Source organism: Helianthus annuus, chromosome 14 (genome assembly GCF_002127325.2).
Source record: "Helianthus annuus cultivar XRQ/B chromosome 14, HanXRQr2.0-SUNRISE, whole genome shotgun sequence".
NCBI lineage: Eukaryota > Viridiplantae > Streptophyta > Magnoliopsida > Asterales > Asteraceae > Helianthus > Helianthus annuus.
In genome coordinates this window covers 50,901,884-51,046,062 of record NC_035446.2, presented here as the reverse complement: position 1 = coordinate 51,046,062, position 144,179 = coordinate 50,901,884, and the positions used below count along the sequence as shown (strand labels likewise).

Sequence of the window (144,179 nt, the reverse complement as noted above, 5' to 3'; positions counted from 1 at the left end):
TGTCAAACTGATCTGGGCGATTGGCACGGGCGTGCGGCCTGTCGCACGGTCGTGCATCACCGAGATCGAGCAAATGTGGCCGGCACATGTCGTAACCGCACGGCGTGCGACGAACGGCACGACCGTGCAATACCGAGCCAACATCAGAATCAGTGAACAGCCGGCAAGGCACGACCGTTCCACAAGGGAACGACCGTGCAACTCCGATTCTGCAGTTTTTCGAACCCCTGATCTAATAACAGCCTGATTTTTGCAATTTTCAACAAGTATTGGGCTAACAGGGGTCGGAATCTCAACCGGGTGTTCATGATATACATGATTCTTGCAAGGGCTAGGGTTTCGATTTGTTTATGAAGAGAACCCTAGAAAATCCTTGAAGAATCAGATGAATCTAGCCTAGAAAGCGAAGAAATTGAAAATCTACAAGAAGGAACTTACCGTGCGAAGAGATAGGTGAAACCGTGCGAAGAAACCGTGCGATTTAAGGCAAAAACGCTCTGGAACGGTCTGCAGCAGTTAGGGTTCGCGAATTGTGAATGGGGGCTGCAGATGAGGGTATTTATATTGGCAAATGACCAAACTGCCCTTAGCCAGTCGCACGGTCGTGCGCGGGAATGCACGGTCGTGCGTCGCCGACATTTGGCTGACCTGGCATGCTTTTCTCGGTGATGCACTGGGGGTGCGACTCACCGTTCCTGTCAGCCCGCAATCGCACGGGCGTGCGACAGGTGGCACGGCCGTGCCATATCTGCAGATCAGAATTTTCTGCAGTAATCAGTTTCAGCACCCTTTTCGGCCGTTTTTCGCCATTTTTACCATCCGCAAACTGTTTTAACAATATTACCACGTAGACCCTTCACTTGGCACGTATGAAAACTGTACAAACTAACAAAAACTACCTAACTAACCTAAATTACGCTAAAACTACTAAAACACAAAAAAGGACAATTTTACCCTTATAGCGCCAAAGACGCTCCTGCTACATTTTTGTCGGCGAGTCAGTAGCGTAGACTCATGCTAAATTTTTGTCGACGAGTCGATAGCAAGACTCCAAGCTAAAACTAGAAAAATAAATCCTAAATGACAATACTACCCCTAAAGCGCAAAATACGCTCTTGCTGCATTTTTGATCCGCGAGTCAGCAGCGTAGACTCTCTTCTCCCCACACTTATGATGTGTGCGGGGTTTGGAGTTCAATGACCTCCATCACCGATTCTGTCGGCCCGGCAACGTATAACTTCAAGCGATGGCCATTTACTTTGAAAATAACGCCGTCCGCGTTCTCTATTGCAACAGTCCCATACGGAAATACCTCTTTAACCGTGTATGGGCCTGTCCAACGTGAATGAAGCTTCCCGGGAAATAAGCACAACCGCGAGTTGTAAAGAAGAACAAGATCGCCCGCTTGGAATTCTTTGTGGTCCTTCAAGCGTTTATCGTGCAATCTCTTCGTGCGCTCCTTGTACAACACGGAGCTCTCATAAGCGCGTTGTCGCAACTCTTCCAATTCATGAATCTGGAGAAACCGGGCTTCACCTCCGGCTTTTAGGTCCAGATTTGCGGTTTTTAGAGCCCACATCGCTTTATGCTCCAACTCAACCGGTAAATGACATGCCTTTCCGTACACAAGCCTAAAGGGAGTAGTCCCAATAGGCGTCTTGTAAGCCGTACGGAAAGCCCACAACGCTTCATCTAGCTTATCCGACCAATCCTTGCGGTTTGCACCTACCGACTGCTCAAGGATTCTTTTCAGCCCCCGGTTCGTGACTTCCACCTGCCCGCTTGTCTGTGGATGATAAGGCGTGGATAGACGGTGATGCACACCGTAACGGGACAAAGCTCTCTCGAGCTGAGTATTGCAAAAATGCGTCCCTCTGTCACTGATAAGCGCTTTCGGAGCGCCGAACCGGGCAAATAAGCTCTTCAAAAATCTCACGACCACCCTGGCATCATTGGTGGGTAAGGCTTGTGCCTCCGCCCACTTCGATACATAGTCAACCGCGACCAGGATGTACTTATTACCTCGTGAGGGGGGAAATGGTCCCATGAAGTCTATCCCCCAGATATCAAAGACTTCACAAACCTGAATCCAGTTTTGAGGCATTTCATCACGTGCCGATATATTTGTCGCTCTCTGGCAAGCATCGCACGCTCTAACCCAACTCTGCGCATCACGAAATATGGTCGGCCAATAAAACCCGGAATCCAACACCTTCTTGGCGGTAAGGTTGGCTCCATGGTGGCCTCCGGTAGGTCCCTCGTGACAGTGGCGCAGAATATCGGTCGCCTCATTCCCTGAAACACATCTCCTAATCACCTGATCAGCACCTACCCGAAACAAGTAAGGGTCATCCCAAATGTAGTGCTTGACATCCGAAAAGAATTTCCTCTTTTGCTGGTGAGTCAACCCTTTAATCAGAATCCCGCAAGCAAGGTAGTTCGCAAGGTCAGCGAACCATGGCGACTCATCGCATATCTCAACACTCATCAAAGACTCGTGTGGGAAGTTGTCATTTATGGAATCCCAACGCGCGTCCACGATGTCTCCATGCTCTAACTGAGATAGATGGTCAACCGCTACATTCAACGCACCCTTTTTATCTTGAATTTCAATATCAAACTCCTGCAGCAACAAGATCCACCTGATCAGACGCGGTTTGGCGTCCTGTTTGCTGAAGAGATATCGGATGGCAGCGTGATCAGTATATACAACGGTTTTCGAAAGCACCAAGTACGATCTAAATTTGTCAAATGCGAAAACGACCGCTAAGAGCTCTTTTTCTGTCGTGGTATAATGCTCCTGAGCGTCGTGAAGAGTTTTGCTCGCATAATAGATCGGGTGAAAGTGCTTTTCTCTTTTTTGGCCAAGAACGGCCCCTATAGCATAATCACTCGCGTCGCACATAATCTCAAACGGCAGACTCCAGTCGGGTGCAACTAAAATAGGGGCCTCAATCAACTTTTGCTTGAGAAGGTCAAAGGCTCTCAAGCAATCATCTCCGAATATGAACGGAGCGTCTTTCTCCAACAAACGGGTCATGGGTCTAGCGATTTTTGAAAAATCTTTGATGAATCGCCGATAGAACCCGGCATAACCGAGAAAGCTCCGTATCGCTCGCACAGAGGTGGGAGGTGGAAGTCGTGAAATGATATCCACTTTGGCTGGATCGACCTCCATACCAGCATGCGAAATCTTGTGTCCCAGAACTATGCCCTCCTTCACCATGAAGTGGCATTTCTCCCAGTTCAGGACAAGATTCGTCTCCTCACACCTCTTTAACATCTTTCTCAAATTTTCCAAGCAGTGATCGAAGGAATCCCCGAATACCGAAAAATCATCCATGAAAACCTCCATGGAATCCTCGATCATGTCATGGAAAATTGCAACCATGCATCTCTGGAAGGTCACTGGTGCATTACACAACCCGAAAGGCATCCGCCGGTAGGCGAATGTGCCGAGGGGCAGGTAAAGGTAGTCTTCTCCTGATCCTCAGGAGCGATAGGAATCTGAAAGTACCCAGAGAATCCGTCTAGGAAACAGTAATACAACTTCCCCGACAGGCGTTCCAACATCTGGTCGATGAATGGAAGCGAGAAGTGATCCTTGCGAGTAGTATCATTGAGTTTGCGGTAGTCAATGCAAACTCGCCACCCAGTGATGGTACGGGTAGGAATTAGTTCATTCCTATCATTCGAGACTACAGTCATACCACCTTTCTTAGGTACGACCTGCACTGGACTCACCCACACAGAGTCCGAAATAGGATAAATCATGTCGGCATCCAACAACTTAATTACCTCCTTCTTCACAACGTCCTTCATATTTGGATTTAAACGCCTCTGATGCTGAACACATGGTTTGTACTCGTCTTCCATCAGAATCTTGTGAGTACAAAAAGAAGGATTGATGCCCTCAATATCCATGATTTTCCATGCAATGGCTCTCTTATGAAGTCTCAGAACCTCGAGAAGCTGATTTTTCTCATCCTTTTCCAATGATGCCGAAATTATGACCGGTAAGCGACCGCTCCTCGTCAAGAAATGCATACTCGAGATGGGGCGGGAGTTCTTTCAACTCCAAAGGCGTCGGATCTTCAACCAAAGGCTTTGCTTCCTCCTCTTTTACATGACTAATTTCTAGACATCTCTCCGGACTCTGGGAACCATCGTCACCAATCTAATAGACTGGCTGCTCGAAATCGTGGCCCTCCTGCGTAATGCCAATCAGGTCCCCACACGATAGACGTGTGTCTGAATCAATCTCGTCAATAGTACCTTGAAAATGAGAGCACACACATGCATCGACAATGTCGACGTAATAAAGCTTGTCATCGTGACATTGCGGATGCTGCATCGATCTTTTGATATCGAATGTCACGTGCTCATCATTCACTCGGAGTGTGATTTGGCCAGCTGCCACATCAACAATCGTCCTCGCTGTATTGAGGAAAGGACGTCCAAGTATCAAAGGTACCCTTGAATCTTCGTCCATGTCAAGGATAACAAAATCCACGGGGAAAACAAATTTATCGATTTTTACAAGCATGTTTTCCACAAATCCGCGCGGATACTTTATTGAGTGATCTGCCAACCGAATGCTCATCCTAGTGGGTGACGGCTCACCCAGATCCAGCTTTGTAAAAACCTTATACGGCATAAGGTTGATACTCGCTCCCAAGTCAGCCAATCCATGGCTAACAGACATGTTTCCAATCAAACACGGGAGCGTAAAGCTACCAGGATCTCCCATTTTCGTGGGCAGACGGTTTTGCAGAACGGCGAAACAAGTTTCATTCATCACCACACATGATATATCCTCGAGCTTCTGTTTATTCGAGAGGATATCCTTCAGGAATTTCGCATACTTTGGCATCTGGGCCAAGGCTTCAACAAACGGTATATTGATGTGTAGTTGCTTAAACAACTCAAGGAACTTACCGTATTGCTCTTCGTTCTTCTGTTTCTTCAGCCTGCCTGGATAAGGTACTGGTGGAGTGTAATCTTTGACCGGCTCCTGGACTTGTGCTGTACTTGCTGGGCGTAGCCTGGCTTGCACCTCGTCCGGTGTGTCAGTCGGGACCGCTTCAGTGATTGGTGCTGAGTCCGATATGACGGGTCCGGTAGTTTTTCCACTCCTGGTCATGATCGCATTCACATGCCCGCCCGCGTTTGGTTCTGTATTACCCGGAAGACCGCCTGGGGGTCTTTTGGACATCATCTGCGCCAGCGGACCAACCTGATTCTCAATATTCTGAATCGTGGCTTTCTGACTCCTCATTTCTCCCTCGTTAGCTAGAAAACGATCTTCGCTTTGTTGGTATCGTTTTTCAGAGCTAGAGAGAAGCTGAGCCATCATATCCTCCAGCTTGGAGCTAGACTGAGGGGCCTGCTGCTGGGAGCTACTCCCAGTGCCCTGATTCTGGTACAAGTATGGACGCTGCTGGTAGGGTTGGTTGTACTGCTGGTACTGCTGACCCTGCTGAGGCGCTGGAGCACGCTGAGTGAACCCCAATGGGTTCTGATTTCCTGTGTTCGCTCGCCACCCAAAATTTGGGTGATTTCTCCAACCGGGATTATAGGTGTTGCTGTACGGGTTGTTCTGCAGCCTTACTTGATTACTCACGAAATCTACTTCTTCGTGGCCCTCATATACGACTCCCTGAAAACATGCCCCAGGCTCGTGTGACACTCCGCACTGGTCACATCCCGAGCCAGCATGCGCAATCATCTGGGACCTGTCGAATCTCGATGCAAGAGCCGAGATTTGTGCAGTAATGGCCATGTAGTCAGCATGAACTCCTGAACGAGATGATGATGATGATGCCCTACCTCTATCTCCGTCCCGACGCGAGCTGGATTTCAACGCAGCTTTTTCTATAATATCATACGCTTCAGTCGGCGTCTTAGTTCCAAGATCGCCTCCCGCGTTCACGTCTAATCGCTCCTGCGTATTATAGCTGAGCCCCTGATAGAACGTCAAAACCAGCTGTCGCTTGGAGAAGCCATGATGTGGCACATCAATCAACAAATCCTTGAATCTCTACCAAGCCGCATGCAACGACTCGCCCTCGTCCTGGCGAAAGGAAACAATCCGGTTTCGTAGCTTGTTCGTTTTCTCAGGTGGGAAATATTTCTGCATAAACTGCTCCGCCAACTGATTCAAGGTCCTGATGGACCCGGCAGGAAGTGACATAAGCCAAGCTCTAGCTTTGTCACGTAATGAAAACGGAAACAACCTCGACCGAATCGCATCCTCCGAAACACCTGTAATCCTAAATGTCGAACAAATAGCAAGAAAAGCAGCGATATGCCTCCCGGGATCCTCATGCTCACGTCCGTCAAACTGTACTGAATTCTGCACCATGTTAATAATACTAGATCTAATTTCAAAAGTAGGTGCATCTATAGTGGGCTGAAGGATACTCGGCTCCAGGCCTGCCCTTCCAGGCTGATTTGTTTCATTCAATGGTCGGTCGTCGTCCGCCATGACGACTCTCTCCTCGTCCCCTGAGCTTTCGTCTTCAGAGATAATCACCGGCTCGTCGATTGCATTTGCTATGCGTTGTGCAATGACAAGTGACCTTTCGCGCAGCCTCTTACTTCTTCTAAGATTATGCGCTGGTTCGTCAGTAGGCTCAGCAATAGCGGGCGCGGGAGTTGAGGACATCAACCTACAAACGAAAAACTGACACAATGAATAGTTTATTAATAAATAATGTTTATTTTTAGCTGAATATTAACAGAATATGTATAAAAATAGGCTGAAAATTTTATAAAAATCCGAAAATGGGCCAAAATTTTTATAAAAATTAAAGCAATGAAAACAATCGATTCGGCTAGTGTAAAACCGATTTTTAAGAGCCAAAAATTCAACGAATAAATGAATAATGAGTCCGAATTCGAACAAATAAATGGAATAAAAATTCACAAGTGTACAAAAGAATCATGAAAACGAATAAAATGAATTAAAATCAAGAAATATTAACAAATAAATAAACAAATAAATAACTAAGAAAATATTCACATATATTAACAAGTATATACACCGATAAAACAATGACTCGGGTCGTTCCTAAAACTCGCCATTCCCCGGCAGCGGCGCCAAAAACTTGGTACGTGCGCGACTATACATATTTTTACAATGAAATTACACACGAATTGGTTTTAAATTTATAAAAGTGATTATTACTTTTACATCAAAACACACACGAAAGAGGCAAGTGTACCCCGTCATATATGTAGTAAAGTATCGGTAAGAACCAAGTATCGATCCACGGAAATGGGCGGAGAAATAATACTAGACCTTTGTCGCTAAACTATCGGTAAAAACATACGTTGTTTTGGTTTTATTTAAACTAACATAAGCATAAACAAATATTTATAAAACATAGTAAATTATATATAAATAGCCTTGCTTAATACACAACCAAAGCATGTCAACTAAGTCGGTTTTGGCACTAGAAGCATTCGGTCAATTTTCCAATTTAAGACAATTAGTATCCCTTTCGGGAATCCTAACATGACAATCATTCGGAAAGTTAAAACGATAAACACACTTTAACCACCTAAAATTGTTCTTTAACGTGCGATTGATTAATGTCTACAAAAATCTCCTAAAAATAAGTTAGTCATCCGTTAGGAGTTTTCTAACCTCACTTAATCAAGGAAAGCAACACCGATAAACACAATGCAACCACCGAGACAAGCATAAACTAGATTAAATCACAACCAAGTTCATTTTACAAATCTTACGCATAAATTCACCAAGATAGCAATTTTGGCCGAAACTACTAACTAAGCTAACAAATCATGGCAAGAATTCATAACAACACCATCTAACCCGTTAGAGTCCTTCCGTGAGGGCAAGCTTTCTTGATTAACAATAATTACATTTTATTAAACCACTAACCCGTTAGAGTATCATGGTGCCCACATTTTAACCAAGTTAAACTAGTTAACCAAATTAAAAGTTTACTAATACATGATTAAATAAGCTTCATTTTGCAACTATCTTACCTAACCAAGCACCAATCATCCAACACAATTACTTATAATCAAGAAATCAATATCAATAACAAGGTTGCAAACTAATCATCAAAGATAATCATAGAAAACACTTCCAAATTTCATTACAAACATAGATTAACATACAAATAGCTATAATCAAGCAAGGGATTGTTGTGTTTTTGCCCAAAGGCTACAATAATACCTAAATATTAATCTAAATGCTTGAAACATTAACAAAATTCTGGAAAGGTTAGAAATCCAAACCATAAACAAGCACAAGATTAAGAATCCGGATAGTAAACGAGCAAAACCGGGCAATGTGGCTTGAATCCGGGCTAAAGCTGATGCTTCCGGAGCCTGAAAATCGCCTGTGGAGCTCTCCAAAATTCCAGAGTTCTGATAGAATGGTTCTGTTATGTTTTTATGCTTTTTCGACGTCACACGGTCGTTCTCCGATCGCACGACCGTGCAATTTAAGCAATTATTGGTGGTGGTCCACCATACTGCGTGACGTCACAGATCGTTGACTGGTCTTCGGACACGCACGGCCGTTCTTCAATTGGCACGGTCATTCCTTTCCGAGGTCTGGTTGCACGCCTATTTCTTTGGTCGTTCAGTTCCGAGGTCTTGTTTGATCGTCGGATCCGCACGTCCGTTCCGCATACGGCACGACCGTGCCATTTCGGGTTGGCCTTCAATGCGGAGTTGCACCCTCGTTCACTGCCGGTCTTCATGGATCATCGGATATGCACGGTCGTGCACAAGGTCGCACGACCGTGCCTCACGCCCAGGTCAGTTTTTCTAACAGAAGGTTCGCAGCTTCGTCGTTTTATCCTAAAAGTCCTCGTTTTCGCTATCATCTTGTCTGGTATGCTGTTTTAGGCCTGTAAACAAAAATGTAGATAATTAAGTATCTGAATGACGGTTTTACGACCGAAAACGCATAAAATAGGGGTAAAACGGGGGACTAAAATATGTGTAAATTAGCGAATATCAGTTATAATCCCTTGCGATTGCACATTCTGATTACCACGTTTACTGGTCGAAGTGATGAGTCAAAGTTTTGGTCAAAGATGCACATAATGTGCATTTTACGACGAAACTATTTTCGGGTATCAAAACTCCAAGTTTTGATACCAAATCAGTTTTATAACTTAGTTAGACATTTTTTGACATGTCTAACTCGTCACTTCAAGTTTAGTGCTTTATTAGGGTCGTAAGTTGAGCGGTCTTGACCACCGCTTTGACTTTCGAATCCGACCCATTTGGTCGATCTTAGGATCCGACCAAACACATATTTGTGACCATAGTTTTATAGGGAATAACCTACTGAGGTTATACCTTATGGTCACGTTGTTTGGTTAGTGTTATGATAAGTCGCTTCAAAGTTCTTAAAAAATGACCAAAATGCCCTTTTGTGCATAAATCAATTTTAAGCATGTAACCAAACTTTTGACATATAAACTGATGTTACAACATTATCAAACATGTTTTGACATATAAGACTTATCATAAGACATATTTAACCATCCGAACATATAGTTACGCAAATGACCCGTTAAAGTAGCGTAAACTACCTTAACGAGTCATAACGGGTCAAAAGCACTTAGGATCCTTTCCGAATGAAAATTCTAAGCTTATTAAACCATATCATACGAGTCCCAACACTCGTTTGGTTTATAAGACTTTATTATATCCAATCTCCCGTTAAATGTCTCGACACACTAACATAAGTTATCCGACACATTAGGACACGTTTGAGCTTTGTTATTTCCATTGATACAAGGAAACTTTCGCAATCCCAGGTGAGTACATAGTTCCCCTCTTTTACGTTTTGCAAATGTTTTGGGGTGACTCATATGTGCTAAATCATTTTTAAGTTTTCAAAAATAAAGTCGATGGTTTATATATAACACTACGATTTCAATAATGTGAACAACTTGTTGGTGCATTATCCATGACACGAATGACATTTATTAACATTGATCACGCTGACCGGTAGTATGTTATGGTACCATAGGACTGACAATCTCGTTATTGAACTGCCCACTGGATTTGGTGGAAGTTTGGGTAACGACAGAAACTGTTTATGATTAACAAATCATTTGTTGGTTTGTTAATCTATTTAAAGAGACCTTTTTGAGGTCTATTAAAGATACCCCTTGGGTGGTATAGTCAACACAGGTTTGAATGTGTTCATTAAAGAACGACCAAAAGTTTTTCACAATTAAAACACGGACGATTGATTGATGACATAGACACTTGGTTTATGACACAGACAAATGGTTTATGACACAGACAAATGGTTTATGACACGGACAATTGGTCTATGACACGGAAAAATGGTTTTGAACAATGTCACGCAATGATTTTCACTTAAAGATATAAACCATATAATGTTATCTTTTAAATCGACTTATTAGTCGGTTTTACAAAACAAATGTTTTCGGCCAAGATTCATGGCTACAAGGTTTTTGTTTTACTTATGTCAACTTGTAAAGTTGGTAAAATATATTGCAATATCAAACACTTTTTGATTTCAAGGTTCATACTCGTCGACCCTCGAAGTCGGACGAGGTATTGCAATATGAATTCAAAGCCAAGAATTTGACACACAAAACCTATGTACTCGCCAGCTTTTTATGCTGACTGTCTCTTCACATATGTTTCAGGAGCTATTGTTTGATGACATGAATGCATACTTCACATAGGTTGGACGCGGGCCTTAGTGACTTTAAAACATGAAAGACAATTTACTGTATTTTGTTCCCTGTTTATCCCAAGACAATGTAAACAATTATCTTAATAATACAAAACTTTAAATACCATGTGTTGTGAAACAATTCCTGTAACGTGACTCCCCGATGTTTCCGTCGCGGTTTGTTGTTTTACGCGATCGGGGTGTTACAAAAATCACTTGGTATTGTCTGTGAAAAAAAATATATATTAAAAAGGCAGATTATGTCACACCCCCAAAATCCACACGCGGAGTATCACCGCTTGGGAGCGTGACTGACCAGGATCAAGCCACCAATCATATTGAACATGTAAATAATATTAAGTAAAATAAATGCAAACTATCCATTCAATACGATAGGTGTTTAAAAACATAACCATAGTTTCAAAGTGTAGCGGAAGCATAGTAACTAAACCAACAATAGATAATAGTTTTAAAAGTCATATTAGTTCAACGTAGAAAATACGATCCCTGTCCACAACGACCCGCTTCTCCAGTGCAAGCTCCAAGTACCTAACGATCTGCAAGGCATGTAACAGAATGATCAACAAACTAGTTGAGCGAGTTCACAGTAAGTAAATGCGTAACAGTAAGTAACATGTGGCTCTACAGGGCCAATAGTAAGCTATACAGGTGGGGGCTTCCCATATTATGTGACCACTAGACTATTCGTATCATCCCTGTTCTTCGTCCGAGAACAGTAGTATATGACCACGTAGGTGTTATCCAACCTACGGAAGAAGTAAGTAATGCGTACACGTAGGTCTTACGTGCGTATCCTTTGTATCGAGGATAGTAATTGGCATGTGACCACGTAGGTGTTATCCAACCTACGGAAGAAGTAAGTAATGCGTACACGTAGGTCTTACGTGCGTATCCTTTGTAACGAGGATAGTAATGGCATATGACCACGTAGGTGTTATCCAACCTACGGAACCACGTAGGTGTTATCCCAACCTACGGAACCGTCCTGACATCTGAGGACTATGATAGATGATAGTCTAGGAAAAGCATATATACGTTCTTAGTCAATGATAACCTTTAACCCATTCCCACGACCCGGGAATCCCATGCCTTAGTAGGAGTGTGAACTCACCTTGGTTTGCTCGGTATGCTAGGTTATGCACTCACAAGTAATTAATCAAGTCCTATTGTATGCACGTATAACAAATCAGTTCATGTTCACAATGATACACATGCAATTTAATGTTCACATAACAGTCAGTTTGCATATCGGCACATCACGTATCGTTTCACATTTAATCATTAACTATCATTCGATTCACATTACCCATCCTTCGATACATTGCTCATCCTTCGTTCCAACAATTATCACAACTATCACAATTATGTTTCGACACGTCTTTCGATACACAGTTATCATCTTACGATTCATGGTTATCTTTCGACACATCAGCTATGTTTCGACATAGTTATCCTTCGACACACAGATTATGTTTCGGTCAACACACTATCTTTCGGTCAACACAACTATCTTTCGGTCAACACAATATCTTTCGGTCAACACCATATCTTTCGGTCAACACAACTATCTTTCGGTCAACACAATATCTTTCGGTCAACACCATATCTTTCGGTCAACTATCAATTCCTAACAGTTTCAGTACGTCATCGATCAAACAGGCAGATTTCAATTGTTTCTCAAGAACCCTAATCGAACCATACATGAACACAACCTATTTACATTCAATCAGGTTAACTTTAAAACACGACAAGTTCATAACTAATCAAGATCAATACTCGAACCCATGGCGTAACAATCCGATTAACATAAATATTTTCCAAAACATACATACCAACCGATTACAATATGAACAATCCGATTAACATCCATATCCGATTAACATACATATCCGGTTAATATACAAACAACATATTGCAATACTAACATACATATCCGGTTATCATAGCCGATCCACAAAACATTATCATTGAACATCATCAAAACAGATCCGATTAACATACATATCCGATTAACATACTAACAATATATTGCAAGACAATTTATAAATCATGAAATCATATACACTTTAAACACTAACCAGAATAGAAGGCAAGAGAATTGATTAACAAGAAGTCTCCGTAAGTTTGTGGTTGCCGTCACAAGTAGAGGTGCTCTAGGGTTTTTAGAAAATAACCACCGATTTACATGCATTCTTAATTATAAACGTATCACAGGAATGGGCCAAGCCCACTAGAAGGACTGGGCCGAAAGATGTCGAAGGATATGTTTCGGGATTCTTCGGGCCGAAAGATGTCGAAGGATCCTGTCTTTGCTCGAAGGGTATATTTCGAGATCCTTCGAACCTAAGGTTATCTTTCGTGATCCTTCGATCTGTATGTCATGTTTCGTGATCTAGACTAAGTGTTTTAATAATAAATTCTAATATTATTTTCTACCACAGCAAGTAATCACGTATAGGCAAAACGACAATACGTTTCATTAAAACACAACGCGTACAATTTCAAGTCCACAAACCAAACAACTAAACAGTCAAAGTCAACGCGTATTTAATGCGAAAGTGAAAGTCAGAAACTCGAGTTGTCACATTATCCCCAACTTAAAAGAAATTTCGTCCCGAAATTTGGTACGCACTCACTGAGGAAGCTAGGTAAGTTACATCGTTCACTGGTTTTCCTGGGGTGTCACATCATCCCCCCGTTGATTTGGAATTTCGTCCCGAAATTCAGTAGTAGTAGCTTCAGCCTCAGAAGTGGATGCATTGGTTTCGAATAGCTGGGGGTACTTTTCCTTCATCTGGTCTTCGCGTTCCCAGGTATACTCTGGGCCACGCTGGGAGTTCTAACGAACTCGAACAAGAGGAATTCTCTTGTGTTTGAGGACCTTAACATCCCGGTCCGTGATTTCAACTGGTTCCTCGACGAACTGCAACCGCTCGTCGATAGTGAGTTCCTTAAAAGGAACTATAAGGGTCTCATCTGATAGGCATTTCTTCAGATTCGACACGTGAAATACATTTTGAACTGCACCGAGTTCAGCTGGTAGGTTTAATCTGTAGGCTACTTTGCCAATCTTTTCTAAGATTTCGAATGGTCCGACGTACCGCGGATTCAGTTTGCCTCGTTTACCAAATCGAACCACACCCTTCCAGGGTGAAACTTTCAATAAAACCCGGTCCCCGACCTCAAATTCCAATGGCTTTCTACGCTTGTCCGCGTAGGCTTTCTGTCGGTCGCGTGCTGCTGCCATGCGTTGCCGTATCTGTGCTATCTTTTCTGTGGCGTCCACTACAATCTCTGGACCCGTAATTTGACTATCCCCCACCTCTGCCCAACAGAGAGGTGACCGGCATTTACGTCCGTACAATGCCTCGAATGGAGCGGCTTGAATGCTGGTATGATAGCTGTTATTGTACGAAAACTCCACTAAAGGGAGGTGTTTTTCTCAGCCGTTGCCGAAATCGATGACACACGCTCGAGGCATGTCCTCTAGAGTTTGGATAGTTCGCTCAGACTGCCCATCCGTCTGAGGGTGATATGCTGTGCTCATGTCTAATCGTGAGCCGAAGGATTTGTGCATCGCTTGCCAAAGCTCTGACGTGAATCGTGCATCGCGATCCGAAATAATAGAGGTGGGCACTCCGTGCCTCGAAACAACTTCTTTAAGATAGACGTCTGCGAGGGTAGAAAACTTATCCGTTTCTTTGATAGCCAAGAAGTGAGCAGACTTTGTGAGTCGATCAACGATCACCCAAATAGTGTCATTCCCACGCTGGGATCTAGGTAGGCCTGTAACAAAATCCATGGAAATTTCTTCCCATTTCCATTGAGGTATCTTGGGCTGTTGAAGTAGGCCTGCTGGTTTCTGATATTCAACCTTGACTCTCGCACAGGTTAAGCATTTTCCAACGTACGTAGCGATGTGAGCCTTCATACTAGGCCACCAATAAGTAGTGTTGATGTCGTGGTACATTTTATCCGACCCTGGATGTATCGAATAGCGAGACTTGTGAGCTTCATCCATTACAAGTTCGCGTAAACCGCCATAAAGTGGGACCCAAATACGCCCCGTTACATAGCAGGCGCCGTCTTCCTTTTGTTCCCTGCGTTGCCTTGAGCCGCGTAAGGCTTCAGCTTTGACGTTTTCGGGTTTCAGTGCTTCTAACTGAGCAGCTCGTATCTGTGCAGGAAGGCTAGACTGAATCGTAAGCTGTAGCGCTCGCACACGCCGAGGTAAAGTGTCCTTTCGACTGAGGGCATCAGCCACAACATTGGCCTTGCCTGGATGATACTTGATGGCGCATTCATAGTCGTTTAGAAGTTCAACCCATCTCCGTTGACGCATATTCAAATCCTTTTGCTTAAGAATATGCTCGAGACTCCTGTGATCGGTGTAAATCGTGCACCTGGTACCGTACAGGTAGTGTCGCCATATCTTAAGCGCGAAAACAACAGCTCCCAGCTCTAAATCGTGCGTCGTGTAGTTTCGTTCATGAACCTTGAGTTGTCGCGAAGCGTAGGCAATAACTTTATCCCGCTGCATCAATACACAACCAAGCCCCTGTATCGATGCGTCACAATAAACCACGAAGTCATCCGTGCCCTCTGGCAATGAGAGAATAGGTGCGCTGCAAAGCCTATCCTTTAAGTACTGAAAAGCGGTCTCTTGCGTATTACCCCATCTGTAAACAACACCTTTCTGTGTTAACATAGTAAGTGGTTGCGCGATTCTTGGAGAAGTCTTTAATAAATCGCCTGTAGTAACCTGCCAAACCCAAGAATTGGCGTATTTCTGTCGGTGTTCGCGGTGCTGGCCAGTTTCTGATCGAATCAACCTTGGATGGATCGACATGAATCCCATCCTTGTTCACCACATGGCCTAAGAAGTGGACTTCACGAAGCCAGAAGTCGCATTTTGAAAACTTTGCATACAGTTGCCCCTTTCGAAAAGTTCCAAGATAAGACGTAAGCGCTGCTCGTGTTCCTCCTGACTCTTGGAGTAGATCAGAATGTCGTCGATGGAGACAGGGACAATTTGTCCAGGTAGGGTTTGCACACCCTGCTCGTAAGGTCCATAAATACGGCAGGTGCGCTCAATAATATCAAAACATCCATCATACCAAACATAAAATATAATAGGTAAAATAATTCATAAAACCCAACACGATTAATGTTCAAACCAAACTTTGTTTGAGTAGCGTAAACGTAATGATGAAAATCCAAAATAAGTTATAAGTTCAATTAGCGTTCATTGCGTCTCCTCCTCCTAACATGAAAACTCGACCTCTTGCCTCGTTGCCATTATTATGGTTGTCTCCCCCGTTGTTGTTGTTGTTCCCGTTGCCCTGGTTATTGTTGTGGTTGTTGTTGTTGTTCTGGTTCCTGTTCAACTGAGGGCAGTGTCTCTTGATGTGACCTTCAGCACCACAATTATAGCACCCCTTGTTGCCCTGTTGCTGATTCTGCTGTGCTGGTAGCTGCTGCTGGTTCTGGTTCGCAGGTCGAGCGCTTCTACAATCTTTGGCCTCATGACCCATCTTGAGGCATCTTTGACAACGAACCTTATTACACTGGCCACTGTGATGTTTGTTGCAGGTGTTACACTTTGGAAGGTTTCCTCGATACCCACCCTGCCTGTGGCTGCCTGAGGAGTGCTGACTGGGACTCTGGTAGCTGTCTGTCTTTCGTTGCTGAGCTTGTGACTGTACTGAAGCTGACCCCTTGCTAGAATCCCCATCCCATTTTCTCTTACTTTCACTGGGAGTAGCAAGTGTAGTAGAAGCGGTAGCGGTAGCAGTAGCACTGACACGCTTAGGCAGTTTATTCTGTTCCACTGCCTGGTCTGTAATGCGGTGAGCGAGACGCTGGATTTCCTGGATGTTGTTGAGGTTAGCCGAGGTAACGTGGCTCTGTATTTCTGGTGCCAAACCTTTGAGATACAACTCAATACGCTTGTATGGAGGGTCCACCATAGTTGGACATAACACAGCCAACTCATTTGATCTCTTGGTGTAAGCTTCGATTTCCGAACCAACCATTTTCAAGTTATACAACTCGTCCTCCAACTTGTGAATGTCTTCTCTAGTGCAGTATTCCCTCTTGATCAGTTCTTTGAATTCATTCCAGGGTGTGGCGTTAGCAGCTGCCAACCCTAAGATCTGCACTTGTGCGTTCCACCAAGTGAGCGCAATCCCTTCAAGTGTGCCAGTGGCGAACTTCACCCTGCGAGCCTCAGGGCATTCACACATTTCGAAAACCGACTCGAGCTTTTCAAACCAGTGGAGGAGTCCAACTGCTCCCTCCGTGCCACTGAACGAGCTAGGATGACAATCCATGAAATTCTTGAAGGTGCACCCAGGTTGTTGCTGAGCGGGTTGACCTATTGTGTACGAATAGGGCAAAGTTAAGTACGAGAATTAATGTAGGATCTAAAGATCCTAGTGTCTATACTGCAGGGTATACTACCTGCTTGGGCGGCTGCAACTGCCGCAGCAACGAGAGCCTCTAGCTGGGCTTGAGTCATGGTAATTCGTGCGGCCATTGATCTTCACATCAAAGGCAACATAAGTGAGAAAGGTTCGCGAATAGTGCGATGACAGAAGGGTGTAAGCACATAAGTATTCTCATGCAATGACAAGTTGTGAGCAAGGTAATGTAAGCATACTACGAGCAAAGTTCTATGCAAATTCTAGCATGTAGGCAATAAACATAAACCTTATTACCTAGGAAGTTGAGTCTTGCACGTGGAGCGAAGCGTCGTTGTGGATCGTTGAGAGCACTGTTCTGGTTATAGTCTGGTTTTAATAAAAACGTTTTTCCATATTAAAACCAAGTTCTCTATAACCAATGGCTCTGATACCAATCTGTCACACCCCCAAAATCCACACGCGGAGTATCACCGCTTGGGAGCGTGACTGACCAGGATCAAGCCACCAATCATATTGAACATGTAAATAATATTAAGTAAAATAAATGCAAACTATCCATTCAATACGATAGGTGTTTAAAAACATAACCATAGTTTCAAAGTGTAGCGGAAGCATAGTAACTAAACCAACAATAGATAATAGTTTTAAAAGTCATATTAGTTCAACGTAGAAAATACGATCCCTGTCCACAACGACCCGCTTCTCCAGTGCAAGCTCCAAGTACCTAACGATCTGCAAGGCATGTAACAGAATGATCAACAAACTAGTTGAGCGAGTTCACAGTAAGTAAATGCGTAACAGTAAGTAACAGGTGGCTCTACAGGGCCAATAGTAAGCTATACAGGTGGGGGCTTCCCATATTATGTGACCACTAGACTATTCGTATCATCCCTGTTCTTCGTCCGAGAACAGTAGTATATGACCACGTAGGTGTTATCCAACCTACGGAAGAAGTAAGTAATGCGTACACGTAGGTCTTACGTGCGTATCCTTTGTATCGAGGATAGTAATTGGCATGTGACCACGTAGGTGTTATCCAACCTACGGAAGAAGTAAGTAATGCGTACACGTAGGTCTTACGTGCGTATCCTTTGTAACGAGGATAGTAATGGCATATGACCACGTAGGTGTTATCCAACCTACGGAACCACGTAGGTGTTATCCCAACCTACGGAACCGTCCTGACATCCGAGGACTATGATAGATGATAGTCTAGGAAAAGCATATATACGTTCTTAGTCAATGATAACCTTTAACCCATTCCCACGACCCGGGAATCCCATGCCTTAGTAGGAGTGTGAACTCACCTTGGTTTGCTCGGTATGCTAGGTTATGCACTCACAAGTAATTAATCAAGTCCTATTGTATGCACGTATAACAAATCAGTTCATGTTCACAATGATACACATGCAATTTAATGTTCACATAACAGTCAGTTTGCATATCGGCACATCACGTATCGTTTCACATTTAATCATTAACTATCATTCGATTCACATTACCCATCCTTCGATACATTGCTCATCCTTCGTTCCAACAATTATCACAACTATCACAATTATGTTTCGACACGTCTTTCGATACACAGTTATCATCTTACGATTCATGGTTATCTTTCGACACATCAGCTATGTTTCGACATAGTTATCCTTCGACACACAGATTATGTTTCGGTCAACACACTATCTTTCGGTCAACACAACTATCTTTCGGTCAACACAATATCTTTCGGTCAACACCATATCTTTCGGTCAACACAACTATCTTTCGGTCAACACAATATCTTTCGGTCAACACCATATCTTTCGGTCAACTATCAATTCCTAACAGTTTCAGTACGTCATCGATCAAACAGGCAGATTTCAATTGTTTCTCAAGAACCCTAATCGAACCATACATGAACACAACCTATTTACATTCAATCAGGTTAACTTTAAAACACGACAAGTTCATAACTAATCAAGATCAATACTCGAACCCATGGCGTAACAATCCGATTAACATAAATATTTTCCAAAACATACATACCAACCGATTACAATATGAACAATCCGATTAACATCCATATCCGATTAACATACATATCCGGTTAATATACAAACAACATATTGCAATACTAACATACATATCCGGTTATCATAGCCGATCCACAAAACATTATCATTGAACATCATCAAAACAGATCCGATTAACATACATATCCGATTAACATACTAACAATATATTGCAAGACAATTTATAAATCATGAAATCATATACACTTTAAACACTAACCAGAATAGAAGGCAAGAGAATTGATTAACAAGAAGTCTCCGTAAGTTTGTGGTTGCCGTCACAAGTAGAGGTGCTCTAGGGTTTTTAGAAAATAACCACCGATTTACATGCATTCTTAATTATAAACGTATCACAGGAATGGGCCAAGCCCACTAGAAGGACTGGGCCGAAAGATGTCGAAGGATATGTTTCGGGATTCTTCGGGCCGAAAGATGTCGAAGGATCCTGTCTTTGCTCGAAGGGTATATTTCGAGATCCTTCGAACCTAAGGTTATCTTTCGTGATCCTTCGATCTGTATGTCATGTTTCGTGATCTAGACTAAGTGTTTTAATAATAAATTCTAATATTATTTTCTACCACAGCAAGTAATCACGTATAGGCAAAACGACAATACGTTTCATTAAAACACAACGCGTACAATTTCAAGTCCACAAACCAAACAACTAAACAGTCAAAGTCAACGCGTATTTAATGCGAAAGTGAAAGTCAGAAACTCGAGTTGTCACAGATTATACATATTATAAGAATAATCAATTTTAATAAAAATAAATATAAAAAAGAATAATGTAACATAATAGCATATAGTATATATGTAAATTATATGTAAATTATTATCTCCATAAATGTAGGAGATTTAGTTGGATTTCCTTGTATTATATAAACCCTTTGTGATTAATAAGATGATCAAGTTGAATCATATTCCTTTATGGTATCATACCTACACGATCCTCTTCTCTAAAACCCTACCGCCGCCGCCGCCTTCCCTTCCGGCCGCCGGCTTCTTGCCCCTCGATCATCTTTTTCTTCCTCCTCGTCCCTCATGGAACCAAAACTCCATCCTGCTCTCACTGTCTCTAACATCAAAACATATGTTCCTGTCATCTTGCAAAAAGATTCGACCCACTACACCACTTGGAAGACCCTCTTCAAAGTTCATTGTCAGATTTACGAGGTGCTCGATCACCTCGCCGCCAAGCCGGCCGCCGCATCTGCTTCTACAGCCACAGACTCTGATAAAGACAAAGCTTCTGCAGCCGCAGCTGAGACTTTATGGAAACAACTAGACGCCGTCGTGCTCCAGTGGATCTATGCCACCATCTCCACGCCACTTCTGCACACTATTCTCCAACCGGGTCAGACCGCTCATGATGCATGGAATGTCATTGAAAGTGAGTTTAATGATAATAAAAACACGCGGGATATTTTTCTTGGTCAAGAGTTCGCCAACTTATGTCTCGAGAATTTCTCGTCCATGGCTGATTGCTGTCAACACGCCAAACATCTGGCCGATTAACTGCAAAGCGTTGGCTCTCCGGTTGACGACCGGATGTTAGTTATAAAAATCTTGACCGGCCTAACTGAACAATACGACAGTATCTCTACTGTCCTGCAAAACCGTGATCCCCTCCCAGACTTCAATGAAGTTCGATCACATCTCAACATGGAAGAACAGAAGAAAAAGAGACAGGTTAGTCGCGGTGCTCAATCCGCCGCCACTGCACTTGCTGCCACCACCTCCTCGTCGTCCTCCGCCAACCCGCAATAGCCCCCATGCTCCTTCTTTCCGTCTTCGGACCGTGGTCGTGGACGCTCTCGTGGTGGTCGCGGTCGCGGCCGAGGCCGCTCCTATTCCAGTCGCAACAGTAACAATGGTCGCTACAGTGCCTAGCCGCACCCGACTCACCCGTACATCGTCTTCCCAAGCAATTGGACAGCCACTCAGTGGGCCGGCCTCCTCAACCAAAACACTTCGGCCCAGCCGCCTTGTCCCTACCCTTCAAAGCCGAACACTAACTCATCTCCAGGGATATTGGGCCCGCACCCTGATCAGGCCCATCATGCAAGCTACTCACCCACCGACATCGAGCAGGCACTTTATTCATTGGCTCTTAATCAATCTGACCCGGGCGTAATGGACACAGGAGCTACATCTCATTCTACTAATGAGCAAGTTATATACTCCCAGTCTAATTTTAATTCGTGCACTAATAAAAATATAATTGTTGGTAATGGCATGATTATCCCTGTTTTGGCTCAAGGCAACCAGGTCCTGCCCTCGCCCTATCCTCCTCTTAAACTTAACAATGTCCTGTTTGCCCCGAACCTAATCAAAAACCTAATTTCTGTCCGTCGGCTTACCACCGATAACTTAGTATCTGTTGAATTTGACCCATTTGGTTTTCTTGTGAAGGATCTCAAAACACGGGCTCCTATCCAACGATGCAATAGCACGGGCGGTCTTTATCCTCTGACTACACCACTTCCTATCCAACCTACTTCACCATCTACTTTTGTTGTTGTGTCTCAAGATAGCTGGCATCAACGTTTGGGTCATCCTGGCAAAAACTTGTTACAGTCTTTGAAACTGTCTTCTTTTGTTGATTTTGGAAAATTTAATAAAACACTTTGTCAATCTTGCGTTTTTGGTAAAAGTGTTAAATTGCCATTTTATGATTCTGTCAATTATACTCGTTCAGCTTTTGACATTATACACAGTGACTTATGGACGTCCCCCGTTCTTAGTACGGGTGGTCATAAATATTACATTCTATTTTTGGATGACTTCACAAACTTCTTGTGGACTTATCCCATCTCAACAAAATCCCAAGTCTTTCAAACATTTGCCACGTTCCATAATCTAATTCATACTCAATTTGAACGTAAAATCAAGCAATTTCAATGTGATAATGGCAAAGAATATGCAAACCAAAATTTTTACAACTTTTGTAACCACAACGGAATGCAATTTCGTTTTTCTTGCCCCTATACGTCTTCCCAAAACGGCAAGGCAGAACGTAAAATTCGCACTATCAATAACATGATTCGTACTCTTCTTGCTCAAGCCTCTTTACCCGCTAATATGTGGCATCATGCTCTTGAAACTGCCACTTATCTTCTCAACATTTTACCAAGCAAACTTCACCAATTTAAATCGCCTACTGCCTTACTTTACAATTGCCTTCCCGAATACGACCATCTTCGTGTTTTTGGGTGTCTTTGTTACCCTCTTACACCATCAACCACCATCCATAAACTTAACTACCGATCCCACCCGTGCGTTTTCCTTGGCTACCCGTTGAACCATCGTGGCTACAAGTGTCTTGATCTTACCTCCCATCAATTAATCATCTCGAGATATGTCCACTTTGAGGAATCCATTTTTCCGTACACTATACAGTCACCTACCAAACCCCCCTCTTATGATTTTCTGAACCCAACCATCAACCCACTCATCTGGGACTACTTACAACAGGCCCAACGCTCACAGCCCGGTAACCAACCCTCCACTCCCTCTATCGCTACACCTCTCGGCCCTCAAAACCCCCAAAGCCCTGGCCCAATAACTGTTGACCACTCCCACACTCCTTCTTCACCCTCCCTTGGCCCACAACCTTCACCGGCCCACATCGCCCCCTCCTTCAGCCCAAACTGCCGTTCCCCCTTCCTCGGCCCAGTCTACCGCCCCACCTGTTTCAGCCCAACGTATCGCCCCTTCTTTCTTCGCCCCACCCGACTCAGCCCACTCTCAACCCGACTCGCCAGCCCCTCCACACTCACCTCAGCCAACCCATCACGTTCCCTCCAACCGTACCATACACACTCGCTCCATGAGTGGTATCGTAAAGCCCAAACAAATCTTTAATCTTACCGCGTCCGTTGTCATTCCTCTTCCAAAAACCCCACAGGTTGCCTTGTCCTCTCCAGAATGGTAAGATGCCATGTCCAATGAATTTAGTGCACTTATTAAAAATAAGACCTGGGAGCTTGTACCTAGGACGCCTGACATGAATATCATACGTAGCTTGTGGTTGTTTAAACATAAATACAGGTCTGACGGTACTTTGGAACGTTACAAGGCCAAATTGGTTTGTGATGGTCGTAAGCAGCAGACGGGTATTGACTGTGGTGAGACGTTTAGTCCGGTTGTCAAACCGTCCACGATTCGGCTGGTCCTCTCTCTTGCATTGTCTAAGTTGTAGGATCGGTTTTGACACCGTACGATTGCGTAACGACACGTTCAACGTGCGGAATCCGTGAACGTGTGTGACCGAACACACAAGAACGTACTAAAACCGTGATTCAATTGAATAAGATGACGTGTACAATGCAAGAATCGCTTGAGAGAACTTTCTCTCTCTAGACTTTCTCTCTCTAAGCTTGGATCACCTAATTCCCAAATGAGCAAAAGTCTTAACACTAACACTATAACTCCCTATATATAGGCCAAGACTTTTAATGAAACTTTTCATTAATTACAAGATTGCCACCTTGCCTTTTGACTAGATGTAATACTTTAAAGACTCGTTATCTTCAGTTTCTCGCTACGGCTCGGATTGACGAAGGCGATAGACATTAATGCACTAACAGTCTCCCCTTTGGATATTGCCGCAGTCAATCTCGTAGCGTCTTGTCTTTCTCTTTCTCGAACAAAATCCCCGTGGATCTGTCTTTAGCTTCAGTTGCTCTCCCTCTTGATAGTCTCTTTCTTCAGGCTCCCCCTTTCGTCAAGCTTCCGTGCTTTTGGGATCGACACCTGGCTTTACGTATACAAGCTCCTCCAAAATAGTTATCTGGCTCCTTGAATGCACACTCCCCATTGCGTTGAGCTTGTCTTCAGACTCCCCCTTAGACTCAGTTATCGGGATCGTAGTCTGGCTTTCATTAGCCGCATACCTGCACATACTTTAACCAACAGTAAGATTTGACTTTATGCTTATCACTTGTATTTAAAATGATTAAATTGGTTTCAAATTAATGAGCCATTTATCCATTTCAAAAACAATTCTCATTTCCAACAAACTTCCCCAAACTTCTGTTCTTCCTATTTAGCACCTAGAATTTTGAATATCAGCTCTCCAACATCAGTTGTCGAAAATCTTTTTGGATTTTTCAAAATTTCATGCTAAAACACACTAAAATCTTTTTGGATATTTGTCTTTAATGAAAAGTAGTAAAGAAATATTTACAGATAATATTTTTGTGAGTTTGTGAAAGAGGATCATATCAGTTTTTGAGACACATCACAAGCACCGTTAAGCTTTTAGACATTTTAAGTTCTAAACGATTCACGTTGATTGACGATATAATTGTCCTCTTAAGCTCAATCTAAAAACTTTCGAAATGCTTACCGATACGTTAAGGTATATTAATTTTGCACTAAATTCTTATGGACCCCACGATCTCAGCATATCCCCTCATCATGTAATACACTAACTCAAGTAATGCCTTTAAACTTTCATCAACTGTGATTTGTGCAAAAACAAAGCAGAATGTTTAAACATTAACAATCAGGTCGATACTTCCGTATACGCAGAGAAAGTCCAATGTTTAAACAAAATAAGAAAATAAAAATAAGTTGAAGTTGTTTAGGCTTTAACCACCAGGTCGATGCTTCCGTATACGCAGAGGTGATCCAAAGCTTAAACGAAACACCAAAGAAAATAAAGCAGAACGTTTAGGCAATAACATCCAGGTCGATACTCATGTATACGCAGAGGATGTCCAATGCTTAAACAAAATAAAGAAATAAAACAAGTTTAAATCTTTGCAAAATGAAATGCACAATCACAGTGACTTTTTCAGCAAGTTGTGAAAGTTCACAAACTGACCGGTTTTTATGCTCTTTGCATTTAGCGATTACTGAGTAGGCACACGATCAAGAAGGACAAAACTAAGTACTATGCTTTCAATAATGTTTCCCACTAGAACTAGGCTTTTTCATTTATGTTTGTATCGTTATCGCAAATCTACTAGTCTAGCTGAACCTATCGTCACATCTTTAGTGAGACCGTTTATCACATTTTACTTTCCATTTCTTTAGCATGCTGTGATAGTCCACTGATTTACTATCATTTCCTCTTGTCTCAACAAAACTCATTTCTGATTTTTTTCAATGTTTTTGGCTTTTATAGATTTTATCATGTTTTTGTATTTTTCAAATTTTCTAATTTTTTTAAAAAAAATTTCTCCCCCTAAAATCAAAATTATATTTCAAATTTTGATTTTCTGGGAAAATTTGAAAAATAAAGCAGTAAACTATACAAACAAAGTGACAAACTGATGAGAATTGCCTCAATTCGCCATCCACTTGGCTTAAACAGTCAGAACTCCCCCTGACAACAAACTATTTTCCCATTATGATTCCAAAACACTTAAGTTTGTTTTAATCAAAATGGTTTTTCTAGAAAATTAGTTTTGTTTGTCATTTCACAAACACGGGGTTTAATTCATCACACTATTTTCAACCACTTGTAGGTTTTTCACAAAAACAATTTCCAATAATCATACCACTTTATAAGATAGTCAAATCAAGTACAACTTAATGTCCTTGATTAACCACTTGTAAGTCGAAATATCACAGTTACCAACCTGTGAATTTCTCAAGAAAGATGCTGATTCCTACTCCCCAATTACCAACCTGGGAGTTCCGGCAAGTCAGGTTTTTCATTTAAACAGTTTCACCCAGGCCTGACGGTCCTTGGATGCTTTTGAAATTCCTTTTGACAATGATGGAAAATTTTCATTATTCATTGTCAAACCAGAATCACCACTTTTTACCTCAACCAATGGCTCCTCTGGCTTTGACGAACCAGAATCATTGCATGCACATGGCTTGTCTGACTTTGACCTGTCAGATTCATCGCCTGAAGGTGGCTTGTCTGACTTCGACACGTCAGATTCATCGCCTGAAGGTGGCTTGTCTGACTTCGACACGTCAGATTCATCGCCGGAACGTGGCTCCTTTGTTTCCGAAGAAACAAATTCATCACCAGGAACTTTTCTTTTCTTCACACTCCATTCTGTCCTGAGATTTGCATCTGATGAATTCGTTTTGCTTGATTTGTCATTCTTTGGAGAGCAAGACGATTTATCAGAACTCTTCTCTGATTTTCTTGTTGTATCCGAGGACAAAATCCTTTCGAGATACTCTCGTGCTTTCTTCCTCTTCTTCCTCAGTCTGTCTTTCTGCCCTTGTGAAAGCTTCACTTTCTGTTTTTGAACTTTCTGTTCTTTGGGCTTTACTTCGACTTTGACTTATTTCTTTATCTTTTTGTGAGATTCAGCCCTCGATCTTTCCTTTGATCTCATTGGGCAATCTCTTGCAATATGTCCTTTGATTTGGCAGTTATAGCATCTTCTCGTCTCAAACCACTGATTTTGGCAGTTAACAGCAATGTGTCCTTGAACACCACACGCGTAACACACCCTGTTATCATACCATTCACCACTTTCATACCACACACTCAGATCATAGCATTGATTTGCCTTGTGGTACTCATGTCTCCTCTTGTATCCTTGATTTGGCATTTGAGCACTGTGGTCAAACCTGCACCACTCATTACCAACTTTTTGTGAGTTTTTGTTTTTAGATTTTTGTGATTTTGCATAATGATTGGATGACTGAACTGATGAGCTTTTATTTTCATTTTGAAAATTTTTTGAATTTTTAATTTTTTGTTTCTGTTCTATAATCTTCTTAACAGGTTTTTGCTTTGAGCATTCACCTATTTCAATAGATTGCAAAACAGTATTTTTGAATTTTTCTTTTATTTCTAAAAATATTTTTCTTTTCTCATTTTTCTCATTTTCATCGTCAGTTTTATCATCACAATCCTCAATTTTGACTTTGTCAAAATTTGTGACACTGTCACTTACTGGATTAGCATTGATCGGTTCTGGACAGAGTTGATCAATCATTGCTGAAGAGGTCACAAAACTTTTCAATTTCTTCTAAAACTCAGCAATTTTATTTCTTGCACTCTTAGCTTCATTTTCAAGCTGAGAGATTTTTTCAAGCTGAGAAGTAATTGCATTTTCATTTTCCACTATATTCTTTTCAAGAACAGATTTTTCATTTTCTAAAACTTTTATATGTTCTTAAAATTTTGCTTCATTTTGTTTCAGATTTTTGTTTTCCAATTTTATCCAAAGATCTTTGTTTTCTGAAGATTTTATCTTATCTTTAAAAACTTTTTCATTTTCTTTTAAAATTTTGATTTCCAATGTCAAACTCTCCATCTCTTTTAAGAGTTTGACATTGTCTGCTTTAGATTTATCACATTTTGAACACTTCTCGGACATCTTTTCAGCTTTCTTCTCAACCTTGATAGCTGAAATTTCTTTAACCTGCTCCTCTACCTCTTGAACAATTTCCTTAGATTTGACTGTTACTTCATCAGTTGCTGCTTTACTCTTCTCTCTTGAATCAGACTTCAATTTTCTAATCTTTTGGAACTCAAGTTCTTGAGCTTGAATCTTCTTGATGAAATCGCTCAAATTGAAACTATAATATTCTCCGCTCTTCTTCCAAGCTAACAAATACGTTCCCCACACATCCTTTGGTAAAGCATTTGCAAACTTGTCAACCCATGTCTCATCCATTTGGTTAATGTTCAAACGCCTCATCTCTAAATACAACTTAGCATACCTCTCGATCAAATCTTTTGTAGACTCTCCCTTGATACCTGTAAAACTATTAAACTTGTTCAGTGCAATATAAAACTCAGAACCCATGTTTCGGTATTGAAAGATTCAGAAAGACAGATTTTCAAACGATACACAAATTCACACAATCTAAGATCAGTTCAAACACTCTCTCAAACAACTGAAATAGATGAATGTCCGATTGAATGGCAAAAATCCGATGACAACAGATCGGGTGAGGATTCTCTCGGGCAAGTATTCGATGCTTGACAAATACCTCGGATCACCTGAAACAATTCAAACAAACGATCAGTTTAAACGGATTGAATATGTGAAAGTGTGACGGTGTAATCAATCTAAGACTCATTGTCGAAGATTCGCGGACTCGTTCCAATGTTGTTCAATCACTGAATGAAAGGACCAATCAAAAATAGATTCAAATTGGGCCGATAATTGTATCACTTAACAAAATATGATTGGGCCAATAACTGTTTTCAATACACTTGTTTAGTGATTGGGCCGTCCCTTTGAACGTGGACAGATTTGAAGATAATTTTGATTGGGCCGTTCGATTTAGTGGATTCTGATATCAATTCACAAATGCCAAACAATTGGCTTTTAATGACCGACAAATTCTCGTGGGCTTTTAATGACCGACAAACATTTTAGCTCTCATTGGACCTCAATATTGTAATCAGATCAACATTTAAATGTTAGACAACTATCAGTCAACGTTCACATGCATTTTATCTTTTATCAATACACTTTAACACAACTGATTGGGCCAAAATTTTTGTTATTTATCAGATCACACGTAGCCGACAATTCTAAATGATTTCTTAATTTTTATTGGGCCGCTTGTTTAGGTGACAACTTATTTTGTTTATGATTGGGCCTTTTCGTTCACATGAATTGATTATCTTTAATTGTTTAGTTAGCTAACAATTTTGATTGGGCCTCAAAATTCACTAGTCCGACATCATTAAATGTTCAACAAAATCCTATTGGGTCGCACAAAAATCTTATTGAACCGATAACTTCAGTTGTTCACGTGACTGACTGTAACATGTTGACAGACTTTTCAAACGAAACCAATGTTCAAGCGGAATCAACTTTTGAAGTTCGAGCGGAATCAGAAATAATTCTGATTTGGAGCGAAATCAAAAAGGATCTTTCGAGCGAAATCAGACTTTTACTAATTTCGAGCGAAATCACAAGTAAAATTTCAAGCGAAATCTGATTTTTTCTGATTACGAGCAAAATCAGAAGATAATTTTCGAGCGGAATTAGAAGTAAACTGTTTTTGGAGCGAAATCAAGATGAAGTTTCGAGCAAAATCAGGTTTTTGACGTGAAATCGGACCGAAAAACTCAAATTTCTCCTAAACGGCTAGGAGTCTGAATCTGAAATTTGGTAGGGTTGTAAATCAAGTGTTTTCGCACAACATAAAAATCAGCCGATTTGGACCGTAAAAACCTGTTCAATTTGACGTTTTTCAGTGAAAACCGTGATAAAAGTGAAAAAGATGAAGAAATAGATGAAATTCGAATCTGAAATCAATGAAATATGGTACGAATCTATGTGATTGATCAGTGCAATCGAGCTCCTGCTCTGATACCACTTGTAGGATCGGTTTTTACACCGTACGATTGCGTAACGACACGTTCGACGTGCGAATCCGTGAACGTGTGTGACCGAACACACAAGAACGTACTAGAATCGTGATTCTATTGAATAAGATGACGTGTACAATGCAAGAATCACTTGAGAGAACTTTCTCTCTCTAAGCTTGGATCACCTAATTCCCAAATGAGCAAAAGTCTTAACACTAACACTATAACTCCCTATATATAGGCCAAGACTTTTAATGAAACTTTTCATTAATTACAAGATTGCCACCTTGCCTTTTGACTAGATATAATACTTTAAAGACTCGTTATCTTCAGTTTCTCGCTACGGCTCGGATTGACGAAGGCGATAGACATTAATGCACTAACATAAGTCATGGCCCATTCACCAGTTGGATGTCACTAATGCGTTCTTACATGGAAACTTAGAGGAAACGGTTTATATGCATCAACCCATGGGTTTTCGACATGGAGACTTTCCTTATCATGTTTTTCTACTTAGGAAGTCGTTATATGGTCTCAAACAGACTCCACGTGCCTGGTACCAGCGGTTCACTGGTTTTGTTACTTTACAGGGTTTTCGTCAGAGCAAGTCAGATAACTCTCTATTTATCTATCACCATGGTACTGACATTGCTTATCTTCTTATTTATGTGGACGATATTATTCTTACCACATCCTCTGAGGCTCTTCGTACACGACTGTTACACACCTTGTCTGGTGAATTTGCAATGAAAGATTTGGGTCCACTTTCATATTTCTTGGGCATACAGGTGACAAGGACAGGTGATCATATGTTTTTATCTCAGCAGGCGTATGTTAATGACATCATTCATCGGGCTTCTATGGATTCCTGCAAATCGGTGGCCGCACCTGTCGACACACGGTCAAAGTTATCTGCTGCCTCCGGGCCTTTATACGACGACCCGACTACCTACCGTAGTCTTGCAGGTGCTCTTCAGTATCTCACTTTTACCAGACCAGACATCTCTTACGCGGTTCAACAGATTTGCATGCATATGCACGCTCCTACAATAGATCACTGGAATGCCTTGAAGCGCATTATATGATATCTTCAAGGCACAACTGCTTTTGGTCTTCATTTAGGGCATGTTCCTGATTTACGTCTGGTGGCTTATACTGACGCTGATTGGGCTGGATGTCCCAACACTCGTCGGTCAACATCAAGTTATTGTGTTTATTTGGGTGAAAATCTCATTTCCTGGTCTTCTAAGCGTCAGCCGACTATTTCCCGCTCCAGTGCCGAGGCCGAATATAGAGGGGTTGCTAATGTGGTTGCGGATATTTATTGGTTGCGTAATCTTCTTCTCGAGCTTCATCATCCTCTTTCTACTGCCACCTTGGTCTAGTGTGACAATGTCAGTGCTGTTTACCTCTCCAGCAACCCAGTTCAGCATCAGAGGACTAAACATATTGAGCTTGACATCCACTTCGTTCGTGAGCAAGTGCAACGTGGCAGTATTCGAGTATTACATGTTCCGTCGCCTCATCAGATTGCTGATATTTTCACAAAGGGTCTTCCACGAGTTCTGTTTGACAATTTTCCTACCAGTCTCAACATCGGGCCTCCCGACGTTTCAACTGCGAGGGTGTAATAGCATATAGAATATATCTAAATTATATGTAAATTATTATCTCCATAAATGTAAGAGATTTAGTTGGATTTCCTTGTATTATATAAACCCTTTGTGATTAATGAGATGATCAAGTTGAATCATATTCCTTTATAACATACCAAGTAGAACGATTCTGGATCATCGATAAATTTAAAGAAACTGGGATTCATCTTTTTTTGAATTCATATTTGTAGAAAATCTGTCATCACAATTAAACAAATGCATTATATAATAATAATAATAATAATAAGAGTAAACTTCAATTTTCGTCCCTGTGGTTTGCTGATTTTAACACTTCCAGTCCAATAGTTTATAAATTACATTTATCATCCATTAGTTTCCTGATTTTAACAGTTTCAGTCCATTAGTTTCATGATTTTAACAGTTTCAGTCCATTAGTTTCCTGATTTTAACAGTTTCAGTCCACACCACTGACACTGGTGTGGACTGAAACTGTTAAAATCAGGAAACTAATGGACTGAAACTGTTAAAGTCAGGAAACTAATGGATGATAAACGTAATTTATAAACTATTGGACTGAAAGTGTTAAAATCAGCAAACCACAGGGACGAAAATTGAAGTTTACTCTAATAATAATAATAATAATAATAATAATAATAATAATAATAATAATAATAATAATAATAATAATAATAATAATAATAATAATAATAATAATAATAATAATAATAATAATAATGATGATGATAATATAATAATAATAACAACAACAACAACAACAACAACAACAACAATAATAATAATAATAATAACAATAATAATCAGTTAGTAACAATACTAAATACAAATTATCAAAAATGTAATTGAAGTGTCAATATATTGCATTTACTATAGAATCTCTAATTGAAACTATTTTTCATTACTTTAAAAAAAAGGCAATAATTGAAGTGTCAATATTTTTCATCTTTAACAAACATGGATGAAATTTTGAAAGATTTAAAACATAAAGATTGTAATTATTCAAAAAATTATTGAATACAAACAACCATGAATGAAAAATATGAACAATCTATAAACAAACTAAAAACAATAAATCTGGACAAAAAAATAAACAAATCTTGATAACATATACACAAACTATAAATATTTTTATGTAAAAATTCAAAAAATCCATACAAAAAAAACCTTGTATATGTTAAATGAGAAGATCATCAGAGTTGTACTGACAAATTAAACAACATAAAATCTATAGCTTTTTATTTCAGAAAAATAATAGAACTAAAACCTTAAAAACACGTTTAAACTTATTAAAATAAAAAAAAAAACAATAATAACATTCAACTAACCTGTTCAGTGGTTTGAAGATTCGTCGTTCGATTGATAGTTCGGATTTAGGGTTTCAGCATAAAAGATCAAACCAAAAACATTGTTGAACAACCAAACATAACACACAAGCAACATACCTATGATTTTATCCGCTTAATGAAGAAGATGATGCCGAATACGTCGGTGATGATTTAAATAACAAAAAATATACAATCAAACATCAACAACTTCGATTAACAAAAAATCAATACATAAACAAAACAAATATATCACATACCTTAATTTTTACCGACCGGATCTGAAAGATAATAAAAAAGAATATTGTTAACAGGATTTGAATCAATGCTTTTAAAAACTAATAATATACATGGTCAAGACGATGACATACACAAGGAAATTAATGGATCAACAACTACCTTCGATCTTAAAATATTGTTAATCTTGTTCAAGAAGCAGAAGAAGAAGTTAGGAGAGAGAGAGAGAGAGAAAGAAGAGATGTTGTGTAGGTATGGTATGGTATGGTATGGTATGGTATGGTATGGTATGGTATGGTATGGTATGGTATGGTATGGTATGGTATGGTATGGAATGAGATTATGATATCAATAATCGATATGTTTTAATTTATAGTATATCTGATTAAGTGAATTCGGGTGAACCAAATCGTAAATCCGACCCGAATACAATTCGGATCCTGCCTCCACATGGCCTAGAATTCATTCCCTCCCAAAATCACCTTGAGGCTTCACCACAACATGCCAATTGTCCCAAACCATCTCATTTATTACAGATACAGATACAGATACAGATACAGATACAGATACAGATACAAATACAGATACAGATACAGATATAGATATAGATGTTGATATAGATAGGGTGTACTGGCCTAGAATTCATTCCCTCCCAAAATCACCTTGAGGCTTCACCACAACATGCCAATTATCTCAAATCCACTCATTTATTATATTATATAGATATAGATATAGATACAGATACAGATATAAATATAGATAGGGTGTACTCTAATATTTGTGTTGTTAACGGTGACATGGCATGTTAACTCATATTGCACACCACTCCCTCCTTGTGTTAAAGGGCATTAAAGAGATTATATGTTAACATGTTAACCGGATGTTAAGAGATTGAATTATTTATTCTTTTCTTTTTTAAACCAAAAACCATTAAAAATAGAGTTAGTTGAAGCTAACGAGATTAAACCATTTCCTTGGAGTGAGGCAGAGTGAAATGAGGAAGAAAGGTTGATGTGACATCTAGGTGTAGTTAAGATGGGTTAAAATATATACCCAAAGGCCTAACTGACTAAATTAGAAATCCATATAATACATAAGTTGAATGAATAAGTGCTAAATTATTGTTTATTTATTTATTTTTTTTAATGACAAATTTGAATCACTGATGTACCACTAGAGTATCATCGTGCCACCAGTGGAACAACCACAACCTGATCATATCCATCTCCACTAGGCCATAATGCATGTATATCAATTCAGGAGGAAACCAAATAAATTTGAGAAAAAAAACCCTTGTGGGAATCGAACACAGGACCTACAAGATGCCACTAGGCTATAATGCCATGGGCAAAAAAATTTGGATCATTTTTCGATTTGTGCGTGTCTTCCTGGCGCAGGGAGCATGCTAATCTTCTCTGTTGTCACACCCCGGCCGCGTTAAAACAACAAACCGTGGCGGAAACGCCGGGGAGTGAGGCGACAGAATTATTGTTCCACAACCATGGTAGTTAAAAGTTTTGTTTTATTGAAATATTATGCAATGTTCATTGTCATTAAACCAAACAAACAAACTACATATTGTTTATAACTGTTTTTAAGTCACTAAGGCCTTGTCCAGATCCTAAGTGAACTTGCTTCCTAGCAATCAACATCAAGCAATACCACCTGAAACATATGTAAAAATAAAGTCAGCAAAGAAATGCTGGCGAGTACATAGGTTTTGTGGGAGTATCGGATTAATGGCTCGTTTATATGTTGCAGTACTTCGTTAGACTACAAGAGTCAAAATACAAACCTCATTTTGAAAAGTGTATTGCAACATAATTAACCAACTCAAATCAAATTGGTTATAGTTTATAAAATCTCGAAGCCATGACTCTTAACTCAAAAATATTTGTTTTAGTATAACAACTTGTAAACATCTCGTAAAAACTCGTTAATAAAACTCGTATGGTTTATATTGTTTCAAAAACCTCGTTGTGTGACTTCGTTTCAAAATCGTTTCCCCGGTGAACTAAATAATGACACGCAATGTAATATGATAGAAGCACTTATATATAAGATGTACCAGCGGCGTATCTACCATGATTCTATCATACTACACCCGTCCCATTATCTAATCACTACCCAAAACCAATCGTTTAATTCGTTTAACTCGTTTCAAATCGTGTATCTCGTTTCAAATCGTTTACTCGTCCCAAAATCGTATTCGTTTTAATAGTGAAACTACTTTTGGTCGTCTCGTTAACAACATTCAAACCTTCATGACTCGTCAACTCGTTTCTCGTTTCGTATTAACAAACCACCAAAGGGTAAGTTAACAATCATCAGGTTCGGTCGTTACCTACATAACCCCCACACATAACCATGGGTGTAGTCTGATAACGGGATTTGTCAGATCCTATGGTACCATAACCTAATACTGGTCGGCTCGGCCAAAGCTAATGAATGTCATTCATTATGTAATCACAACCAACAAGCCTTGTTCACCTTATTGAAATCGTTATTAGTTTAGCATAAACCATCGTTTTTGAAATTATCATTTAAACCTTGAAATTCGTTTTGTACATATGAATCACCCCAAAACAATTGAAAACAGTAAAATAGGGGAACTATGTACTCACATTGAAATGCAAAGTATCCTCAATCTAGAGAACTCAATAAGCTCAATCAAACCAAGGAAACTCAAGCAGCACCTAGTAATCGGATCACTAGTCAAACAAAAGACGCCTAAATCGGAAGATCGGAAAGAATGAGGTCTTATAAACCAAATGAGTGTAGGAACTCATGTGATATGGTTTAACAAAGCCTACATTCTAAATCGGAACCTAACCTAAGTGCTTTCGACCCATTGCGACCCATTAAGGTAGCTTACGCTATTTTAACGTGTCGTGCGCGCAAACGTGCATTCGAGACGTCTAATTAGTCCTAGGACAAGTATTATATGCCTAAACATGTTTAAATAGGTTGCATAATTAGTTTAGGTGACAAAAGTTAGGTTACATATGCTTTAAGTCCAATTATGCATGAAAAGGGCATTTTGGTAATTTACCTAAGGCATATAATCGACCTATCATACAACTACTTAAACTCAGTGACCATAAGGTATAACCTTGGAAGGTTATTCCCTATGCAACTATGGTCACTAAACATGCTTAGTCGGATCCTAAAGATCGACCAAACGGGTCGAGTTCGAAAGTCTAAGCGGTGGTTTAGACCGCTCGACTTACGACTCTAAACAAGCACTAACTATTAGTGACGAGTTAAACATGTCAAAGCATGTTTAACCTACTGATTTGGTATCAAAACAAAGTGTTTTGACACCTAATAGTAGTCCCATTGCAAAATGCGTGCTAAAACGCATTTTGACCGAAACTTTGACTCGTCACTACACCTAGTCAACGTGGTAATCAATTGGTATAGTCACTAAGGACTATAACCAACGTGATTACGCTCACGTTGCGAAGTTCAAACGAACTTCTCGTTGACCATCTCGTGGTCAAATCTGAAAGTCAAACTAAATTTGACTTCCAAACTAGTAAAGAAATAAAAAGAATGAAAGAATACTTACAATGGGTCCTTGCTATCTTTTCTACAAGAAAACCAAGTTCCCAAGAAGATTAGAAAGCTCCAAACACTTTAGGAAGCTCTCCAAATCAGATGAAGAAGAAGAGATAAATGAATGAGCAAATAAAATGGAAGTTGGCTTGGCTATTTATAGTTGTAGGAAGAACACAAGATCATTCCAAGTGTTTTGATTAGCCATTAAGCAATGAAATCTAGCCATACAAGTGTTAGGAGCTGATTGGGAGCCTTGGTGATCACACAAACTTGCCCATCACACAAAGAAGTTACCATAACAGCCCCTAAAGAATCAAATAGCAGCCAATTTCAACTTTCTGGTCACTGCGCCTGCTTTACGGACCGCAAAGGGTCCCTTACGGTCCATAAGGACCATGCTGCAGATCAGCAACTTTCAGAAATTGACAGTTTTGGCCCCTGAGCTTGTTTCGACGTGTTTTGGCACTTCTAACACCCGTCAAGCCCATTTTTAAGCTCCATAATGAAGTTAAAGTATGGGGAACATGAAACATGCTCAAAAATATGTCGGATGTTAGTTCGTTTGATCGTACGATCGCATTGTTCGGTTAATTACGACGGAAGTCGTAACGAACGCAAAAAAAACGATCCAAATTGAACGACGAATGGAATTTTTGCATGCCGATCACTAAAATAAAAATATTTTAGTGTGTACAAAAATTTTGGATGTCCAGATGTGAACAGAACGTAAGATATGCGCGAAAATGCAAACTTACGTCGTTTTTGACACTTTTAGTCCCTGTAAGATCAAATAAGCATGTTTTCGCACACCGAACCCCTCAAAGCTTATTTCTAAGATATGTTTAGGTTATTTATGGTATGTTTAGCTTATGATCAAGTTCCAGACTATTCGACATCATACGAATCGGTATAGTTTCGCAGTTTGACACAAATAGTCCCTGCGATCGAACAAACTTGTTTTCGACACACCAAACCATCCAAAACTTATTTCTAAGTTATGTGAAGGTTATTTAAGGTATGTTAAGCCTATTTCACTATCCCGGAGTGTTTGTCGCGTTTAACTGATTGCGTTTACGCACCAGTTTGCGTATAACCTTCCAGAAAGCGATTTAAAGCTTGAAATCGAATCGGATCGAATTGTTAAACCACTAAACACATAAAATACATAAAATAATACCAAAGCACATTGTATTATTGATAAATAACATTGTTTCGCATTGTTCATCGATTAAAGAGCACAGTTGTCACATCTGTATCATTCCAATTTTATCGAATGTCCCCGGAGATTTATATGTTATTATCATGCATGAATTGTAGATAAAAAGTAATGAAGATTTAAGAATTATCAATAACAAATAATGACAATTTAAAAGTCGTATAATACAGTATAACTGAAATTTTACTTTTGCTAAGTTATAATATATCTCATTCTTTAATATAATTTTTAAAACTATTATCATTATAATTTAATATGAGAGACATTTAATAAGAGAGAGAGGTGGAATAATTAGGTGAGATGTTAACAATGTGACACGTGGCATGATGACCTAAGAACTTGTATATTGTATAGTGACAAAAATCATTTTGGTTTATTTGGTAACTAGGTTAGTTACCCGTGTGATACACGGGCTAATATAATATCTTATGTTAATAAACGTTTTAAATAAAACTATGACAAATTGATTAAAAGAATACAAACTTGTAATTAAAAGTAATACCTACATACAGAACAAATGCAATAATAATTCATAACTCTCTAAATACTTCTTTGCATACAACATTTGTTGTTTATTCGTGACACTATCATCTTCATCTAATATAAGTAGTTTAACCCCGTCTCTGGTTTTAACTCCTGATAACGCCAAATACAATTGTCCATGCGTGAAAACCGGATCTTTTAGAAACAACTCTAGATAATGATTGTTCCTGACTTTTATTAATAGTCATTGCATAACATACTGATAATGGAAATCTTAAAGAACTGTTTTGGATAGAGAAGGTAATAAAATCTTAAAAATCTTGATAGGTTCGATCAGTTGGAACGCAGATGACAGAAAGTATGAACTTCGAATTTTGAGGATTAAAAGTATAAAGTTTAACAATTGGGCCGCCGGCGTAGCGGTATCAATCGGTATAACCGAATAACCGGCCGTTCAAATCCTTTGCCAACGAATTTGTCTATTCGATCATACTAACCTCTAATACCAACGAAAATTAAGAAAAAAATAGAGACCATCTTATTCGTTGTATTTACAGGTGGCCGGAATTAAAAAAAAAGTATTTAATCGATAAAATCTTTACCTTGAACTGAAGGTCGGTTGACGCCAGCGGCAAAATTAACTAATGGGCTATTCTCTTTGTTTTCATCCTGAATAATGACAAACTTAACATTTTAAGTATGCAAATCAAACATAATTACAATGAGACATCATGTTACTGGTTAACATAACAATAAAACTCACAATTTTATCCTAATTATCACAACAAATCATAAACAGAAGCCGGTCAGCAGCAATTGCCAGTTCCACCATTGTTTTTTTGCAACATGACTCATCCCTTCGTTTTCTATTGGATGCGGAAATCTTGTTTTACCATTTATGATGATGTCTACAATCCCTCCCTCTCTCTGGCTGTTTATCCCAGCCATTAATACCTATAAAAAATTCATCCGCACAAACACACAGATTAACTCTAATTACGGCTATAAATACAAACAGAACTAATAGTCTATGAATCAAAATTCCATACAAAATTATAAGAAATTTAGTCTCTCAACCCAAGAATATGTTACTCTCTCAAACAACAATTTTCATCTTTACTTTCCATAAAGGAAACTGTACTATAGCACAAATCATTATACAGTTGTTCTTCGCAAAAAATAACCTTAGTACCGCTAGATGATTTCAAAATACCCACAGTTCCCACAAAAGTTGCAAAGTAAGGTGTGCCTCATGGATATCACCACAAACATTGTCAAACAAAATAGATCACTTACTAACATAGGTGGCAATACCCATTTATACTTGAATGGGTCAGTTCGGGCTCGATAGTCGTCTTAATAACTTTCTTTTATACTCAATTTATTTTGTTAGTTCTTTATATAATCAAATAATATATTCTAAAATACATATCCAAACACCCTTATGAAAAAAAAGTGAACGGAAAATGAAGGTATGTTAAGCCGTGAGCAATGATTATGTTAAGAAAAATTACTCCGCCTACAAATTGAAGTTCAAAACTTACAAGAAAAATTATTGTCATAATTTTGATAAAAACTTTACTCTAGGCCATACCATGCTTTCACTTTCGGTAGGTTCAATCATGAGTGTCCCTGGAACTGGCCAAGACAATGTTGGACCATGAAACCCGTAATCTATAAGACGTTTAGCAACATCTTCTGGCTCTATTCCAGCAGTGGTCTGCATATGAATCAATTTAATCCAGATATCTCAAAATTAACAAACATAACTAAGCTAATCACTCATAAAGATTACCTTCAATGGTCTCAAATCAACAATGAATTCATGGGCAACTATTCAATTCACACCACGGAAAAGAATAGGATAATGATTCTGCAATGTAATACAAAGTTATATCATATTATATTATATTCCTCTATTATTAAATAACAAGATGATAGTTTGTTTGAAAATAAAGGAAAGAAATAGAGACCTCAAGACGTTTTGCCATATAGTTTGCATTCAAGATGGCTAACTTTGATGCGTCTGTTATTCCTTGAGATCCCATCATGGCAATGTACGTATATGATATAGGCAAGATAAGAGTGGAACCCCACGGGGCTGCAACGATGGTACCAAGTGGCTGACTCTTTTCAGGGGCCGGGATGCCACCTGTCGCCACCTTCAAAAACAAGATGTACAAAATTAAATTATATAAAGAAAACCACTTTCACATATATCTTAGTTCTATTATGTTACTTAATACTTTATTTTGGTACTTACCACAGGATGTGAAGGCAAGTATGGTGCCAAGTGTTTCTTAACGCCAATGGGACCCATTCTGGGACCACCACCGCCATGTGGAATGCAAACATCCTATGCTATTTCCATCAACAAATTAAGCTTTACATCATTTTTAATAAAAGTTCTATGTTAATAAACCTTTGTATACAACCTTTTTATAACAATTTATAGAAATAAATACAAAATATAATCATTAACTTTCCACATAATCCTTCGTATCAGAGATAGAAGAATCATGCATCAGTATCCCATAAATTGATATGATTAAGAAATCATTTTTCCGTTAACTCGCAACACATAAAATTAATCGATGATACAAAACAAACTCAACAGGTTTCTTTCAAGAATCAATACAGAAACCCTAGAAACCGATGGTCACATTGTGTCACAATCTAGGGTTCCGACGAAAAATCAGGTTTACAAAGACATGAAACATAAATCAACATAAGAAACTTACATGAGTCAGGTTACAAATTGAGAAAACAAACTTACCAGGTTATTTTTTATCGAAGAGAGATGAGATTTAGGGTTTCATCACCACGGTAATAATGAAATCGAAAACATAATTGGGGTTTTCTTCATATGTAGGCGTTCTCAAGGTAGGTAGCATGTTACTTTTGATCGAAGAGAGATGAGATTTAGGGTTTCATCACAACGGTAGTGATGAAATCAAAAGGAGAATTGGGTTTCTTCATATGTAAGGGGCTGAAGGTTGGAGAAGGGTTGAGATGCTTACGTAAATAAAAAACCTAATTAGAGGCACAATGTATGAGGAAAAAACTTGTAAAACTAAAAATATGACACGTGTACAGTTATCCTACGTGGCAGCATAGGAATAAACCAATTAGGAGAAAATTAAAAGAGGAGGGCTAAAACTATGCCAAGTGTAACATCATTTTAATTTATAAGTATAGAGATAGAATAGGAGGGTAGGACTTTACTACAAAGTCTACTTTTCCTACAAAGTATAGGAAATGTTTTCATTGTGACATGTGACATCTAGGAATTTTATACTAAAAGACATAAAGGTAATTAAATAATTAACTTATTTATAAAAGATTTATCTCTTAAACAAAAAAAAGGAGATTTTTAAAGAAACAATATATCTTGTAAGAATTCAAAATCGTAAGTTACTTATAATACGAATAACGCATACTGAATCATATTTTTGCATCATTCAATCATGAACAAATTCTTCACGTTGTGTTTTAGCAGTTATTAGTTTATTCAGGTTGTGTTTTATCAGTTACAAGTTTAGTCTCATTTGTTTTTTTATCATTAACATGTTTAATGAAGGATATGTACTTGTAGTTATTTGTTATTGTGTTTTTTAGTTATTTGGTTCATCAACATGTGTTATACTAGTGATCGGTGTGTATCTTGTCCTTATGCTTTAACCACTTGTGCCAGTGTTTGTTTCTTCGCATAGTATTTTAACTGTATGTACCATTGTTTATTTCTTTGCACAGTGTTTTATTATTTAAGATTTGTAAATATTGTGTTATACATATATTGCAATGATCAAATGGTGTTTTATCAGATTTGAACACACCATTCAAACTATAAAACACACAATTCTTTTAAATAAATCATTCAAACTTTAAAAAGCATATGCCCACTCAAACGCTCTCTTATAACACATAACTCATCACTATAAAACACATAATTCCTTAAATAACACAATCCAAACTATAAAACACGTTGTTGTATAAAAGCACACAACGTTGTCGTATAAAACACACCATTACTAGTAAAATAAATCAACTAGTTGACATGTAATTTTTTTTACACATATAGCAATATGTTACTCATATTAAAGATAAAAAAATGCTCGTTATTATGGTGTAACTTTTTCTAAAAATAAACTACGTATAAAAAGTTATTGATGTTTTAAAAAGACAGGGGAAAGTTGCATGTGGGTTCCTAAATTTAAAGCACACTAAATTTACTTTTATACCTTAATCTAAGAAATCAATTAATTTAATTAAAACAAATATTACAATTTTACCACTTATTTAATCTCATCAATCGATTACCCTAATCTAATCTAATGACCATGATCACTACTTACACATTTTAGAAAAAAACACACTTTGTAGAAAAATCTCACTCTAGAATAAGATATGATAAACTAAATTAAGATATGTGATAGATTTATGAATAAACCATATAAATTACCAAAGGGGTGGTGTCCATTGGCAAAGGCAAAATCTTTAAACACCTTAGGAGGAGGTCCCAGGAATAAAATAAATTTGCCGTTCAAAAAAGAAACCTGATAAATTAGACGAATATATAACTCATCATAATATTTATAAGAAAAGTGTTTCTTCCAACTTTTTTTTAAACGGCTAGTAGACTAACTGGTTGGGCTTTTGCACCAACTTCAGTAGTACACGAGAGACCCCATTTCGAAACCAGGATACCCTTCATTTTTTGGCTAGGTATATCCTCCTGGCCCTCAATCCACCCATGGATAAAACACCACTAAAAATAGATTTCATTGGCATTTAATTCTCACTCGCCCTGCTGGAGGAAACCACGCTGTATAGATTCTTGTAAGGATTTACCATTTGAGATTCTCCTTTGTTATTTCTGTTTAATCTATTACAAGCTACAGCACACGATAACTTTACACTTTATATAGTGTGTGATTTCATCAATGCATCCATCCCTTTTTTACTTGTTTGTCCTCACCATGATTTCCTAATGGAATGGAACCCTCTAGGATGCTTTTACTTTTGGCTGAAAATGGTTGGTGAAATATGCGTAATAACCACCGAGTTGTATCATAAAGAAAGAAAAAAACTAAAGTGACATTGCTTTGAACCCGCGAAATAGAATGACTATAAATATTTGAACGATTACATATACTGGGAATTACAAAGGGTACTAATATTAATACATGGCAAAAACTTATTTACACATGGTGTATACGGGGGCCGTATACAGTTATACGGCCCGTATATAATAAAATAAAACTAACAAAGTCTGTGCCTTCAGACTTTGTCAGTTTTTTTCATTCCATACGGGCCGTATAACTGTATACGGCCCGTATACACCATGTGTAAAGAATTTGCCTGGTCGTATACAATGGATACGAATAACATATACGGGCCGTATAACTGTATACGGCCCGTATGAAAAGAAAATTAGATTTTACCCAAAGTATTTAATGGATTTAAGGTGTCAATCACACGAGACATTTTACAGTCGTTAAGTGGTCAAATCTTTCTAAAAGTAGAAAAAAATAAAACTTTAACAAGTAACAAAGATTGAAAAACAAAAAAACGTGTCGTATGACTGTAATAAAAAGGAAGGGTGAGGCATTTGATGAGAGTTGTAAGGAGAAGCGTTTTAATCACTTGTTTTCAACGGGGATGTAATGCAATGATTCTGCTAGTGGTCGGGCTTCCAATGCTTACACAGGGTGATAAACAACGCTGATATGAACCCAAACCAACTGCTTTGTCTTGAGTCGTCAGGAAAACTTTTCCTCAGGGGAGGGTGAGTAGTATGAGTCTGAGTCCATTGTGGTTCGTGAATGTTTCGAATCATCATAGAAGACGTGTCGGGTTCTGCTAGAAGAGTATAAGGATTTTGTTGGTTTGTTTCCAAGTAGGGTTTAGAATGTTTGAAGTATTCTTGGTTCAATACCAACTCTTCTGAAAGACAAGAATACAACGTTCATGTATCACAAGGAATGACCGATCTAAGGCAGAGAACCTGATTTAGATACACAAATTCATCACCGGTTTCTACAGCACAAGCACATACACAGTTTGTGTAGAGATCTTTACGTACAAATTTGCATTATCCTTACGGTTACAAATGAAGTATTAAAAGATGTTAGTTTCTTGACAATATGGTTTCTCGACAAATGAAGTATTATCTGTCCTTGCTGCCTCTTCGGTTGGTAAAAGACATAGGATGGTTTCTAATACAGGCTCTTTTAGAGAAGCGTTGGGATTCAAGGGTTTATGAGTAAAAGATGGTAGTTTATTGACAGTATGGTTTCTCGACAAATGAAGTATTATATGTCCTTGCTGCCTCTTCGGTTGGTAAAAGACATAGGATGGTTTCTAATACAAGCTCTTTGTCAGTTGTGGTTGATTTATAGGAGGAGGTTATGAAACGAATATATGTTTATGCGAATTCACAACATCCTTGCTTTATTCTCTTTAATCTATTAGAACGATCCTTGTTTTGTCACGTACATGCGTTTAATTCCCAACATCCTTATTGTATCACACTATATCACCTTCTTTTCTCTCTCTGACAACCTAGACCCAAACCACCGCAATCAACCACGTTCTGCGAAAAAAACATCATCTGTTCATCATTGTTCTTGAAGATGAAGATGAAGATGAAGAAACGAGGGTTTATTCTCATTAATCTATTAGAACGATCCTTGACTTGAATTTGTGGATTTCCGTTGGGTCAGAAAAACTTAACAAGAGAATCAACTAAAAAAATACAATTGATTACTCGGTCGAATAACCGGTCCGTTAAAGTTGAGCTTCCTGATGCAACTTTCACAGTGGTACCAATGTCCTACTACTACAATCCTTCCAACGCCTGATTCCGATACAACCCTCGATGTTGATGAGTGAAAGAGTTAACATTCTGATTCAGATTCAGGAAGCAGATGTTTATTAGTGTTTGAGAAACTAACAAGGTAAACCTGAATTTTCAAAATTTTAGATACTTACTTGAACCGTTAGTAATGCTAGATGTTATTTTGGCTGAACCACAACCTATTACCATTTTTTACCATGCGTATACGGGTCGTATACTGTTTATACGGCCGTATACGACTCGTATACTGTTTATACAACCGGTCAAATCACACACTATATAAAGTGTAAAGTTATCGTGTGCTGTAGCTTGTAATAGATTAAACAGAAATAACTCGCCATTCTCTTGCACCTGTATACATTGATTGTGGATTTAACTTGCAAAAATTGGGTCCGTCACATGATAGAAGATACATATCGTCCGTTAAAGTTGAGCTTCCTGATGCAATTTGTTGGAATTTGTGGATTTCGGTTGGATCAGATCTCGGAAGTACTGAACAACAGAAATAACAGCTTCGGTTTCATCAACCAGTTTTTTTTACAAATCATCTGTTTCCTGAATCTGAATCTGAAAGTTAACTAGACCCCTCAAGTTGTCATTCATAACAACTAAGCGTCTGGAGAAGAGTATGTTGATATAGCCTATAGGAGAGTTGATGCAATTTTACAAGCATTTTATCGTGTGTTGTAATTTTAATGAAGCAATGAAGATTGAATATGCTGTCACAGTTGTCAAGACTGTTTGTCGGATTTCCAACGTTCTACAGCACAAGTTCATCACCGGTTTCTACAGCACAAGTTCATCACCGGTTTCTACAGCACAAGCACATACACAATTTGTTGGAAGAACCCGACACGTCTTCTGCTAGTTACTCTTTTCTTCGATTTCAACAAATCTTTCAAGGTCTTAAGTGATGGACGATTTCAACAATACGTTCACGAACCACAATGGACTCAGACTCATACTACTAGCAGAAGAACTCGACACGTCCGGTGATTGTTGATACAGGGAAAAACAAGGACCATTCACCTCTTTCAACCTACCAAAACACCAAAATCCGTACCGGTGATTGTTTATCCATACTATTCTTCATAGCCATATTCCCACTCACAAGTTGTTGATACTGAGCTTCCTGATACATATCGTTCGTAAGAAACTTTTCGTGCACTGAACCTTCAGTTGTGTACTCTTCAATCTTCTTGAGTATTTTTCTAACTTTATGCTTGCATCCACCACAGTGAATATTAACTTTAAGTGAAAGAGTTTGGAAACCGGACGGTAAAAACGAAGTAACTGTTGGAATTTGTGGATTTCGGTTGGTTCAGAAACTTAACAAGAGAAGCAACTAAAAAAATACAATTGATTTCTCTTCATGTTACGGAGAATGTTCTAGAAATTGAAGGAAAAGGAAAAGATTTGTTGAAATCAAATTCAACAGAGATAACTTAATACAACCGGTCAAATCACACACTATATAAAGATTACAGAGGTTTTTACCATATGTATACGGGCCGTATACGATTTATACGGCCGTTTACTCTCGGTAAAAAAATTTTTACCGATCGTATACAATGTATATGAACGATGTATACGGGTCGTATATTGTTATACGGCCCGTATACTATGGGTAAAAAATGGTAGAAATTGGTTTATTCTCTTTAATCTATTAGAACGATCCTTGTTTTGAGAACCTGATTCTGATTTAAACAATGGAATTTGTGGATCAACGGAAATAACTGAAAATAACTCGCCATTCTCTTGCACCTGTGTCCGTCATCATTGTGTGAGATTAGCCAAACGAGGATGAAAGATACTCAAACCATCTGATCCCGTTGTTGCAAACTCCATTAATGTGAGATTCTTCAAGTTTGCACATTTTGAGAAAATACCAATGTGTTTGTCAGCTTCGTCAACACACAAAGTGACAGAATGATGTGGAAAATCAAGGACCAGATGTCGATTGTTGAAAGTTTGAACTGATTATTTGTTATCAGGTGAGTTCCAAGCATTTTATCGTGTGTTGTAATTTTAATGAAGCAATGAAGATTGAATATGCACTAGGGTTTTTTCTCTTCCGGTTACCAGGCCTATCATTTCCGTCTACGTTTGGTTTCCTCAATGAAGAACCATCAGCCATTATCTGCCCTTTTTCCTTTGGTTTCTGGTTAATTTTGAGGGTGAGGGTTTTGCATTGATTCCTGCGCTCCAATCATCTGCTTTCTGAATCTGAATCTGAAAGTTAACTAGACCCCTCAAGTTGTCATACGTAACAACTAAGCGTCTGGAGAAGAGTATGTTGATATAGGAGAGTTGAACCCGACACGTCTTCTGTGATGATTCGAAACATTCTGAATAACTAGCAGAACCCGATCCACTTACATTCGAATAACGCTGAGAATCCAAAACGCTTATGGCCAGATTCTTTCCTTCAATCTTGGCAAAATCAATGTCTGCTTCTTTTATTATCACGAAAGTACTGAACAACCGAGATAGGCACAATAACAACAGCTTTCCATGATTTGGAGACTGATCGGAATCGAATCAGTGATTTTACTGGAAGTCGTTTGATTATTTCTTGTTTTATTATCACGAAAGTACTGAACAACCGAGATAGGCACAATAACAACAATAGCTTTCCATGATTTGGAGACTGATCGGAATCGAATCAGTGATTTTACTGGAAGCCGTTTGATTATTTCCTCTTGGATCTCGAAAGGCACGTTGTCTGACATCTTGATTTTGATTACCAACTCACCATATCAATTTCTAGGTAGTTAACAACGCTAATTAGAAAAAAACGTGATTCATATACACAACGGTCTCTTTGCTTCGTCCACTAGAACTATTTGTGTATGCATTCTTTTGGTAGTTAACAACGCTAATTAGAAAAAAATCTGTAAAATTAATCATATCGATTGCTATAACAGGATGGATGTGACACACACAGATAGATAAGCTGTCACAGTTGTCAAGACTGTTTGTCGGGTTTCCAATGCTCACACAGGGTGATAAACAACGCTGATACGAACACATGTGTTTCGAAATAGGCTTTGTTCTTGGTTTAATGAAGTTACACGTAACATCTACTTATATTCAGATTTAAACAATGCCCACCTCAACTGAGATAACGGACATCCATCAAGCTCAAAAAGAAAACTTGTGTTTCCCATAGTCACAAAAGATTGCGGTTTGTATTTCGCATAGCCACCGTTTCCGTAGTAAAAAACGGTTGCGGTTTGTATTTCGCATAGCCACCGTTTCCGTAGTAAAAAACGGTTGGGTTTGCACATTCAATCTTCAATACTTCATTAAAATACCACTAGTAGAAGAACCCGGCACGTCTTCATGTTACGGAGAATGTTCTAGAAATTGAAGGAAAAGGAAAAGATTTGTTGAAATCGAATTTGACAACTATGACAGCTTATTAAAAGTAGCAATCACCTCCAATCATTTCCTGGTCAAATCACACACTATAAAGTTTAAAGTTATCGTGTATTGTAGTTTGGAAAGATGACCAAATAGAGATCTGAATAACAAACTGTGGAGAACTTGTTTGTGTTGGGTTCTTCTGCTAGTTACTTGATCAACGGACTGATCGGTAACGTTACTCTACTTGTGCTCCGATTTAAGCGGCGTGTTCTGATCAACGTTGTTTAAAGGTGATGTAGAGTTTAGAAACCCTAGAATGATGGTGTTTTTACGGGAAAAAACGTGATAATTGAAAAACATCAATCTATACGGCCCGTATACAGTTATACGGCCCGTATACATTTGGTAAACATAAAAACCTCAGAAATAAATCCATTGAGCCGTATACTTTTTATAAATCGTATACACTTGTATACGGCTCGTATAACTATATACGGGCCGTATATAGTAAAATAAAAAAAAAAACATTTTCTGCGTATTTTTCTATTCAAAAACATTCTATACGGGCCGTATATTTTGTATACGGTTCGTATACACTAAGGATGTAAAAATAAAATATAGGTGGTGTGGAAATAAGGGGAGTCATTACAAATTATGGTGTTCGTGAGCATCAGCATATTAAGAAAAGAGGAGCTTTGTAGGCATAATTTGAGATAAGTCAACAATGTACAAAATTATCATGATAAGAAAACTTTATTTATTTATTTATTTATAATAAGATACATTATGGATACTAAACTTACTTTTTTTCCTTTTTTATCTTGTTTCACACTCATTAAGAAAAGGAATAATACACCCACCACACATGTGTTTATATCACACACACACAATTAACTAATGGGATAAAAATCGTCAAAGTCTGCAATTACTTCATATGATCTCTTCTAGATGATCAAGAATGGACTGGAGTTGTTGAACAACATCTTTCATGGTTGGTCTATCCCCTTTCTTCTCACTTAAACATGCAAGTGCAAGCTCGCAAAAGAGCCGAATACTATCTGAAACTCGACCCTCCCCGACCACCAATCGTTGGTCCACAACATCCATAACCGAGTCTGCTCGTTTCGCCACATAAACCGCCAAGTTCACATCGTCTTCCTGTCGTCCAAAGTCAATGGCTCTTTTGCTGGTGAGGATTTCAAGCAATACAACGCCATAACTATAAACATCACTTTTATCTGTTAACTGATAATTCTTGTAATACTCAGGGTCCAAGTAGCCCAACGTCCCTTGAGCACAAGTGGAGACATGGCTCAACCCTGGTCGAGCCAGTCTGGAAAGCCCAAAATCCGAGACTTTTGCATTGAAGTCATCATCCAAGAGTATGTTAGTGGACTTGATATCTCTATGATAAATGGGCGTGTGAGCAGCCGTGTGAAGATAAGCCAATGCTTCCGCAGTTTGTAAAGAGATACTCAGTCTTAACTTCCAGTTTAAAAAGGTGGTGGATGACTCCCCATGCAAATGATGATGAAGTGTTCCTCTTGAAATGTACTCATAGATCATCAATGGCTGCCCTGCTTCTACACAACATCCCAAAAGCCGAACCAGATTCTTATGACTCACTTGGGAAAGTATCTCCACTTCATTAAGAACTTGTTGAGTACTCTTTAGGTTGCCTACTTTAGCAGACTTAACCGCTACAGCTGTTCCATCAGCAAGCTCACCTTTATAAACTTCACCGAATCCACCAATGCCTAATATTCTATCTTTAGAGAACCCGTTTGTTGCTTTCTTCACCTCTTTTAAGCTAAACATCCTTGCCGATCTCATCACATTGTTGGCTTTCAGCAACTCTTGTCTCTCCTTGGCTTTCTGATGGAGTTTTCTTGATTTTCTCACTGCAACAGCGGCAGTCACCGTTACAAACAAGGAGAATACTAATACTCCTATTGAAATCTTGATGGTAAGACCAGATTTTGAGCTAGACCGGTTTTTTAAACACACTCCAAGAACATGATCCCAGTTGTAATGTTTGTTACAAAGACAACGGGATATACCACCCTTTTGGTAAATAGGTTGACACGTGGAGGATCCTTGGCATTGAAGCTGGGTTTTACAAAGGGGTTCAGGTGGTGGGGCCCATTGAATCTCAACTCCTTCTTCCCATAAACTGGCGGGTTTTTCTTTATCCAAGTCTACAATGCTTCGGAAGGCTCTGCAGCCTGAAGCATGCAGCCGGATCTTGTATGCTGATGGAAGACCGCCTGCAATGAAGGTGCAACACGGGTTGGTGCTACTTGCACATTGAAGGGCACGGGTGGGGTCAACTCCCTCCTCGAGATAACGATGGCAAAGACTTGAAGGAGTGCAGTTAAGAGGGGACACGAAAAGACGCGGTGAACAGTTGAAGATGAAGACGGTGTTTGAGGAAGAGATGTTGAAGGGGAGTGTTTGGTTCAACCAAAGCCCCTCACTAACAGCATAATCTTGAGTAATGCATGTGTTGGGAACCCACGGCGGAGTCTGAATCACTAGTTTTTGAGTTTTGGAGTTGATCTTGACCACGGGGTACGAACTTTTATTAAGAGCATCCAGGTAGAGTTTTTTGGAGTGTGTGTCGCAACGAAGAGTGTAGTCTGTGTCGCCACAATCCGGGTTGGTGCTTAACGGGTATGGAACGTTTAGAAGGCCACACTTTGGGCAGATCTTTTGGGAACAAGAGTAAGAAAAGAAGCAAAGGAGAAAGAAAAAGGTGTTTTCAAGGTTGGTTGTTCTGCTCATGTTGCTGTTTGAAGAGTGAAATTGGAACGACGATAAATAAAGGGTAAACATTGGAATAAAGTGGTTTTAAATAAAATAACACATTGTGGTGTGGTTGCTAGAATCAATCTTGAAAACAACTGGAGAGTGGGACTACTTTTCTATGGAGACTTAACTTCTTATAAGCAGATTGTAATAAAGTCGTAAAAGATTTAAACGGACTGCATAAAATATTTTGTAATTCTAATTTAAAATACTTGATACGGGTAAACCCGTTCAATGTTATACAGGTTAGCCAACCAAAACACAACTGGTTTTTTAAACAAGTTAACCAACCCTGTGTTTGTAACAGAAATCAGCACCACTATAGTAAGTTGAACTTCCATTATCCTAATTATGCACAGAGGTTCAATATTATAATGTCAAATCACTGAACAGGATCTGATATTTCACATTTAAATACAAAAAAGATAATAATAATAACAAATATGGCATCCAGTAGAGAAAAGTTGTGGTGATCTGAAAAGCAGCAAAATGGTCCTTATGTTGATGATATTCCAACTTATGTGTCATCTCCATGTACAACGAGCATATTCATCTTATCCTTCAACTATTTTGACAGGAGACCTGCAAAATGTTTATGATTAGTATCTGAACGTACAACACAAGGAAGGAAGGAAGGAAGGAAGCCGGTGCTTCTACTTACCCAAATGGACTTTGTTTGATCGAAAGTAACTCGATATCTATCTGCATTGAACAAAAAGAAGAGATTAATGAAAATAAATGTTATTTATCACATGAAACAGACACAACAATATACCATCTCTCACGTGATAGCTACAAAAGATGTATTCAGTTACTTTTAATCCCTCTTTTGGCAGCGGTGTCAAAAGAGGCTCCACACCTTTCTAGATGTGAATAAAGTGGCTAGTGAATCTGATACATAAACAAGTGACCAAAAGTAAGCCTGACATTGAAATGAACACAACTGAAAGTCTATACTTTATCTTCAAATCTTGTCCAGTTTCATGGAGATATAGGATTGAACTACATTTCCTTATGTGAAATCATCTCTTATTATGGGTAGGTGACAGACGATACAGGTAGCTCATGTAATGGACAAAATGAGCCATTTTTAAAACGAGTCCAGTCGGACTGCGTTGACACTTGACGCCAGCTTTATGTCCATTTTTTTAAATTTTGGAGACGATAATATATGATTTAACGGTAACTGTAATATAAAAAATATGAATTTATTTAGGTAAAATGATTTTAATATTTTAAGCATTTGAACACTCATTTGACTGTCGTCCAACGCGTTTCGTTTTACACTTTACCTGTTATCATACATACAGACCGAACTGACCCGTTTCCACATAAAGGATTAGGAAGCTTCTTGCATTATTTATCATGTTATATGAATAAAAACAATGAAGTTCAAAAGGTTAAGATAGAAGAAGTTTGAATTGCAGCCACTCAAGCTTTTCAAATAGTTACTTATAAGCAAATAGAAGTGTGTAAAATTAATAACCTGACAAAACTAGGTACCTCAATGGTTGCATTTGGAGGAATTTCCTGCACACCTTTGCTTCCATAAGCAAGCTCAGGGGGTACAATCAGCAACCGCTGCAACCAAAATCGGTTGAATATTACTAGTGAACGAAAGAAGAAGAATTTGTTAAAAGAAAAAGGAAAAGCTGTACGTACCTGGCCTCCTATGCGCATGCCTTGGACCCCAAGGTCTAACCCTTTAAGAACATTTCCTCTCTCTGATTCACCAACGTCAAACCCATAAGGCTGGAACATCATGCCACATTTCATCAGTATATTCATCCACAAAATTACATAAAAATGTTTCATGTTTATTCATCATCCTTACCGTTCCTCCCCCGACACCAAGCCCCTGTCTGCTTGTCATAAAAGTGATGTTTCTCCATTTAGCAACATAGTGTACCTACAAAGCAAGCTAAATCATAACTTTCTCACAGATTAACATAATTTTATGTTACTAAGAACATAATCACATTCAGATAACCAATTGTGTGATAAAACTTGTTGTGTCTGAGATGTAAGATCGCATAATCAGATGTTTATCAAATTACTGTTTTTAGAAATTAATAACTAATAACTAATGTGAAAAAAGGAGATTCTGTAAAAAAAAAAAAAAAAAAAAAAAAAAAGCTAAAAATATAAATGTGCCACAAACCGTACTGCAACCCGAGATCCCTTCACCGCTTCAGCTCCCTTTCCAACCTTCAAATCATAGTACCTGAGAACACTTGTCATGATATATTACGTACATTCACAAATTTTTATTTTACTTATAGAATACATTGTTACTGACTTTAGCCCATTGGGAAGAGTAGTATATTCACTCTCAGGCACTTTTGCTCCCTTAAGCTGCAATAAATTGAGAAAGTTGAAGATTCAAAACATTAAGTAGCTATGCATATATATATATAGATAATGAGGATCTCACAGCTCTTCTACTTGTACTAACAGCACCAGCAACATCACAGACACAAAGACCAGCAGCTGCTCATTTCAGAAAGCATTAGGCACAATAAAATAAACAAGTGCATCCTTCAGCTTCAGCTCCACATTAGTTATAAGTCTTGTGCCAAAATGGTTGCATGTGAGGGAAAGAGTAATAGTTCATGATATACTTTTGACTTTCACAGGTCAATAAAGCTTACATTATCGTATTTCGGATACTAAAAAAATCTATTGATGGTTGTTTGATGCATTTAACAAGCAAGTCAACTTTGTAATCCAAATTGTGATGGACCAAATGTTTGTAGACCGCTTGGGTTTAATCTTAGGAGTGGAAATTGTATGTATCCGTAAGTACTTGCACATCTGGTTGGGAGTTGGGGCCCACAGGGCCTCTTGGTGACAAAATGCTCACCTCATTCCTTATTGTTACGTATCATTTAGTATCACTCGTTATTTTATTTTATTGCTAGTTAAGTTGCTTGGGTCAGGGACCATTATGGCCTTTTGTTATTTCATGGAGTGTCCTTTGTAGCTGTTGGTTGATGTTTTATTTATATGGAATGGAATGGAAGTTTATGATCGTGATCTAGGCTATCCAGAAATCGATTATTTTCTCTATCTCTTAGCAATTCTTTTCTTTAATCCTATCAAGGGTATTAGATCCCTCCGATCTCTCATCCAAATACAGTCACACACCATCAAGGGGCATGACAAAGCGATTTCGGAACTTCAAGCAACCCTAGCCGCCATGATGAAGCAACAAGAGCAATCCATGAAGCAACAAGAAGAGATATTGAAGGTCGTCAAGGAGCAATCGATCATCAGTAGTTCAGGAGGTATCTCTTTCGGTTCACTCGGCGATGTCGAATCACGGAGTACGCGACCTCTACGGGTCAGGAAGGTGGAGTTCCCTAAGTTTTCAGGGTTGGATGTGTGGATGTTGAAGCATGGATCTACCGATGTGAACACTTTTTCACCAATGATTAAACACCCGACAACTTGAAACTAAGGCATGCGGCTATTCACCTTGAAGGGGAGGCCATACAATGGCATCAAGCCTTTATGAAGACTCGAGGGGTTACGGTTGATGAACTACCATGGGAGGATTATGTCCAGGCTGTTTCGAACCGGTTTTTCAACTCCATGTTTGAAAACCCATTGGAAGAGATTGCATCACTCTCACAAACTGGTCCACTACAGGATTTCAATGTTGCGTTTGATTGCCTACTTAATAAGGTAAATCTTAGTGAATCTCAAGCCGTTACTCTATATCTTAAAGGTCTCAAGGAGGAGATTAAAGGCTGGTTTAAAATGTTCAAACCCCAAACTTTACATGAAGTGTATGGACTAGCAAGAATTCAAGACATTAACACTAATCTTGACAACAAACTCATGTCTGTGAAGGGGGGTTCGGCTATTCAAAGGGCAGTAGCGAGTATGCTAGGGTCTCACCACCGGTTAATGCAACAAAATTACCACTCCCACCCACCCCTAATAGGTCAGCAACCGCTTTCACCAAACCAGCTACTAACTCACGACGTCTTACGCATAAGGAATTAGAACAAAAACGGTCTAAGGAAAATGTTTCTGGTGCGCCAAGAAGTTTGTTCCGGCTCACAAATGCAACCGGAACCAAGTTTATATCATCGAGGTGGAAGATGAGAATGATACTGTTGTCGAGGAAACAATGACCGACAAGGAGGAAAAAGAACACCAGATTTCTATTCACGCTTTGACAGGCCTTCCTTCGTACTCAACAAAGCGGGTTCAGGGGTTGATGGGGACCCGCCAACTCCACATTCTCATCGACTCCAGCTTAACCCATAACTTCATCGATGTTAAGTTGGCCAAAAAATTACAGTGTGTGGTTAGTAGGGGTGTTCATCGAATCGAATATCGAATTTTCGAATTATTCGAATCGAATTATTCGAATAATTTTTATTTTCCCTTGAATTCGTATTCGATTCGAATTCGATTAAAATCTACCAAATTCGATTCGAATTCGTATTCGAATAAAAAACCCAACTCGAATTCGAATCGAATTCGAATAAATTCGATTTGATTTAGATACTTTAAGAACATGTAAAAAATATCAAAACGAAACATAAATTTTAAAGCAACCATAAAGCACGATTTCATAGTTCCAAATAAAGTATCATAAATCTAAAATTCAAAACGAGAAGTCGGGAATAACCACTCCACATTACAAGTTAATATTTTTAGGGTTAGAAATCTATTGATAGATTTGTTGCTTAGGTTTTAGTTATAGGCCATGTAGTTGGTTTGGTAATGGGTAATTTTAATACTTATAATAAATTTTGAAAATAATTTGTAGTATAGCCTAATAAAAGTTATATATGTATTATATATAAATAGAATAAATAAAAATGTATAATTTGAAATTGTAAATTCGTATTCGATTTACTTGACTCGAATTGAATCGAATTCGAATTCGAATTTTTATAATCGAAACGAATTCTTGATAATCGAATCGAATTTAAACGAATTTCGAATTTTCCGAATTCGAAACGAATTCCTAAGCAGTTAAAGCGGTAAAATAGCGGATAGCGGTCAAGGTCCGCTATACGATATATATAGGTTATAGCGGTGGTATAGCGGTGATATAGTGGTAATTTTTATACCATGTATAATTTATGTATTTTTATATATATAAATATGTCTTTGAAAAATATTAATAGTAATATCAAAATTCATAGTTTTATCATTCCAAATATTAGTGGTAATGTCTCCACTTCAAAACATAAAAACATAAAGTGACGAACAGCTTTGATTCGGATTTTTATCAGCTTTGAACAGCTTCCTGATGATGATGAACTGCTTCCAGAGACCTCAAACCAGTGTGTGCTCCAACATTGGTCGTTGAACATAATAAGTTTAGGTTTAATTGGTCGTATCTAGGTTTTATCAAAGATCTGGGCCTTTTACAGTAATGGGTTTAATTAAATAAATTGGGCTTTTCATTAAGTTTGGACTGACCGCTAAAAGCACTGTTCTAGCCACTATACAGGTCTACAAATAGCGGCCAAATAGCGGGCTATAGCGCCGCTAATAGCGGAACCGCTATGCCCAACCGCTATTTGGACCGCTACGAGCCCAGGAGTCCGCTAACCGCTATAGCACCGCTATAGCGCCGCTATTAACTGCATAGACGAATTCTGAACACCCCTAGTGGTTAGAGACATTCTGTCGATTAAAGTCAATGTGGCGAACAAGGGCGTAGCTTTGAGGGGGCGGGAGGGGGCGGCCGACCTCCCGAACTTTTCGCTCAGTAGTGGAGAGTATGTAGTTTTCGTATAGAAATTTTTGGGTATATACTTTTTTGACCCCCCCCCCCCCCCCCCGGTTTTTTAGAAATTTTTGGTATATACGTTTTCGACCCCCTGGTCGGAAATCTCAAGCTTCGCCACTGGCAAATGGTAAGAAACTTACTTGTACCCAACTTTGCTCGGATTTTCAATGGACGATGCAGGGTCATTGGTTCACTACAGAGGTATTACTTATTTCCTTAAAGAACTATGACATGATTTTGGGCGTCCAATGGCTTCTCCCCTTACACGACATCCTTTGGAATTTCCAAAAGATGACTATGCAATTTCAAGTAGACGATAAATTGTGTGAATTAAAGGGGCTCCAAAACAACCAGATTTCCGTTTGTTCGGCGGAAAAAGTAAATGAGCTGGTTCAAAAACACTCCAAGGATGGGTCAATACAAATGTTTAGCATCCAACTTGCAAACCACTCATCAAAACCCATGTTCCAATCAAAGGTATTATGTGATCCAATTCAAAATGTGGGAACCCTCCCTTGGCAGAAGGTAATTCGGGACTTCCCTGAAGTGTTTCAATTGCCAATACAATTGCCACCCAAATGACCCTTTGACCACAAGATCATCTTGAAGGATGGTACCGGCCCTATAAACCAGTGTCCTTATAGATACCTAGCAATACAGAAAGACATAATAGAAAAAACCGTTTGGGAGCTTTTGGACACCGGTGTCATTCGCAATAGTCGGAGTTCATTTGCAGCCCTGGTAATTCTGGTTAAGAAAAAAGACGGCCAGTGGTGGATGTGTATGGATTACCGTTGACTCAACGAAGCAACAATCAAGATATATTTCCGATTCCATTAATTGAAAAGTTGTTAAACGAGTTGGGTGGGGCCACTTTATTTTCTAAACTAGACCTGCGCTCAGGGTATACCATCAAGTTGGAATGGCTCCCGAGGATGTTTATAAAACGGTGTTCCGTACGCACGAGGGTCATTAAAAGTTTCTTGTTAGGCCGTTTGGTCTTACAAATGTCCGGCCACGTTTCAAGCGTTACTGAATCATGTTTTCCGCCCATTTCTAAGGAAGGGAGTACTCGTGTTTTTTGACGACATATTAGTTTATAGCCGTGATGAGGGGCAACATACACAACATTTACGGCAAGTTTTCTCAATCATGAAAGAACATCAGTTATTTGCTAAGGAATCTAAGTGGCGAGTGGTTGAGTACTTGGGCCACATCATATCCATGGACGGAGTCAAGATGGACCGTCCAAGATTGAGGCGGTCCAACAATGGCCACCTCCAAAAACAGTGAAGCAGCTTCGCGGGTTATTGGGGTTAGCCGGGTATTACCGACGCTTCATAAGGTCTTTTGGTATGATAGCAAAGCCACTCATGGATATGTTAAAAAAAGATGCATTCCGTTGGGGAGAAGAGGCATAAAATGCCTTCGAGCAACTCAAACGAGCTCTATCTTCTGCACCGGTTTGGCTCTTCCCGATAGCTCTAAACAATTTGTGGTAGAAACAAATGCATTGGCTTGTGGGTTAGGAGCAGTTCTGATGCAAGAACGTCACCCGATCTCTTTTCTTAGTGAGGCTTTATCACCGAAACAACAAGCTCTATCCGTTTACGAAAGGGAGCTTCTTGCAATCATGATGGTGGTATAACAATGGCATTATTACCTTATTACGGCCCCGTTTCTTATACGCACCGATCAGAGCAGCCTCAAACATCTTTTATTGCAAAAGGTCACGACACCATTATAACATAAGTGGCTTGCCAAGCTCATGGGCTACGATTACACCATCGAATATAAGAAGGGTAGGGAAAATATTGCCGCTGATTCGTTGTCGAGGGTCCAGGGTGTCACCCTATGTAGCACGGGGACTCCTAGAACCATCGCGTACCCGTCCTGGGGACGTTTTGGGGACGGAAACGCCATGGGGACGTCCCCTAAACGTTTCTGGGTATCGGGGACGGCGACTACAAGTTTCGGGGACGGCGACTAAAATTTTCGGGGACGTATTCTATTATTTATTGGGTTTTATCTTTTAAACCTTTCAAATTCCATAACAAACTGTCGGCCTTTCAATTAAAAAAACTCAATCAACAATCAATTATACATAACGTCGGCCTTTCAGTTCCTTCTCTTCTCAATTCATCATCATATACATTCATCATCATTTGTAATCATCATCATCTATATTCATCATCAATTATCGCTTCTCAAGAAACACAAGGATCGTCAACTACCCGTTTATATTTTTTATTTTTTATATATATTTTTTTGCCGTACCCGTATCTTGGATTTTTAAGTTTTATCATTCCCTGTACCCTACCCGTATCGTCCGCGTACCCCAGTTCCGTACCCGTTCCCGTGCTACATACTGTCACCTGTTTCACCACAGTGGTTTCTCAAATAGAACCCATTTTGTTGCAAAGGGTTCTCAATAGTCAAATAAAAGATGTACAAGTCCAAAGTTGCATTCAAAAACTACAAGCAGGTGGACAATTACCAAAACTAACATGGAATGGTAAGTGGGTATCAAGAAGGAAGCGATGGTGGTAGGGGATGACTCTCAGCTAAGAAATGAAATTATTAAATTGTGTCACGAATCACCTAAAAGGGGCACTCAGGTGTAAAGGCCATGATACAAAGAGTCAAAGGGTTATTTTATTGGAAGGGAATCTCGAAGGGGATTCGACATTTAGTGAGGATTTGTGACGTATGCATGAGGGCTAAACACGAGAACATAGCGCCGCCCGGTCTGTTGCAACCATTACCCATACTCGACGTCATCTTTGTCGATATCTCATAGGAGGGTTACCAAAGGTTAAAGGTAAGGATACAATATTTGTAGTGGTTGACCGATTGACCTAGTATAGCCATTTCATGATACTTGGTCATCCATTCTCGGCTAAGGAGGTAGCACAGGTATTCCTCGATAATGTTTATAAATTACACGGCTGCCCCAATTCTATTTCGGACCGTGATCCAATATTTTTAAGCTCGTCTTGGAAGGAATTTTTGAACTTACAAGGTGTCGTTGCTAACTTGTCAACGGCATACCACCCCCAGACAGACGGCCAAACGGAGGTGGTTAACCGATGTTTGGAAAGCTATTTGAGGTGTATGGAGAAGGAGCGACCCCACACGTGGGTTAAATGGGTTTCGTTATTATACTACATTTCACTCTTCCTTGGGTAAGTCGCCTTTCGAGGCTTTGTATGGGTTTCCCCCACCTTTACACATTCCATACATTGCCAAGGATACAATGGATAAGGATATAAATGAGTTTATGCAGGATCGAGAGGCAGTGGTAAAGTTACTAAAGGAGTCCTTACAGAATGCACAGAACCGAATGAAGCAACAGTCGGACAAACATCGGACTGAAAGAGAGAGTTCGAGACGGGTATGTGGGTTTACACCTTAAGCTCCAACCATACATGCAAAATACTCAAGGGTTCACAAGCATTCAAGGCTCGCACCAAAATACTTTGGTCCCTTCTTAATCATGGAAAAAGTAGGGAAGGTAGCTTATAGGTTGGACTTACCGGATGAGGCACAAATTCACCCGGTTTTTCATGTCACATTGCTTAAATATTCAGGTGGGCCACCGGATAAAAATAGTGCCAATTCCAACTGATGCGCGATTTCGTTTACAGCCGCAAGGGGTGTTGGACTGGAAGCTAGTCTGTCAAGCGGGAAAGTCGAACCGTCAGACAACACATGAAGGCCACGTGGGAGTTTCTCGATGATATAAAGCTGCGATTTCCCGACATTGTTGGGCTCACTTGTTGAGGACAAAAAGTGGGTTAACGAGGGGATTGTTTGTTATGTAGCGTTTAGTATCATTCGTTATTTTATTTTAATTGTTAGTTAAGTTGCTTGGGTGTCTTTTGTAACTGTTGGTTGATGTTTTATTTATATGGAAGTTTATGGTGATCTGGGGTATCCAGAAATCGATTATGTTCTCTATCTCTTAGCAATTCTTTTCTCTTACCCTATCACATACAGAAAACTATAATAATTATACTGAATTTGGATCACATTCGGGTGCAACAGACAAATTTGTATCATCGGATCTCACAGGGGACCAAAATCCAGGACTGTAGTCCTGGGTTTTCGGTTTGTTGGGCTTATTTGATTTGAAGTTTTTTTTTTTTACCAAAAGCATAATCGAACCAAATTCAGGTATTAATAAACTTAAACAACAAGCACTATTTGTTATTCGGTTTACAGATAACTTTCTTTTTATAATGACTGATTTGGGTTTCCATTTTCCTGAAGTATTAAAAAAAGGTAAATTGAGCAATAATACCTGCAGCAAGAAAAGAAGTCAGAATTGTTCTCCTTCCCTCAATTTCCGAAAATGGCGCATTTGTACTGACAGAGGCTGATGATGATGATGATGATGATGATGATGATGATGAAATGTTACATGCTAATGCAAACCTAATTTTATGGGGCAATCCCTTCCCTGCAACAAAAGGTTGAGAAATGAGATGAAATAATAACAATCATATACAAATGAGTTGAAAATTGATTACTGCAAGTAGTAACGGATGAGGAGGAGGAGGGAAGGAACGATGGTTTGTGAGGGTAGAGAGAGAGTTCCATGACGGCAGTTGTGAACACACAAACTCACATCTCCTTTGGCTTATGCACACATTTTGGATAGTGCTGTGGCCTGTGAATATCATCCACGTTTCCCATTGACTCTACCATTTTTTTAGGGAGGGGTGTATGAGGTAATGGAGTCAACGATATAATAGTAAACTAGAGGGGTTGACCCAAAGTCTTCCAAATGGGTCAGTTTGGGTTGCTTTTAAAATTATATGGGTTGGTTTGGGTAAGATATTTTAACCGAATGGGTCACAATATGTCATTTGAAATTCCATCTTGTTATTTTCGGGTCAAAGCGGGTCGACAACATTAAAGAAATGGGTCGATGTGGGTTAGTGTCTTAAAGAAACAGGGCAGGTTTCGGATCGGAATAGGTTTCAAGCTGGCACAAGTATCCGCACGAGACGGGTTACGGCACGAAACGGGTTTTGGATCGGAACGGGTTCTATTCAAATTGAGTTTCGGGCCAAGATGGGTTTCGACATGACGTAGGTTTTGGATCGGAACGGGGTCGGTTCGGGTCGGGTTTCGGGCCGACACGGGTTTCTGCACAGGACGGGTTTCGGATCGCAACGGGTTTTGGGCCGTTTCGACGTGTACCGTTTCGACACGAACCGTTTTGACCGGTACCATTCCGAATCGAGCCGTTTCGACGCGAACCGTTTCGACCAGTACCGTTTCGAATCGAACCGTTTCGACGCGTACCGTATCTGTTTCGACGCAAAACGTTTTGACCAATACCGTTTGGGTGACCCACTTGGAAGGAATCATAAATGCTTCTGTATATATGTGTATCAATAGAATTTCAGCTTTAATATCATCTGTCTGCGTTAATTTCACACAGACTTACGCTCGCTAGCTTGATTGAATTGCATTTGTGGTGTTTGAAAAGGTATATTCTTAATTTTGTATCGTGAATTTTGGTCTGTTTGTTCTTAATCAGTTTAAATATCATATTCTTGTTAGTTGTTACTTTTATAAATTTGTGTAAACCTAATTTTATAGTAAAAAAATAGGGTAAATTACACTTTTCGTCCTTTATGTTTGCATCGGATTGCAGTGGATACCCTTTAACTTCAATAATTACAGTCATAGTCCTTTATTTGGAAAACTCATTACACCCTACGTTCTTTAGCACTAACCTGATTAAAATTTTCAATTAAGTTAGACATGTGCGTTGCACATGAAGGTGAGTTGGTAATTTTACTTAATTTATTTATTTTTTTATTTGAAGTATATAAATGAACACAAACTGTCCTCTCTCTCTCAACTCTTTCTCTCTCTCTCTCTAAGTTCAATCTCTCTCTAGCTTTTCTCCACCACATCATCCGCCCACAACCACCTTCTCCCCCTTTGCTTCCATCACTCGTGCACTGAAGACTCAAGAACCAGTTTGTACGGCCTGGTCAGAGTAGAGCTTCAGATGATCAAGCGATGAACCTGCAAGATCACAAGGAAACAACACGTCGTTAGCCTCGTCACAGGGAGGGGGGCCTCTCTGTGACCAAGCTCGGGCGTGAGAATAAGTATTTGTGAGGAGAAAGTAGGTCAGGAAGAGAGAGAGGAGAGGTTAGAGTGAGAGAGTAGCAGTTACCCGTTTTTGGAGGTTTAAGTAGGGTATTTATAGTTTTTGGGTGTACTGACGTGGCAAGTTAGTTGGGGTCGGACCAGTCATTATCATGGCAGTTATGCTTGTGGGGCCCAGTTTGTTATGGCGTATCATCATACTCGTTCGTTCCATTTTGTGGTGAAGGATCGTCTGACCTCGTGTATCATGGCTCGGCTTTATGCTTCAAGATGATTCGGTCCGGCTAAGGACGTATCCTCATCAAGTCCCCCTTGTTCGTAGTGTTTGCTTAGCAAAAGCTTCGAACTATTTGTCGGAGTATTTTGAGATCCGAGGTTTTTATTGGCGGTTTTTATTAATTTCAAAGTTTGAAATTGGGTGGTGACCTAGGTTTGGTGACCGCCGGTTAACTTTAACTTTTCCCTCCTGACTTGACGCTTGATTTACATCAGCTGTCATGACGTGGCGCTTTTTTACTGGATTTCCTTGAGGCGGTGCACCTCGCCTATAAAAAGGGGCGAGAAAATGACTTTTTTACTTTCACTTTTATTCCGTCTTCCTTACCTTTTCTTCTTCTTCTTTGTGGTGAAACCGTCTCGTCTACACAGGTTAGTATCCTCTTTATTTGTCCTGGCGAATAAAAGCAATCTATCCGGTTGTTTTAATATTTTGACTCAGAAGGGATTAGACTGGTACATAGAAGCCTACGCGATTCCCGCATCGCTACACCCTGTTCTTCCGAAAAAGAACACACCCATCTATCCCTTCGTTCGGGGAAAGAGTGCTTGCGGTCAGCCAAATGAAACTACCGCAAGAAACGCCAAGGCTCGAAGCGCTTCATGGAAACGCAATAAGTCGCCACCAAAAGATAGAAGCAGCAGTTGGAACAGAAATCGTGGCCCGTATCAGAAATCGGATCGAAGCAGTTTCCGAACGGGAAATGTGCGTTTCAACACCTTTTCCGAGCTCACTAAATCGCCAAGTGAAATTCTCAGTACGGAGACTACTCGGTTCCCTACGTCGTCGAAGCAACGACCCACCTCGGATAAGCACTCTAAGAAATATTGTGAATATCACCGAGACAAGGGTCATACAACTGATGAATGTTGGGCTCTGAAGCAAGAAATCGAAAAAGCCGTACGATCCGGTAAACTCTCGCACCTTGTGAAAGAAATGAAAGATGGGAAGAAGTCGGCAACAACGGCTGATAACCCAAATACCGAGCCCGGAATCAATATGATCCGGTCAACCGAATCAAGAGGGGTAAAGCGGTCGAACCAACATATGGCGGCGTGGATGCACCAACCGACGTATTTCCCTCCGGTCGATCCCGATGATGCTCGGGACGGACCAATTACAATTTCAGCTGTCATCGCCGGACACCTGGTTCGACGAATTTACGTAGATGGAGGAAGCGCCTTTGAGATCATGTATATGCAATGTTTCCAGCAGTTGAATCCCCAAACAAAAAGGAAACTGATCGAAGTGTCTACCCCTCTGATAAGTTTCTCAGGAGAGGTAGTCCGTCCGATAGGACAGATTACTCTCCCGACCACATTCAAAGACGGTAACAAGAGTAGAACAGTACAGCTAACCTTCCTGGTTGTTCGAACTCATTCTTCACACAACATAATACTCGGGCGACCCGGATTACGAGCTCTCGGAGCAATCAGTTCTACAATACACGGTGCCATTAAATTTCCCATCGAAGCAGGCGTCGCCACTATACTGTCAGAGTCAAATTCATTTGTCGCCGAAGTGAGACATGCAGCAGAAACAAGCTCCAAAAAGTCCGAAGTACCTACCGAGCTTTGGGCAATTAATCCGGATTTTCCCGAACAGCAAGTAGCTATTGGCGCTCAGCTTCCAAAACGAACGAAGAAGCTCCTGTGGGAATTGTTAAGCAACTCGATAGATGTTTTCGCATGGAAGCACTCTGACATGCAAGGAGTCCCCAGATCTATGGCACAACATCACCTGAACGTAAAAGAATCAATCAAACCAATAGCACAAAGGAAAAGGCACATGGCGTCGGATCGGGCAAAAGCCATAGCAAAAGACGTTAAGAGCCTTCTAGACGCTGGGATCATCCGAGAAGTTCGGTATCAAACATGGGTGTCAAATCCCGTCTTGGTCCGAAAAAAAGATAATTCATGGAGAATGTGCATCGATTTCACTGATTTAAATGATGCGTGCCCAAAAGACTGTTTCCCACTACCGGAGATTGATGAGAAGATTGACTCCGTCGCCACGTTCAGGTTAAAATGTTTTTTGGATGCCTACAAGGGATACCATCAGATACAAATGGCGGTCGAAGATGAGGATAAGACAGCCTTTGTCACAAATGAAGAAGTCTATTGCTTCACAAAAATGCCATTCGGTTTAAAAACGCTGGAGCAACGTACCAGCGTCTAATGAACAAAGCCTTCAAAGATCAGATCGAACGAAATTTAGAAGTATACGTTGACGATATAGTGATCAAGAGTCATGATGAAGCCACCATGTTGAAAGACATACTTGAAACTTTCACCCAACTCCGAAGCATCAACATGAAACTAAACCCCAAGAAATGTACGTTTGGAGTAGAAGAAGGAAAGTTCCTGGGGGTCATGGTCGGATCAAAAGGTTTACGAGCCAACCCAGACAAGATTGATGTTGTTCTTACAATGAAGCCTCCGACGACGGTTAAAGAGATACAGTCTTTAAATGGACGGTTGGCTGCTCTCCATAGGTTCTTATCTAAAGCAGCAGATAGGTCACTCCCGTTCATGGATGTTCTTAGAAAAAAGCTTTAGATCAGAGTTTAAGTGGACGGAAGAAGCCGCACGAGCTTTCGAAGAACTTAAAACTTGTTTGGGTACTTTGCCAACTCTCATCGTACCGGAAGAGGATGAGGTACTAACGGTATACTTAGCTGCGTCGTGTGGAGCTTTCAGTGCGGTGTTAGTTGCTCACTGTACTGGGAAGCAACTCCCCATTTATTACGTAAGCCGAACGCTTAAAGATTACGAAACAAGATATTCAAACCCGGAGAAATTGGCTCTGGCACTAGTCCATGCTTCAAGAAGGCTTCGCCGATACTTTCAAGCTCACCCGATCGAGGTGCGAACAAATCAAAGAATCCAGCACGTTCTCCGACGGCCTGAAGTTTCGGGTCGAATGGCAAAATGGGTGATCGAATTGGGTGCATTCAACATCACCTTCCGAACTAAAGGGCCGTTGAAAGGACAGGTAATAGCAGATTTCTTAGTCGAAATTCCGGAAGATAAAGGAATGAAAGAAGTTGAAAAAGCTCCAGAGAAGCCATGGTCCTTGTATACTGACGGAGCTTCCAGTGCCGAAGGAGCAGGGGCGGGCCTAATTCTCACCGATCCGGACGGAACTGATATGACATATGCGCTCCGACTAGAATTCAAGAGTTCGAACAACGAAGCTGAATATGAGGCCCTTTTAGCCGGCCTACGTCTAGCGCTGAAAGTCGGAGCAAAAAATGTCATAGCCCATGTTGATTCACTGCTCGTAGCAAATCAGGTAAACGGAGAATATGAAGCAAGGGAAGCAAACATGGCCGAGTATCTTGAGCAAGTAAAGCAAGTTATGGCATCATTTGAAGCATGTAAGGTCGAACATATTCCCCGTAGCAAGAACAAGAAGGCTGACGCTTTGAGCAAGTTGGCATTAGTATCATTCAGTCACCTTGCCAAAGAAGTAAGAGTGGAAGTTTTAACTACACCATCAATTGCAGCTCCGCAGGTTATGCAGGTCGAAGCACCGTTGCAAACGTGGATGACGCTAATAATTAACTACTTGGTGCATGACGTTTTGCCAATCGACAAAGCGGAAGAAAGAAAGGTCCAAATCAACTCTCTACAATACCAGATGCAAGAAGGAGGTCTATACCGAAAGACTTTTCTCGGACCTCTTTTAAAATGTCTGGACCCGGAGCAAGCCAGCTATATCATCAGGGAAATACACTACGGTATCTGTGGCATCCATGCCGGACCGAAGATGATTGTGACGAAGGTTAAAAACACAGGATATTACTGGCCCGGGATGCACGAAAGTGTAGTAAAAGAGCTCCAACAGTGTGAAGAATGCCAAAAGCACGCGCCAACCAGCCTCCGAGCCAAGAATGAGATGATACCAATAACCACAGCATGGCCCTTCCAAAAGTGGGGCGTCGACATCGTTGGGCCCTTTCCAAGATCAAGCGGAAGCGCTCAATACCTGCTAGTTGCGGTGGATTATTTCACCAAATGGGTGGAAGCCCGACCATTTACAATCATCTCCGGCTACAACGTGACACGTTTCTTCTGGGAACAAATCGTATGTCGATTCGGTCTTCCACTCTACATTATAAGCGACAACGCAAAACAGTTTGCAGAAAACTCATTCAAGCGCTGGTGCGAAAATCTAAAAATTAACCAAGTATTTTCCTCGGTTGCCCACCCTCAGGGTAACGGGCAGGTCGAACAGATAAATCGACGAATCATCGATGGGATAAAGAGGAGGCTCGGTTACGAGGGAAAAGGTTGGGCAGACGAGCTGCCAAACGTTTTATGGGCGCACCGGACATTGCACAAAACTAGCAACGGAGAAACGCCGTTTAGTCTTACCTACGGTACCGAAGCAGTGATTCCCGCTGAGATCGGACTCCCAAACCAGAGGTGCAAGGATTGGGAGGAAAACGAGCATGAACTCCGATCCAACCTTGACTTGTTAGAAGAGCGCCGGAACATCGCGGCAATCAAGGAAGCCCGATACAAAAAGAAGATTGAGAAATACTATAACGCCCGGGCAAAACTCTACAAGTTCAAGGTCGGAGATTATGTGCTCCGGAACAACGATGCAAGCCGCATCGAAGCCCCCGGCAAGCTAACCCCTAAGTGGGAGGGACCATACCGAGTCAAAGAGGCCAGTGATAAGGGCTCGTATGTGTTGGAAAAGATCGATGGAACTCCTGTACCCCGGACGTGGAACGGGGTGCACTTAAAGAAATGCTTCATGTGAATAGCCTGCTACGGCTAAAGAAGATCGCTATTTTGTGTTTTCTTTTATTTCCAATTTCCGTATGTAATTCGTGAGGGTAATGCCCCGATAATTTTCTATTTTCTATGTAATCGGGATGTTTTTTCCCCGGACCAATGATTAGCAGAACAATGAATAAAGCGATCCGTACTTTTACAAGTATAAAAATAGCATATATATAAGTTCGAACGATATCAAAAAATGTGCACAAACGGGCCTCGACCCATGCCTCGCGCCGATCGAGAAGGCTTAAATAGTTCTTAACAAATGAGTAAAATCTATTAAGCAAACGGAGCACCCCAAATTCGGTGCGACTGCGAAAAAACTTGCTAGTCAAGGACAGTCAACAAAAAACTCTCTGATGAACTCGATCACCTAAGTGAATCGAGAAATAAAACCCAGGCAAATAGTAAAAGTTTGGACGCAAGCTTGAAACTAAATAGCCAGGGTCAGATACATGGTTATCAAAAGACCATGATATTCATGCAACACATGTTAACCAAATATTCTAAAACAAATTGTACGAGTTACATATCCAAAAGAAAAGAAAATGTTGCACGATTACAAAGAAAAACATTAAGTCTGAATCACGTCATCATCCCCTCCGACGATAGGAAGCTTGCTCCTTTGTTGAATAACGGACAAAGGCTTGTCCACCAAATCTGCCACCTTTCCGAGCACGGAGATCTGGAGCTCATCAAAAGCTTTCACCGCCGCGTCTAACGCATCTTGAGCTCCTGCATCATAACCCGGAACTTCTTCGGCCGAACGAACCGAATCATGTGCGGCTTTGAAGCCCTGTTTTATCCCCTCGTTTGCCCCCACCGCGTTAACACTATTAACAAGATCAGCAACCACCTTCTCTAGCTCAGGACTTTGCTGAACTAGCTTGACGACCCAAGCAACCCCCTCCGATAGGAACCACTGCTTCATAAGCATAAGTTCCGACATTTGGGCATAAAGCTCAACCATCTCAGTGTCACAACGGGATAACATACCCTTTGCTTCGTCGATCACTGCATTATGAGACTCGACGGCCCTATCACGAGCTCTCTCGAGTTCACCTTTTTCTGAGAAAAAAGTAAAATTCAGTAAGATAGAGAAAAGTATATAAACAAAAAAAATAGTTCAAAAAAGGTACCAGTTATCAAGCGATGGTAATCAGCCAGGAGTTTTTTTTTTGGGTAAAGGGTTACCCCGGTGATTCTGTATATTCACAACCAAATAAAACAAGTAGTGTAGGGAGTCTACACTAGTTCAATCATGGGACAGGCCCCATGAAAGTAAAACACGAAGAATCCAAAAATACACCCAATAACGGAAAACATTGAAAACAAACTAGACTAAACTCTAGAAAACTAAACACAAAACTGCTAATCAACCGCCATCATCAGCGACGACAACCCCATGAATCTCCCACTCTTGAAGAAGTTTCCGCACACTAGCCGTGTTTTTCAGTTTTGCTCCCATCAACTTGTATCTTACCGTGTTTATTATAATCTCACTGAGCTGCTCCGGAGGCCTCAACTGATTTTTGAATAACCGAGCATTCCTTTCTTGCCAAATGAAGTAAGTAGTTGCCGCAACTATGAGTTTAGCAACATAAATCAGAGCCGACTTTGATCTAGCACGGACCAGTAACCAGTCGACAACATCCCTCCATTTCGGTGAAATAGGCATCATGGCCACCCTCTGCCTTACTATAAACCAAACTTGAGTCGAATACTTACATTCAAAGAACAGGTGTGGATGCGAGTCAAAATTCTCGAAGCACAACAGGCAACACATCATGTTCATGTTCTTCCGTCTCGATAAATCCCAATTTAGAATTTTGTCTTGAGTTAGGAGTTTACCTTTAATAACCAACCACATCATAAACGCATGCCGAGGAATACATTGTGAAAACCACATAATATTACACCAATTAACTTCCGGTTCCTTATACCTCACCGAATTCCACACACGCGAGGAAGAAAATTCATCTAGATCACTATCATCCTTCCATAATAATTTATCATGCTTTGTCGGATTTAATTGAACTTCGTCTAATTGAATTAACACCGGATAAGTATCTCTCCAAGCCATAGGCCAATTCCAATAACCATGAGAGTAAATATTAGCCACCGAATCATCCAGCCTAAAATCCGCATCGGTAATGGTTCTAGGTGTTAGAAACTCACCGAGCGGTCCTATGTCACACCAGAAATCGAACCAGGCTGAAGTCGAAGCACCATCTCCTAGCTCCGACCAAACATGTTTCCTTATAAGAGGACGCATATGAATTATATTTCTCCAAGACGAACAACAATTCGCAGGAGTTTTACAAACCCAAAAACTCTTGCCTTTCAGCCGATAACTCTGCACCCATTCTACCCATAGAGAATCTCTCTTAGAGACAATGCTCCAAATGTGAAACACCATGAGAGCCTTGTTCATATCTCCAATTCGCCTAATACCCAGTCCCCCTTCATATTTCGGAGTACAAACAGTCTTCCAAGAGACTTTTGATTTACGACGTTTGCATCTCCTTCAATTCCGTTGCATGCCTCTCCTCCGAGCTAGCTTGTTATTTCTCCAGACCGGCAAATTTTTCCTTAAAAGCTTCCAAGTCCTGGAGAGCTTTGTCTCGAGCCTCATGGGCAGCTGCAGCCGAAGCCTGGGAAGATTTGTTGACCTCTTTTGCCTCCGAGACTTGCCCCTTCAATCGATCAACCTGGGATCGGAGGGAAACCAGCTCCTGCTTCGCCTTCGATCGAGCATCACCCTCACCCTTCAAATTGGCGATCTCACGTTTAAGCTTGTGACACGACGACTCCGATTCGACCCAACGCTTATACGTCTCTACCACCAAAGAGTTCGATTGAGCTTGGTTCAGCATCAAGGCGTTCCCAAGCTCCGGTCCACTCATCTTGCGGTAGTAGGAATGTTCAGCAGGAGTTCCCAAATGAAATAAAGACATCTTGGCCGTAAGAACATCCACAATCCTGTCTTTGTTTGCCAACGACCACTCCGGCACGTACTTCTCCAACGCATGGGCCGAATCCATGTTTTCAATGCCGTCCGAACCTAGCTCCCGGGATAAGAAGATAGCTTCAGTATCATACCATAAAGGAGAGGAAGAGGCACTGTCCCCATCATCAATGGGCAAAGCACTCGGCCTAGATACATTAGATGCGACCCCCGTAGTGAACTTACCCGAAGGAGAAGGTTCGGTTTTCTTGAGATCAGATGTACGCAAGTCAGTAACGACCTTAACACCACCTCCGCCAAAGGACAACGGGCTTAACGGAGTTTTTAACAAATGATCCCGTGGAGTGCGGCCCCCATGGAGATGGACATCCAAATTTTCCAGTATACCTCTGGCGGTAGAGAACTCGGTAACCTGGTCGTCGTCGTCAAGTATAATTGTCCTGAAATCCGCCTTCTTCCTTTTCAGTTGTTTGAGCTTCGGGTCAGTTTTAGTCGAAGCAGCCCGCTTTCTTTTCAAGCTAACCTGGGGACGCTCTCCTTCATCTCCCTCATCATCCTCGTCTTCGTTCCGACCATCACCTCCTTTCTCACCACTAGCACGCGTCTCAGTATCCCCGACAGAAAGATGGATCCCTTCATCCTCAATCACAATCTTAGAACCAGAACCTTTCGTCTCTGCCGAACCGGTTTTTCGACCCCCAGCATCGTCAACCGTGACTATCGCCTGAATCGGAGCGGCAGACAACGCCCTCGCTACAGGGGCAGAACCCGAACCACCTTGACCACCAGGAGCTTCAGGCTCACGAATTTGATAAAGATTCTCATGAACAAGGTGTAAATACGGGGGATCACTTTTCGGAGTTTTGGTGGCTCGGATGTCTAGCTCCTTGGAATCGAAAGATTTTAACTGTAAAGCTTCCTTTAAACCCATAGCTGCACAAAAAGACAAACGATAAGTAATATCTATCATCGAACAGAAATATCGAACAAAAAAGGAAGAAAAAATAAAACAATCAATGAAAATACAGAGAGCACCGCACAACTGACCCTCTTTGTTCCATCGGAGGGTAGGATACCACTCCGGTTCGGCCCACATCGTGCTGATCCGCCCCATGACAAGGATGTGTTCCGGATATTTCTGTATAGTCCGGCCTCCTTAATCAAATCAGCATACAATTTCTTGTTGTATTCGAAGTCTTCAGGAAGAGGAAGCGGGAGTTTCGACTTTTTCAACCTCCATGTCATGAACTCCGGAACGCACCGATCGTCAACTAGAAAAAAGTGATCTTTCCAATCTTTTATACTCGTGGTAATCCATGTATAACAGCAGGAGTTCTTGTCCCTGACTTCAAAAGTGTACCAGTTGCCGGACCGATTCAACTTGTAAAAAGCCCGGAACACATCCAAATCCGGGTCGGACCCAAACCACGACAAGCCAACTCAAAATGGCACACCTTGGCAAGGCCAAAAGGGTTCATCTGAGTCAAGTGAACCTCGTGAAACAACAAAACTCCGACCAAGAACTTCGTCAAAGGAAGACGATAGTTACAGTAGTAAAAAAGGCGAGTGTCAATCCCTATCTTTCCCGGAACGAAGGGATAGATGGGTGTGTTCTTTTTCGGAAGAACAGGGTGTAGCGATGCGGGAATCGCGTAGGCTTCTATGTACCAGTCTAATCCCTTCTGAGTCAAAATATTAAAACAACCAAATAGATTGCTTTTATTCGCCATGACAAATAAAGAGGATACTTACCTGTGTAGACGAGACGGTTTCACCACAAAGAAGAAGAAGAAGAAGAAGAAGAAAAGGTAAGGAAGATGGAATAAAAGTGAAAGTAAAAAAGTCACTTTCTCGCCCCTTTTTATAGGCGAGGTGCACCGCCTCAAGGAAATCCAGTAAAAAAGCGCCACGTCATGACAGCTGATGTAAATCAAGCGTCATGTCAGGAGGGAAAAGTTAAAGTTAACCGGCGGTCACCAAACCTAGGTCACCGCCCAATTTCAAACTTTGAAATTAATAAAAACCGCCAATAAAAACCTCGGATCTCAAAATACTCCGACAAATAGTTCGAAGCTTTTGCTATATGGGAACCAGTTTGTACGGCCTGAAGACTCAAGAACCAGTTTGTACGGCCTGGTCAGAGTAGAGCTTCAGATGATCAAGCGATGAACCAGCAAGATCACAAGGAAACAACACGCCGTTAGCCTCGTCACAGGGAGGGGGGCCTCTCTGTGACCAAGCTCGGGCGTGAGAATAAGTATCTGTGAGGAGAAAGTAGGTCAGGAAGAGAGAGAGGAGAGGTTAGAGTGAGAGAGTAGCAGTTACCCGTTTTTAGAGGTTTAAGTAGGGTATTTATAGTTTTTGGGTGTGCTGACGTGGCAAGTTAGTTGGGGTCGGACCAGTCATTATCATGGCAGTTATGCTCGTGGGGCCCAGTTTGTTATGGCGTATCATCATACTCGTTCGTTCCATTTTGTGGTGAAGGATCGTCCGACCTCGTGTATCATGGCTCGGCTTTATGCTTCAAGATGATTCGGTCCGGCTAAGGACGTATCCTCATCATGCACCGACTCGATTTCAACTCCTTCATCTTCAATCGTAAGTCTTCTTTTCATATTCTCAACCAATTCCTTCAGATTCACACTAATTCCCCAATTTCCGATCCTCAATTTTACAAATTCAAGATCACCCTATCTTTCTTCCTATATCTGTTTACTTCACTCGAAATTCTTCCAGTTTTTATGTCAATTTCACATATATAGCCATTGATTCTACATTTACATCAACTTTTACTGCAACAGTCCTTGAATTATGAGCCCTAGATGTTAATTTTATTTACCAGTTGCTTGTGATTTTATTAGGAAACTAAAATTTGTTTGTTACAGTGGTGTTAAGTTGGAGAAACTTAACAAAGCAAAGAAGAACCCCCTTAACAGTGGTGGTGGCAACAGATCTGCTGGTGGTGGAGAAATTGAACAAATCAAAGTAGACCCCCCTTAACAGCGACATCACCATGCCATACCAAATGAGTTGCAGGTTTTGAGAGTATGAAATATGGAAGAAGAAATTGGGTGTGTTGTTGGTAGTGATTTTAGGGTTTGGTTTAGTAAAAATGGGTTTTGTATTAGAGATTAGATCCAGATGATGTTCATAAGATTTGGGTTCAGATTTAGGGAGTGAGAGATTGAGGGATTTTTTTTTAATTTGATTTGTTTTATTTATAAACTAGTTTAAGATCCTGCGAGTTTCGCGGGTGGCTTAACACAAACATATAATATATACCGGTAATGAGATGAACTTTGTAATGAAAGAATTTTTCAATATAAACGTATAAAAATATGATTTTTCTCACTTAGGTAAATATGTTTTGATTCATTTTTTATAGGTATTGAGATGTTATTGTACAAATGATTTTATAGAAATTTTTAGAACCCGGATATATTTCATTTTTTTTAATTATTTTTAATAGCTTTGGTTATTTGATATATATTTTCTTAAATAAAGCATTTTAACCAGTTTTGACCTTAACATATATTGAGCAGAACACATATTGACATGATTTGGTTTTTAGAACCCGTTTTGACTGAGCCGAACCAAATTGGGATTGTTTAAAATCGGTCCATTATGACCAACACCTATTTTGAATTTAACCGGTTTTGACCTAAGTCATATTGGACTTGTCTAAAATCAATATGTTCTAACCCATACCTATTTTGATCATAACCCATTGAGACCTGAACCAAATCGTACCTGTTTTAATGTGACCCCGACCCATTATCCAACCAGCCCGTTTTGCAAATGAAATCAGTTTATTAATACCCTTAGCATGAAAACTTACGAATATTAAAAAAACCATTTTATAAGAAGTTGGCCCTTAGAAAACGGATCCCCTAATTTACTCCAAACTTATCATTATTCATATTCTCATTTCAGTTTTAGATGTGATCTTTCCTGTTAAATCTAGAGTGCTTCCTTTTACTTGAGGTCTAAACCAGCTAAATCATACAAAATACAAAATATGATTATTCTTTCCAAGTTTTATTTCAACGTCATATTTAAACACTTTCACTCAAAACACATAAACAAACACCAAAAATAAGCCACTAATAAATATAATTTAGTGAATCTTTATCTTTAAGCTAACAAAAAAATATCATTTCCAAAGAATATGCCATTTCCCAGCCTTTGGGGCGTTTGCAACACTCCTAGGTTTACTAATTAAACTAAGGTTACCTGTTGTAAGCCGAAACGGTGCCACATTGGCGGGGCGTGAGTATCGAACTGAGATGAACAACTACTTTAGCAAGCTTCTTTTTAAACTTCTCAATCGCATTCGCCACTTCCGCAGGCATATACTCCCTATCATGCTGAGCCAAAACCTCACTTGCCAAAAAATAACAATCAATACTCCTCACCTTACCGGACAATACTCTTTTTCGGTCACCTCACTTCTAATTCCTCCGTAATCAGCTTCACGAAACCTTCAACCATAACATAATGATGTTGTAGTATTTATTTTTAAGCGTCCATTTAAGTTGTAACCATATGTATATGTTTAAATCTATGTCAAAAAAAAATATGTTTAGCCATATATGTTTAGCAAGATTTGCTTTTTTCTAATAGGAATACCCTTTAGAGGCTTGCCTAATAATCAAGGCTGCTGATTATCCTAAATAGGATTGAAAACCTGTGAAGAGTTTCGGGTTGACAACAAAAGAGGCTCCAAAGACTCTTAGATATGATTCTTTTCAGCTACAGTCAAATTTAGGCTAGAATCCACAGAGCAACCAATTTAACTCCCTTGAGACTTCATTCGCATCCACCAAATCCAGTTTGAAAAAATCAATTTGATTAAAAATTAAGATTAAATTAACTCAAAAATCAAATGAGTTTAATTATGTTAAAACTAATTAAATAATAAGAGAATTTCTTCATTCTTATTCATGCAAATAGATAAAGTTTTGAGTCATGGAACTAAAAAAGGATTTACAATTCACCTTTAGGTGCTAATACTGCATATTTCAAAGAGTTCAAAAGGATTAATGCATTTGGTTATATTTCAAAGGGTTTTCACTCGTTTGACCCACCCATCCCATTTAGCACATTTCCTTTAGTTATAAATAATTTAGCTCAACTCATTTGACCCAATGAGGTAGAGCATAACATAAACCAACCCATTTGTATATAAACGGGTCAAGACTGCCAAAATTCAAAAAAAAAAAAAAAACTAAACAACCAGCAAATACCAGACCCTTGTATTCTATGCCTGATGATGATATTTAGTAGCTGATTCAAGAAACTTCCCGCAACCAATAACCGCCTCCTTTGTGTAAGATGCCACTGTTTCCCGAGCTTTATCAAGATGAGCCTTTGTTACAGTGGAAATTTGGTCAATGTACAGCTTGGAGACCTTCTTGACAGTCTGTCACCGCATAGTTGTAATAATTAGAACGCATTAAAATATCTACATAGTCATGCAAACATATAAATAAATACCTGAAAGTGAGGGTCTACAATTTCCTTAATTTTGATCACAGGTGGAGTTAAAGCATTCTTAAACTGAATATAAACCTCTTTGGTCTTCTTGGTTAATGATTGTAGTTGCGCTTCGACGTTAGTTACCACCAACACCCATTGTTCCCTGGCAGCTGGGATCCATTTTTGCGTATATTAAGAATTAGAAAATCAAATTGAGTAAAAAATTAAAAAATTAACTGATCGAACAATACGATACTAATGTAATCAGACCTGATTGTTTAGCTACAAATGGCAAATTTGAGAAAAAAATAAAATAAAATAAACTACCTGAAAACCAGCCAAACGGGCTGCAAGCCAAGGTGGCAGCCATGCACTATGGATCTGAATACAGTTTACAGAATGCAGAATAAGGTTTCTAAAATGCAAGTAAAATCACTGAAATCTGTTTAGGAAACATAGTAAAAGAACATGTACATTTGAAAGAGCCAATGATATTGTAGTATAGCTAAGTTTCACTTTCAGGTTTTACCTCAGTCAGTTCTTTAATCTCTTGTACATTTACAAAATAATTTACTTGAACAGAACCGTCTTTTCGGTACTTAGACCTCAAACCAAGAACCATGACTTCAAGATCTTCCTGTAATTCGGTAAATACCCTTTTATGGGATATTGTTACAAATCAGAATGCATCTAGACAAACAATACTAAATGTATCAGAATCATACAAACAGATTTGAACATCAGATTCACATTTCATTCAGGCAATTTCACAAACACTTGATATGCGTCCAAAATGTTATCTTTTTTTTTCTTTCTATTTAAGCACGTGGATCATTTTTATAACTCTCATAGACGGTCACAGCAGAGCAAAGTAGCTCACATCTATCTGAATCACATCCTTTTCATTTCATCCGTGTCTTTTTCTTTTCCTGCCACAGATGCCTGCTTACATTCCCTTAAGAAGAAGCAATAAACAGTCGATAATACATGGTGTAGAAAGTCATAGGATTGTCTTTTACAACCCACAAAACTCGAATCCTAAGACCATATTTTGAGAAAAAATTAAGGGGTTTTTTTTCAAAAATTAAGGGGATTGTCTGTAGGGCGTGAGTATCGAACTGAGATGAATAAAAATAGATATGCAACTTGATACCATTTTTTGTAAAATATAAGGGTTTTTTTTCAAACAAATTTCCAATTACCTGATCTTGCAACTTGCACCAGCTCTGTAGAGATATCGTTCGAGATGAACAACGCCTAACAACTTGCTCAGGATCAACTTGTCGGAAGCATAGCCTTCAACATAAAAAAAACTTATAAAAAAGGTTAAATCCAATAACTATGATAAATACACAATAAAAATAATAAAAAATACCCTGATGAGGCAACATACCAAAATCCACTCGAAGAAACTACTCCATACGAGGTCGTTCGACAATCAACCGCTAATTACGGCATCATTTTCCTCAATCTCTCATCGATTTCTCCATGAATCAATCCCGATGCCAATCCAAACACAATTCCTCAATCGTAATCTCACAAAAACTTAATAATCTTATTGAATCTGATTATTAAACCAAAAACAATAAAACGACGTAATCTCACAAAAACATAATAATCTTATTGAATCTGATTAAAAAAAGCAAAAACAACAAAACGACACAGAATTAGGTTTAGATCGTCATTACAGATGATCAATTGAGTTGAGATGATAATATTAACGAATCAGAGGGGGTGAATTGTGTATGTATACCTGATGATCTTTCGCATCCTCTTAAAACTTCATCTCTATAATTCTTCGCAAAAGATGGCGGTTGAGAAGAAGACGATTTCAAGAAATAAAAGATCAGTATACAGATATGAAACCCTAAATCTTACCTTGTTGAGATTAGAGATTGAAGGAAAGGGTTCAGTAATTTAGGAAACTCTAATTTCATGAAAGAATGGGGATTGGAGAGATGTAATGACAGAACCTGAGAAAATAAAAGGGAAACGGCTTAAGGGAATTGGCGCTCAATCTCTTTGAGGGAATGGTTTTAGAGTGACAGGTGGCAATAATAGGAGTAAGAATATGCCAAGTGGCATAAGTTTGTTTTGTTTTATTATAAGGTATAGATTTATTTTAGATAAATGAGTAAAATTACAAAAGTACCCTCATGTGCTTTGCACATGACATATTTAACTGGAAATTTTAACAAGGTTATGGGCAAAGGACGTAAGGTGTAATGGTTTTTCTAAAAAAGGACTATAACTGTAATTATTGAAGTTAAAGGCTATCCATTGCAATCTGATACAAACATAAAGGACGAAAAGTGTAATTTTCCAAAAAAAATATGAATAAATGGAAGATTCTTAATATTATGTGATATGAATTTTGTTGCGTATAATCTACGGTTGTTCCATGTTAATTTTGTTCTCCAAAATTATAAGAATTTGATCAATTCTAAGGTTGAAAATTGGGTCAATTGTCCTCAAATTTCAAAGTTTGAATGCTATGAAATAATCGTAAATTTTAGCTTGAATGCTATGAAATAAATTTTATACACATAGAATTTAAAAAAAACACATATTTTTAACCAACCCGACCCGACCCGAAACCCGTTCTGAACCGAACCCGCTCCGACCCGAAACCCGTTTCGACCCGAACCCGTTTTGACCCATGACCCGATCCGACCCGTTTGCCAGGTCTAAATAAACAAGGTAATGGAAGACAACGGCACAAATTGAATCATTGCATCCTACTGTGGTGTTTGATTATTTATATGTGAATAGAGTGAATCATTATTTTATACTAAACAAAAAAATAACAAAACATAATTTACTAAAAACGATAAGAATATAATTGCCTTAGTAAATATATTAGAAATAATAATATATTAATTGTAAAAATTTAATAATAAAAATAATAATAATAATAATAATAATAATAATAATAATAATAATAATAATAATAATAATAATAATAATACATATTTCTTTACATTCCTTGAAGGAATTGAAAAAAAAAACACTCTCTTACCAATAAAAAAAATTTATATTTGAAAGAAGTTACATTACTTGTGGAATGATCCATTCCATTACCATTTATTATCAAATATGTTTATTTTCATTCCATCTGAATGATACATTCTATTCTATTAACTATTCTTTCATACCAAACGCTACCTTAGTGTCCATCATTGTTTTTATATTAATCTCCATTACCATTTATTATCAAATATGTTTATTTTCATTCCATCTGAATGATACATTCTATTCTATTAACTATTCTTTCATACCAAACGCTACCTTAGTGTCCATCATTGTTTTTATATTAATCTTACTCACAAATATTTATTTTTTTTTATCTTTTTTTACAATAACCTAGCCATAATAACGAGTGTTTTTTATCTTTAATATGAGTGCCATATTGTTATACTTATGTAGAGAAAAAAATTATGTTTCGATTGGATGTTTTAGTCCATGGCATTTTTTCCATGTTCATACAATGGTGTTTTAATTGAATGTGATTCAAGGCGTTGTGTTTTACAGTAAAACACCATGACGTAAATAAGACACCATAGCATTGCAAATAATGAATTATGATTCAAGTCATGGTGTGTTAACATCTAGAGTATGTAACATTGTATTGTGATTACAGTCATGGTGTTTTAACATCTGGAATAGCAATGGAATCATTCTAAATGTTTAAAACACCACGACTGTATTATGATTCAATTCATGGTGTTTTTGGAATCTGTATGGTGTTTTATACCTGCAAAAATAACAAAAATCATTACAGATGTTAGAACATCATGTTTGTATTACGATTCAAGTTGTGGTGTTTCTGGAATTCGTATGGTGTTTTATACGAACTGATGATGAATTCCTAAAATAACTGATGTCGTTTTCCATAATATAATATGTTAATGAAGACCAAAATATCATAACCTAAACCTAAGGATCTCGATTAGAAGATGATGAAGAACATACAAGTAATTGTTCGTACTGAGATAATCTGGCTAATCTCTTACGTTCAACCAGAAAAAAAATCAAAATTCGAATTCCCTTAAAAAAACTCCTTAAAAACAGTTACAAAGATGTTATCTTTAATTAGGATTATTAGTAGAATTACCATTATAGCCTTAAACTAATAAAATGGATAGGGACATGTGTCATCACCAGAATCTTTCTTACCCTTCTCACACTTTTAGTCTTTTTTACAGGATCCTCTAAATATATATATATATATAGGGGAGAGTTTAAATGAGAACACCCATTTTTTGTGAGAACCATGAGAACAAATTTCAGCCACTCATTTATATCCCTTGTGTTTTAGTGAAAAGGTTAAATTGGTAATTATACAATCCCCCTTTCCATTATCAAGCAACATCAATTCCTCTCTAATTCACACTCCACCCCCAAAGATCAGAAACTAGGGTTATTCATGCTCCACGCTTGAAGATCTTGGATTAGGATTCATTCACACTCGATTTCGATTGGTGTTTGTGTTCTTCATTCGATTCCAAATCAACTTCAATAATTTATTATGTGATCTTCAACCATTCCAATTGCAGGTATCTTCAACGATTCATTCTTTGAACATAATGATTTGTGTTTTTTTCTATGTTGAATTAACGATCTGATGGTGTTTAACCTCATGAAAGTAACCCTAATTCTTAATTTTTAATTGAAGTTCACAACTGGATGAAGATTGCACTTCTTACCAAAATAGAATTTAGATGTTATACCCATTTGAATCATCAGGTACACTTAATTTTTAATGCACTGTGATTGAGAATTGGAATCTTATAATTGCTATTTTCGATGAATGGTGGCAAACATAATTGAATTTGTTTACCGTTTATTGAAGGTCTAGATTGTGAAGGATTATAATGTGTTGTAAATACTGGTTATAATATTACAAAATTAAATATACATTTATTATTGTTTGGATGATATTCGGTTTGAAGAAATACTGAATCATGTGAAGTCAGTTTCTAATGAAATTATATTCAATTTATAGTCAAAATGACTCAAAGCTGGGGAATCAAAAGGTGAATCAGGGGATTTCTTCCTGATGGTTTTCCTTAAGCTATAAGATAAGTTGTAAGTAATTTCTACCATCTATAACAATCCTACAATGAAGCTTGCGTATTGTTAGCCATGTGGAACTGGTAATGTTCACAAACCAAATCAATTAGCTTTCATGTTCAACATATTTATTTTTTGTTTTATTTCATCAATAGATGTTAGCTATTATGTAAGGATGGGCAAACAGTAGCCGTACCGAATTTCTCGGTACCGATTTAGTATCGACATTTTGCATGTTCGGTACCTATTCAACATTTTGCGTGTTCGGTACCTATACATATCGGATTTTACCTTCAAATGCCGGTCCGTACTGATACCGAACCGTACCATACCGGGTATTTTCGGTACCGGTACCCATTTTTTGGAATTTTCGGTACCGGTTGATACCAAACTCATCCCTACCATTATGTACACAATCACTACATGTTCCTTTCTATCCTTATTTTCTTTCTAGTAAGCTGTCATAGCTTTTAATTGAATTTAAATAATCTTTCAGCAACTTTTCTATAAATGTCATATGTTTTGACCCGTTAATCAACCCATTTTAAACATATTTACTAGATACACAAATTGTTACCCAACTCACTCTCTTATAATATTTTATTTATGATAGGGTGGTGTAGGCATTGCCAGGGATGTTTGATACCGCATAAGAGGAAGCCCGTGCTTATGACGTTGCAGCAAGGCGACTAAGAGAGTAAAAAATGAGACCAACTTTGAGATATCATTGGTGTTCCCATTGTATATATCACTAACAATAAAAGGAAAAGAAAATGAAGTTTGACGACTGTAGTAGTAATAGTAGCATTAGCAATAAGATGAAGCCTAACGATACCACAAATCAATAAACTTATTATAACGATGTAGAAGTCGGTTTGAATCTTGGTAGTCGTTTGAAATCAAAAGCTCAGACTATCTGTATGCTTTATTAATTCAATTTAATTATTATTTATGTTTTATGTTTGTTCTGTTGGTGGAGTTTTCATTTCTATATTTATCATCACTAATCCAATATTATTATTGGAACAAATCTATTTCATTATATGTGTATTCTTATTTATGTATGTGTAAGAGTTGATTGTACATATGTGTAAATCTTCAGATTACACATGTGTAAGTTTGTGTTTTTATATATGTAAACGTCATGTATTATGTACTATTATGAAATATGTATTACATATTACACATGTATAAATTGTTCCGTGATCACTTTATTTTTTATGTTTTACACATTTTTAGCTCATATACACGTGTAAACTGTTCCCTATCAATTAATTGTTTCCAATTTACACATTTGCAACTCATTCACACATGTGTAAACTGTGAATTAAACAAGATAGTATCTTATGTATAGGGGATGGAACCCCTATAAATTTTATTGTTAACAAAATATATTTACAACCTGCTAGCAAATTTTATTGATATCAAAATATATTTACAACCTACTGGCATTGGGCTTCCGGGGATATACCCAAAGATACCAACCCAAAACCATTAGCTATGGTCAAACAATTAGAACCTAACAAGGCCACGACCATAAGCTAAACTAGAAATTAAAAAAAAAAACACAACATATTCTAGACATAAAGCCACACCGACCCGAGTCGAACGTAAAATTAAATCTATACAATCAAGTTTCAAACAACCTAAACCATCCAAAAAACAAAAAACAAACATACACGACCAAAACATTAAAACAACATCTAAAGTATAGCATCCGAGAGTCCATCTTGAGCTTCCCAAAAAACCTTGAACTCGACCAAGAAGCAGCATCATGTGACAACCCACATAATTACAGGTACTGTACAAATTAATTAACTCTAATTATGTGCTTAATGACTGTGCTTGATTACATCAGACACTTTAAACTGCTTACTGATTCATGTTACATACATACATGTGCATCCTTTACATACAGTCACTCCATTTATTTCATACAGAGTTGTAGGGTTTGGGAAGTGCAACTCCTTCCTGGACGAGTTGCATGTCTCCTATCCTTGTTTTGTTGGTAGTCTTTCGTTAAGTCTTACGAACTCGTTTTAAACAAGTAATGTTTTGTAATGCATTTTGTGGTTGATGTTTTAAGACAGTATGTTATGCATTTTTCCAAACTATTTTAATGGATGAACATCATATATTTTTTTTATCATATAGCATTGTTGTGATTGTTGCTATGGTATTAAGAAGTCACACCAATAAACCCACGCTTCCGCAAAAGCCAGGGTGTGACAGCTTGATATCAGAGCCTCGATCATAGCGAACTAGGATTCATTCTCGAGTCTAGACTTGATCACTAGGGCTCTCACGAAAATGTTTTCAAACATTTTTACATTTGCATACACTAAAAGTCCAGATCCAGGGCACAAACATTTTTACAAACAAAAGGGCACAAATACACTTTTCAAAATTTTTGCATCAGTCTTAGAGACTGAGGGAGGTTTCAGTCTTAGAGACTGAGGGGTTCAATCTTAGAGATTGAGGAAGTTTAGCCTTAGAGGCTGGGGAAAGTTTGAGTCTTAGAGACTGGGAAAGGTTTGGTCTTAGAGACCAGGGATGTAGTCTGAGAGACTAGGAAGTTCGGTCTTAGAGATTGGGAGGGATAGTCTGGGAAGACTAGGATGCATACATGATTTCATTGTTATTTGTTTACATGCTTACCTGATTTGTGTGCATATGTTGTGGTTGTGTTACAGACACCATGGCATCATCTGGTAGTGGAGTATCCAACGCGAGCGACCCGATGGCCTTTACCTCTGATGACGAGATGGCCACCGACTCGGGAGTTTACACCTCAGACACCACGAGCACCGATGAAGACGATTTCCAGCCGTTTGCCCTACCGATCTTCGAAGACGACGTACCCCTAGCTGATGGCCCACCAGGAGAGGACCTACCCTTTGTTCCAATCCCTGCCCCTCTCCCCTTCGCTGCAATTCCCTTTGAGGAACAACCTCTCGACGCGTTACCCGATGGTGACATCGACCTACTCATCGAGGGTCCCCCGGAGGGAGACCAGGATGGTGGGGCCCCGATGGAGGACGATGTTCCACTTGTTGATATCCCAGTTGTTGATCCCATTGTTCCCATGGTTGAGCTTCCTGATATGGAGGTTCATTCTGATTCGTCCGCCTCAGGTTCTTTTGAGTCGTAGCTTCCTCTATCCCACCGTTGGGATTCGGTTACATTCCTCGTATTGTCAATGACGAGGAGATGGAGATGGAGGACGAGTTGGTCCCCGAGGAGCAGCCTGCTGAGGCTCCTATTCTCCCAGATGATCAGATTCCTGTTATGCCTGCTGATCATCAGCCCGCTCCAGTCGTTCCAGAGCCCATTCTTGCCCTTGACCCTATTCCTGTCATTGATGCACCCGCCGTTGCACCACCAGCCGTTGAGACCCCAGAGGTAGCACCCATACCCGATCCCATGACGATTTTTGATGACCTGGCACCGTTTGCTACCCACATTGACCCGAGATACGCTAACACCAACAATGGGTGGATTAAGGAGGATGACTACCCTCCGTATGTGGTCCCAGTCACTCCCACTACCGTACCTGTTACTGCACCACTCGATATTCCGGTGTTTCCTCCACCCACATCTGATACCCATCGTACCGATCTCCCGATTACTTTCCTTCAAGACATTCCTCCGCCATGACCTGGGGAGGGATCGTCGAGTCAGCCTTTCGGCCACACACCATTTATGTCAGGAGATAGCCAGTTTATACCACAGATTCCTTATCCTGGTTTTGTTCCACTCGTGCCATCTACTGCACCCTTCATGTCTCAGTTTCCCCATACCACTTTACCATTTACATCTACCCCACACATCACTCACCCAGTTTCAGCCCCGATGGGCGAACCATTTCTATGGTCATCACCCCATGTTATGCCAGTATCCGACCCTTATCACCCGTTTCATGTCGGATACTCTATAGAGGACACGCTCACGTCACTACAGTTACAGCAGGATGCCCTGAGACGATATTGTCCAAGAGTTGGGGAGAGCTCCACATCCTCCATGCCCCTTCCAGACTCTGTATACAGCACCTCACACTCCTTTTGCATCATCCCATGATTCAGATATTCGTTTCCTTCCTCTTGACCAACAGGTTGCTTACGTGTTGCGTTTCGCTTATGCTCTTGAGGAGGACTTGGTGCAGTTGCGCCGTTTGCTTTTCTTTCGCTTTCCACCTCCTCCGCCTCCATCGGCATAGCCACTTTTGATTTATTGCAGGTATTGATTACTTTTGACGAGAAGACAGCGATCGAGCCAGACTTACAGCATTTTTGAGGACCACTTTTTGACACCATGACTATGGATATTTGATTTTGTCAGTTGTATTTGGTTAGACATTTCAGACAAGGGCATTGTGACCCTTAGTCTCTTGGGTTGTATGATGCTTTTTGGAAAAACTTACAAACGTTGTATTGTGGTTTTAATTATATGAAAGCTCAGTCGCAGTATTCTTATTACATGCTTTGTTAAAGTTATTTATTTTATGATTATGACACGAGATGTTATGTGGATGATGAATGCTACTATGTATAAGTATAGTTATTATACTTGCTATGACCTGACCAATATGAAACATCCTCTAGAAAATGCCTCCACGATGCGAAGCACGCATGCCGACTACCCAGGCAGAACTGCAAGGAATCATCGTTGCCGCTATTGCGCAATATGCTGCTTCTCAAGGAGAAACAAGCGGAAACATCTCGAACAACAACAATAACCCTCCGAATGGTAATGATCAATCATAGGAGACACATTACACTATATTTGGACGATTCATGTGCGATTGCTAATAATTCCTAAATGACGTTGCTTGTACAGTGTGTACTTTCAAGCAATTCTTAGATTGCAAGCCGCAAAACTTTAATGGCACTGGAGGTGCCGTGGCTTTTACCCGTTGGACTGAGAAGACAGAAATGACGATAAGAATGAGCAAATGTGCGTTGGGACAACAAGTTACATACATCACTGGGCTCTTTACTGATGGTGCCCTATCATGGTGGAATCTCCAAGTTCAGACCTTAGGAGAGGCTGCAGCGTACGCCATGACTTGGGGCTGAATTGAAAGAGCTGATGCGCAAGAAGTATTGCTCCAGGGCTGAGATCCAGAGATTGGAAACCGAATTTTGGAACTTAAGGATGGAAGGTCCAAAAATCGATGAGTATGTTCAAAGGTTTCATGATCTGTCCCACGTAGTGCCGTACATGGTCACGCCCGAATTCAAGCGCGTGGAACGTTTCATCTGGGGGTTAGCACCTCAGATTATGAGTATGGTCACAACGTCTAAACCGGCAACCATTACTGAAGCCATCGACTTGAGCATCTCACTGACTGGAGAAGCCATCAGGCTAAACAAGTTTTTGAATGATGATCAGAAAAAGAAAGAGACTCATGTGGACCGGTGAAAACAAACGGAAGTTTTCCAACTTCAAGCAAGGAACCAACAGCGGTAGCAAGAGAGGTGAATCAAACACACCGGCCAGGGCCAAGACTGGTGATGAAAACAGAGGAAAGGGTTACATGGGCACTCGGCCCAAGTGTGGTACATGTCAGTTCCATCACCCTGGCCTGTGCCGACTCAAAAAATGCGAATCTTGCGGGAAGACGGGCCATTCAAAGGAGACGTGTTGGGTTGGATCAGGCCAGGGTGGCCAAAGGGGTTACAATAACAACAACCGTGGTAATGGAAACAGGCCGCAAGGGAATAATGGGGGAAACGGAAATCGTGGGAATGCCCCGAATCAAGCTGGTAACCGGGGAACAAACGGAAATCGAGGCGGGAATGGTAATGGGAATGGCCGAGGGCCAGGATGCTTCAACTGTGGGGACGTTGGGCACTTCAAAAGGGAATGCCCAAAGTTAAATCAAGCGCAAGGCCGAGTTTTTAACATTGGTGCGAGGGAAGCGCGCCAAGATCCGAATGTTGTCACTGGTACGTTCCCTATAAATCAACGCTATGCGTCTGTTCTTTTTGATACTGGTGCCGATTATAGTTTCGTATCGTTAGAATTTAAGAACATACTTGGGTTGGCCACTAGTAAGTTAGACGTTCCGTATTCTATTGAATTGGCGAATGGGTAACTAGTTGAAACGGGTGAAGTTATCAAGGGATGCATGATAGAACTAGGAGGACACGAATTTACGCTAGACCTACTGCCAGTCGAGTTGGGAAGCTTCGACGTGGTAATAGGGATGGATTGGTTGTCTAGCAACAAAGCCGAGGTGGTTTGTCACAAAAAGACCATCCGCATCCCAATGGCCGATGGAGAGACGATTGTAGTTCATGGAGAAAAGCGCGATATGCCATTGAGGATCATTAACTGCTTGAAAGCTAGGAAGTGTTTGAAGAAAGGACGTGTTGCCTTCTTGGCACGTATCGTTGATAAGGAAGCCGCTGAGTCAAAGATAGAAGACATTCCTGTCGTAAGGGAATATCCTGAAGTCTTTCCAGAAGACTTGCCAGAATTGCCGCCTCCAAGACAAGTCGAATTTCACATTGACTTAGTTCCAGGCGCCACGCCTTTAGCTAAGGCACCTTATCGACTTGCACAATCGGAAATGCAGGAGTTGTCAACGCAACTCCAGGAGCTATTGGATAAGGGATTCATCAGACCAAGCTTCTCACCTTGGGGAGCTCCAGTTTTGTTCGTTAAGAAGAAGGATGGTAGTTTTCGTATGTGTATAGACTACCGCGAGCTTAATAAGTTGACTGTCAAAAACCGATATCCTTTGCCAAGGATCGATGACCTGTTCAATCAACTACAAGGTTCGAGTTTCTACTCAAAGATCGATATAAGATCGGGTTATCACCAGTTGAGAATACAAGAGGAAAGTATTCCCAAAACTGCTTTTAGAACTCGATATGGACATTACGAGTTTCTGGTGATGCCGTTTGGGTTGACAAACGCACCAGCAGTTTTCATGGACTTGATGAACAGAGTCTGCAAGCCGTACCTCGACAAGTTCGTAATTGTATTCATTGATGATATTTTGATCTACTCGAAGACGAAGGAAGAACACGAGCAACACTTAAGAGCTATTTTAGAGCTACTTAAAAAGGAGAAGTTGTACGCTAAGTTCTCGAAATGTGAGTTTTGGTTACGCGAAGTCCAGTTTCTTGGACATGTGGTTAATGTAAATGGAATCCATGTGGATCCAACAAAGATCGAGGCGATCAAGAGCTGGGAGACTCCAAAGACGCCAACCGAGATTCGACAGTTCTTAGGGTTGGCTGGGTATTATCGAAGGTTCATTGAGGATTTTTCTAAAATCGCTCAACCTCTGACCGCACTCACACAAAAAGACAAGAAGTTTGATTGGAGCGACAAGCAAGAAGAAGCGTTTCAGTTATTGAAAAACAAACTTTCTGACGCACCGATTTTAGCTCTACCCGAAGGCACGGACGACTTTGTGGTGTATTGTGACGCCTCGCGTCAGGGTTTAGGCTGCGTGTTGATGCAACGACAGAAAGTCATAGCCTATGCCTCGCGCCAACTAAAGGTACATGAGAAAAACTACACCACGCATGACTTGGAGTTAGGCGCCGTAGTGTTCGCATTGAAGATCTGGCGACACTACTTGTATGGAACGAGATGCACAATCTTCACTGATCACAAGAGTTTACAGCACATTTTTGATCAAAAGGAACTTAACATGAGACAGAGACGATGGGTTGAGCTGTTGAACGACTACGACTGTGAAATCAAGTATCACCCAGGAAAGGCGAATGTGGTTGCTGACGCCCTAAGTCGAAAAGAAAGGATTAAGCCCATAAGGGTTAGGGCCTTGGAAATGATTGTCCAGACAGACCTCTCGTTGCGCATTCGTGGCCTCGCAAAGGAATATTGAGAATGAGTATCTCCGTGGGATGGAGAAGCAGTTAGTGCCAAACAAGGAAGGAACATTGTGCTTCATGAAACGAATTTGGGTTTCTCTGTTTGGAGGATTGAGAAAGGTTATATTCGATGAGGCTCACAAGTCACGATACTCGATTCATCCAGGAGCGGATAAAATGTACCAAGATCTTAAGGATTTCTATTGGTGGCCTAGGATGAAAGGCGATGTTGTAGTATATGTTGGCAAATGTTTAACTTGCGCCAAGGTTAAAGCCGAGTACCAAAAGCCTTCAGGTCTTCTACAGCAACCTGAAATACCCAAATGGAAATGGGAACAGATTTCCATGGACTTCATAACGAAATTTCCAAAGACGCTCAAGGGTCATGATACAATTTGGGTAATAGTAGACCGTCTAACAAAGTCTGCACACTTCCTGCCAATCAAGGAGAAGGACAACACGAGTAAACTTGCTGAAATATACCTGAGGGAGATTGTTGCGCGCCACGGAGTGCCTCTCTCGATTATCTCTGATAGAGATGGACGCTTCGTATCAAGGATTTGGCAGTCCTTCCAAGAAGCATTTGGTTCTCAGTTAAACCTGAGTACAGCGTTTCACCCACAAACGGATGGCCAGAGTGAACGGACAATTCAAACATTGGAAGATATGCTGAGAGCATGTGTAATGGACCTAGGTGGTAGCTGGGACAAACACTTGCCATTGGTTGAATTTTCGTACAACAACAGCTACCACACAAGCATTGGAGCAGCACCATTTGAAGCTCTTTACGGACGCAAGTGTCGATCACCGCTATGCTGGGCTGATGCGGGTGATAGATAGTTGGTTGGCCCCGAAATAATTCAAGAGACAACAGACAAGATCTTTCAAATTCAAGAGCGCATCAAGGCAGCTCGCGATAGACAGAAAGGCTATGCAAACCAAAGGAGGAAACCTTTTGAGTTTCAAGTTGGGGATATGGTTTTGTTAAAGGTTTCACCCTGGAAGGGTGTGGCACGCTTTGGAAAGCGTGGGAAGTTGAATCCGCGTTACATTGGTCCTTTCAGAATTCTGCGAAGGATTGGGCTTGTAGCATACAAATTGGACTTACCTGCAGAACTTAATAGCGTTCACGATACATTCCATGTATCGAACCTGAAAAAGAGCCCAACTCAAGAGACAGTTGTCATTCCTGCTGACGAGGTTCATATCGACGACACACTCCACTTTGTTGAAGAACCGGTTGAGGTTACGGATTGGAAGGTTAACAAGACACGCCGGAGTAGTGTCAAACTCGTCAAAGTTCGATGGAATGCGCGACATGGCCCAAAATTCACGTGGGAACGTGAGGATCGTATGAAGGCCAAGTACCCACATTTATTCCCCAAGACCCCTGCAACTAGAAGCAGAACCTAAAATTTCGGGACGAAATTTTCTTATCGGGGGGAGAATGTGACAACCCACATAATTACAGGTACTGTACAAATTAATTAACTCTAATTATGTGCTTAATGATTGTGCTTGATTACATCTGACACTTTAAACTGCTTACTGATTCATGTTACAAACATACATGTGCATCCTTTACATACAGTCACTCCATTTATTTCATACAGACTCTTAGTGACAAACCTGATGCACAAAACACAGTTAGCACAGTGAGCGGATAACTCAGACACATGCTGACAATGCCAGCACATAGACAGACACTATTTTTAGGCCAACATGGGCCGGAGATAAAGCACTACACCAGTATGGAATGTAGGGAAGTGAGGACCATAAGACTATGTCACTAGGTGATAGTTTGAGTGCCGTAAAGTGCCTAAAACTCATTTTAAGTACAAAATTCTGCATTTTCAGTAACAATTCAGCTTTTAACACACTCGTATTATACATAGAATTGACTAAATGGTCCTGAACGCTTTCCTAAGTGTTAGAATTAAAATTCGTTACAAAAAGATGCATAAAAGACTATATGCGGTACAATTAAACGCTTTAACGGAACGATACGTAACCGAACAACCAGACATTACCCGGGACACCAAAATACTGTCAGAAATATTATTTTATCATTCTTAATTATTTACGATCACAAAAATCCCCATACACTATATAAACATGACATACACCCACTATTCTAGAAAATACCCTTAACCTCCTAATTATTTACCTATTAGTTACCAAAATTTTACATTTTACCCCCCCCCCCCAACCAAATTTCGAGCCAATGATTACTAAAATATTTTGTTAAGATTTTACTTCTTGTAATCTTAATTTTTATTGGCCAAGAGCTAGGTAATTATGACAATAGGGTTAGAGGGTTCATGGTTCCAAGAAATACTCATCATAACTTTAAAATCCTCACTCAAACTCACCCTCTCCCTCCCTATTTCGGCTCCCCATAACCGAACCCACCCCCATCTCTCTCATACCTTCATCTTCTTCACCACAAGTCCCCTTTCCAAGCCTTGAAGATCATTCATAGAAGTTGCAAGTTGAAGGGCTCTCAAGAAAGCTTTGTTCAAGTCTTTGTCACCATCATTTCTTCATCATCCTTGCACTAAGATTTCTACCCTAGCCTTGTGCTAGTAGTAAGTCCCTTTACACCATTGTTTCATCTTGTTCTTTGTTATGATATATAGTAGGATGATAATGTTCAAGTCACACAAAAGCTAGAACCCTAAAAGATGAACATGGAACTCTTCATAAAAACCCTACATAAAAGGTTTGTATGAAGTTGAAATCAGGTTGGATTAGGGTTGATTAAGGCATGCATGAGGTTTGATCATTAAATCATCTATAAACCATGGTTAGGACCCTTGTTGATGCGTTTTTAGTAACTTTTACAATGTAAACAGCTTGCTGATTGGTATTTACAGCCAACTTCTACAGGCTGTAACTGGACCGTTTTAAATCGAAAAACTGATTTTCTAAAGCCTAAAATATGCATTTTGGAATAACCGAACAAATGGCACTAGAATCGTAATTTTTCGAGGTCGTTTACTATTTTTAAAAGACTGTTTTTGGACAGCAGCTTAAGCTGTGTTTTTACTGCAGAAAAAGTGTGTTGTATTCGAAGTCATAACTTCAAAACCTGAGTTGAATCAACTCATGAAATGTTTACAGTAGATGGTCACCGTTGTCACGATGATCCTCCAACTAGAATTTCGTCAATCGGACTTACGGTTAATTTTTAGTGAATTATTCCGTAAACTGCAATCAGAAAGTAACAAATCTGATTGCAGTCGGGTAAATAAATTTCTATAAAATATTGGTGACGAACTGGACCCTGATATTTTTACACAATAAAATTTGGATTATAGGAGTCATTCTGTAAAAATTTGGGAATTTTTGGAAAAGGTTAACTATTTTATAAAAATCCTCGAAAACAGTCCAGTTTTGATTGATTAAGCTGAAATAAAGTAAGTAATGCTTTGTATGTCTAAATGTCGATTTGATTATTGGAAATGAACCATGGGATATACGTAAAAGAAAATGATATGCTATTAAGCATGGACACCTCCATTTACAAAGGAGGCTATGGCGAAATTTTCCGAAAATCCGAACACTTAGTAAAAATATTCGAGAAATATAGATACGAAATAGTTGCCTAACTATTTTTCTAAAGACGATAGTTAAGTTAAAATAATGATTATTATTTTAACAAAATAATACCAAAGTAACGCAACTCAAAACACTAAACTCTAAGCCAAGGCACGGCCCGTTCGTCTAATAGACATTAGTACGTTGTAGGTTGTCGTGTAGCGGACAGAGTTGAGATTCGAGTCAAGACGCACTACGGTGAGTTCATGACCCCCTTTCCTTTTACTGTTTTCGGTTTTATTCTTCGGGGGTGGAATACATGTTTACAATTTATTTCAGACATTTTATACATGGTATTGTTAGCTTAAGGAGGGTTTTTACTACGCGATCAAGTGAGTGGTGGGCATGACACTTAAGGCCATTAATCCTCATTGTAGGACCACGGGACATGAGTGATAGATCTATTTGGGTGTAGCGAGCCCACACCCATGAGGCCGGGGCGGCCCATAGTGGTGACTATGTCTTCATACCGGAGACAAATTTGCTAGGTTTTAGTCTTCCTGCACCAGTTCACATATGCTATTGGCTTTGCAACCCAATGGTGATCAGTTTTTCCTTATTGCTACATACCAGGGACTATTTTACTTACAGACATGCTAAACGGTTTATACACACAGACTTACACATGAACTCGCTCAACTTTTGTTGACTTTTTAAACTACATGTATTTCAGGGAATTAATTGGATCTGGCAAGTGTTGCATGTTAGACAAGCTGCGTACTTAATAAGGATGTCATCCAGAGTTGTAGGGTTTGGGAAGTGCAACTCCTTCCTGGACGAGTTGCATGTCTCCTATCCTTGTTTTGTTGGTAGTTTTTCGTTAAGTCTTACGAACTCGTTTTAAACAAGTAATGTTTTGTAATGCATTTTGTGGTTGATGTTTTATGACAATATGTTATGCATTTTTCCAAACTATTTTAATGGATGAACATCATATATTTTTTTATCATATAGCATTATTGTGATTGTTCTATGGTATTTAGAAGTCACACCAATAAACCCACGCTTCCGCAAAAGCCAGGGTGTGACACATCATCCTCATTTCTCAACCTACACAAAATCCAAACAACCATATGCCAAACCAATATTTAAGTCACTTGTTTTACATGCCAATATAAACAAATAAACATTCTGACTTACACATGTGTAAATTCTCGGCTATACATGTATCAATTTATTCTACACATGTCTAAGTTTCTGTTGTACACATGTGTAAATTCTTAGTTAAGCATGTGTAAATTTATTTTATATAGTGTTTGTTTTACACATGTGTAAATTCTCAGTTAAACATGTGTATATTTGTTTTACAAAATTTTTGTTTTACACATGTGTAAATTCTCAGTTGCACATGTGTAAATTTGTTTTACACATATGTAAGTCTCAGTATCCCTTCTTGGGCGGTTAATGAAACATAACTATTATGATTTACACATGTGTAAACCTTCGTATTTATGCTTATTTTTTAAAAGTATTATGATTTACACATGGGGGTTGGGTCCATTTGGCAAAGCCATTGGAGTTAAGGTTTTGCTCCCCTTGAGCTCAAGAGTTCGAGCCACGCCGAAGGTGGATTTTAGTGTATAATTAATTCGTTCAAAATTTTTTTTTGATTTACACATGTGTAAATCTTCATATTTATGCTTATTTTATTTTTAAATTATTATGATTTACACATGTGTAAACCTTCATATTTATGCTTATTTTTTAAATTATTATGTTTTACACATGTGTAAAAACATACGGAAATCCCTGAAACGCGATATCGACACAGTTTCCAAGTTAATCGCATCATCAATCTGCATTAAACTCACACACATTATTAGCAATAAACAAAAAGCAGCAATAACATATACTTAAAAACGGTTCATTAACTTGTATTCTCAAAAGCTTAGTTGACCCATGAACATAAGACACTATATATCTCTATACTTGAATCAACCCAGTCCTTTGTTGTGAAGCTTTGTTCAACAAGAAAATAAACTACTTTACCATTAATCACAATTCCTATCAGTTTACGCCTACATGGCATTAATCATTCTAGTCATTTCTCAACTTTGCTTCTTATGGTCCGGTTACCCTTTTCCGACTACAAAAGATTAGAAAAAGCTCTTCACTAATAATTTTACAACATTAGAGTTACAAAATTAGATTACACATAGCTAACTATTGCATTATGTTGCATAATGACAACATAGTACCACAATTTCCACAACAATATCTATTTTACACATGTGTAAGTGTCTTTTTTTACACATTTATAAGTTGTTCATTGTCACATGCAATTTTTTTTAAGAAAGACTCATTAATATGTGTATGTAAATGAAAAACCCCAAGCAAACATTAGCATCAGACACTAACAATCAGAACTCCATCAATTCTCCTAGCATACATAACTAAAAATCACATCAATACCCAAATAAACCTTACAATTTCATTTTCAAATTGAGTCATATAAACCCTAATTCCCCCATAACTAAAATTCACATCAATGTCCAAACAAACCTAACAAATTTTGACTCAAATTCAGTCACAGAAACCCTAACTCCACCAATTATCAATATATATAACTAAAAATTACATCAACGTCCAAACAAACCTAAAAATTTCATTCTTAACTACTAAAAACCTAATAATAATACTTCACACCATCAATCAGATCCAAATCAAAACAAAGATCAATACCTGAATAAGATGAGCAAATAGTGAATCGATTCAGAGATTGACTCTAAATTCTTCAAACGACTGAAATCGCACTGTTGTAATCAGAAAATTACCTGAATCGCATCCTAATCAGAAGATTATGATTCTTCAGATTCCTCTATTTCAATCAGAAGGTTGATTCTTCATGATAATCGCATCCTAATCAGAAGATTATGATTCTTCAGATTCCACTGTTTCAATCAGAAGGTTGATTCTTCATGATTTTAAAATTGATGAGTTTTTTGTTACAGGGATCGATTGAATGATTTTATTGGGTTTTTGTCTTTTGTCTTTTGACAATAATACCCCTTTAATTATTTAATTTAAGTGTCATCCTTATTTAAACTCCTCTAATCTTAGCCCTTAACTTAGGATGATCTATGGATAAAAATTGTTCCCAGTGTTCTCACAAAAATGGGTGTTCTCAAGATAACCCTCCCCTATATATATATTAGGGTTATCTTGAGAACACCTATATATATATATATATATATATTGATCCGGGCCGAGGTGGACCAAATTTTTTTCATAAACGTAGATGCGTATATATTAAACACATTTGTAAAAAAAATTCAAAAAAAATGTCGTGTGTGTAGTTTTGAGCACCACAAGTTTGTGTTTACGGTACCCGTAAATTTTCCGGTTAGATTTACGGTACCTGTAAACAAAAACTTGTGGTGCTCAAAACTACACACACGACATTGTTTTTGAAATTTTTTTACAAATGTGTTTATAATACACGCAACTACGTTTATGAAAAAAATTTTGGTCCACCTCGCCCCGCACGGTGTAGTTCTCACGGTTCTTACAACTCGAGGTGGTTCTTATTTTAGCGCAACTAATTATTGCGAGAACAAAAAGAACAACTCCAAATCACTAAATTTTGGGATTTAAGATTCATATTTCTTAAATTTTATGATTCTTACACTCATATGTGTATTAAATATACACAAAAAATCATATATTTTCCCCTACACATAGTCTACATACATGTAGGTAATTTAGCCTACACATAACCTACATGTGTGTAGGTTATTTAAAAACTGAAGATTTTTCATATTTTGTTTTAAATTCTAGTGTGAGAAACAATTAATCTTACATTTATAACATTTTCATTTACTTTTTAGGTTTTTAGGATTGAAAAAATGAGTGATTTATTTTGTTCTGCATGTTCTCGCAATATTTAGTGTTCTGCATCGAACCTTCCCCTATATATATATACATATATATATATATATATATATATATATATATAAAGCAACTGTTGCGATTTTTAAAATTTAAAAAATAGGTATAGATATAGTGATTATAATGCAGCGTGAAAAACAATGATTTTTAGACATTTACCAAAATTTTTAAAAATTGGGGAATGGATTGAAAGCTGATGTGAATGCTCTAAGAGTATTCACAATGGTTTCTCTATATATTTGTGAGTGAGTTACTTATATTATAAGGAATGGTTGTGAGTGAAGGAGAGTCAAAATGTTACAGTTCATCTGTAAATATACTAGAAACACTGTTCACCCCTATAAGTTTTTAAATACTTTTGAAAATGGTTGCGAGTGAAGTAGAGTGTAGTGATAAAGGTATAACAATATTCTTTAATTGAAAAAGAGATAGAAAAACTTATGAGCTTTTAGTGTAATTATAAACATGGGGATAAGGAATTCAATATGGGTGTGAGCATTCACATCCCATTTTGCATTTTTATGTTAGTGAGTTCTGCATATTATAAAAAGTGATTGTGAGTGGAGAAGAGATTAAATTTATTGTTCATCTGTATATATGGGGGACACTGTTCACTCCTATTAATTTTCTAATAATTTTTTTAAAGTAGTTGTGAGTGGATAGGAGAGAAAATGTAATGATAAAAGTATAAAAAAGTATTATTTATTTGAAAAGAGAGATAGAAAATGTAGTGATTTTTAGTGTAATTATAGAAATGGAGATGAGGAAGGGATGTGAATGCTCTAAGATCTTCGATATAAATTTCTTTAAATTTAAGATTCAAATTAATAATTCGGTAGATTATCATAATATTTTTTTTCTATATCTATTTAACTAGAGCCGCAAATGAATCGAACTTTCTTGAGGCGTTCGACGGAATGTTTGTTTAATAAAGAAAGAACACGACCAAGAAATTTTGTTCATTTAGTTAAATGAACAAACATGAACAGAGACCGATTTCGTTCATTTATGTTTGTGAATGTGGCTTGTCCTTGTTTATGCATATTGTAAAATCAATAATCATAAAATTCATATTTGAATTGAATTAGAACTTTTTTTAAAATTGCTTTAGCTATGAGTATGGCTATAAACGAACCAAATGTTTACCGAATAATTCGTGAACTGTTCGGCGGGAAATTCATTTACATTCATTTGTTTACTTAATGAATGGATATGAACAAAAATTTATGTTCGGTTAGTTAAATGAACCAACACAAACAAATGTCTTGTTCGTAAACGTTCGGTAATGTGTTCGTGAACATTCGATCATGTTCGTTTATTTATGTTGTTCATTAAAGATTTTTTTAGCATTTGTGTATTTTATCCAAACTTTTTATATTTTTTAATTCTTATTTATCTCATTACCCAAAGAAATAATATAAGGAAACCCTATCTCCATCTTGTTTATGCACCATTCTACTTTTTTACTCATTATTCACATTGAAAAATATTATCGACCTTCGTTGTGTTCAACAATAAGGGCTTCAAGGTCTAGTGCCTCTCTCTCTCTCTCTCACCATCCACTGTTAGCCATCGTTGTCCTCATCGATTTTATATGTGTTTGTTTGTGTTCGTGAACACGTACCTTTTCTTAATGAATGGACACAAATAGAAAATCTGGTTAGGTAAGTGTTCATGAACTGTTCGTGAATACATTATATCCTTAACGAACGCGAACAATGTCTTGTTTGTGTTCATTCAGTTCATTTACAGCCCTAGCTATGAGCTTACATCTTAGTGATAATTATCGAGTCTACACAATTCAAATCAGTATTTATAGCCATAACTATTGGAACAAAGTTGCGATTCAATCTAACTAGTAGGATTTCTGCGCGTTTAGCTGCTGTAAAATCCGCCAAAAATGGATCCAAGAAAAACCCGAACCATTGTAAAACCATATCCTAAACGAAATCAATAAAATACGAATATCTTCATTATTTTTAATTAATATAAATATTTATTGGTTAAAAATATAACTTTCAGGTTAAATACAGTTAATTTTTATAAACAATATCCGATTAGTTTCGTTAGTTATATAAAGGAAATGGCTAACGAGTTTTGAAATTAAAGGTTAATGTGGTTATACAACTAGAGGGGCTAAACTGCTAGAATATCAAAGATAAAGTACAATGGTTTAAATGGTCAAGTTTTAAAATAAAAAGTACATAAAAATATTGGAACCGGTGGGACTCGAACCCGGGTTCCCTCGTTCAACTAACAACACACGCACCACTAGACTAAGTCTAGCTTGGTGTTACATCCGAATGCATAATCCTTTTAACTACACATTGTGTTGGTAAGTTGAGGGGCCTTAGTGTAAAGTGTTGAAAGTTGTTTAAATGGAAAACAAAGCAAAGAAAACGCAGGGGTCGGGTTTCAAACCTGGAGCTGGAACCCAACGTTCCACATATAGTGCACAAACTAGTTGAGCCCCACAACCTTTTCTGTTTTAACCCGCTTCGAATTATTGCCCGAGGAGGGGCTCACACCTGGTTAGCTAGTTGGTGAGATAATAGCTTACCAAGGCTTAAACTCAACCCGAAACACGTTGATACTCCTCCTTTAACCTCCCGTGCAAACCATGACCTCCAAACCCGACCCGAATGTTTCTCCGGTATACACGACCGTTTGACTTCATTCCGGTGCCATTTGGTTCAGTTTTTATGGCAAGTAAAGATCCCTATCAATGAATCATCCACTAACAATCCATAATTAACACCATTAGATCGAATTTATACTCCATTAAAGCATCCTTATTATTATCAAGCACACAATTGGGTTCTCTATCAAAACAAGAAATTGGTTTGTAAAACTTGTACTCGCTGAACTCTTGACACTTTATACACCAAACCCCATTGAGATTTCCTCATTTCATCAACCATGTATCGCGAATCAATCCGAAGAAGTTTATAGGGCTCGTATTTTCAAACAATGATTTCTCCTTCAATTCTTATCCAAATCAGGTGATTTCAAAGCCTAAGCTTATTTACTTTTCGTTCTCTACAAAACATTGTTGTCAATTTCTGTATTTGAAGACTTTAGGAATCCGAAATGAATTCTTGGCTAAACTAGGGTTCTTGAGTTCTTGAGGCTTTTAATCCCAGAGACATGCTTTTATAAAACTGATTTTAGGATACTGAATATTATCACATAAGAGTAGTTCATGGGAATTTTCGGACTCGCTATGGATTTTTTATGAATTTTAGCATATTATATTAGTTTATAAATTGTGGGAAAATTACTAAATTATGAGAATAATATATCCCAAGTTATATATTCTGAATTTTTCAGTAGTTCATTAGCGTGGAATTTTAATAATAAAATTTCATGTTTAATCATGTAATTAATCATAGTATATGGTTTGATTAAACTCGAAAACTATTTATATTACTTCAAAAAATGACTAAAATTATTATTACAAAAATAGTCCTTGGGACAAAAATAATAATTTATTTTTAGTTATTATGATTGCCGGGTTATTAGAAAACAATGGATAAAGAATAGGATATATTAACTAAAGTTGCATGTTCGATGTAGCTAAGCCATTGTTTTCAGGAGGATTAACTTGGTTTTTGAAGAAACTCATGGTGTTAGATCATTGTTGTATACTGTAAGTTTTAATCTCTTTTGTGTGTATTTAGTTTTATTAGCATGTAGCATGTAACTAAGGCTGTTGTTTACATGTAGGATGTATTTGTTTAACTTTGTAGGTTAGTTTATTAGTTTGAGTTTATGCTAACCCTTTTTCGGGATGTTGGATGTAGATGTTGATCACCATAACTACACTACACAGCTGCCATATAACTATTCTTATGATTTTTATTACTTTAATTAATAAGTTAGATTATTCTTTCGATGAAATTAAATATCATGCCATTGACTACTTGTAGATAGACTTGTATTGGGCCCCCAACTTGATAATGCAATCAACAGGTACAAGTTTCTTACAATGTTCTCTTCTCACAAGCTATTAACATGTAATCTTTATATTTTCGTTTTTTTTAAATTTCATTGGTTGGTGCGGATCTAATTGATTTTCTTTAAATTGAACCATGTCTACAATGAAACACCATCTTTCCAACAAAATTATGGCTTATGGCTGAAACATGTTTGACCCACAATGATTTTTTATTTATTTCTTATAAGTTATAAGTATTACACATATTTTTACTTAATCATACACTAATATTCAAAATCTTTGAATAAATCAATTTAGGAAGTTGAATGCATTAAAAATATATTATGGGCTACTCTCTGCCGATTTGACCATTTGGAAATGAATTAATTAAATTAAAGTTTTTTTTTTTTGGCCTAATTATCGATCGGAGGATTTAGCTTGTATGAATCACGCTTTCTATGGAAGGGTATATGTTCCATCTTTGCTCTTCTTGTGCATAATTTAAGCATTTGGCACAACAATATATAATCAGCTAAACATTTATTTGAGATTTACCATTTATATTTTACCAAAGATTAGTGTAATTATAAAATGGGGAAATTGTGGACTCGCGGAACTATAGATAATGTGATCATATTCTACTTTGACAAGTAAGATATAGGACAATTAATAAAAAGAATTGAATATTTACCTATGTTAGGTTGTCGGTGTAAAACGTAATTGCTCGATCTTGAGAGATTAGCTTTGTGTAAAACGTAACTGGTATTGATTATGTTCTACTAACCTTATCATGCTCAAGATGGGAATTTACTTAAATTGCATCATTAATAATATTTTATAGTTGCAACATCATTATTTTGCTTCATAATTTCTCTTACTTAAACCAATAATTTTTCTTTTTCTATTGGAAGTAATAGGTAAAACATGACTGTACTTTGCAATAATAATAGCCATTGTTTGTAACATCTCAACAATCTTCAGAAAATAAATTCAATAATTCATCAATACATCAAGGTGCTTAGTTCTGGTTGGCCGTGTATTATCACAAAGTCAAAGGCCTATATTATAGTGCACATTGTTTTGGTACTTAGGGGAAAAACAAGGCTTATGGAGTGCTGTATAATATGTATGGGCTTTATTTCTGACATCTTTACTTTTTACTAGGCCATTTTGGGTTGTGTTTGATCCCAAATAGGTAGGTCAGATGGGTCAAGCTAAAAATTGGTTAGCACAAATGAGAGTGAGTCAAGCGGGTTGGAAGTCATCCATAGGATATATAATGCACTTAAATCATTTTCTATTTGTAGATTTAGGGTATTACAATAATAATATTGTTTTTATAATCATCATAAACTAATATCACCCTTCACAAAATATTGTTTAAATAATGCACTTGATTTGAGTTTTGTCATATATATTTTTTCTCAAAAATATGTTTAATGATGCACTTGATTTTTGTTTAGTTATTTATATTTTTTCTAATGTTTTAACAGGACATGTGGGAAATGATACGTAAATTCTTGCTATATCCACTGATGCGTGTGTAGCGTGATATGTTTTTAATTATCCTTTAGGTCCTTTTTAATACTTTAGTCAAGTTTTAAATTTAGAAAACACGATATTCCACTAACACTAAACACACATATGGGCAAGTGCACCCATTGTGAGCGTAGTATAGCGTTGGTAAGATACCGAAGTCGTCCAAGGACACAAGAGCTTTTAGTACCAGTTTATCCTCAACGTCTAATCAAATCAAAATTTTAGAAAAGGTTTTAAACATGAAAATAAAAACTAAAAATGCTGAAAAATAAAATAAAATAAAAACAGATAGAAAAGACGAATCACTTGGATCCGACTCGCCTTTAGTGTAACCTTTGATGATTTCCACACTTTTGCATTTTTTAAGAGATTATCTTAGTTATAGTAGTAGGCCCCTCTTTTGAAGGTGACGTTACCCTCAACCCAGTAGTTTGAGTTAGGAAGGATACAATCCTAAAAGGTCGGAATATTGAAAGATAATTAATTAGTTATTAATGCGTAATGTGGTAGGCCCCTCTTTTGAAGGTGCGTTACCCTCGGCTAAGTGGTTTGAGTCAGCATGGATACAATCCCAAGTAGTCGGGTTGATGTATTAATAGTAGTTTACATATGAGGGGATCAAGCCATTCGCACCCCCGCCATCCAATACCAGTTGGTATTGAAGGAGGTCCTAGTAAGCTTGACCCAGGTCCTTGCAGGATCTATACACTGAACAAGGCAAGAACCTTACCAAACTATTCCCTAAACCCCCGACCAGGTAGCCAACATATCTCTATATAGACTGTAGAGATATGAATGGTGAAAATCTTTTATTTTATATAGACAGTAAAATAATGCCAAGACACCATGGACAAATGATAAGGAAGTTTAACCTTCAACATAAGATGTCACACCCCTTTCTAAGGCGGAAGCACGAGGTGTGATCCTGAAAGGTTCTCATTGCATACGAATGGTAAACATACTACATGCTCATAAAATAACTCCAAATGCCATTGATAATAAACATTCAAAACATAGTTTAGGATAAGTGTTTACTTCACACAACTAATAGTTGTTCGAAAAGTTTACAACTTTATTTAAAAGACGAACATCAAGGCTTTGATTCTTATATCACCACATAGGATAGAATATAATAACCAAATCCCACAAAATAGGCACAGGAGTCTTGACACAACATAGCTAAAATCATAAACGACATCCAGGAGCAAGAGTAAGACCGCACGTACATCCACTTTAGTTACCTGAAATACATGTGAGTTTTGAAAAATCGTCAACATAATGTTGGTGTGAATTCATGCAGATTTGTGAAAACATTTAAGCATTCGTTATGGAAAACATGGTATATATTTGTATGAAATAATTATTTCTGTAAATATAAGGAATACCAGATCGCTAATGGTTAGCTAGGCCATTAACATGTGTAACGACATAGGAAGCATCCAAACCATAGGCATTTTTAGTTGTCGATTCACGACTAGAGACACAAAAGCACTGCTTGGTAAAATAGTGGCCAAGAGTGTGGCTGCCTGAAACCCATTAGATCTAACCTTTTGTTCCGCGGTCTTGATATGTAACTAATTAATGGTGCTTATGGCAACCCTATTCGTGACATGATCTAAAGTATGATTCCTTAGTTTTTGTATTCAACATACCATAACACATGTATTTTCCCCAAGTTTAGAAAACAAGTAAAAGTTTAAAAGTGGGGACATGAACTCACAACTTTGCGTTTCCTGCGTCGTAAACTTCACCGGTAGCGTCGTGACCTATACGTGTTCTATTAATGTTAGTCACTGGACTTGTATTACACAAGCACAAGTCACCATCTTTTGTTTATGTATATGTTATTTGTTGTTAAAAATAATTTATATTTTTAACTATGTATGTTACTTATATTATTTTCCCAAAAATAAATATAAGTATTTTGTGAAATAATATCTTCAATATTATTTTTGTACAAGTATACTTAGGAAAGTATACTTTGTATTTTATGTAAATACTTGTGTATTTTGTATTTTTCACCAAAAATCAATACTTTGATTTTTATTACTTTCCGGAATTATATTTCTTAAAAATAATATATTTTTAAGACTTGTATGAAATACTTATATATTTTGTTATGTTATAAAATATATATATGGTTATTCTTGTTTTCCACCTGATTTTTGTATAAATTCCAATACTTGATATAGGTTATATATTTTTTTCAAAAATATATTTTTAAGCCCAAAGTGTCCAAATTCAATAATATGTTAAGAAATATATTTTCTTAAATGTATTTTCTTGTATTTGCCCATGTAGTTCTTTGTGAGGTATTTTGTATACTTGTATACTTATGTATTCTCATGTATTTGTATGTGTATTTTTGTATTCATACTCCTTGGGGTATTTAGTGTATTTTTCAAGTTCCTAATACACTAATATATATAATACACATAATATACACTTAGCACAAAATTTGGTGATCACTAAATATATATATTTTCCCTAAAAATATACATATACTTAATTTAAATTTTAACTTGAAGAAGTAACCATTTCTCGACTTGTAATTTAGGGGCTGTTTGGTAGCCTCTTAATGACCATTCAGATGCTACCTCTTAATGGTTTAAAACCTCTGAATGAATAAGAGGTAACCTCAAGTCTGAATGGTTAAGAGGTAACCTCTGAATGGTAAATCATCACATGTCACATTCTTCTACCTTCTCATTGGTAAAATTCTTAATGGTTCCATTAAGAGGTAGCCTCTTAATGACCATTCAGAGGCTACCAAACAGCCCCTTACACTAAAATTAGGGAAACCTTGGTAAATATTTTTAGATGGATTTTTAGGGAATAAGTTTCACCAAAACTCATATTTTTCTGAGTGTCAAAATTTTATAAAAAAATTGACATAGTTTCCCCTAAAAATGGAGGTTTCCCATGTTTTCAAAACATGTCTTTATTTTCTTTTCAACACTAAAACAATTTTCCAACAATAATCATCAACAACATACACTAATTTTTCCATATGAAACATCATGGTGAACTTGTTTCTTGTTAAAAATGTGTAGTCTTTTAGATCTACACTTTACATAAGATGTTCTTTCCAAAAATAAGTGTTCTTGTGTATTTTAACAAACTTTTATGAAACTTTATTTCATTAACCAACTCATCCATGAGTTTAATGATCTTTAAAGTTTGTAAATCGTGTTCTAAAACCACTTTTATGTTTATTAGAAAGATCATTATTTTTAACATCATGTTTAACCATTGATCTTTCAAGATCCATGCTTAATAACCTTAGATCTTTCAAAAACAAGCTTCGTGTTAAACTTTTAACAAACTTTTCATGAGATTTAGTTTCAAAAATTAGTTATACACACACTTTATTACTTCAAGATTACAAGTTTATGCATAAAAAATTCATATTTCAAGTTCACATTATGCTTCATATGTTCACCTTCAAGTTTAACCATGGATCCTTCAAGGTCCATGCTTAAACTTGTTAGATCCAAGCTTTAACATACTAGATCTAAACATAAACACAAGATATAACATCAAAAACTTCATTACATACACTAAAAATTCATGTAATCACTTGATTTCTTCATAAATATGTTAGATCTTTTCATTTTTAACATTAGAAGTTAAGTTGTTTAGATGGTGAAACTTGTACATAACATAAACATGACTTATTTTAGTGATCAAGAAGCTTACTACTAGCTCTAATGGCTAGGGAAGTGGCACAAGAATGAAGATGACGAACAAGGAAGAAATCAAGTGGTTAAAAGCTCCAAAGTGAGGTCCTTCCACTTCTAGCACCTTACACCTTCCTAGATAGTCTCCATACACCTCTAAATCACCTTGGATTGCTAGGAAGTGAAGTGAAAATGGTGATGGTAAGTGGGTGTGTTTGAGCTGAGAGTTAGAGGAAGAAAGGGGAAGAAGATGAAGGTTTTTAGGAATGATGGACAATGTTAGTTACTTAGGGTCTTTATAAAAGAATATTTCAACAACATGATCTCTTTAAAGATTTTTGGTGTAAGATTAAGGGGACAAGAAGAATAAACAAATCAAAAGTGAAGTGGGGCCCATAGGGACCGGCCATGGTGAAAGGGGGGGGGGGGTAAAGTGTAAAATTTGGGAAGTTGAGGGTTTAAAGTGCAAACGAGGGGGTTTAAGTTAGTTTAAGTGTGTTTAGGTATTTTTATGATTTTTAAAGTGTTCTAGCATCAATACCACTTTAATATCATAAAAAAATTATTTCTAGTCAAATTTTGATGTCCCGGTTATTGTCCGGTTGTTCGGTTCTTTACGGTTCGTTAAGGTGCTGAATTGCGCAGTTTCACTAAGTATGAAGCACTTTTTATGGCAGTTTTAATTCCCGACACTTTGTAAGTTATTTTGGACAATAAAACATCAATTTTATATGATATTAATGTGTTTAAATGCTGATTATAGCTGAAATGTGCTGATTTATGCTGAATTCTGCATTTAAAGTGCGTTTCGGGTGTCTTTTAGTGCATAGTTTCGCTTCCGGAAAGTTTATATGTTAACCCTTGTATCCACACTTGGGTTTTAATGTAATTTAGATGTTGGACCTATTCCTAGGCCCTAATTCTATTATCTGACTGATTTCTGTAGAACTACTGACACAGTGTGTCTTACCGGTGAGTTTACTGGTATTTCTGACGCAACGCTAAAAGTAATGCATAAAGCAATATTTGAAGCATATAATGTGCATGAATTCACAAGTATAGCATGTAATCAGACAATGTTGACATTTAAGCACATAATTGCAGATATTAAATAATAATTAAACTGTACGGAAATTACCGGTTTTGTGCCAGTTGTCACATAAGAAACTAGTTATTAAAGTCATTAATACAAAACCAAATAAAAAGTGCGAAAAGATTAAAAATCAAAAGTATTACACTAAATGCTTGTCTTCACCAAGTGATGTAAGAGACTTAGGCAAACATGACCTTTGATTTACAAGAACTCTTACTATCAATCTTGGATCCCGAGACTACTACACACACTCTATGATGGATGATGGATGATGGTGGTGGATGTGGGTTGTAGTGGTGGTGGAGTGTGGGTGAAGTGGGAGAGAGGTGGTTTGCCAAGGGATGCCTTTGAAGTACCTCTATTTATAGCCTGCACAGAAGACTCGACACGGCCCCGTGTTCATTGGGCACTGCCCCGCGTCTATCCTCTTTCTCTTTCTTCATTAATTGCAATTTGTCTGCATTAGCTCCACACGCCCCCGTGTCCGCTGGGCACGGCCCCGTGTGCAGAAGCATATCTGTACTATCAAGATTTGTTTGGATTCTACGAATCTTAGCGTTGACCACGACCCGTGTTGAGCTGGGCACGCCCCCGTGCTGGGAATAGAAGCTTCTACAACTTTTTCTTTTCTGCAGACACTTGGCCACAACCCCCGTGTCCACTGGGCACAGGGTTGTGGTCAGCCTTCTGTTTTCTTGTTTTTGCTTGGAAAGATGCTGTCGGGGGGTCGGGCATGCCACGTTTATTCCTTTTCTTGTATTTATGTTAGATTTTGCTGCATATTTGTTCCTTTTGTTCATTTATGCTCATTTAGTCCTGAAAATACAAAAGGAAGACAAAAGCACACTTTTTCCAACATTACTACTAAAAAAGGGTTAGTTTTATGCCTCGATTGATTATATGTTGCATTTTACACACATCAAATACCCCTACACTTGAATCTTTGCTTGTCCTCAAGCAAAACTCTTTATAATGTGGCTTACACTCCCAAATGGAATGGGTAGAAGAGAAGTTTTGGGCTTGTCTTGAGTGTCGGGAATCCAAGATCTTCTATTAGGTTTTATTTTTATGTTATTTACAATCCTATTCGTTATGATTTATTTAGAACGTTTCATAAGAGAAGTTACTTATTTGGGCATAACATGCCTCTTTAAAATTCCATTTATATACAAGTTCACATACCTCACGGGAGATCACTCAACACTCAGACGAAGATGTATTTTTGTGAAACACTCGAGACCGGCATGGAACTTACTTCTACCACATGCTTGCCAAGCAATCAATCATCCTCCTTTTTAACTATAAACCTTTGTAAATATCAAGAGGACTTGGGGAAGGGTTAGGCTTGGGTTAAAGGTAGGTGGTTTTGGGTTAGTGGTTAGTAAAAAGTGCTAAAAGCGTCAGTTGTCGTAAAACTTTTTGTTTTTGTGACTTTTATTCAACTAAAACATTTTCAAACAAAGTTTCTTTGAGGAACTTGTTTGTTTATTGCTATACCTCAAATTTTTTTATTTTTTATTTTTTTAAGGAATGTCACATGAAGACCGATCTTTTTACTAAAACAAAGGGTTTAAAAACAAAAAGAGGGTTTTGGTGGGTAAAGGGTGTTTGTTTTGTGGGTTTAGAAATGAAAAGGTTTAGGCTCAAAGGGGTTAACTAGGGGGATTTTGGGTAGGTGATAAAAAAATGAAAAATAATGGCGTTGAAAAGAAAAATGGGTTAGTCCTAATGCCTCCATCATTTACTTTCTTGGGTTTAAGTTGGTAAGGACCGAGAATGTATCGTCGTGGCAAGTTATAGAGTTGTAAGAAACCAAGCGGCTATTCACACAAGAAACGAAAAATTAGCATTTAATTTAAAGATGTATATTTGTATGCTCAATAAAGGCTCAAAAGTCACTTTTTGTGGGAATGGGTTTATAATGTGATCAAGTATATATAATCAAATTTTAACTAGATTTGTCATGCCGTTTCATAATTTTCTTATGTTGGTTCTTTTTATCACGACGCTATCGGTTATTCCCAAAATTTGTAAAAATATAACCTTTTTAGAACTTGTTATTCCCAAATTAAACCAAGACAAGTAAAAAAATGAAAAGCTTTTTTTTTTTGAAAAAATTTGGGGTGATTAGCGGTTCCAATAGAGTTTTGTGTAAGGCTTGTTATTTAGGACTTGAAAAAATTCAAGGTTTTAGCATTCCCCCACACTTAAATTACACATTGTCCTCAATGTATCCCAAAAATAAGTTTTTAGGTTGATTGAATGTGTAAAAAGGTGTTTAAGACAAGGTTTTGATGTTACTGGGCATCTGGACACGGCCCCGTGCTGAGTGAGCACGGCCCCGTGGTCAGACTGCCAGTAACGAAAACTTACAGGGGGTGGACACGGGGGCGTGCCTCGTGAACACGACCCCGTGTTGGGCAGAAATTAAACAAACAGCAGGTACTGGGCGATGGACACAGGGGCGTGTCGGCTGGACACGGCCCCGTGTTGACAATCTACAATCACTGAAAACAGGTTTCGGCTTTCGGTTCTGCTTTCTAGGCTTATGGAAGCACTAATACTTAGTGCTTCCAAGCCTCGTAGGTACCTGTTTTACTTCAAAATACCACACCAAATAAAATAACCAACAGAAGTCTAAGGTAGAATGGCTTTGTGCAGGGGACTCGAACACAAAATATTTTCATAACATTGTAAACTCTAGGAATGCTAGAGCGAGGATTTATAGTGTTATGGATCTTATGGGGGTTAGACATGAAGGAGAGGATGTTGCTGATGCTATGGTTCTTCATTATTCAAACTTTTTGGGCATGGAGCATCCGGTCGAGACAACGAACATGGGAAACTTGTTCTCTAATGTGCTCAGTAACGAAGATGCGGAGAATATGATTCGTCCGGTTACTTGTGAGGAGGTGAAGAACGCCATGTTTAGTATTGGAGAGGACAAGGCCCCTGGGCCGGATGGGTATACATCGACTTTTTTCAAGAAAGCATGGGAGATTGTCGGGAATGAAGTTACTAATGCGGTTCTACAGTTCTTGGAAAACGGTAAACTTCTTAAACAGATTAATCACACTATTCTTGCCTTGCTCCCGAAAAAAGACATCCCGGATTCGGTGTTGGATTATCGACCGATATCATGTTGCAATGTATTGTACAAATGTATAAGCAAAATCATTACTGATCGGTTGAAAGGTAGTTTGGGATCGCTTGTTAGCATTAACCAATCAGCCTTTGTGCCGGGTCGGAAGATTTCGGATAACATTCTCCTCACACAGGAATTGATGCACAACTATCATTTGAACAGGGGTCCGTCTAGGTGTGCGTTTAAGATTGATATTCAGAAAGCATACGACACTGTCAATTGGAGTTTTTTGGAGGATGTTCTGGGTCGGTTTGGGTTTCAACATAAAATGGTGAACTGGATCATGACGTGTGGGTCCACGGTGTCGTACTCGTTATGCATTAATGGTAATCTGCATGGTTACTTCAGGGGTAAGTGGGGCTTAAGGCAAGGTGATCCTATGTCGCCCTACTTATTTACGCTAGTCATGGAGGTCTTATCGCTTCTGCTTAAGCGAGCAGCTAGTATGCCCTTTAAATATCATGCTCACTGTGCTAAGGAGAAGATAATCAACGTGTCGTTTGCTGATGATTTATTTATCTTTGTGCATGGTGATGTGGTCTCTGTCAAGAAAATAAAAGAAGCGCTGGAGATATTTACTAATATTTCAGTTCTTGCGCCTAGCCCAGCTAAGAGTACGGTGTTTTTTTTTGCAATGTGCCACACTCGGTTCGGCAGGAAATCCTGAATATTATGCCTTACCAGGAGGATGTCCTCCCTGTCCGCTATCTTGGGGTTCCTCTTATTTCGTCAAGACTGTTATATAAAGATTGCATGATTCTCATTGAGCGTATGGATAAAAAGATTGTTAATTGGGCAACCAAAGCTTTATCGTTTGCTGGTAGGTTACAGCTTATTAACTCGGTTCTCTCATCGATGCACATCTACTGGGCCTCAGTGTTCATTATTCCGGCTAGGGTTATTAATGAGCTTGAAAAGCGTATTCGCAGATTTTTGTGGAATGCGGGTTCGGATGGTAGAATTCGTGCTAAGGTTGCATGGAACGAAGTGTGTTTGCCGAAGAATGAGCGTGGATTGGGCATTAGAAGCATTTCTGATGTCAATAAATCGCTCATGGCAAACCATATTTGGAGTATTATCATGAAGCGGGATTCTATTTGGGTTCGTTGGATTCATGATTATAAGCTTAAAGGTCAAAATTTTTGGGATATTCCATGCCGTGGGAGTATGAGTTGGGGATGGCGAAAGATCTTATCTATTCGTCATATCATTCGGCCTCACATATGGTCTTCTATTCAGAGTGGGTCTCAAACCAATGTGTGGAGTGATATGTGGTGCTCGCTAAGTCCGATTAGTTCCTTTATATCTCCTCGGGCCATTGCTAATGCTGGTTTTTCGTTACAGTCTACAGTCGCAGACGTTATTGATCAAAATGGAAATTGGAAGTGGCCGCAAGCTTGGTTGGATCTCTTTCCGGTGTTATTCACGATCTCGGCTCCGACTATAGTCCATAACTCTATTGATCGTTTGGTGTGGAAAGAATTGGATGGGAAAACTGGTGAATTCCAATCGGCTCAGGTGTGGAATACAATTCGGAATAGGGAGAATCAGGTGATGTGGTCTAACATGGTTTGGTTTTCTCAATGCATTCCGAGGCACTCATTTCATTTGTGGCTAGCGTTTCGAAATAAATTAAAAACTCAGGACCGGTTGACAGCTTGGGAAGCAGGGAGTCTGTCCGCTATGTTACTCGGATCGTGATAGTCGGGATCACTTATTTTTCCGATGCTCCTTTGCGGAGCAAGTGTGGAGTAACGTGAAGGAATTGGTTCAGCTGAGGAGCGTGGATAATACTTGGGAATCGTTATTAGGTTGGGTGGATCAACATTCAAGTTCTAAGAAAGCGGATCACGTTGTTTGTAAGTTGTTGATTGCGGCTTCGTCTTACTACATCTGGCAAGAGAGGAATAACAGAATGTTTAAAAATCATAAGAGGACGGTAGCTCAAGTAGTTGAGGTAATTAAAAACTCGATTCGATTGCGTCTCATGGGATTCAGGTTTCGGGCGGCTACAACTAAGGAAAGGATTTTCAAGTTGTGGAAGATTGAAGAGAACGAAGATAATGTAGCGAAGCCAGGCTAAGTTGTGTGTGTATTTGTGTCTAGGTTTGGCTTGGTTGTTTTTGTGTGGTTGACTTTTGTTTTGGTTGTTTTGTTGGTAGTTTGCTTGTTTTCCTAGGCTTGGTCTGTCAAGTCTAGTTGGTGTGTCGCTTTGATACACCCTTGTTCTTATTCGGTTATTTATAAAATTCATCGGGGTAACCCTTTACCCAAAAAAAAAAATACTTTACCATAAGTTCAACATCCACAACACAAGCTAAAAAAAGAAAAATGCAGGAAACTAAAAGTGTTAACAGAAAAGTAAATTGTTTAACAATGGCACAAAGGCCATGAAATTGTTTGTGAGAGAAAATGGGTTAACATGTTAAGACCTTCAACCATGTTACATCACCTCCAACGCCTCCATCTCAATCCATGTTGTCGTCCTCGTCATCTCCTCCTTGGCCCGCCATGTACTCTCGGATGTTGCTGATGTCATCCTGCATGTCCGAGATGTTCATTTTTATAACTCCGACCCGGGTGTACGTGTTGCTTGCCATATTGTAGGTGTTGCGGGTGCACATGAGGTTTTCCTGCAAAAGATCATGTAAACTTTGGAAATTAGGAAAACCACCTCCTTGAGAGGAGGATTGGCCCGGATCACCATGATGCTGATACTGGTATTAGGGAGGAGGACAGATTTGTGGAGCGTGAAGGACAAGAGCTTCTCGAGGGTTCCACACATGCCCTTGAATCGTCTGAAATATGACCTTTCCTGTCATCTGCTTCGTTGATTATATTCATGGAGCGACATATGACAAGGTCCACTTTTCCCGACCATGGGCCCTTCTGGAAGGAGCTTGGCATCCTTTGCACAAAATGCTTGAAGAGGCGGTAGATCCACCCGCCAAAAAGGATAGGGGTCGGGGGAGTTGCAAGTTGGTTCAAGTGCATGTTGCGAAGTAGCAGGTGTGGAATATCGAGAGGCACATGGTTGTGAATGCAGTGTAGGACCATCAGATCACGCAAGCCTACAACACCACCACTGTCATGTCTCTGGCAAAGGGAGTAGCTGAGGACCCTATGGATGTAGCGGTAGAGAGGGTCCCGCAACTGTGTGCTCTTGGTCTGGCTCAGGTTATAGTCTCCTTCCCCAATCTGAGCCCATGCTGCTTGACGTTGGTCTTGTGGGAGTTTACGAAGACCACCAGTGTTCTCCTCATCTCTAGCATCTGCCTCATCATATAACCCAATGATAGCCCCAAATTGTGCGATCGATATTGAGAACTTTTCCCCTGCACACCGAAATTCCACCCCCTCATTGTCAAACGGCTCCGCTTTTGCCTTAAAGGCAAACGTGCTATAAAATTCCATGTTATACTCGTGCACGGAGTGGAGCCGAGTGCAAAGAGCTGATCTTAGTGGACCAGTAACAAGGTTGTTGAAGCGATCGATTTGGCCTAATGCTTCTAGAGTATCCAAGCAAACTTGTCGGGGGGTTTTCATCGGGCCTTGTCTTGAGAATCTCAAACCGTGCTTGAGCAGCCCACTCATTCGGGTTGAACGTAGTAAACTTCTTGGCCATCTGAAAGAAAACACCAAACAATTAGCACGAAACTGTAGAATTTTCGAAGAAAACTGAAAACAGTCAGTTTAACACGACCCATGTTCGCCAGAAATTAGCTAGACACGCCCCCGCGCTCGCTGAGCACGACCCCGTGCTTAGGCGTCTATTTCCCAAAAATCCAATATTTCGACCCGGTCCCGAAAACTTGTAAACTTTTGGTTGATTAGGGGCGGTTTCCCCGAAAATGAAACCCCAAATGCCTTTTTTCCAAAAACAAACCATTTACCCCATCAATTTTATCTTTTTCGGTTCAAAAACAAGGGTTTGAGGTTTTTGTTTGAAATCGGGCAAATCTACAAACAATTCAAGTTGATTTACTTCCTATAACATGCATCTACACTAATACTAACAGATCTAAGCAAAAATTTGAGGTTTGATTCTGTTCAAGTTGAAGAACGCCAATTGTTATGATCGATTTCAATGAAATGTTATGTTTGTATTATGTGATTGTGTGTAATATATGTATATATAATGTAATCTCACAATAGGAATTCGATCGCACAAACCCTCTTTGGGCCACACACCATAAATCCAATCGCACAACATCCTCTCGGCCCACACTCTTGTTTATATGATTGACCTAAAGGGGCAGCCCATGTAGGGTTCGGCCTACTTCCTTATTTCGAATAACATCAAGGAGTGTATGGTATAATCCCCATAATCCTCAAAACACACAACACCTACAAACCTTATACTCTCTGTCTCTCCTCTCGAAACCGACGGCAACATCTCCTTTTCCTCAAAGATCTCCTTGTTCGGGATGATCCTGTTTCACCCTCCAAACGGTTAGTGTTTCGTTATAGTTTGTTTGAATGTTAATCGATGTTGTGATTATACATGAAAATGGGATTACATGTTAGTAGTTATGTTGATGGAAGTCTTGATGCTTGCTTTGGAAATAGGGTTCAGTCTCAATATATATTGTGCGATGGAACTGTTTTAGTTGATGGTTTATGTAATGATTCATGATAACTTAGGACCGAATACGTGTTAAAGGGATGCGATCTTGATTACATGTTGGTCGATTGTTGATGTTCATGACTTAGGTTTCATCCTAGTATGTGAAATCGTTATTTTGAATGATTCGAATTAATGTATTTGGATGTTACTGACTGTTGTTCTGAACTAGTTGTTAATGGTTAATTAGGGTTCATAAGAAATAATGGAAATCCCTTGATTTGATCGATTAAAGGAACAATTGGAAAACTGTTAATTGTTAATGGGATTAAATAAAAGGAAACTGTCAAATTGTTGTAACTGATTGCATAATTCTAGGGATTAGATAACTAATCGCACTAGGCCCACCCTTGATCACACAAGGTCAGATCGCACAAGGGACTGGTCGCACAAGACAGTCGCACAAGCTTGGTGCAAATGTTTAAGCTCACAGTACAACCTAGTTATGCATGATCGCACAAGGCGTAGTGGATCGCACAAGACTGTGCTGATCGCACAATGACTTGGGCGACACAAATGTTTAAGCTATGCTTTGTCATTGGGCCGTACAGCCCAAACCCCAATCGCACAATGTATGATGAATCGCACAAGATTATATGGGCCGCACAAGTTGTTGGGTTTCCTAATGGATTGGGCCGGGTGTATGTTGGATCGCACAACATGTTATGGATCACACAAGGTTGTGTTGATCACATAACATGTTGGGCCGGGTATTCATATGGGCTTTATAAGTGTGTCACACCCCAACTGATGGCGGAAACATTGGGGCATGGCACTGAGCGAAACAGATTGTCTAGAAGTTTCCATAACAATTATCGTTACCAATCAATTTAAAGTAACATGTCCCATACCATGTTTCAAAAGGTAAACAAATTATTACAGACAAAATCTAGGCAAATAGTTCTATTTCGAGAACTCAGATTTTCAAATAGCCCAATTGTTTATCTGCTTCTAGAGACTCTTGATTACATTTGTACAGACAACTATTTGTTGGCCTCTAGAAACTTATTCTAGCCTCGCTTTCCTAGCAGATAGGCATCCTAAACACCTATCACATACGTTAAAATAAAAGTCAATACACATAGTGTAAAGGCGAGCATACAAGTTTGATAATAGCATATAGAGTTCGAAATAGTTTACGCATAACCAGCACGTAAACAAAGGAAAACAAAGCATGTTAATTATCGACATGGACCTATCAATACCAATGACTGTGGGTTGACTGCCCAAGGCAGTTCGTAATACATGATCACCACCGTAATCCATGCAAATAATTGTCCTTAACAACCCCCATGTGAACGGGTGCTGAGTCCAAACTATAGTACTATCGTTGCTAAGGCAGGTAGACAGCATTCCATGTGTAAACATAACAAACAAGCATTCATTAAGTCATGCAATACATGCGGTAACGGTTAGCGTTAAAAGTATTGCGTAGTGTGTTTGATGTGATTTCGTATAAGTAACGTATGTAACACCCAAAAGTGCTTAAAGCAAAAAGGGATCGAGTGTACTCACATTGGTTGATGGATTGAAGGGAGCGCTTGAGAGTAAGGTTAGCCTGAATAGTTCGATAGCGTAATGATAAGTGACTCGTAAAACGAAAGCAAGTGTTGATGGGTCGAATGGCAGTTCGGTCGGATGGTAATCCGATTAGACGGCCAGTCGTGCGGGTGATAATCCGTTCGAACGGTTATCCGGTCGGACGGTAGTCTGGTCGGATGACTATTCGAGTGGATTGTTTCTTTCTATGAGAAGGAAGTGTTTGTGTAAGATGGTTTGACTTTTGAAGTTTTTGTTGTAGCATTTGAAAGCATTGAAGTATCTCCACCCTTCAGGTCGGTCGACCGGACGGTTGTCCGATCGGACAACAATCCGATAGGTTGACACTTCAGTGAGAACAAGTTCACCGCAGGTTGTCACTCGATCGGACGACGGTCCGGTCGGGTGGCATTCCTAGTGCATTGGACATGTTTGAAAATTGTTTAAGTGTTAAAGTCAAGTATCTCATGATCCGAAGAGTAATCCGGTCGGATGGTAGTCCGATCGGATAGCAATTCGTTCAATACTCAAACTTTAAATAAGGTTGGTTAAGTGTGGGACCCAAGGTGTCAGCCGTTCGGACGGCCAGTCGCTCGGATGGCTGTCCGGTCGGACAGTAGTCCGGTCGGATAGCACTCCGTGCTGGTCATTCCGTTCGTCTTTCACTTGGTCGTTTTGATTGTTTGTAGTTTTATCGAGACACTTTGGCAATGTGTCAACCAACAGAACCCTGTCTCGACCCTGGTAACCTGACCGAACAGGAATCACCCAATATTCAACCAGTTAACCGGTTCAAGTCGGTCGTTCTTGATTAACCCGAAATCGGTGGCCTCGTGGATAGGATCCAGATCTTGAGCCAACACATCACTAAGAACGAGTGGAGGTTAGAACGAGATCCGATTCTATCGGTTTGAGTGCATTAAGTGGAAAAGAGTTGAAAGGAAATTGGAAAACCTTCTCTCAATCCCTTTTACCGTGAATATGTTTAGATCTATGAAAGATCTTTGTTTGTTTATGTGGAAATCGGTTAGATCCAAGTTGTTCTCGAAGGATTGAGGCCAAAACATGAAGTTCTTCAAGAACACATGATGACATCATCCTAGAACCCTTGAATCTTGGTGATTTCACGGTTAAAAGTGAAGATTTAAAAGACAGAAAGGTGTAGGAGTGCGTGTAGATCAAGAAAGTACAAGATTTAGGACGAGATCTTACCGTATTTGAGCGAAATCGAAGAAAAAGGTGAGGAGCACGAGCTGGTCGGACGTCACTTTGCCAAAAGTGGAAAGAATAAAAGTCACTTGGGGTATTTATAGGATTCCAAAAGTGGAAAGGGTGGGTCGGTCAGATGACACCACACCCGGATGACAGGTCGGTCGGATGGCACATCGACCGGATGGCAGCCCGGTCCGATGGCAATCCGGCCAGCTGGCATCTGATTCGAGCGCGCGCGGCGACGATTTTTGGTATTTTGATTGCGATTGCGAGCGTTTCGATGCGATAGAGTTTCCTAGTCAAATTACTTTTAATCCCAACCACTCATATCTCGCACTATCTCTTCTCCACTAATTATCATATTATATCAACATATAATCATCCTTATTTCGTATTCGGTTTGCGATTGCGATTCGATTGCGATGAGTTCGATTGCTTTTCGACTGATTACCGCACGTAACGTACATAAACATGCACAAGTAACACATAAGGCACACACACACGTATAACAATCACCAAAATGCGTAATTCTAGTTGCGAGCGCGATGTTGATTAGATTAGATTGATTAGCGTTTAGTTGACTCTATCGCATTGTTACTTCCTATTATTCACAGTCGTAAAGCGATTCGTAGCGATAAATATTCGCCGATTACTGCGATTATACTTAATTACTCCACATAATACAACTAACGTAAAAAACAAAATAGACTAACTACAGTCAACGAAGTCAAAACAGGAGTTGATCAAGGAGAGACAGATTGCAGTTAGCAATCTTTTCTTCCTTTGACTTCAATCTTGACTTTGACTTTCAAAACACTAGGGTGTTGCAAAGTGAATCACACAATGTGTTTGGGCTCGCACATCTGCATCGGCCCAAATCACATGGATCACACAAGTTTGGGCTTTATGTGTATTTGTCTGATACTGTTTAACATGTTCTATGTGTATGCCATGATCGTTATGTGTTTGTAACTTGTTAGTTTAGGTATAAACTTACGTGCGCTACTTGAACCTAGACCTGACTTGTATGGTAACCATGTTAGGACGTGGTTGACCACAAATAGCTTAAGTGACCTTTTTGTTTATCTGCCGAGCTAATCTAAGGTGAGTTCACACTTCTACAAGGCATGGGATTCCCGGTGGTTAGGAATGGGTAATTGATTGATAGGAAACCTGCGTATTCTTCTTGGGTAGAATACGTACCTCCACCCTCTTAAATGAAGGGTGACAACATTGGAACCTGCGTGATCTCCTTGTATGGGACACGTACCTCCACCATCTTAACTGAAGGGTGGCAACATTTACACTAGACAAAAACTCTATCATTAAGTCCCTCATTTTTATATCGACTTAATCGCCGGGCCAATGGCGAACGGGTCATTAGTTAAATAGCGCTATTAGGTTTGACAAGCCTCACACCGTGCCGCAGAGGACGGGCGTGGACTAATGGATCTGGGCACGTCAATGATAATAGACATTGACTTAGCGCACCCAACTTACTTCAGTCAGTAGTCGATATGGTAACGGGCCTAATGGGATATTCATGGGGTAGCCCCCAGTCCCCCACGACTGGGAGCCAGAGAAAAAGGAAAAGAATGATTTTGTTTTGAACTACGGGGTAACCCCCACGGCAACTAAGCCAGCTAAAAGAAACTTATGTTTTTGAAACAACTTAAAACGAACACCCATCTGTGAACTCGCTCAACTTTGTTGTTGATTCGTTACTATATGCCTTGCAGGTCGTTAGGTGCTTAGATGGAGCTTGCACAGGAGGACGGGATCGTTGTGGGACATGGACTGTTGAGTTCCATGTTAAACTTATGAACTTTTAAACTTACGTTTTGGGTTTTGAACTTTATGCTTCCGCTGATAACTTGAACTTGTTGAATTGTTTGACACTAATTATATTGTTTGGTTTGGACTTTTATTTACTTAATTATTTATGGTTCAATACGATTGGTGGCTAGATTTTGGTCAGTCACGCCTCCTACAGTGATACTCCGCTTGTGGAATTTAAGAGTGTGACATAAGGTTTGTGGGGGTTTGGTATTGTAGATAGTATAAGAGTAATTTATTGGTTTTTACATCAATCAAAATCAATCAAAATCAATCAAAATGTTGTTAATTGCTATGAAACAACATACATGAAAGTTATGAGCGAACGAAGTTACTCTTTTCGTTTAGATGAGATTGCAAAACTGAAAGTTGATGGTGTCATTAATCACTTTCCCGATATATATTAATACCGACCACTGAGTAATATTTTGGATTATTAATATTCAATTTGCAAAAAAAAAAAAAAAACTATTAATACCGGCCACTGAATAATATTTTGGATTATTGTATTCAATTTGCAAAAAAATAACAGCAATGGTTTTTGTATATAGACCATGACATAAAAAAAAGCTACTGCCAAAAACGGAATTGCCAAATTAAGTTTAACTTGTAGTGGTTAACTGCTATATATAATAAAGTTGTTTTGTTTGGAGCTATTAGTATGGGCCTTTCTTTAAGAAGTTTGTAACAAACTACAGAACCTCGAGTTTATATACAAGAACATCAAGTAACTTTATGGTCTAACAAATTGATGACTAGAACGTGACATAAATTAACTAGTGGGATTTCCTCTGCGAAGGGAAAAAATATCGAAACCAACTCGTTTCGAAATGAATGTCATAAAAATAAATAATGGTGCCCGTAACGTGTTGTTCGAGCAGTATCAGTTCTGTTGGGTTTGATAAAAAACCATGTGTATAAACATTAAGAACAAAAAATTTATTTGCAATCAGGGGCGGACCCAAGCCCACTTCAAGGTGGGCGGGCGCACCCCTGGGGAAAAAAAAATTTAGTGTTAAATTCCGTCGAAAATCCCGTCCGCACCCCTTGGAATTTTTCGTCCGCACCCCTTGGATTTTTCGACCGCACCCTTGAACGCACCCCTTAGGTAAAAAGTGTTATCAATTTATATTTTAATTTTTTTGTAAACTCTTATTTAAAAAAAATACTACCTAAATTATATAACTTTTAATACCTAACTAACTAAACTCATTACCCACTTATAATTCCTAACTAGCTAGCCCACTAAGTCTTAGCCCATTAACCAAACCCAACAATATTTCAAACTAGAATAAAATAATTAAAGCCCAAAACCTTTAGAAATTATCTCCCGCTCTCTCCCTCTCTTGCGTCCCTGCACTGCCAACGAACAACATCACCCAGCGACAACAGTCCAGCAGCCGGCGACCACCGTAATCAGCCACCATACCACCGTTGTTTGACACCAAATATAACCGGAATCCGAACACGAGTAAGTTTCTTTGTTATTTTGATGATTTTGGTTGATATTATAGGAGAAAAAAAGGTAATAAAGTTGTTAATTAGGTTTGAAATTTTGTGTGTTTTGACGTTGTTTATGGTTTTTTAGATGATTTTTAGGGTGATCATGTTGTTTATATATTTTTAGGGTGATTACAACTAACGTTATGATTTCTAGGCTTGAATAGTTGAAAACTAAAATTGAAACATTATGTTATGGAGCAATGAACTTATGTTATATAGAGAAATAATTGTTTAAAAATTTAGTTTTAAATGATGTTTTGGATAGATTTCAAAAAATGAAAACCCGTAGGGCGTCGACGTTTTAATTATGTTTGTAACAAAATTTACATGTTTTTTATTATTATATAAATTTAGTTTGATGTTTGTTTGTTTTACATGACCCGACCCGACCCGACCCGACCCGATTTTTTTACTCATATACCTAGGGGCCTAATTTTTTTAAAAATGTTACGCACCCCAATGGAAAAATTCCTAGGTCCGCCACTGTTTGCAATGACTAAACTACACATATGTTGTATATGAAGTAACCCAGTAAATAAAGTCGTAATATGCTCATAAGAATAGCTGACATTTTTTTTACGTAGAGCATAAACAATAAACAATATCGATACCAGTACCGATGTTGTTCAGTCGTTGTCGTTTTGCTCCGTTACGACGTCATCCAGTTTCTCGATAACATCAACACCTATACAGGTGATAATTGGTTGGTTAGCTTGATCCGTTGTGGTACGATTATGCCACATGTATTCGCTGTAGCTTGCGACATATAAAAAAACTTTATTTTGAATATATTTTTGTCTTTAACAAATTTTATATCAGAATGTCGAATTTTTTTACATAGTATTGGTTGGTGGGAAAAATATTTGCCAAAATAGTGTTCGTTAAAAAGTATTTACTAAACTGGTGTTTTTTTATATTTTTTATTAATCTTTTATATATTTTTTTATGTTTTTATTCAATCATATCAATATAATTTTTTCTTCCATCAGCTTAGCTTTTTTTACCAATATATATGTGTTTAAAGATTTCTGTACGGGCAAAAAATTACAGAGAAAACTTCATAAAAGATCCAATAAAAATTCAAGAATAAACTGCCAAAATGGTTCATGAGATTTGGTCGCTTTTATCACTTTAGTTCAAAACTCAAAACTTTTGAATCTGGATCCATGTGGTTTCAATTTTGTTGTCATTTTCATCCAAAATCAAAATTTGGTCAGATTTTTGAGTTAGCATCCAGTTTTTTTGTCTTTTTCCTCCCTTTTAATGAAAGGCAAAATGGTATTTTAACATTTTATTATAACAAATTAAAAAAATTTGACCATTTTGCCTTTCATTAAAAGAGAGGAAAAGGACAAAAAGCTGGATGTTAACTGAAAAATCTGACCAGATTTTGCTTTTGTATGAAAATGACAACAAAATTGAAACCACAGATACCCGGATTCAAAAGGTTTAAATTTTGGACTAAAGTGGCAAAAACGAACCTCATACCTTTTTGCTAGTTTACTCAAAATTCAATTTCACAAAGACAAAACAATTTATGAAAGCAGGAAAGCACATAATTATATTATGCCCAAATACAAGATGATGCTCAAAAACAATACAAAATTACCAATTCTTTCAATTATACCTCATAATTGAATTTTTTAAAATCTAAGATTACTTGTCCAAAAATTGTTGTTCTTTTTCCAATTCTGATTCAGTCCATGACGGTTAGAAAATTTGATGGTTAGAAAATAAAAGATAAATACATTTTTTCGTCCTTTATATTTGTATCGGATTGCAATGGATGACCTTTAACTTCAATAATTACAGTCACAGATCTTTATTTGGAAAACCCATCACACGTTACGTCCTTTAGCACTAACCTGGTTAAATTTTCCAGTTAAGTTATATCATGTGCACCTCATGTGAGGGCATTTATGTCTTTTTATACCTTGTAATTTTATTCATTTATTTATACAAAAACCAAATGTCTCTCTCAACAGCCTCTCTCTCTTTCTCTCTCGTTCAAATACCAAACCGTCACTACCATCACCATCTCAATGTTGTCACACCATCACCGCCACCGCCTAAAACGACCACCATCTGAAACCACCACTATGTTACTAATACCCACCCTACTCTTTCTCTCTCTAAGCACTGCAACATCAATTCTAATATCTAAAACCTTTCAATCAACTCATACAAATACTTGATTATGAGATGATATAAATACTTTGGGTTCTTTGAGAACAATAAATCTAAAAAATAACAACCTTTTTTCAGCAACCAACACTTGGGTAACACAATCACACTGAAGTTACCATAAAAATTTATTAATGAATGTGATAGGCCTAGCCTTGGGCTGTCGTTTTTTTACCACCATTAGACAAACTGACGAGGTTTAGCTCATCGTTTTGAATCTGAAGGGTTTCAGATAGATACGAGGCAGGTTTAGGTCTAATTTCCTAGATCTACAAGGATTTCGGATCTGAGGTAGGTTTCATGGGTTGAAGTGGTGGTGATGGTGATCCCAGTGTCGATGGTCGAAGTGGTGATTGTGAGGCATTTAGGTGGCGGCCAGAATGGTGGTGGTGACTTGTGAGGCATTTTGGTGGCCACCGTGGCAGTGGCTGAGTGGTGGCTGGGTGGTGGCCGGATGGTGGCTGGAGTGTCGGTGGTGAAACTTTAGGTTACAGGGTGGTGGCTGTAGTGGTGGCCGGACTATGGCTGGTGTGACGGTGGTGAGACTTTAGGTTATAGGGGGATAGGGACAGGATGTTGAAAGAGAGACTTTAGGTTTATGTTTTGTATATATATATATATATTGTTAATTTAATAGGTAAAATGACTAACATATCGTCATGTACAAGGCACATGCTATTGTTAACTGAAAAATTTAACCAGGTTAGTGATACGGACGTAAGGTGTAATGGGTTTACAAATAAAGGACTATGACTGTAATTATTGAAGTTAAATGTTATCCATTGCTGATACAAAACGAAAAGTATAACTTACCCTTATTTTTTTATTAAAGGGAAAATTTGTCTCTAGTTTTATGCTTTCTAATTGACCAATTTCACTAAGGTGTTGTTTGTTTTTTCTGTAAAGCTCTGCGCGGGCTCTTTTATTTGCGTCGCGCAGACCACGCGCAGACTGTTTGTTTTTCCGAAGACGTTTCATTAAAAAACGTCTGCGCGAGCTCTTCTTGGTGCAGAGTTGTCACACCCCGATTTTTCACACGTTTCACCGGTGGGCCCGGTGGGGGAGTATCGTGACGTAGTTGGTAACATTACAGTCAAACAACACAATATATAAATGCACAGCGGAAGCAAAAGATAGATATATTTCAACCGAATATTATTGTAATATCATGTATCACAAACAGTTGAAAATAATCCACAGGGGATCAAAAATAAATGGGAAATATTGTTCAACAGTTGACATCCAAGCTTGCGAGACTTATTGTGGACGCTAGGAGAAAGCCAGCCTAGTTCGCTTAATACTTGCACTTAACCTTTTTGGGAAAATACGTCAGTTTACACTGGTAAATTCATTCAACCGACACTTTTGAAAAAGGTTTGATAAAATTGATTTGAATGCACGTGGCACAAACTCTTTATAACTTGGGATAATTATTTTAATATAATACTTGTAAACGAATTACATGTTTCTTATGCGTTCAGTAGCCCGATCCGTAGTTCAGGTTAAAGACTAATAGACACACCACAGGTATAATGCCCACAAGGTTATTCCTTTAAGTGGGATACCATTTTTTTTACATATGCAGCTGTCAGGTGTACGCCTATACCCCGTGCTCAGGTCGTGGCCATCTCGTAAGATGATGCCAACGATATCCGGGACATGGTCATTAACCCCCCAAAGGCTTTAAGCAAACAAAACAAATTTTTAACGGTCATCTTGATAATACTTAACCATCAATCGATTAAGGTCAAATGCCCGACCAAGTGGTATTTTACATACCGTACCTCAAGCCCGTATAGGGAAATAAGTTAAAAGTATTTACCTTTGCAAACTATTTTTCACAATCAGCAATTGCAAGTAGCTTTTACCGGGTCTCCTATTCTGGAACGAAGGTTTATAATAACCTATTAGAATCCTAACGGGTCTTTAATTAAGCCTAAACTTAGACCGGTTAGTTTTAACGAAAGACACGGTTCGAACGCACGAATAAGCGAAGACCGGAATAGAATGTGATTTAGACCCGACAAGTTTGAAGACTTGTATAATATGGGTAATCCAACCACATTCTGGATTTTGAGATAAAAACGACAAGGTTTGACCCGTTTCGGCTAATTTATGTAAACTAGTTACATAAACCGAACCGAACCGAACGCGTAAATGGCGTAACGGGTAACCGTAAGAGTCCTATACAGGTTTCCTAAGTCAATATGCTCTAAATATATTGTGATATCAGTAGGATACCTTCCATTATGCCCAAAACGAGTTTAATCACAATATACGCCCCGTAGGGGTATTTTGGTCATTTTAAAGATCATAAAAGAGATTATTTATACTTCTGATGTTCGGGTCTGAAGTAATCAGTAAAACCACTTATTTTAACAAGTTACATCAGTAGGTAATAAGTCTTTATGACAAAAATGGTTTTAAACCCAAAATATGCGTTTAATACGCGTATAAAGTTGTTTTAAGCGATTTCCGGGTTATACAGGAAATCTGAGTTTTCTGATCAGCTTATAAAGTTCAAAATACTTTATTTATTATTTAAAATCAGTAGCAATTGGATTGGCGTCAAAATACTATGTAGAACTCGTTTTATGTCCGAAAAGGGTATATTCGGTATTTACCGAATCAAGGTCATGACCTTAGGTTATGAGCAGGAAAAAAATAATTAAAAATCTCAAAATATTACATCAGTGTGTAAAAGTTTTGGTGTCGAAATTTGGGTTTAGATAGGCTTTATGCTAAGTGCGCCGTTTATTTAACAAAAGTTTTCTTAATTGCGCTATTTAGCATAACTCCTATTCTAGACCTCTAATTGACATGAAATTTTAGGGATATGTTTAGAAATCAGTAACTAAGGTTATTGTCCTTTCACATATCCAAAATTCTCGCTTTAAGGTCAAAAGGGCATTATGGTCAACTTTTAAGCATATAACGGAAATGTGCAAACGACTCGGACAAACATCGAACCAGCCACAGAGGATTATACCATCATGTAACCTGGTACTAAGGGAGTCCTAAGGCATTTCTAAGTCATACTAAATCGGGTCAGAACTGAAGTCAAAGCAAAAGTCAAAGTTCTGCGTCGGTTCCGAACCGGGTCAAAACAGTAAATGGTTGGATCAAGCAAGCTTAGACCAGTTCTTATACTTATTATCAAGTTATATGAGTGATAAAATAAGTTACAAGCCTTCTACATTGTTAATTGTGCGTTAAATAAAAAATTAGCATTCTGTTGACTTTTTCTAATCAACTTTGACCCGGCATTTGGTCTAGTTAGAGTGGGAACCAGGGGGTGCCCTTTTAAGGGTTTAATGCCCACATGATTACCAACTTATAACTACCTTTGATTCGACTAATCACTGGACCATTAGTGATTAATCGTTAAGTCAACCGTTAATTACGACAGTTTGACTTTTAAGCTAAAACTAAGCAAAAACTTAACTAAGAAAGGTTAAGCACACTTACTGAAGTCCTATGCATGACCAGAGAGGCTTAGTGAAGGCTCTTGAGCTCCAGAGATGATCAGAAATGCAGAAATGAGGTGTGGTTACAAAGTTGCATCACAAGGGCCTTATATAGTGTTCTTGGTGGCTCAAGATCATGCCACACAACTCTACCAACAGTCCTTGATCATCAACGCACGTCCCTAGATCCTAGGAGTCATTTAGGGGTCGCCCATGCTGAGCAATAATGGTTTTAAGTCGGTTAAAAGGCTGAACAGTGCTGCTGTTCACGTTTTCTGCATCTGGGCGTTTCACGCAGCCCGCGTAAGATCTTAACAAGGCTTACGCAGCCTGCCTGAATCTCTCTGACAGAAATAAATCATTCTACTACCGACGCGGCCCGCGTAATCCCTTGCTAAATCTTACGTGGCCCGCCTGAGACCTGCTGTAAGATTTTTCAAATCTTTTACATTATTGCAGTTGGCTCTTGGCTCTTCGGAGGGGTAACTTTGCATTATGAACCCTTCTTATTTACGTATAAGGGCCTCGAGACTTTTACCCATCTTGTTAAGTCCTCGGTTACTTTGTTACTACCCGAAAAGCCATAACTTTCAATGTTGACGCTTTCAACCCCTCATGTACGAATTCGATCATAACTTTCTCATTTGAATACGAAACTTTATGAAATTTATATCGTGCATTCTAGTGAGCATAATTTACCATTTCAAGGCCTCGAGTTTGCTAAAGGGTCACTCAGAGGTATAACTTAAACATGTTGACACATTTAACCCATGTAGCTTGTAATTCCTCACTTTCTTCCATATTTAGTTCCGTATGATCCATGATTCATTTGTTTGAAGGTACGAGCATCATGTAGGGTTACTGTAAAGTATATTTATCCCTTGTTGACTTTTTGAACCCGTGAATTCACATACTCTCTATGTCTGTCAACTTAAGTCCCTCTATAGTATTCTTTAACACGTTCAAGCTTATGACACGTGTCAATACATTATAGGACGTAAATTTTCGAGGTGTTACATCCTCACCCCCTTAAAAGAAATCTCGACCCCGAGATTTACTGAAACAAATGAGGGTACTTTTCTTTCATCGTGGACTCTACTTCCCACGTGTACTCGGGACCTCTACGGGCATCCCATTTTACCTTTACAATAGGTACATGCTTCCTTCGAAGCTTCTTAACCTGTCGATCCTCGATCGAGACAGGTTTTTCAACAAACTTTAAGCTCTCATCTATGTGTACATCTGTCTGTGGTATGACTAGTGATTCGTCAGCGAAACACTTCTTCAGGTTACAGATGTGAAATACATTGTGAATACCACTGAGTTCTTCAGGTAAGTTTAACTTATAGGCAATTGATCCGACACGTTCGATGATCTCGAAGGGTCCTATGTATCTCGGGCTTAACTTGCCTTTCTTACCAAATCGCATCACCCCTTCCAGGGTGATACTTTAAGCAGTACCTTGTCACCTACCTCGAAGTTAAAAGGGTTTACGCTTCAAATCTGCGTAGCTTTTCTGCCGATCTCGGGCAGCTTTCAGACGGTCACGAATCTGGACAATCTTGTCCGTCGTTTCAAAGACTATTTCTGGTCCTGACAGTTGGACATCTCCAACTTCCGCCCAACAAACGGGCGTTCTGCACTTCCTACCATACAAGGCCTCAAAAGGCGCAATCTTAATGTTGGTATGGTAGCTATTGTTATACGAGAACTCGATTAATGGCAGGTGGTTATCCCAACTACCACCTAAGTCAATCACACATGCACGAAACATGTCTTCCAATGTTTGGATTGTACGCTCACTCTGTCCGTCCGTCTGAGGATGGTAAGCCGTACTGAAGTTTAAGCGCGTGCCCAAAGATTGTTGGAAACTTTTCCAAAAATGTGACGTGTATCTAGTATCTCTGTCAGAGATAATAGACACAGGCACGCCATGTAGAGATACAATCTTATCTACGTACAATTGGGCTAACATGTCGGAGCTATAAATCTTCTTAATGGGCAGGAAATGTGCTGACTTAGTCAGTCTATCTACGATCACCCATATAGTATCATTTCCTTTCTTTGTCTTTGGAATTTTGGTGATGAAATCCATCATCACCATTTCCTACTTCCACTTGGGAAGTTCAGGCTGTTGCAGCAAACCTGACGGCTTCTGATGTTCAGCTTTGACTTGCGCACATGTCACACATTTAGCTACATAGGTAGTTATAGACTTCTTCAAGCCTATCCACCAAAAGTTTGCCTTCAAATCCTGGTACATCTTGTCAGCTCCAGGATGAACGGAGTATTTGGAACTGTGGGCTTCCTGGAGGATAACATCTCGTAGTCCTCCATAAACTGGAACCCATATTCGTCCATTTAACCTTAGAATTCTGTCCTTTCCATAGGATAACTGTTCTTCAATTACTCCTAGCTTTTCATTAGGATAGTTAGCTTCTAGCACAGCTTCCTTCTGTGCAGCTAACAACCTTTCATTCAAACTATTCTTTATCTCAATGCTCTTAGCATTGATTCTAATAGGCTTCACTCTTTCCTTTCGACTCAAGGCATCGGCGACTACATTCGCCTTGCCAGGATGGTATCTTATCTCGCAATCATAATCATTCAAAGTTTCCATCCATCGTCGCTGCCTCATGTTCAAATCCTTTTGGTTGAACAGATGCTTGAGGCTCTTGTGATCAGAATAGATCACGCATTTAATGCCATATAAATAGTGTCTCCAAAGCTTCAGTGCGAATACAACGGCACCCAACTCCAAGTCATGGGTGGTGTAATTCTTTTCATGCACTTTTAACTGACGTGAAGCATAGGCAATAACCTTGCCTTTCTGCATAAGCACACATCCCATCCCGGTGTGTGATGCATCACAGTATACAACAAACTCTTCTATTCCATCAGGCAATGTCAACACAGGTGCATTGCTCAGCTTCCATTTAAGGATATCAAAAGCTTCTTGCTACTTAGGGCCCCGGTTAAACTTAATATTCTTTCTAGTCAAAGAAGTTAGGGGTGCAGCAATCCTTGAAAAATTTTCAATAAAGCGCCTGTAATAACCTGCCAATCCCAAGAAGCTGCGAATTTCTGTGGGCGTCTTCGGCTCTTGCCAATTCATGACAGCTTCCACCTTAGCGGGATCCACTTGAATACCACGCTCACTAACCATATGTCCAAGGAATTGGACTTCTCAAAGCCAGAATTCACATTTAGAGAATTTGGCGTAAAGCTTCTCCTGTTGAAGAAGTGAAAGAATACAGCGAAGATGCTTCTCATGATCAGCTTGGTTCTTTGAGTAAATCAGAATGTCGTCAATGAAAACGATAACAAATTTGTCCAAGTATGGCTTGCAGACACGGTTCATGAGATCCATGAATGCCGCTGGTGCATTAGTGAGCCCAAAAGGCATCACTAGGAACTCGTAATGACCATAACGAGTCCTAAATGCAGGTTTGTGTACGTCTTCATCTCTAACCTTCAGTTGGTGATAACCTGACCTCAGATCGATCTTAGAGAAGTAGCTTGCCCCTTGAAGTTGATCGAACAGATCGTCGATCCTGGGTAATGGATACCTATTCTTGATAGTGACTTTGTTAAGCTCACGATAATCGATGCACAGATGCATCGATCCATCCTTCTTCTTGACAAATAAGATTGGTGCTCCCCAAGGAGACGAACTAGGTCTAATGAAACCTTTGGCTAGCAATTCATCCAGTTGTGTTCTTAATTCCTTCATCTCTGTTGGTGCCAATCTGTAGGGCGCTCTAGCAATAGGTGCTGCCCCTGGAATAATGTCAATCCTGAACTCTACTTGCCTATCTGGGGGTAAACTAGGTAGTTCTTCGGGAAAAACTTTAGGGTATTCAGAAATGACAGGGATATCTTCAATCTTGGGTTTCAGCTCATCGATAGTTACTTGTGCCATGTAGATGACACAACCCTTTTTCAAACACTTTGAGGCCTTGAGCATAGCCACATGCTCAGGCAATCCATACTGGGTATCTCCCTGAATGGTAAGTGACTCACCAGACGGAGTCTTGATCACCACTTGCTTCTTATTGCAGACAATCTGGGCCTGGTTATGAGACAACCAGTCCATGCCTAAAACTATGTCGAAACCGGCTAACTTCAAAGGAAGTAGGGACGACGGAAAAGAGTGGTCCTTAATGGATATAATACATCCCTCTAATATGGTTGAGGCGGTTTCTATGGTGCCATCAGCTAGTTCCACCTCATACTTCACACTTAAGGTTTTAACAGGTAAATTCAGCAATTTGCAAAACTTATTGTCTACAAATGATTTATCAGCTCCTGAATCAAATAATACTCGTGCATAGACATCATTTATAAGGAAGGTACCTGTGATCACATTGTCGTCCTGCACAGCTTCCTTTGCATCCATTCTGAAGACTCTAGCATTGGTCTTCTTCCCTTCATCAGCCTTCTTTGCATACTTTGGACAGTTTGTCTTAATGTACCCCTTTTCGTTGCAACTGTAGCATGTTGCGTCTTTCAGTTTCTTGCACTCCAGGGTCTTATGTTCCATGGATTTGCAAATCCCGTAAGGTTTCGACTGAGATTGGGATTTTGAGTCAAGTCTGCACTTTCCAAAGTGGTATTTCTGACAAGTCTTACACTTGGGCTTATCTTCAGATTGATGCCCATCTTTCCTTGAACCAGATCCTTTCCTGTGGTCATTGTTTCCTCGGTGCTTCTTATTTGATCGACGCGAGTTGTCATCATCATCATGCTTCCTCTTCTCGGCATCCTTGTTCCTCAGCGATCTCTGCCTGACCGCATCCAGTGTGAGGGATAAGGATATATCAGCTACTGACCTGAGTGTAGCTGGCCGAGAGGCTTTTACAATTGCCTTGATCTCCGGAGCTAAGCCCCCTATGAATCGAGCTATTCTTTTGGGTTCCGGGGTCACCAGATAAGGAACCAACCTTGACATTGTATTAAAGCTTGTAAGGTAAGCTTGGCAATCCAGATTCTTCATTACTAACGACAGAAAATCCGACTCATTCTTTTCCACCTCATGCTGAGGGCAGTAGTTCTCTCGGATGAGGGCAACAAATTGTTCCCATGACATACCGTACAGTGGATTCTTCCCAGTTGCCTGAATCAATGATCTCCACCAGGCTAAGGCCTCACCCTTAAACGATTGAGACACAAATTTCACTACATCCTTCTCAGCGCACCCGCTGATATCAACCACTGTGTCCATCTCATCCAACCATGTCATGCTGTCTATTGCTCCTTTCTCCCCCGTAAAGTCCTGGGGCTTGCATGAAACAAAGTATTTGTAGGAGCAACCCTTATCACGGGGTCCTTGATTCAGCACGATACCTTGAGATGGGACACTACGATGGTTTGAAGAGTGACGATCGTCATCATCTTTCTTTGGTTCTTCCTTCTTGGAGGGAGGCTTACTATGTGCCTCGGAATGAGTCTTGGGCTTAGAATGCGGTGCGGATAGCGTCCTACTTCGAGTCCTGCTATATTCCTCATAGTGTCGTTCTAAGGCCGTTGTAACAGCGTTGTCTACTAACGCTTTCAGTTCAGCACCCGTTATATTAATTCGGGCGTTATCATTGTTCTCCCTTGGGCGAATATTAATTTCATCCGAGTCAGCCATTGCAGTTTTTTAACTGTTACATAAAATATTGACAATAATTTATTTGGGAGTTTATTATGGAATTGTCTTTTTATGGCAATTCATTAACCATGGTAAACATAGACCATATTTGGTTAATTTGCTACTCACATTTATTTAGGATTCTAATATAACTTATCCTAATTATAAACAATATTGTTAGTGGTACAAAAGCCTAGTCACAGGGACGTTCTAAATTATAAGCCATGATTTCAGAGAATCAAGGCATGAAGGTTTGAACATAGTTCTCTTACCTTTTCTTGACAGGGAGTCATAGACTACTACTGTCGTTTATCTTATATGACAATGAATATGGCCCGTAGGCACTACATCACTAATGGATGCTTGATATGTGATCATCTTAATTGATGACTTAAACCCATGATTTATAGATCATTAAGTTAGGTTTAGGAATCCCTTGAAGGATCCTTGTATAAGAATGACGCGTGTGATTTTAACGAATCACGTCTGGCAGGAGTGTTAACATGTTTACAGATGTTAACAGCAATTTGAATCTTTTAACCAGGTCTTACCATCTTGGCCAGGTCTTACAATGACACGAAGGGTAGGTTATACCTTTAAGATTCTTTATTAATATTTGAATAGGCAGATCAATTTTTAAAAGGAATGATTTTTGATTTATTTATTTCATATATAATGTACATAATGACAAAAAATGAATTTCATAAACTTAACATTCCATTAAACATAAAAAGGATTACACACTGCCCTAAACGGGACTCTTAATAGACGTATTACCTACGCAGAGGTTAAACTAGAAAACAAGTCCTCGCAGGGACCAATACTAGGATAGATGTCCTCGCAGGTACTGAAAAGGCAAGTCCACGCAGGGACTAAATACACAAATAAATGTCCACGCAGGGACTAAATACACAAATAAATAACCCTTTACCCAAAAAAAATACACAAATAAATGTCCACGCAGGGACTTGATTGAAATAGGAAGTACAATAATACATATAGAGATTAATGATCCCTTTTCTTCTTTCCTTTCAATAGGTTTTCCAGGCCTTTAAGGAATCCACGGTTGTTCTTATGTTCTTCTTCAAAATCTCGTTCTACCCTGTTTAAACAGTGGAGGATTTCTTCCTGCTCCGGTGGGGAAAAACGTGGCTGCTGCGATAAGTGCTGAGCCGGAGGTCTAGCAGGTACTGGATACCCATGAGTTGAGTATCCCATTCCCCAAGGAGTTCCATAAGGTCCTTCGAGATGAAAGGCGTTGTAGTTTGCCGCCGCTTCTATGCATGGGTCGACACCAATATAGTTGTAGTGAGTGTGAGCTGGCTGCTCAAACGGGTTGTACGCTGTGGAACCGGCGTTTGTAGGTATCGGGTTATCATAACCAAATGGTGGCGGAGGTGGTGCAACAGGTGCAGAATTCACCTCTGCAGCTGGGTTAGAAGGTCCACCAATTTGTGGTTCTTCATGCAGTGGCGGATAATGACTGCCACTGGAGTGTCGAGGGGTGCTAAAGTAAAAATCCCCTCTTCGTGCGGATATTCGCGCGCCTGTTCTCCTACGCCTTGGAGGATCCGGAGGTGCTTGATGAATTGGCGGCCGTGGAGGCGGTGGCGTGACTGCCACGAAACGCGAATCCTCGGAGGGATCCTGCTGCTGCTGTTGTTGCTGCTCATGAGGCGATAAATGGTGAGAGGGTGTAAAGTACCACTCACACTGGTTGAACCTTGCTTGATAACTGTCTGGACCTTGATAGGGTAATGGTGAGAGGGTGTAAAGTACCAGTCACACTGGTTGAACCTTGCTTGATAACTGTCTGGACCCTGATAGGGTGTTCCATGGAAGGATGATCCATCAGAGATCTCGATTGGATGGTTGGGGGTGCCTCTTGCAGGTTCGACGGGATCCGTGTCCTCGTCCATGTCCATTGCATTGTCTTCTGAGAAATGGTCCTCTGGTCCTAGAGGGTTAATGTAACAACTCTCATTAAAACTAATAATTAGAATGATAATTAGTCAATAAGGAAACCCTAATTGAGACACCCAAGTAATTCCGCACTAACCCTGAAATTTCCGGAATAATCGGAATCAGGATCAGGGCCCCTAAAACTCAGGGGGGTTAAACCCTAATTGATATTTATCTCGAATTATGCGTTGTAAATTATGGAAATTCGAATGTTGTTGATTCAGCAGACCTATACCACTGAGAAGGCTAGTCTACAAGCTAAAACGCACCCTTTACGGACCGTAAAGGAAAGTCCTTACGGACTGTAAGCTAACCGGCTCCCTTATGGACCGCAAGGGTCCAGGCATACGGTCCGTATGCGAGTCGAATTTCGAGCTATAAATAGCCGACCTTGGCAGTCGACTGTTGGTACAAAAGCGACGTTCAATTGCTGTCTATACGTCGATATTAGGCTGTTATATCACAATTAAACACACACTATTCACGAGGTGCTGCCGCGGAACAGGGTAATTACTCGATTGCTATTACGATTCATTTTCCGGGATCAATATATCCAAAGAATGTCTAAGTGCCGCCCACATTAGGTTATACTTTGTCGTTTGTCGATAATTCGATAAATGAGTTGAAGTATTATACTTTGTCGTTTGTCGTTAATTCGATAAATGAGTTGAAGTATTGCACTTTGTCATTCATTGTGAGAATTTGATCTCGTGAGTCATCGTAACTGCTGTATTGATCACTAACCCTGTTTTGTGTGCATTATTGTTGAAATTAGGTTAGCAGGGCTAAAATCATATTCTGTCAGTACTAAATCTGCAATGTGAGTTATTCTTCTTTTATAAACTCTTTTCTCACCGTTTGTGAGCTGTTAACTGTTTACAATACTCCAAATTATTTTCAGAATTATAACTTACAGTGATTAAGTTTATGTAATCACCAAATTACAGCCGGTATGTGGGGTATTGTGCACATTACTTGATAATCGTCACCATTGGGGCAGCCATTGGGTGATATGACCATAATCACAGACACCATTGGACAGGTGGGCCAATGGGTCGAGTGGTAAAGTACTGTGGGTAGTTGGTTGATATCAGAAACATTGTAAAAGATCTTACCACTGTGAATTATAACAAATGTGTCATTTTCCAGTAACTAGAATAATTCACTCAGTATTTCCCCGCTGACAAAATCTTTTTCAAACATGTTTCAGGTGATCTGCTGTAATTCAGGAAAATGCAGGGGAAGCATTTCAATCTTAAGATAGTGGCTCAATATAAAATAAAGAAATATGTTCTATCAGTAAAATCTTGTTATTGTAAATTATCGGGGTTTTATCCCGAATTGTGAAATAAAATAATCGGGAAAAGTTTTAACTTAGCCGATCCTGTAAATAAAATTTCCGCTGCTAAACTCACAATAAATAAAGTACCGCAGGATTTCTGTCCCGCGGCTCCTGAAACGGGTCAAACCGGGCCGGGGGCCGTGACAGTTAAAACCTACTGGTTCTTGGATAAAGTTGGCCGGGTTGAAACGGCCTTGAAAGACAGGAGTGGGGTCGCCAAAGGAACGGTGCGAAACGGAACGCTGGAGAGGTATGAATGAAGGTTGAGGGTTATCGGGCTCGTTTTCCGAGTTCGGCCCAAAAGAGTGACGGTAAGAAGGTGTTGAACTGTGCGAGATAGACCGTCTAGCGGGCTCAAAAAGGTTCCTTCTGTTTCTCTGAGGATCGGCACTCATTGTGCTTGCAGGAGCTCGCATGTGTGAAGGTCCGGCCTCGTGATCGTTGTGGGTAGTGATTGGCCCTTTGCCTCTTCCTCCTCTTCTGATTGCCGGTGGCATATTTCCTGTTTAAACAATTGAAATCAACAACAAACAATAAAGGACAAACTAATGCAACAATTCGAATTCGTCCTAAGTTCTTGTCTGGACTCGAGTATGTGCAATTGTGTCATTGAGATTAAACACATATGGATAGTGTTTAATTCACTCAACGTTGGCTATGATACCAACCTGTCACACCCCGATTTTTCACACGTTTCACCAGTGGGCCCGGTGGGGGAGTATCGTGACGTAGTTGGTAACATTACAGTCAAACAACACAATATATAAATGCACAGCGGAAGCAAAAGATAGATATATTTCAACCGAATATTATTGTAATATCATGTATCACAAACAGTTGAAAATAATCCACAGGGGATCAAAAATAAATGGGAAATATTGTTCAACAGTTGACATCCAAGCTTGCGAGACTTATTGTGGACGCTAGGAGAAAGCCAGCCTAGTTCGCTTAGTACCTGCACTGAACCTTTTTGGGAAAATACATCAGTTTACACTGGTAAATACATTCAACCGACACTTTTGAAAAAGGTTTGATAAAATTGATTTGAATGCACGTGGCACAAACTCTTTATAACTTGGGATAATTATTTTAATATAATACTTGTAAACGAATTACATGTTTCTTATGCGTTCAGTAGCCCGATCCGTAGTTCAGGTTAAAGACTAATAGACACACCACAGGTATAATGCCCACAAGGTTATTCCTTTAAGTGGGATACAATTTTTTTACATATGCAGCTGTCAGGTGTACGCCTACACCCCGTGCTCAGGTCGTGGCCATCTCGTAAGATGATGCCAAGGATATCCGGGACATGGTCATTAACCCCCCAAAGGCTTTAAGCAAACAAAACAAATTTTTAGCGGGTCATCTTGATAATACTTAACCACCAATCGATTAAGGTCAAATGCCCGACCAAGTGGTATTTTACATACCGTACCCCAAGCCCGTATAGGGAAATAAGTTAAAAGTATCTACCTTTGCAAAGTATTTTTCACAATTAGCAATTGCAAGTAGCTTTTACCTGGTCTCCTATTCTGGAACGAAGGTTTATAATAACCTATTAGAATCCTAACGGGTCTTTAATTAAGCCTAAACTTAGACCGGTTAGTATTAACGAAAGATGCGGTTCGAACGGATGAATAAGCGAAGACCGGAATAGAATGTGATTTAGACCCGACAAGTTTGAAAACTTGTATAATATGGGTAATCCAACCACATTCTGGATTTTGAGATAAAAACGACAAGGTTTGACCCGTTTCGGCTAATTTATGTAAACTAGTTACATAAACCGAACCGAACAAGTAAATGGCGTAACGGGTAACCGTAAGAGTCCTATACAGGTTTCCTAAGTCAATATGCTCTAAATATGTTGTGATATCAGTAGGATACCTTCCATTATGCCCAAAACAAGTTTAATCACAATATGCGCCCCGTAGGGGTATTTTGGTCATTTTAAAGATCATAAAAGAGATTATTTATACTTCTGATGTTCGGGTCTGAAGTAATCAGTAAAACAACTTATTTTAACAAGTTACATCAGTAGGTAATAAGTCTTTATGACAAAAATGGTTTTAAACCCAAACTATGCGTTTAATACGCGTATAAAGTTGTTTTAAGCGATTTCCGGGTTATACTCTGAGTTTTCTGATCAGGTTATAAAGTTTGAAATACTTTATTTATTATTTAAAATCAGTAGCAATTGGATTGGCGTCATAATACTATGTAGAACTCGTTTTATGTCCGAAAAGGGTATATTCGGTATTTACCGAATCAAGGTCATGACCTTAGGTTATGAGCAGGATAAAAATAATTAAAAATCTTTAAAAATCTCAAAATATTATATTACATCAGTGTTTAAAAGGTTTGGTGTCGAAATTTGGATTTAGATAGGCTTTATGCTAAGTGCGCCATTTAATTAACAAAAGTTTTCTTAATTGCGCTATTTAGCATAACTTATATTCTAGACCTCTAATTGACATGAAATTTTAGGGACATGTTTAGAAATCAATAACTAAGGTTATTGTCCTTTCACATATCCAAAATACTCGCTTTAAGTTCAAAAGGGCATTATGGTCAACTTTTAAGCATATAACGGAAATGTGCAAACGACTCGGACAAACATCGAACCAGCCACAGAGGATTATACCGTCATGTAACCTAGTCCTAAGGGAGTCCTAAGGCATTTCTAAGTCATACTAAATCGGGGCAGAATTGAAGTCAAAGCAAAAGTCAAAGTTCTGCGACTTTCGGTTCCGAACCGGGTCAAAACAGTAAATGGTCGGATCAAGCAAGCTTAGACCAGTTCTTATACTTATTATCAAGTTATATGAGTGATAAAATAAGTTACAAGCCTTCTACATTGTTAATTATGCGTTAAATCGAAAATTAGCATTCTGTTGACTTTTTCTAATCAACTTTGACCCGACATTTGGTCTAGTCAGAGTGGGAACCAGGGGGTGCCCTTTTAAGGGTTTAATGCCCACATGATTACCAACTTATAACTACCTTTGATTCGACTAATCGCTGGACCATTAGTGATTAATCGTTAAGTCAACCGTTAATTACGACGGTTTGACTTTTAAGCTAAAACTAAGCAAAAACTTAACTAAGAAAGGTTAAGCACACTTGCTGAAGTCCTATGCACGACCAGAGAGGCTTAGTGAAGGCTCTTGAGCTCCAGAGATGATCAGAAATGCAGAAATGAGGTGTGGTTACAAAGTTGCATCACAAGGGCCTTATATAGTGTTCTTGGTGGCTCAAGATCATGCCACACAACTCTACCAACAGTCCTTGATCATCAACACACGTCCCTAGAGCCTAGGAGTCATTTAGGGGTCGCCCATGCAGAGCAATAATGGTTTTAAGTCAGTTAAAAGGCTGAACAGTGCTGTTGTTTACGTTTTCTGCATCTGGGCGTTTCACGCGGCCCGCGTAAGATCTTAACAAGGCTTACGCGGCCCGCCTGAATCTCTCTGACAGAAATAAATCATTCTACTACCGACGCGGCCCGCGTAAGCCCTTGCTAAATCTTACGCGACCCGCCTGAGACCTGTTGTAAGATTTTTCAAATCTTTTACATTATTGCAGTTGGCTCTTGGCTCTTCGGAGGGGTAACTTTGCATTATGAACCCTTCTTATTTACGTACAAGGGCCTCGAGACTTTTACCCATCTTGTTAAGTCCTCGATTACTTTGTTACTACCCGAAAAGCCATAACTTTCAATGTTGACGCTTTCAACCCCTCATGTACGAATTCGATCATAACTTTCTCATTTGGATACGAAACTTTATGAAATTTATATCGTGCATTCTAGTGAGCATAATTTACCATTTCAAGGCCTCGGGTTTGCTAAAGGGTCACTCAGAGGTATAACTTAAACATGTTGACACATTTAACCCCTGTAGCTTGTAATTCCTCACTTTCTTCTTCCATATTTAGTTCCGTATGATCCATGATTCATTCGTTTGAAGGTACGAGCATTATGTAGGGTTACTGTAAAGTATATTTATCCCTTGTTGACATTTTGAACCCGTGAATTCACATACTTTCTATGTCTGTCAACTTTAGTCCCTCTATAGTATTCTTTAACACGTTCAAGCTTATGACACGTGTCAATACATTATAGGACGTAAATTTTCGAGGTGTTACAAGACTTGGCCCAACCACTTCTAAGATCTTTTAAGATCTGCAGAGGGTTAAACACCACCACCCACCACCACCGTCCATCTTCACCACCACCACCATTCACCACTACCGATCACCACCCACCACTGTCCATCACCACCACCACCACCATCCACCGTGCACCACCCACCGTGCACCACCCACCACCGTCCACCCCCCACTACCGTTCATCACCACCACCACCACCGTCCACCACCCACCACCACCGTCTACCACCATCACCGTCCAGCAGCACCACCACTACCGTCCGTACACCACCACTAGTTTATTTTAGAAGTCTGCATACATTAAAAAACAAACAGTCTTCTTCTTGCAGAGATTGCAAAGGTTTGGTACACCTCTTCTTCTATAGATGTCTACAAATATGGTTACCGGACTTCATACATTTTACCTCTTAAAAAACAAACATCACCTAAATGAACCGGAATATATAACATAACCTAAATTCGACATAGGAACTTATGGTTCTACATTGTGGCCTATATAAATTAACCTTTTCTACTAGCTCACAAACGTTGATTCTCGAGCGTTGGAAAAGTGAGGAAAAGAGTGTTGTGTTGGATATAATGTTCAATTGTCGATTAGAATTTAACGTTACCGTCAAGGTACGACCCAAAGAGTTACACTTTGGGCAACGAACATTTAAAGGTGTTTTAATCGTTAATCACCGGATCACGAAATAATAAGCGTAATAAAAGAAACGGGTAATTATTTAGAATAATTACGGAGAGACAGATTAATATTATAATTAATTTGTTAATTATAATTAATACCAGATAAATAAATATCTATATCCATATTGTTAGTTATTAGATAATTAATAATAATGTGAGATATTATTTAATTATGAGATGATTATGGAGAAGTTGTGATTAGATTACAATTCCTAATCCTTGTATATCTTTAATTTGAAAAGAAAAAGGATTTACTAATCATTCTCAAATAAAACTCTCAAATCAAATATATACGGAACTTTAATTAATTGAAGTATGGGATCCTTCTAAAAGGGTTCAAAAAGAAACAGAGAGTAGAAAAAAGGCATACGAACTTCATTGACTTCTTGGTTCTTGTTCGTTGCAAAAGGAACCAAAAACAAAGAGGATCAAGAAGGTCTAATTGATTCTAACTTTTAAGTTCGTGTTTCTTCGATTACGCAAAAAAGGTAAGTGAAGTTTTTGAACTTTATTTTTCTTAGTTTAAAGGTTTCGTTTGAAATTGTTTCAAACGAACAAATATGATTTCGTGGTCAACGATCATCTAGCGAGATCGTTCGTTGAAACAAGGTGTCTTTCTTGGATGTCACGATTCTTTAATTTTATTATAACCTATTTTGATTGTAAAGAGATCACTGGTGGAAACGGTTTAGAACCAAACCTCGTGTACATGTTTTCCACTGCATTCAGTTTGTTTCACAAATTGACTAAAATTATTTTCTAAAAGTTACACGAAATCTCCAACAGTGGTATCAGAGCCACCTTACAAATCAAAGTAGGCTAATTTTATTATAGTGTTTATAGATCTATAAAATAGTTATAGAATTGCATGCTTAACATCGAGTAGATTTGGCATAGGAACCTGTCACGTATAATAGTTATAGGCACGTTTTATTAAGGCCAAAAACATAACACTTGTCAAAGTCCTCTTTGAAATAATTTTTGGCCTTAACCTATTTCGTTTAGCTTAATGATCGTATTATGCAAATTCGGGTTTAGAATTTTTTTTTTATGAAACGCGCACCTAATTAGTTTTGAAGCTATACGGTTAAGTAAATAAAAAAAATCGGAAATATTGAAATAGTGATTTCAATATAAATCCGATATATTTAAAAAGAAATCAGATGTCATTAATTTTTTTTTCTTCTTATCGGAAATTTAATTTATAAAAAAAGTTTTTTTTTGGATGAGATCCAAGATTAAGTGGGAGCACAAAAGGGTTTGTGCTACACTTAATGGGCTCGGTTCATGTTCTTGGGCTCGAACGAACCGAACATATTCTGAACCCGGAATTGCATATTTATTTATTATGCGTTTTGCCATGAGATGTTTGTTACGTACATAAAATTAATAATTAATACAGTACCATTAAAACGACAATTTTAATAAAAGGTTTATTAAGTATTGGATAGGTAATTAAAATAAACAGTTTATTTTAAAATACAAAAATCAAAATTGGTTTTACAAAAATTAAAAGTTAATTTGAAAACCGTAATTAATAAAAGCTATTAATTAAAATAAATTTGCGACACGACCAACTTAGATTAAATAGGGTATTTAAAATTAATCGGTCGAGTGATTGAAAGGTGTTTCAAGTCGTCACAAATTAAAACGTAAAATTGATTTTTACAAAGGAATTGTATAGCCTATGTTCATGCCATAGGCCGTACAAGTATTTTAAAACGACCCGAACTGGTAATTTTAAAATATAACCCAAATTAAAATCGATATTCTACGCCACCCTAAATTAAGAACACCGGAACTGATCTATCCGAACCCCTGGTGCTAGTGTTTACCCTGCATCCAGGCCTACGGTTTTGGTTAGGGGTAGTTCCGCGATTTTCATGCTTACATGGGCCGGGCTACAGTTCTGATTTGAGGACAAATATCACTTTTGCGACACGAGAGCGAATGTTAGTGTTTACTCTGCATTCGTCTTCTACGGTTGTAAAAGTGGGCGTAGTTGGGGTTAACGTACCAATGCTTGACAACACTCGTCATGCGACCCCAAACCGAGAATTGTGTAGCTGACATAATTGGTGATCGTCACCTACCCTTCAATCTATGCCAGTGAAGAGTGCTAAGTCCATTCACTGAGTTATGGGGAGATGGGATCTCATCCTAATTCCTAAAATTTTGTATATCTTGGGTCAAAATTGAATTAGGTTAATGCATGAAGATTACTAATAAAGTTTTCTTCTAAATTCTACAGATGTCTACAAACAATTCTGATAACACCAAATTCTCGCTTAAGTCCATCCATGAAACTTGATAATTCTAACTTCATGGATTGGTACCGCAACCTGAAAATTGTTCTCAGGGCGGAGAAAAAGGCTTATGTCCTTGAAGGACCAATTCCCGAAGCACCTGCTTCTAATACGGGTGCAGCCCGTAGGACATGGGAAAAACATGTTGATGATTCCCAAGATGTGACATGTCTTATGCTTGCTATGATGATTCCAGAACTTCAGAAGAATCTGGAAAACTGAGGAGCATATGTGATGAGTGAGCAGCTGAAAAACATGTTTCAGCAGCAAGCTCGTCATGAGCGTTTTGAGGTGATGAGATCTCTCATTACATGTCGCATGCAGGAAGGTACTTCGGTCAGTTCTCATGTACTGAAAATGAAGTCTTTCGTTGATCAACTGGAGCGTCTGAACGCACCCCTTAGTAATGAGTTAGCCACGGATGTGATCCTTAACTCGCTACCCAATTCATATCATCAGTTCGTTTTGAACTATAACATGAATGGGTGGGAAAGAACGATCCCAGAGTTGCATCAGATGCTAAAAACTGTTGAGACAAACATCCCAACTAAGGGCAATCCAGTGCTGGCGATCAGGGAAGGAAGAATTACCAAGAAGAAGCTATCCAAAGAAAAAGGCAAGGCGAGTAAGCAAGACAAGGGCAAAGGCAAAAAGGTTGCCACTCCGAAGGCAAAGCCTCATAAAGATGCCAAGTGTTTTCATGGTGATGAAATGGGGCATTGGAAGAGGAATTGTCCCAAGTACCTGGCTGATTTGAAGCTTAAGAAGCTGCAAATAGGAGAATCCTCAGGTATACATGTTATTGATCTATTTTCCTTTTTGAGCAAATCTTGGGTGTTTGACATTGGATGTGGTTTTCAGATTTGTAATGATTTGCAGGGACTAAAAAGGATTAGGAAGCTGAAGCAGGGTGACTTAGAGCTACACGTTGGGAACGGGCAGAATGTTGCTGTGAAGGCAGTTGGAGAATTTATTCTTGAATTACCTTGTGGATTGTTTATTACTTTAGACAATGTTTTTTATGTTCCTAGTTTGACTAAGAATATTATTTCTGTTTCTGCTTTAAGAGAACAAGGTTTTAATTATGCTTTTGATATTGTTAATGGTAGCATTTTTGCATTTTTAAATGGTATGTTCTATTTTGAGGCTAAGCCTCACAATGGTGTCTATGAAATAGATACTTCTAACAATAGATCAAATAATATGGTGTGCTCTCTTTCCTCTAAACGTGTTAAAACTAGCTTTAATCAAACATATCGTTGGCATTGTCGTCTTGGCCATATTAACATCAATCGCATGAGGAAGCTCCAAACCGCAGGGATTCTAGAATCCACGGGCCAGGAGACTTATGATTTATGCGAATGTTGTCTAAGTGGCAAGATGACTAAGGCCCTTTTTACCGGAACTAGTGAAAGGGCCAAAGACCTGTTAGAACTCATACATACTGATGTATGTGGTCCATTCAGGACTATGTCAAGGAACGGGGAAAGATACTTCGTTACATTTACTGATGATTATAGTAGATATGGATATGTTTA

General features: G+C 38.9%; 5 protein-coding genes, 3 long non-coding RNA genes and 2 pseudogenes across 13 annotated transcripts in view; 5 read left to right on the top strand and 5 right to left on the bottom strand.

Annotated features, from left to right (window-relative positions):
* The window catches only part of LOC110938198, a 16,079-nt gene extending 5,229 nt beyond the window's left edge, over positions 1 to 10,850 (top strand). The window contains exon 2 of the long non-coding RNA XR_002591276.1: positions 10,680 to 10,850. This is a non-coding gene — a long non-coding RNA (uncharacterized LOC110938198). The remainder of the gene's footprint in view (positions 1 to 10,679) is intronic.
* Positions 10,851 to 20,249: 9,399 nt separating this feature from the next.
* On the top strand, positions 20,250 to 20,723 carry LOC110928231. The gene has a single exon (XM_022171354.1). It carries the CDS (start codon positions 20,250 to 20,252, stop codon positions 20,721 to 20,723), a length of 474 nt encoding a protein of 157 aa, XP_022027046.1.
* Positions 20,724 to 34,010: 13,287 nt separating this feature from the next.
* LOC118486844 lies at positions 34,011 to 34,083 on the bottom strand (annotated as a pseudogene).
* Positions 34,084 to 39,462: 5,379 nt separating this feature from the next.
* LOC110928208 lies at positions 39,463 to 42,399 on the bottom strand (annotated as a pseudogene).
* A 6,517-nt stretch (positions 42,400 to 48,916) lies between these two features.
* LOC110872862 (wall-associated receptor kinase-like 20) lies at positions 48,917 to 51,130 on the bottom strand. Its single transcript, XM_022121757.2, has one exon. The coding sequence runs from the start codon at positions 50,980 to 50,982 to the stop codon at positions 49,078 to 49,080; it is 1,905 nt and encodes a 634-aa protein (XP_021977449.1). The 5' UTR covers positions 50,983 to 51,130; the 3' UTR covers positions 48,917 to 49,077.
* Positions 51,131 to 51,275: 145 nt separating this feature from the next.
* LOC110872848 (peptidyl-prolyl cis-trans isomerase FKBP16-4, chloroplastic) lies at positions 51,276 to 61,427 on the bottom strand. Of its 4 annotated transcripts, none has more exons than XM_022121747.2 (10): positions 61,249 to 61,427; positions 61,020 to 61,178; positions 53,390 to 53,445; positions 53,255 to 53,310; positions 53,122 to 53,179; positions 52,790 to 52,864; positions 52,618 to 52,707; positions 52,442 to 52,536; positions 51,617 to 51,657; positions 51,276 to 51,537 (listed from the first exon to the last, which is right to left on the bottom strand). In XM_022121747.2, exons 1-9 carry the CDS (start codon positions 61,316 to 61,318, stop codon positions 51,654 to 51,656), a joined length of 663 nt encoding a protein of 220 aa, XP_021977439.1. In that variant the 5' UTR covers positions 61,319 to 61,427; the 3' UTR covers positions 51,276 to 51,537; positions 51,617 to 51,653. The 4 variants fall into 4 exon arrangements, with proteins under 4 accessions (XP_021977439.1, XP_021977425.1, XP_035839083.1 ...); XM_022121733.2 differs by having other exon boundaries at positions 52,459 to 52,536; XM_035983190.1 differs by having other exon boundaries at positions 61,252 to 61,421.
* A 12,018-nt stretch (positions 61,428 to 73,445) lies between these two features.
* LOC110938196 lies at positions 73,446 to 74,055 on the top strand. The gene is made up of 2 exons (XR_002591266.2): positions 73,446 to 73,487; positions 73,775 to 74,055. It is a non-coding gene; the product is annotated as an uncharacterized LOC110938196 (long non-coding RNA).
* A 983-nt stretch (positions 74,056 to 75,038) lies between these two features.
* On the bottom strand, positions 75,039 to 78,352 carry LOC118486615. 3 transcript variants are annotated; one of them, XR_004879232.1, is made up of 6 exons: positions 78,121 to 78,352; positions 77,761 to 77,931; positions 76,897 to 77,663; positions 76,695 to 76,748; positions 76,386 to 76,537; positions 75,039 to 76,311 (listed from the first exon to the last, which is right to left on the bottom strand). XR_004879232.1 is itself a non-coding variant. In XM_035983189.1 (5 exons), exons 3-5 carry the CDS (start codon positions 76,735 to 76,737, stop codon positions 76,150 to 76,152), a joined length of 357 nt encoding a protein of 118 aa, XP_035839082.1. In that variant the 5' UTR covers positions 76,738 to 77,663; positions 77,761 to 77,931; positions 78,121 to 78,352; the 3' UTR covers positions 75,039 to 76,149. The 3 variants fall into 3 exon arrangements, 1 of the variants encoding a protein (XP_035839082.1); XR_004879233.1 differs by having other exon boundaries at positions 76,695 to 77,322; positions 77,570 to 77,663; XM_035983189.1 differs by having other exon boundaries at positions 76,695 to 77,663.
* Positions 78,353 to 84,138: 5,786 nt separating this feature from the next.
* Positions 84,139 to 84,591, top strand: LOC110928182. Its single transcript, XM_022171341.1, has one exon. The coding sequence runs from the start codon at positions 84,139 to 84,141 to the stop codon at positions 84,589 to 84,591; it is 453 nt and encodes a 150-aa protein (XP_022027033.1).
* Positions 84,592 to 99,170: 14,579 nt separating this feature from the next.
* On the top strand, positions 99,171 to 119,498 carry LOC110872843. The gene is made up of 3 exons (XR_002554722.2): positions 99,171 to 99,780; positions 100,708 to 100,750; positions 119,287 to 119,498. It is a non-coding gene; the product is annotated as an uncharacterized LOC110872843 (long non-coding RNA).
* Positions 119,499 to 144,179: the final 24,681 nt, after the last annotated feature.

Bases quoted from the DNA above. Each gene is read 5' to 3' on its own strand.
- LOC110928231 (XM_022171354.1), top strand. From the start codon at position 20,250: ATGGAACCAAAACTCCATCCTGCTCTCACTGTCTCTAACATCAAAACA.
- LOC110872862 (XM_022121757.2), bottom strand. From the start codon at position 50,982: ATGTTTACCCTTTATTTATCGTCGTTCCAATTTCACTCTTCAAACAGC.
- LOC110872848 (XM_022121733.2), bottom strand. From the start codon at position 61,318: ATGGAACTCTCTCTCTACCCTCACAAACCATCGTTCCTTCCCTCCTCC. The intron at 61,179-61,248 runs GTAATCAATTTT...CTTTTGTTGCAG, and splicing joins CTCATCCGTTACTACTTGCA to GGAAGGGATTGCCCCATAAA. The intron at 52,865-53,121 runs GTACGGTTTGTG...CTTGCTTTGTAG, and splicing joins TGAAGGGATCTCGGGTTGCA to GTACACTATGTTGCTAAATG.
- LOC118486615 (XM_035983189.1), bottom strand. From the start codon at position 76,737: ATGGCTGCCACCTTGGCTTGCAGCCCGTTTGGCTGGTTTTCAG. The intron at 76,538-76,694 runs GTAGTTTATTTT...AATGGATCCCAG, and splicing joins CCCGTTTGGCTGGTTTTCAG to CTGCCAGGGAACAATGGGTG. The intron at 76,312-76,385 runs GTATTTATTTAT...ATGCGGTGACAG, and splicing joins TTGTAGACCCTCACTTTCAG to ACTGTCAAGAAGGTCTCCAA.
- LOC110928182 (XM_022171341.1), top strand. From the start codon at position 84,139: ATGGCATCATCTGGTAGTGGAGTATCCAACGCGAGCGACCCGATGGCC.